The 144,179-nt window shown below is 41.0% G+C and overlaps 2 protein-coding genes across 4 annotated transcripts; one reads left to right on the top strand and one right to left on the bottom strand.

The window, feature by feature from the left end:
* Positions 1-33,868: 33,868 nt before the first annotated feature.
* Positions 33,869-101,968, top strand: sox13 (SRY-box transcription factor 13; the record flags this gene model as incomplete). Of its 3 annotated transcripts, none has more annotated exons than XM_083939781.1 (14): positions 33,869-34,203; positions 72,155-72,371; positions 72,559-72,661; positions 74,766-74,852; positions 76,086-76,258; positions 77,514-77,582; positions 77,705-77,816; positions 84,064-84,140; positions 84,941-85,106; positions 93,440-93,561; positions 98,170-98,248; positions 99,136-99,306; positions 99,821-100,037; positions 101,683-101,968. In XM_083939781.1, exons 2-14 carry the CDS (start codon positions 72,156-72,158, stop codon positions 101,966-101,968), a joined length of 1,878 nt encoding a protein of 625 aa, XP_083795907.1. In that variant the 5' UTR covers positions 33,869-34,203; position 72,155. The 3 variants fall into 3 exon arrangements, with proteins under 3 accessions (XP_083795907.1, XP_083795905.1, XP_083795906.1); XM_083939779.1 differs by having other exon boundaries at positions 77,702-77,816; XM_083939780.1 differs by lacking the exon at positions 33,869-34,203 and adding an exon at positions 40,570-40,640 and having other exon boundaries at positions 77,702-77,816.
* A 10,061-nt stretch (positions 101,969-112,029) lies between these two features.
* etnk2 (ethanolamine kinase 2) lies at positions 112,030-130,642 on the bottom strand (the record flags this gene model as incomplete). The annotated part of the gene is made up of 9 exons (XM_083938667.1): positions 112,030-112,102; positions 113,678-113,751; positions 113,854-114,014; positions 114,122-114,205; positions 115,256-115,398; positions 125,888-126,028; positions 126,549-126,670; positions 126,787-126,924; positions 130,496-130,642. The coding sequence occupies 9 exons, from the start codon at positions 130,640-130,642 to the stop codon at positions 112,030-112,032; spliced, it is 1,083 nt and encodes a 360-aa protein (XP_083794793.1).
* Between the last annotated feature and the right edge of the window lie 13,537 nt (positions 130,643-144,179).

The raw sequence follows: 144,179 nt of genomic DNA, 5'->3' as shown, positions 1-144,179 counted from the left end.
TGACATTTTAATTAGATTGTTCCATAATTGTATTATTTTCACATTTCCGCAATATATCTTATTTTAAGAACCTGTAATTTGAACACTTCATACACATTTTACCTCTGACAATGACAGCATAATAGCATTTGGATGAATACGACAAAAAAATATTGTTAATTTCAGACAAAAAATGTGGAAAAGTCAAATCAGATTTTGCATTTGCTTCCTGTTTTATACATATAATACATAAGAATAAGATAAGAGATAAGAGACACATTAGATAGAGTTCCCCTGGTGCAAACCCAAAGAATGAACATTGGGTTCAAACACCATGGTACAAGTAAGAAGAAGAATTACTTTATTTTTATCCCACACGGGGAAATTCAATTTTTTCACTCTTATTATTATACATGTTACACATACAGGCACAACCAGGACCTATACATGCAATTAAGGAGAGATGTTAGAGCGAGGGGGCTGCCAGTGACCAGCGCCCCGAGCAGTTGGGGGTTCGGTGCGTTGCTCAACAGCACCTCGGCAGTGCCCAGGAGATGAACTGGCTCCTCTCCAACCACCAGTCCACGCTCCATACATGGTCCACACAGGGACTTGAACCAGCGACCCTACGGTTCCCAGCCAAGTCACCTATGGACTGAGCTACTGCCGCCGTAACAAACATGTAGTGCAATGAAAGCGTAGAAAAATATAAATATGAGTAGGGAAAATAGATGTAAACTAATATAAGGTGAAACTGAAGAATGATATAACAAGAATATAACAGGAAAACATCAACATAAATCTGATTATTACAAATTTTACAAAAAGAAATACCACTGATTATCCTGTTACATCACTTCAGTGAGAATAGAGGTGGCACAGGAAAACAACTTCAACACACACACACAACAACAACAACAAGTCCCAGCCTGGTCAGATGCGTACATGAACTGATGAAGCCTCTTGGATGAGAGGTGAAACGTCTTCCTAGACAAACAACCAGTCCAGTTGTGTTTGACTGAAATTGCTTTGCGGATAACGATGACCTGGACGAATGAGAACATTCACAGGCCAACTTCAACAATGATTTGCAGACTCAATCATACTGCTGGGTATCAGGCAAAATAAGCAACATACCGGTATTACTTCTTGGTCACCAACACTCATCATTTTGTCATAAAATGTGTCTTGTATCAGTCTGTATCTGTTCTTGTATCCTCCTTCAGATACTGATCTGACAAAAGTAATGTTTTATGAGTGTGTCAGTTTGAGTGACCACTGCTGAAGGAAATACTGACCCAAAGCTCCCCACAGTGATGGCTGCAGCCCAACGTTTCCCTCTTCTCCCAGTGTTTATTTTGGTGCTCTGAACCAGTTCTGTGACCCAACACACTGTGTGAGGCTCTTTCAGTGTTTTCAGCAACTCAACGTCTCCTGGTTTAATCAGTGTAAACCAGTGAAATGAGCTGCTGCAGTTTGGGTGGAGAGAAAACATGACTGAAAACAATTTGTGTATTGCATACAGCATGCTGAGGGTCGCACTCTGCATGCACTGGAGAGACAATTTTGTCCGGCACATATTCTTATTTTTATTGGGCGGCTGTGGCTTGGTGGCAGAGTGGGTCGTCCTCTGTTCGAGAGATTGGTGGTTCGATCCCCATCTCCCCCCGGTCCACATGTCGAAGTGTCCTTGGGCAAGACACTGAACCCCGAATTGCTCCCCGTGCTGCGCATTGGTGTGTAAATGTGGTGTGAATGGTTAGACCAGATTAGATGGTATGTAGATGTCCACTGCCATCAGTGTGAATGTCTGTGTGAATGGGTGAATGTGACAGACACTGTGAAGCGCCTTGAGTAGTCAGATGACTAGAAAGGCGCTATATAAGTACAAGTCCATTTACCATTACCATTCTAAGGACGAATGTTAGCGCTATTAAACTATGATACTTGTTTGCAATCTGTCTATGTATCTTGTATCTGTCCATATCAAATAAACCATAAATAAATTATATAACAACACATTATAACTGTTAAGACTGTTGTGAACCAGTTGCAAACCACATTGTGGTATATTTGCACAGGTTTTCACTGTAGGTGCAGTCCATCATCTTAGCATCTATTGAACATTTAAATATTTGCTGGGTATCATCCCAGAGATGACTGGTTTGAGTTGTTTAGTGTGTGTGTGTGTGTGTGTGTGTGTGTGTGTGTGTGTGAGGAGCAGAGGGAAGCGGCAGGTACTGTGCAGTCAGCAGCCCTCAGATACAGCAGATATCTATCTAATGGCTGGGTGGAGTTGGCAGTCGGGTGACCTGATTCCAATCTCTACCATCAGGATCTGATAGCCCCAGAAAAGTGGGGCAAACTGGAACACAGGAAGACAGTGTGGGTGATTGACTTCAGTTGAGGTTGGGGTTGTTATGACATGTTGCACCTAGATTACGTTTGGCTGCTCATACACAACAAGCCAGCAACTGCCACTGTGGCCAGAGGCTTGTGTTGGTGGGTTAAAAAACCCACCTATCTGCCCTCATAACATCTTTTCTGGTATTTGTCATATAACTCGGTTACTTTTCTGGTGAACTGTCAGACATTGCAAACAGATTATAATATGCATAATTCACTTTAATTTATATTGAACCATTACATTTAGAAAGTACATGTTCAATGCAACATGATGCCACACACATATGTATGCATTACTGTATGAAGCCTGCGGGATATAAATAATTATCTCACAGTGTTGCAAATGTCTAACAGATCACGCCAACATCCTTGTATGTGTTCAAATGATTCACATAATTTAAATGGCGATAACAACCAAGTTAGTGGATGGTTGGTACTGTTGTGGCTGTGAAATTGTTTTGTAACAACCTCTGCAAAGGTTTCCGTGGCAGAATGTGATAGTTTTGGTCTGATAACCTTTGGATGGTCTAGACTCTAGAGCCACACTTAATCATTCAAGTTAGCATTGGGCTAAACCGGATGTTAGTTGTCTTGGACTGGACATCTCTTGTCATTGGTTAAAAATTTGATCCCCTTCCCAATCCGAAATCAGTGTGCAGGCAGTCATTGAAGGTGTCAGTGGAGTTGACAATCCTATCAGACAAACTCATCAGACTGTTCAGCATGACTCTGTGCTCCTCTGTTAGGATGAATCTTTTCTTATGTTTCTCCAGTCAAAAAAGCACTTTAAAATTCCTGTTTCGCATGTAAAATATGATATTCCATATTGTTAAAGTTCACATATGTGACTATCTGAAAAGTGAGTATACGTGATAATATAAAATTAAATGTGTTTGACACGTGATACATTCACCTGTTCTTGTGTCATTTTTCACCTCTACAGAATGTTCCTATTCATTTGCAACGGGCATGTTACAAGATAAAAAGGACAAAAAGCACTTCAAACTGACGTGATTCTGTCTTGAATGGAATGCATAAAACTTCTTGATTAGAATAACAATATTTGATAGAATGTTATGAATTACACTTGAATAAGAACAACATTAAAGGGAAACAGAAAAATCTGATTAAATCTTTCATATTATGCAGTCATTTGATTCCAGAGCCCTGGAGAGGACATGGATGAATTTTTTTGTTTAAAGCCTGTGTGCGCTTTATAACTCTCTCACACTTTTTATAATACACAAGCATGTTTTATAACTCACACGCTGCTTTACTATAGTGCATCCATGCTTTCATATCTTGTGTGTGCGACTTAGTAAAGAGTGTGTGCGCTTTGGTATCTCACACCTGCAGTGAACTGTTCTCTATATTTTGATATATATATATATTTATATATAATTCCCATTTTAACATTATTTAATTGATACATTTTCACTAAACCAGTTGAAAAAATGCTGTTATATGCTCTTTTTCTCTGTTGCATTAATTGCTGTTGCACTGCCCAATATCCTCATGGGAGTAATTAAAGTTTCATTTTATAAACGAGCTGGCACACTAATATGGAAACTCTGGTGCTCCAAGCCTACAAAGAGGTTGAGGCTGTACAAGGCTACGCTAACCTGAAGCTAACAGTGGCTGAAGGTGATGCAGCATGACTCAGCCTGGCACTGCTCAGCACGGCGTGGCCCGCTTCAACAGCAGAGACGTTGTACACGATCTGAAAGGCAGGAGGGAGGATAAAGCTATAAGATTGTAAATGCTTTGTAATAAAACAAAAACTGTGTTCAACAACAAGGTACATATGGGGATATAGAAGCACCATATGTTGTGCTCTCTGCAATAACAAGACACACACAATGAATAACACATGTGGTTGTTATTCCTCATCTTATTAGGGAATCATTCTTCACGTGGCCATGCTGTTTCCCCACCAAAGGTTTTGAACTTACAGTCTCCATTATTTCAGCTTTTGGGGATGTAAGCAGGAAGTAAACTGTTAGTTTCAATAGGCCCAGGACAATATGAAAGGTTGAAATCATTCATAATATTATCCTGATCATCAAATTATACTCTGGAATCACTTTTGTTCATATTTCAATGCAGAACAGAGAGCATATTAAATGATCAAACTTACATCTGTTGTTGTTGTGGTAGAAACATGATGATTATAGTACATGCAACAAACATTTTTCTTTTTACTTCTTGATTATATGTGTTCATGTGGAACTTTGAACAAGTTTATTGTGTCTTCATTGTATATGTGTGTGTGTGTGTTGTTCTCCCACCAGTGAGAGGAACAGTCTTAGGGCGCACTCACACTGTCTTCCTGTCCCGGGACAAAACCGTTTTTTCAGGTAAAGCCTAGTACGTTTAAGCAGTGTGAGTGCACCCGTTCCGCGCATAACAGCCGACAGTGGGCCGTCCACGGCCCGCTTGAAAGAGGTGGGCTTTAGCAGAGCCGTTTGCACATGTACGAGCACGAGCTTGCGCACGTGTACGAGCACGAGCACAGGCCCTACGGCGGTAGCATATGTGTGCCTGTTGGGACATAGAAAATAGAACGACGGACCATGCGCGGACATTTAACAACAACAACAATGGCGGTGAAAGGTTGGTGGAGTGTTTACTGCAGATTTGGTCGGATGAAATTATTCAAAAACAGTCGACAAGACACACAAAAACTCCGATGTCTGTGGAAAGATTTGTAAACAAAGCCACACACACGCGATCAATGCATGTGACGTGTTACGGCGTGATGTCGTATGGACAGCAAGAAGCACTGGCCGAGGCCCAGGCAGTGTGAGTACAAACGGGGCTGGGGCGCGGGGGGGAGAGGGAGGGGGACAAGTACCCTAAAGCCCGGGTCGCGGTGCGGAAGGACAGTGTGAGTGCGCCCTTAGACCTTCAGCATTCAACATTATTATGAAATGGTTATTTCGGTCATTCCAATTCTGCACAAGGTTTGTTCAGGGTTGGCACTGGAGAGCTTGAGTGCAGGCTGTTGTTAGATATGAATGGTTTAGGATTACATAATTTAGTATTCATTGAAAAAATAAATAATGGCTACATAAGCCTGGGAATGTTCTCATTTGTCCAGGTCATCGCTATCCCCAAAGAAATTTCAGTCAAAAGTGACTGGACTTGGTTATTTTTCTTTGAAGACGTTTCACCTCTCATCCATCTCTGACCAGGCTGGGACTGGTCCAAGTATCTGGTGGGGAGATCCAGGTATTTAACCTCTCACAAGGCCGACGATGTCACTGGAACCCTTTGTGCTTTGTGTGTGTCATTAGAGTGACAGTCGTTGGTGGGAAGTAGGTTTTGACTTTGTTAGTGCTCTATTGAGTCTTAACGACAGTCGTTGGAGTCACAGGAGGCCCTTTGTGAACAGTTGTTCTCTGAGGTGGCTACATATGCATATTCATATGTCTGTGGAAAGCTGAGTGGGCTTTACACAGATGACTATGTTTCAGCATGAAGACAATTAAACAATTGTAGTATCCATTAAAACATGAAGATAAACCATGTTTTTGAAGGTGATTCAGAAGAAACTACTAGAAGAAGGGTATGCTACATCCATTTTTTATACAGTCTGTTGTCACAACACAAACGCATTACTTGACAAGCCTGACAAGCATTGTCACGACAATGTACTACTCCTGCTGCTACTGTGTGAGGTATGCCCAGTCTGCTCTGATTGGTCAGTGTTTCCGGGTCTTCCACATCTGTGCCCTCGGCCTCTCTGCACCATCATTGAATAAGGTTCCGGCGCTTTGTTAAGCGGCAGCCAAAAAACAGTTGCTCTCTCTCTTTACCGCACTTTTTAGCTATTTTATCTTATTTACTGTCTTTTTGGTCACAGGAGACCGATGAAGCTTTACAGGGCTGCTTCGAACTTACAGACTGGGATTTGCTGATGATCTCATGGACTGCATAACAGGGTACATCAATTTCTGTGTGGACAGCGTGGTTCCCACAGTGACTGTACACTGTTTCCCCAACAACAAACCGTGGGTCACCAGAGACATCAAGGTCCTGCTGAATGAGAAGAACAGGGCCTTCAGAGATGGGGACAGAGAGCAGATGAGGCAGGTCCAGAGGGAGCTTAAGCAGAGGATCCAACAGGGCAAAGACGTCTACAGGAGGAAGCTGGAGCACAAACTCCAGCAGAACAATTTAAAGGACGTGTGGAGCGGAATGAGGAGCATCACTGGTTACAAACCATCTGGTAGCCAGACAGTAGGAGGTGGTACTGAACGTGCCAATGAGCTTAATCTGTTCTTCAACAGATTTGATGAAAGGGCCCTGAACCAACCCCCCACGACTCCTCCACAACCATCCACCTCCAAACCTCCAGCCCTGCTGACACCCCCCCTTCCCCCTCAATTCCTTCGTGATTTTGCCCTAACTGTCCCCCCCCCCCCCACCATCACCTCTCTCCGACCCCACCAACGCACACAGCAGACAGACCTTCACTGCAGAGCAGGTGAGGAAGGAGCTGTGCAGACTCCGCCCAGGCAAGGCAGCAGGTCCCGACGGTGTCAGTCCGAGGGTCCTCAAAGCATGTGCGATCCAGCTTTGTGGAGTCCTGCAGTACATCTACAACCTCAGCCTGAGTCTTGAGAAGGTCCTTGTGCTGTGGAAGACAGTTCTCACCTCCGAAGACTACAGACCGGTGGCGCTGACGTCGCACATGAGGAAGTCCCTGGAGAGGCTGGTCCTTTCACTTCTTCGGCCCCTGGTCAGCTTATCACTGGACCCTCTACAGTTTGCCTACCAGCCGAAACTAGGTGTGGAGGACGCTATCATCTTACTGCTCAACCGTGCCTGCGCCCACCTAGACAGACCGGGAACCACAGTGAGAATCTTGTTCATGGACTTCTCCAGTGCGTTCAATACCATCCAGCCTGCTCTGCTGGGACGTAAGCTGACGGTGATGCAGGTGGACCCTCCCCTGGTTTCCTGGATTACGGATTACTTGACGGGTCGACCACAGTATGTCAGACTGCAGGGCGGAGTGTCTGACACTGTGGTCAGCAGCACTGGAGCTCCACAGGGAACTGTTCTTTCCCCCTTTCCGTTCACCCTGTACACCTCAGACTTTCAGTTCCTCTCTGAGTCCTGCCACCTGCAGAAGTTTGCTGACGATTCTGCAATTGTTGGCTGTGTCAGTGAGGGGAAGGAGGAGGAGTACAGGGGCGTTGTGGACTCCTTCGTTGACTGGTGTGCAGCTAATCACCTGATTCTAAACACCACTAAGACTAAGGAGCTAGTGGTGGATTTCCGCAGGAGTAAATCTGCCCCCACACCCATTTCCATCAACGGCGTGACAGTGGATGTTGTCCAGGATTACAAATACCTTGGAGTATACCTGGACAACAAACTGGACTGGTCCAAGAACACTGAGGCTGTTTACAATAAGGGCCAGAGTCGTCTCTATTTCCTGAGGAGGCTCCGGTCATTCAATGTATGTAACACCATGCTGAGGATGTTCTATCAGTCGGTGGTAGCCAGTGCCATCTTCTTTGCTGTTGTGTGCTGGGGCAGCAGGCTGAGGGCAGCAGACACCAAGAGAATCAGTAAGATCATCAGGAAGGCTGGCTCCATCCTGGGGGTCACACTGGACTCTTTGGTGGCGGTGTCAGAGAGGAGGATGCTGTCTAAACTGCACAGCATCCTGGACAACAACTCTCACCCTCTCCATCAGCTGCTGACCTCCAGCAGAAGCACCTTCAGCCACAGACTCATTCTCCACCGGTGTAATTCTGAATGCCGGAGGAAGTCTTTTCTTCCGGCGGCCATCAATCTGTATAATTCATCTACAGGTCAGGTAAGGAACAGTGGAGACACTGTATCCTGAGAAAATGTCACTTTGTCACTTTGTCACTTTATATCATCACTGCATCACTTTATTCAGTTGTACTGTAACTTACTTCAGTAAGAAAGGCTGCTACACTCCACTGTCACTTTATATCACCACTTCATCACTTTATTAGTGGTACTGTAACTTACTGCTGCTACACTTTACTGTGCTTTACTGTAACTTACTTCAGTAAGAAATGCCGCTACACTTCGCTGTACTTTACTGTAACTTAGTTCTGTAGGAAATGCTGCTACATTTTTAACACTGTTTTCACTTATCGCTCCTTACCACTTTTTTAGTTTTTACTTATCTTATTTCAATATGTTGCTAAACTGCAGAGTGCGTATTGTTGTATATTGTATATATCTACACTTAACCACAATGTCTGTTGCACTCTGTCAAACTTAGTTATTTTTTTATTTATTTTACGTTAGCTTTATTTGATTTGATCATGTTTTTATGCTTATTGTCACTCTGATCCTTTCCCATCTTTGTATTGCAACTGTTGCACAATAATTTCCCTCGGGATAAATAAAGCTTCTTGAATCTTGAATCTTGAATCTTGAATCATTGCAGCTGGGAGATTACTGGATATATAGTACAGTTGTGACATCACAACCGTACAAAAGTGCTGACGGCTCATTTAAAGGCACAGTTTCTGTATACAGGCTGTGTGAATTTCTCTGTGGACTGAGCATTAATATAGCACTTCAACCTGCTTTATAAAAACAAAAAAAAAAGACATGGAAATCTGACTTTTTACAAGATGGGACATTTAAAAGGAGGCTTGTGGACAAAAGTCCCTGGACATGACTTTTCATCTGTAACTTCCAACTTGTCTCCCAGTTGTGACAGAATAACATCTGGCTCTACATCTCCAGGATGAGAGCAGAAAGTAGCAGAAATAACTACATGGACTACTCCGGTTTTTGTTGGCAAACAAGCCATTGTGACTGACTTTTGGTTGTTTTGAGGCCAGAGGCACATGGCACACCTGCAGTGGAGCTAGCACTGATGAAGAATACATTGTCAGAAGTTATAACCACTATGGCTTATATACTTATTTATTTGTGACTAATTAAATTCCCTCCTTCCCACTGCCCTGTGTGCCTTAGAAAAGTAATAGCTTGACTGTGGAGAAGAGTCTAAAAAACGTTCACCAGAAAATCCTCCAAGAGGAGACTAATATCGTAGATGTAGAGTCCCTAAGATTCTGAGCTGTGTAAAAATAGTTTTCGATGGAGTAGTTGTTATTGAATTGCAATAAATCATTCAGGTGAACATTTTACAAACCCCAACTGTCAATGTGCTGCTTTTTTAATGTATGCAGCCACCCCCAGTTCCCACTGCATCACGGTGCAAAAACTGACAGCTGTGTTCAATCACAATCATTCACACCAAAGCCATGTGTGTGGAGTTCAAATTTACATCAGCAACAGACTTGTCTAAAAATAGGTTCAGCTGTCAATTGCAACTACTCATGCACAAATAACAGCAGAACAGTGACTGTGCTTTGATCCCTGTGCTCTGCCCTGGGGTCCATTTCACAAAGCAGGTTCAACAAACTCTGAGTCTAACCCTGAACTCTGAGTTGATCTACTATGAGACAGGAAACTCTGAGTTTTCAGTTCCAGAACAGCAGATTTGCGTTAGGTTGAGTAGTTTGACCTGGAGTTAAGCGCGTGCACCACAAGTAAAAAAAGACAGCATCAATGGAGCCCTGATTCGACGACAACTGGAACTGGAAATATTAATGCGCTCATACGGAGAGTTTGAGCATGTTTTTTTGCCGAAAATGTAACACAGCTGCAGCAGCAAAAGAGAGGGAGACGGTGCGGGAGGACATTGCTGCTCTGGTCAGTGCGTAAGTTTAAATGTAGTCCTGTTGCAATCACAGTAATATCACAGGGCAAACTGCTTGAGTGGTTGCCTATTAATTTATTTAATTTAGGTGCTTCACACGGGGGAGAAGCGCACTTGGCAGCAGCTTAAGATGAAACATAAAAACATTGTTCAAACAGGTAAAACATCGGCACAATCTCATGGTGACGCCTTATTTTGAGCATGTTTTACATTATAAAGTAAACATTACCGTAAATGGCTGTTTTATATGTTGTATAAAAAACTCCCATTTGCAAAAAAACGCAGCGCAACACACAATATCTGCTGTGATGTGAGAGCAGGACTTTGGTTGTTAATGTTGGAAATGTAAGGAGGGATGAGGTTGTGTATGTAAATGATGGACTGTGACATGAAACGGTGTTGTGCGTATTCAGCCCCCCTGCCATGAAATGCACCCCCTCGCATTATAGGTGATATTCTGGATCAGAAGGCTGTTGTTTCCACCTATAGGAGTAGTTTATATACCGGTAACCCAATTAAAAGCACACACATTTGAACCTATGAATTGCAAGAAAAGCTGGGATTAATTTAGGAAACGCTAAGTCAAATACATTCAACTTGCTCAAAAGATCCATTTCATTCATTTTGTAATTATGGCTGCAGCATATTAAGGACGTCTATGCGCGGTCTGATAATCATCTCCCGACGAATATTTAATTCTCTTTGCGGTAATGCGTCACCTTCATCCATGGGATCGTTATCAAAAGGACACGCCATGGTAGTGGAAATATTCACCACTTAATATAACTTCTAATGTCGGCCTACTGAATGATTTTTATACGTTGTATAAAAAAAACTCCCTTTTGAAAAAAAACGCAGCGCAACACACAATATCTGCTGGGATATGAAACGGTACCGCTCAAAAAGAGAATTGCCTGGAAATGCAAGAACATCTATAATCAATAGTTTGATAATCATCTCCCGACGAATATTTAATTCTCTGCGCAGTAATGCTGCAGCTTCATCCACGGGATCGTTATCAAAACGACATGCCATGGTAGTGAAATAGTCGCCACCTAATATAACTTCTAATGACTGATTTTTGCAATGATTTTCTGAAAAACTGACAGAACTATACTACGCCAAAACTCGCGTGCTGACTGAATGAATGAGGAAATCAAACACCGTGTGTGGCTGAAAGAGGGCGGAGACAGAGAGAAACCTTGAGAGCATGTTACCATGGTAACTGACCGAGAGGTTAAGTTACCTCTCTTTGTGAAACAGGCTAGAGTTACCCCTCTGTCTCTGGTTTGAGTTACCTCCCTTTGTGAAACGGAAAACTCAGAGTTTCCCTCATTTCAGGGTTAACAGACTCAGAGTTTTTACTAAACCTGCTTTGTGAAACGGACACCTGGTGTGTGCAAATACAAATGCTGCTAATAATTGACATAAAAAATTAGACTTCACAACAGATTGTTACTGGAATGGTGCCTGTGCCTTCACACCGGCACAGTTAACTTCACTGTCTGTCACCAAAACACCAAACAGGCAGGTAAGAAGTTTTCACATTTCTGCCTCAAAGTTCCACCGTGCCCAATGAGCTTTAATGAAGACAGAGCCCATAGTGTTCAGTCTGTCCAACATGTCAGAGGTCAACATGGGTTTCTGAGCTTGTACTACTGTGTGTTGATATTTTATTGAAATCTTCCTTTCTTATCTTATCTTTCTTATCAAAGGGCATATCCTGTTACATGAGGCCCAATTTGAAATGCTGCTGTCATATCTACCAGAAACAACAGTGGGAAATCCGCATGAATATGGATTTTATATATTTAAAAATAATAATAATATGAGTATGGTAGAGTAAACAACTTCATTATTGCCTTTGTTTTTTCTCCAATGTTAAGGGCATTTCTAATAAAAGCAGAAGAGCTTTTTCAAACATTGTTTAATATAAACACAGCAAACATCACAGTAATATTACAACCCCAACAAAATATAAATTACCAATAGAATACAGTGGAAATGCAAATCAAACAGTAGTATATTGACAATTTAAGTCTAGGACACTCTGGTTTAAAGTTTACAACCACAAGTACAGAATCTGGTGAAATGCACCTTTTCAGAAAGCACTTATGACCTGCTATCAACTTTTGCCATGAGGACACTGAATTTCAAAGCGTGCCTAACACTACCAACAAAGTTTAAGATTAAGTTACATTTTCAATTAAAATTCAATTCAATTCAAAAAACTTTATTTGTCCCTGGGGGGCAATTCAGGGTACACAGAGCAGAAAATAACGACAGTGCAACTATACAAAAACATTTTATCCTAACAACAAGAATAAAGTGTAAGTGTTCATCAATGTTTTACCACCTCAATGTACCCACTAATGGGAGGCTCAAACATCATCAGCTGCGATATAAATACTGACCTGGCACACAGAGATAATAGTACAATTTATATAGCACTGTTCAAAACAAAGGTATGAAATGCTTAACACGTAGAAGTTCTCATTGCCATCTTTGCATAAATCACCTTCTTTTTCCTTCTTGGAGGTCTGTTTTGAACTGACGCATGGTGTAAACATCATCAAGATGCCACATTCAACTCTGAGAATAGAACGCAGAAGAGAGCGGCTGTGTTCACACATGAGTTCACTCAAAGATTACCTGGTCTATGTACTCGGGAGCTGGCAGGTTAAACTCTGTTTAAGGTCTGCTTCGACTGAATCAAATATTTGCATTCACACATACAGCCCCGCCGGTTAATGTCTAGATCATTTCAAATTTTCAGTGCATGTGTGAGAGGTGGCATGTCAGTTAAAAAAAGTGATAATTTCTGTTGACTGTATTGTTGTTGTGCATGTGCCCCATTTGATTACATTGCAGTCCGGTTCACAGCGGCCAGGCTGCAGTGCTCGCCCTCACTACTGGATATATATATGTATAAAAGTTGTTTCCATTAGTCAATTACACAGAAATATGTTGTGGAATAGGGTCTAGGTTGAAAATAGAGACATTCCCCTTTAAGAGTATTAAAGCGTCTGTAAAACCACTTGAACTTTACCATGCATTTTTGCACAGAGGGATGACTCTATCTATAAACAGATAATCTGCCTCCCACCTGTGCTGAAAGCTCCTGTTTTCCATCTTTCTTTTGGACGTTTTTGGGGAGGGGTGGATTAAGTTTGTCTGAAGAGACTGGTAGCATGGATGCTCATGTTTGTCAACAGAAAAGTAGACGTGTATGTGCATTATACTCACGGGCCAGCTCTCAGAGAACCTTGATATGATCTTGCGGGCCAAATATAATTACACCACGGGCCAGATTTGGCCCACGGGCCTGAGTTTGACACCCCTGCTCTAGACTTTTCTCTATGTTAGGTTGAACAGTTTATATTTTTCTGTGACACACAATAAGAGCTTAAAACAAGAGGAAAGCCTCTAAAGCTGCTACAGAACACAACACTCGTGCCATAGAAATGGAACTTAAGTCTATGTGAAAAAAAAATGTATTCAGAACACAGCAATATGATGGTCGGGCTAAAGGTAGTCATTCAGTTTCTCTCCATTGTTCAGATGCATTGTCCCCAACAATAGTGTATGACACGAACAACACTACTATATTTCAGTATGCAAAACAGTCAGTGCCTGCTCGAAAATGTTGTTGGGGTCTGAAACTCCTCATAGCATTAATAAAAATCACATATTTGTGTGTGAAACGTAAATGCTACAACAACAAAAAACAAAGACATCACTTAAGACCAGAAAAGAAAAACAAATCTCTGAAAAGAGGGTGCTGGGTTTGAGCCTGCTTACCAGCTCAACATCATAAGAGGTTGAGGAAGCGTACAGATGTTTACTACTCCATATCTTGCCTGTGGTGGATTATATGACAGTTTTGCATCCACAGCTACATGCCTTGATTTCATTTGCTTTTCATTAAAGGCCTCCTCTAGTGCACCCCTTATGGTGTCCACAGGGGCATTTCTTGCACATGAGGGGTCACCCTGCTTCCCAGCATTGCACACTTGATGCACTTGTCGATTTCTCCTCAATGACCAATGGCCAACTGAGAAAACATGCAAAACCCTTCTACAACCGCCTGCATGTCTGCACCTGATTGGACAACCGCTTCACTCATGGGGTGTCTGCTCCCAGATTTCAGAACAGACCAATATGGTGGCTGGTTAGAAAAGTTTCTCTGATTTTATGAAAAGAAGTTACCGAAATGTGTTGTGTGGAATAAGCTTTGCAGATGCTGACTCTGTCTTCATTTTGGATCAACAACGGCTAGTTTAAAGTTCCCCTCAACTCAAAAATGTGTTGTTTTTTTCTGTTTGTGTCCTCTAAAATGTCTGACAATGACTAAAGTGACTTGTTTCTATTTGACAGGGGAATTACTTCGACACAACACCAGCAAAGAAATTTGTAACCTGATTTTCTTACACTTAATTATGCTGCTATAGGCCTAGTCTGCCGGAGGGTAATCCTGTTCCTGATACAAGTTTCAACAAACCGTCAGAAAGCAGGACGAACGTGCCTCCTCCTTGGATCCCGCCTCCTGCTCTGGTACGTGCTGACGTGTTACGGTGACGTATTACGTTATTTCCGGTGCTTGTGTGTTGGTCACTCGTCGTTGCTTCACTGTTAGCTGCTCTCGCTAAATTCAACTGTTTTTGCTATAATATTCACCACAGCGGCTAACTACCGCTTAACATTTAAACATCCACTAGTTCTACTCAAGCACTCACAGCTCTCCTTCTTTCAGCCGCTTTCTGGCTAATTAATCGTATACGCTGTTAGCCACTTTAGCTTAGCAGTTAGCTTCACGGCTGGTGATGGCTTCCCCCGCTCTCTCTCCTGCTCTCTCTTGCTCGGAGTGTCGTATGTTTAGCTACTCCTCTGCCTCCTTTAGTGATAATGGTAAGTGTAATAGGTGTAGTGTATTTGTAGCGCTGGAGGCGAGGCTCAGTGAGTTAGAGGCATGGCTCCGCACCATGGAAGCTCAGTCTTACGCTACAGTAGCTAGCCAGCCACCTACAACTTTAGCCGGTGCGAAGCCACATAGTGTAGCGTTAGCTCCTGCTAGCCCTCCCCCGGCAATCCCTGAGCAGCCAGGGTCCTCCTGGGTGACTGTGAGAGGAAAGCATAGTTCTAAATCGAAGCCCATGGTTAACCATCCGCACGTTCACGTTTCAAACAAGTTTTCTCCACTCAGTGACACGCCTGCTGAGAAAACAACACTGGTTATTGGCAGCTCCATTTTGAGAAACGTGAACTTAGTGACACCAGGGACAATAGTAAAATGCATCCCAGGGGCCAGAGCGGGCGACATTGAATCCTATTTGAAACTTCTGGCTAGGGATAAACGTAAATATGGTAGGATTGTTATTCACGTCGGCGGTAATGACACCCGATTACGTCAATCGGAGGTCACTAAAATTAATGTGGAGTCGGTGTGTTCTTATGCAAAAACTATGTCGGACTCCGTAATTTTCTCTGGTCCCCTGCCCAACTTGACTTGCGATGACATGTATAGCCGCATGTCATCATTCCGTCGCTGGCTGTCTGGATGGTGCCCGGTAAATAATGTGGGCTTCGTAGATAATTGGCAGTCTTTCTGGGGAAAACCTGGTCTTATTAGGAGAGATGGTATTCATCCTACTTTGGAGGGTGCTGCTCTCATATCTAAGAACCTGGACGCAGTTGTTAGCGGTCTAAAACCATGACAACCCAGTGTTGGGATCAGGAAGCAGAGTCGCAGTTTAATACACCTCTCTGCGCTGCCCTTATCGCAGGTGCCCAGGAAGCAGAGTGGCAGTCTTACACACCTCTCTGCGCTCCCTGTGGAGCATTTTCCAGCTCAGTTTAGTATACAAACACTGTCTGCCCCACGATCATTTAAATTAAACAGATCAAAAATGAACAGAAGAGGAGCTATAAAGAAAAACTTGATACAAATCAACGCAAAATCTGCGACAATGCAACAATATCAGAAAATAAAATGTGGACTTTTAAACATTAGATCTCTCTCATCTAAAGCTGTATTAGTAAACGATCTGATATCAGATAACCATATTGATTTACTCTGTCTGACCGAAACCTGGCTGCGTCCCGAAGAATATGTTAGCCTAAATGAATCCACTCCTCCCAGTCATATTAATACTCATATTTCTTGGGGCAGTGGTCGAGGAGGAGGCGTTGCAGCTATTTATAATTCAGGCCTATTAATAAACCCTAAACCTAAACTAAATTATAATTCATTTGAAAGTCTTGTTCTTAGTCTTTCACATTCAACCTGGAAAACTGTGCAGCCAATTATATTTGTTATAGTGTACCGTGCTCCTGGTCCGTACTCTGAATTTCTGTCCGAATTCTCAGAGTTTCTGTCAAATTTAGTCCTTAAATCCGACAAAGTAATAATTGTAGGTGATTTTAATATTCATGTGGACAGCGATAATAATAGTCTCAGTATCGCGTTTATCTCTCTATTAGATTCGATTGGTTTTAGTCAGAGTATACATAAACCTACTCACTGTTTTAATCACACCCTCGACCTTGTTTTGGTTTATGGTGTGGAAATTGATGACTTAATAGTCTTTCCACAGAATCCTATTTTATCAGACCATTATTTAATAACTTTTGAATTCATATTACAGGACTACTCACCACTGGGTAAAAGTGTCTACACCAGATGTTTATCTGATAGTGCTATAACTAAATTTAAGGAAGCGATTCCATCTGCATTTACTTTAATGCCTCATCCTAATATTCAAGACTCCTGCACTAACGTTAGTTTCTCTGAAATTGATCACCTTGTTGAAAGTGTTGCAGGCTCTCTAAGAACAACACTTGACTCTGTTGCTCCTTTAAAAAAGAAGATAATAAAACAGAGGAAGTTAGCTCCGTGGTATAACTCACAAACCCGTGAATTAAAACAAATATCGCGAAAGTTGGAAAGTAAATGGCGCTCCACTAAACTGGAGGAATCTCACTTAGTTTGGCAAGAAAGTCTTAAAACCTATAGGAAGGACCTCCGTAATGCCAGAGCAGCCTATTACTCATCTTTAATAGAGGAGAATAAGAACAATCCTAGATTTCTTTTTAGCACTGTAGCCAGGCTGACAGAGAGCCACAGCTCTATTGAGCCATGTATTCCTATAACCCTCAGTAGTAACGACTTCATGACCTTCTTTAATGACAAAATTATAACTATTAGAGACAAAATCAACTCGCTTGGCACTATTTTTTCATCAAACCCAGGAACCTTACAAACTGTACGACCTGATATATTCTTGGACTGCTTTTCTACAGTCGACCTTAACAAATTAAACTCTACTATTTCAGCATCAAAACCTTCTACTTGTCTTCTAGACTCTATTCCAACTAGGTTACTTAAAGAAGTGTTACCTTTAATTAGCACTCCTGTATTAGATATGATAAACATGTCTTTATCAGCAGGTTATGTACCAATGTCTTTTAAAGTAGCTGTGATTAAACCTCTTCTTAAAAAGCCCAGTCTTGATCCTGAGGTACTAGCCAACTATAGACCTATATCTAACCTTCCTTTTCTCTCTAAGATCCTCGACAAATTAGTTGCCAATCAGTTGTGTGACTTTTTACATAATAATGAGTTATTTGAGGATTTCCAGTCAGGATTTAGAGCAAATCATAGCACTGAGACAGCACTGGTGAAAATTACTAACGACCTTCTAATAGCTTCAGACAAAGGACTTGTCTCTGTACTTGTCTTACTAGATCTTAGTGCTGCCTTCGACACTATTGACCATCACATCCTGCTACACAGACTAGAGCATCTGATCGGCATTAAAGGAACCGCACTGAGCTGGTTTAAGTCATATTTATCAGATAGATCTCAGTTTGTACATGTTAATGACAAATCCTCCATGCACACTAAAGTTAGTCACGGAGTCCCACAGGGTTCTGTCCTTGGACCAGTTCTTTTCACCTTATATGTGCTTCCCTTAGGAAATACTATAAGGAAGCACTCCATAAATTTTCATTGTTAAGCTGATGATACACAATTATATTTGTCGATCAAACCAGAAGAAACCCATCAGTTAGATAAACTTCAAATGTACATTAAGGAAATAAAAAGCTGGATGACCTGCAATTTCCTGATGTTAAACTCAGACAAAACTGAAATTATTGTACTTGGCCCCAAAGGCCTCCGAAATTCAATAGCTAAAGACATTGTTACTCTGGATGATGTTGTGTTGTCCTCCAGCACCACAGTAAGGAATCTGGGTGTTATTTTTGATCAGGATATGTCCTTCGATTCTCACATAAAACTAACAACAAGGACTGCATATTTTCACCTGCGTAATACTGCAAAAATTAGGAACATTGTGTCTCAGAAAGATGCAGAGAAACTTGTTCATGCATTTGTTACTTCTAGGCTGGACTATTGCAATTCCTTATTATCAGGCTGCTCCAATAAGTCTGTTAAGAGTCTCCAGTTGGTCCAAAATGCTGCAGCTCGTGTACTAACTAAAACAACTCGAAGAGAACATATTTCTCCTGTATTAGCTTCTCTGCACTGGCTACCTGTAAAATCTAGAATAGAATTTCAATTCCTTCTCCTTACGTACAAAGCTCTTATTGGTCAGGCTCCGTCGTATCTTAAAGAGCTCATAGTACCGTATCACCCAACTAGATCTCTGCGCTCTGAGAATGCAGGGCAACTAGTCGTTCCTAGAGTCTCCAAAAGTAGAATGGGAGGCAGAGCCTTCAGCTACCAAGCTCCTCTCCTGTGGAACAAACTCCCAAATGTTATTCGGGAGGCAGACACTGTCCCCTTATTTAAAAGTAAACTTAAAACTTTCCTTTTTGATAAAGCTTACAGCTAGGGCTTACGATGAGACTTTATTCTGCTTAATTATGCTGCTATAGGCCTAGTCTGCCGGGGGATAATACTTTTCCTGATACTCTGAGCTTCTCTCCTCTCTGTCTGAATCATTCATGTCCCATCAATGCATGTTACTGATTCAGCTTCTTCCCCGGAGCTGTTTGTGCTTCGTCGTCTTGCAGGTCACTGCTGATCGTGGTGGTGCCTGCTGCCGTGATCCTACATGGCGCTTCCTGCTGCTATTATCACTGTTACTCATATATACTATCACTAGTTTAATAAACTATAAAATTTGTAGCTGTATCGTAGCTGCTATTGCCACTACTCATCATTGATCATGTTTGCCACCATAATTATTATCATTTTCATATTCTGTCACCTTAGCTGTGCTTGTTTCTACTATTCTGTTGTATTAACTGTCTTAACATATACGTTATATTCACATTACTATAAATATTATTATAGTTACTGTTAGGCTTTGCTTGCATCTCTGGAAGTGTGTCTGTCTGTCTCTCTCTGTCCATCTGTGTGTCTTTTCTCTCTTTCTCTCTCCTTTTCTTCCTCCCCAACCGGTCAAGACAGATGGCCGTCCTCCACAGAGCTGGGTCTGTCTGACGTTCCTGCCTGTTATAGGGAAGGTTTTCGTTGCCACTGTACTCTACAGAGGAATTGTTGGGTCTATGTAAATCATAAATAAGTCATTGAGTGTGGTCTTTACCTACTCTGTAAAGTGTCCTGAGATAACTTTTGTTGTTTTTTCGACACTATAAATAAAATTGAATTGAATTGAATTGAATTGATACTCAGTCCTTCTCTCCTCTCTATCTGTATCATTCCCGTCTCATCAATGCATGTTACTAATTCAACTTCTTCCCCGGAGTTGTTTGTGCTTTGTCGTTGCTGCTATTATCACTATTACTCATATATACTATCATTCATTTTATAAATTATAAAATGTGTAGCCATAAAAACACCATCAATAATATATCTCATTGTATCACAGTTGTTATTACCACTACTCATCATTGATCATATTTACCACCATAATTATTATCATTGTCATATTCTGTCCCCTTGGCTGTGCTTATTTCTTACTATTTTACTATACTTTGTCTCTCTCTGTACATCTGTCCATCTTTTCTCTCTTTCTCTCTCCTTTTCTTCCTCCCCAACTGGTGCAGACAGATGTCCGTCCTCCTCACAGCTGGGTCTGTCCGACATTCCTGCCTGTAATAGGGAAGGTTTTCGTTGCCACCGTACTTAATGGGGGAATTGTTGGGTCTATGTAAATCATAAATAAGTCATAGAGTGTGGTTTTAAAATTGAATTGAATTGAACTAACCTCCAGCTCAGAGCGGACTGTCAGTACAGAGAGAAAACACATTGCCATCATAGCTGTCAGCCACTGACAGTTAAAAGCTAACAAGCTAACAAACAACTGAAACAACAGATTGATCTTCTCCAATGTGTTTAGTCATCTTGATGATCCCTTTGCGTGGTTCCATCTAAACCTTGGGCATGCACGTCACCCTCCGATCTCAAGCTACTTCGAGTATGTATGAGAGTACAATTAGCAGGGGGCAGGGCTAGACCAGATGCAATATTTCTAAATGAGGGAAACACAGTAGATCTGCTTCCAGCTCCATCTCTGAGGTTATTTTTTTAACTTTCTTTGTGGGAAATGTTAAACAAAATATTAATCATAGCAGAGTAGTTTTTAAATACTTTAACGCGGGTCTGGAGTGGGATTTTCGTGAGGTTTCCAAGGTGGCGAGTCGATGGCCGTGATTTGCATAAAGTAGCCTTGACTTCAACTTTATGCAAATGAGGAGTTGGCAACTTGATGCCTAGGCACTTGAAACTCCCCGCCATGCTACCAGAAGCATTGCCAGGTGGCTCACCTAGACAATGGGAAATGACAGTCCGGGTGGACACGTATCCATGAGTCTCATAGCTAAATCTCCAACTCTGTCTGCTTAGTTTGATAACTCCAGTTTGTCTCCGTTCAGATGCAGTGTTAAATACAAAAGGCCCAGTTTTGAGAGACCCAGTGTCTCAGTGTACAAGCACCTCATACAATCAGTTCACATGTAGTCATTTAGCGATAAACAAAATAAACTAAACTAAGTTAAGAAAATACACACAGTGTTTACACAGATCACAGTCTAACATCATACATATGATCCTGAACTTAAACTTTTCAGTCACCGATCCATTCATAAAATGGAACTCAATAGATGGTAGAAAAATGCAGGTGGCTGTAAAGTAACAAAAGCATGATCATTCAGATGAGAAAGATCTCTTAAATTAAAGTCAACACAAACCATCAAGCTGATGATATCAGAGGATATACTGCAGCAGTAGTAGTTGTTAAAAAACTAATCTCATGAAAAATCTCTGTTGGAATAAATTTGACAGCAGCCAGATGTTTTCACACATTTCCCCCCCAATTTATTATTATTAAATTATTAAAGTATTATTAGTATTAATACTAATTATTTTTAATTAGTATTATTACAAAATTTAATATTACTAATTTAATTAGTATTATTTAATTATTTAATTTATTTTTATAATACTAATTTAATTAGTATTATTAAAAAAAATTTTTTTCAGACTTCACATTCTTCACATTTTAGATTCACATCTAAAAAGAAATTATTGAAATGGCGTTTGGTGGTGTTTGATCTCTGGTCTCCACTACAATGCAAATTAATGGGCAGTTTCTTACACAGGTGCTGATGACATCAACAGACTTTAAAAAAATATTTTAATATTTTAATATATTTTTTTTTATTTTATCTTATTTTTATTCTATTGTATTGTATCATATTCAGTTGTACCAGATTGCTGAAACAAAATAATTTCCCTTTGGAGATGAATAAAGTAATTATCTATCTATCTATCTATTCATCCATATCAATTAATCATACAAACAAACTAGACTTTAGCCGTGAAACGTGCTTGGGGACGGTACGGATGGACAGTGTGAGTGCGCCCTTAGAGGGTGGGAAGCTCGAAAGAGGAGAAGGGGTGGGCGGCTGGGTGATGGTCAGAAGTGACACTTGAGGAGTTAGAACCAAGATCCTGGTGGATTGTCTGAATTTTGGTGTTGAAGAAATACATAAGAGAGTTACAGTAGGCAGTGGAGTACAAGTGGAGTGGTATAGAAACTGGGGATCGGGTGATATTGTTGAACAGTGAAAAGAGTGACTTGGAGTTGCCTACATTTGAACAGATTATGCTGGAGTAATAGTTTGATTTGGATTTGGTAATACAGTCCTGGTGCAGAAAATTATTTTTGTACATTTCTTTGTGAACAGTCAATCCAGTTTTATGGTGAAGTCGTTCAAGCTGCCTGCCTTTGGCTTTCATAAGCCGGAGTTCAGGCGTATAGGGAGCAGAGAGAAAGAGACAGATCTGGTTTTTAGTGGAGCTATGGAGTTGAAGATATCATGAAGTCCAGTGTTATGGTATGAAACCAACTGTTCAGGGGTCGATAACTCTTCAATGTCCATGAAATTGTCAATACTAAAGGAGAGGGAGTCCGTGTTTATTTCCTTCATATTGCCAAAGGAGATGAGAAGAGGGGACTTAGGAATGGAGAGAGTGAGGTTGACGTAAGTTGAGAGGAGGAAGTGGTCGGTGATGGGGAGTTCAGCAGCTGCACAGTCAATAGGGGTGACACCAGAGCAGCATATTAAATCCAGGATGTGTCCTTTGGAGTGTGGGGGAATATGGGTGTGCTGCTGAAATCTGGAGCTCTCAAGGCAGGATGCAAAGTCTCTGGTAAGAGGATGGTTTATATTGTCAATGTGTTTGTTCAAATCTCCCATCAATATTGTGTTCGGTGAGAGAGTGGACAGGTGTGCGAGAAAAGCAGCAAAGTCATTTAAAAACTCGCTATTTGGTTTTGGGGGGCGGTAAACAGTTGCAATAGTTGTAGGAGTAGGTCCAGGCAGTTGGCAGACAGCGGCAAGACTTTCCACGTATCGCGGTAAATTATCGCGAGACCTCCTCCCCAGCCGGAACAGCGGGGTTGACAGATGTAAACAAAACCCGGGGGAGTTGAGTCATTGAGTTGGGAAAAGTCATTGGGCTGTTGCCATGTCTCAGTTAAACAGATAAAGTCAAACTTCAGATCACTGAGGAGATCCTGGATGAGATGCCCCCTGCTTCAGAGTGAGCGGATGTTTTAGCAGACCGAAGTTGACAGTGGTGGTGCCGTATTTGACAGCTGTGTTAGCCGACCGGGCTAGGCTGGTTAGCACGCTGTGGTTGGCAACACGGCCGGTGTTGGGTGGAGAGCGACGGGAGTTGGACCAGATGGACTTGATTGATGAAGAGTCCTCGCGGAAGCTACGGCGGGACCCCCGGTGGATGTATCTCCGACGGGGCAGAAAAATTATGTCCGGCTGGAGGTGTAGCGGAGTCGGCAGAGGCTCGAGCAGGTGGAAGCACAGTCTCAAGAGCTCCACCGCTGAGTAATGGAGCGGTCCCATCAAGGGCTGGCGAGCAAGCGACAGAAGAGTCCAGGCAAGCACGGACCAGGTGTATATCTGTCAGACCACATTGTTGGCATGGACTCGTGTAGCTTAGGCAACAAGGTAAGCAGTCAACCTTCAAATAAGTTTAAAAGTGTTGGCAAGCAGCGGCACCCAGTCGCGCCAGCGTTCACTCATCTAGCCATCATGCATAAAGTAGTCCCATACACTGGGATAAAAAGGATGATGATGAGAAGTATAACATGCCCTAAATTATAACCTGACTCTGCCAGATGGCTGGTTTACTGATTGGATAGACCATCTGTCTATTGGGCCTAATCAACCAATCAGATAAACGAAGCGTTTGACATATGAACAGAGCGTTGAGGTAAAGCTCAGAAAGTAAACAACATGTCGGTAATGGATATTTGCCATTTGTGTAACACAAATGAACGGATAAAAAAAGCACAATTTCAGGTGCTCTGTCCATATTCCAACAGAAAGAGAAAAGAGAAAAAAGCATTGGCGAGCAGCTAACAGAATTAGGGCTACCGCTGTCTGAAAATCTGTCTAGATCCGGTTGGAATTGCATGCGTATCATCACACTAAAACCGCCTCAAAACCAACGCTGATTGGACGTTCACTTGGCAAACATCTCCAAATTTTCTCTGTTGCACGTTACCAGACTGATCTGTAAAATACAATGGAGCTTGCAAGATCAAGATGGGCTCACAGGGCTACTTAAATTTTGATTTACTTACTTAATTTTGATATCATCATGTATGATGAAAGGAAAGAGTAAATCCCAGGATTAACATAGGCAGTCAACCATCGAAATCTTCCTCTCGCTGTGTCTTCAGAAATATGTTCTCACCTAATCCCAGACATTTTAATGAACAATGAGTGAATCCAGCTTCTGAATTAGTAGCTGTTCTGCAGTGGAGAGAACAATTAGCTGTGGGTATGCTAGGTGAGCAGGAACAGACAGACGGACAGAGAGACAGCAGTTCAGAGTTTATAATGAAAGTGATGAGAGACAGTCTGTGACATGGACCAGAGATAGTCACAGGTCACTTTTTGCAAGTCCAAGTCAAGTCTCACGTCTTTGAGGGCAGCAGCAAGTCCTAATCAAGTCTCTTATGGTTTTAATAAATAATTAAAAAAAGTTGGAGTGCAACCGTATTATATAATTACACAAGGTCCCAACTAATGAAACCTTATAATCTAGTGTAAACAAACAAAGTTTGCTGCGTTTACCTGAAACTAATTACAGACACACCTGGGGTCCGTTTCACAAAGCAGGTTCAACAAACTCTGAGTCTAACCCTGAACTCTGAGTTGATCTACTCTAAGATAGGAAACTCTGAAGTTCCAGAACAGCTGATTTGAGTTAGTTTGATCAACTTGGAGTAGTTTGACCTGGAGTTAAGCGCGTGCACCACAAGTATAAAAAGACAGCATCAATGGAGCCCTGATTCAACGAGTCACCATGGCAACGGGGAAGAGGCGTGCTACGCTACCAATGGAATTGGAAATATTAATGTGCTCATACGGGAGTTTGAGCAGGTTTTTCGCCGAAAGTGTAACACCGCTGCAGCAGCAAAAGAGAGGGAGACGGCGCAGGAGAACATTGCTGCTCTGGTCAGTGCGTAAGTTTAAATGTAGTACTGTTGCAATCACAGTAATATCACAGGGGGAAACTGCTTGGGTGGTAGCCTATTAGTTTATTTCATTTAGGTGCTTCACACGGGGCAGCAGCTTAAGATGAAACATAAAAAAAAAGTTCAAACAGGTAAAACATTGGCACAATCTCATGGTGACGCCTCATTTTGAGCATGTTTTACATTGTAAAGTAAATATTACCGAATTTTAGGTGGTGAATATTTCCACTACCATGGCGTGTCCTTTTGATAACGATCCCGTGGATGAAGGTGACGCATTACCGCAAAGAGAATTAAATATTCGTCGGGAGATGATTATCAGACCGCGCATAGACATCCTTAATATGCTGCAGCCATAATTACAAAATGAATGAAATGGATCTTTTGAGCAAGTTGAATGTATTTGACTTAGCGTTTCCTAAATTAATCCCAGCTTTTCTTGCAATTAATAGGTTCAAAAGTGTGTGCTTTTAATTGGGTTACCTGTATATAAACTACTCCTATAGGTGGAAACAACAGCCTTCTGATCTAGAATATCACCTATAATGCGAGGGGGTGCATTTCACGGCAGGGGTGCTGAATACGGCACAACTACGGTACCGCTGGAAATGCAAGGACGTCTATGCGCGGTCTGATAATCATCTCCCGACGAATATTTAATTTTCTGCGCAGTATTGCTGCACCTTCATCCATGGGTTCATTATCAAAAGGACATGCCATGGTAGTGGAAATAGTCGCCACCTAATATAACTTCTAATGTAGGCCTACTGACTGATGTTTGCAATGATTTTCTGAAAAAACTGACGACAGAACTATACTACGCCAAAACTCGCCCGCTGACTGAATGAATGAGGAAATCAAATACCGTGTGTGGCTGAAAGAGGGCGGAGACAGAGAGAAACTCAAGGTTTTCTGAGAAAAACCGGGTCCAGACCAGGTTAGTTTCAGAGAGCATGTTACCATGGTAACTGACCTAGAGTTTAAGTTAACTCTCTTTGTGAAACAGGCTAGAGTTACACCTCTTTCTCTGGTTTGAGTTACCTCCCTTTGTGAAACGGAAAACTCAGAGCGTGCTCACACTGTCCTTTTGGCCGCGGCCAAAACCGGTTTTTCAGCTAAAGTCTAGTACCTTTAAGCCATGTGAGTGCACCCGCTCCGCGCTCAACTGCGGCCAGCGGACTGTCCACGGCCCGCTTGAAAGAGGTGGGCTTTAGCGGAGCCATTTGCACATGTACGAGCACGAGCGTGCGCACGTGTACGAGCACGAGCACGAGCCCTCCGGCAGTAGCGTTATGTCCGCCTGTTCGGACATGTAAATAGAAGGACGGACCATGCGCGGACATCTAACAACAACAACAATGGCGGTGAAAGGTTCACGTTGGTGTGGTGCGTGGAGTGTTTACTGCAGATTTGGTCGGATGAAAATATTCAAAAACAGTCGACAAGACGCACAAAAACTCCGACGTCTGTGGAAAGATTTGTAAACAAAGCCACACACACGCGATCAATGCGTGTGACGTGTTACGGCGTGATGGCGTATTGACAGCAAGAAGCATTGGCCGGCCCTGGCAGTGTGAGTACAAACGGGGCTGGGGCGCGGGGGGGAGAGGGAGGGGGGACAAGTACCCTAAAGTCCGGGTCTCGGTCCGGGAGGACAGTGTGAGCACGTTCTCAGAGTTTCCCTCATTTCAGGGTTAACAGACTCAGAGTTTTCACTAAACCCGCTTTGTGAAACGGACCCCTGAAACGTCAGGTCCTGCTCTCATTGGAGGATTTGAAAGAAATTCTAAATATTTTGGAGGCAGATACATCTGGCTGTAGATATTCTGAATGATATAATCATGATTTTGGTCGATTTTGTTATCATTATTCTAATATTATTCTTGTTATTCGATAGATTGTATATGTTTTCCCTCAGTTTAACAGCATTAGCCAGCAGATGGAGGCAGCACCGACAAGAAAACACTTTTCAAAAATATGTAATTGAATCAACATCAATCTAAAAGTTAACCTCTCACAAAGCTAACATTAATAACAAGCTAACGTTGATAGTTTATGCAGCTGAGCTTAACACACATATGTTGCATTCAGCGATTCTTTTGTTTCGGGTTTGTCTTCAGTTATTAACCCCAACCAATATGAACAAAAAGGTACAAAATTAATCTTTGCGCCGACTTTATCAGTAGTGTTCAAGTAGAAAAGGTTCTTGTGTTCGAAATGCAGACTAGTTGAAATACAAAGTGGAACGAAGGAAGGTGGAGTTAGTTTTAAGTTGGATACTCAGATAGACTGGGGCGGCTAACTTCCCCCCGGTCATCAGCAGCAGGTGATGTTCTCTCCGTGTCTTCTGTGAAGTGTGGTGGCTCGGCATCTCTGTGGGAGAGAATGACGGTCTGCCTGTAATGTGTATGCTCCAAAAAGTAAGTAAATAAAAGATTGTGCACAAGTCTCAAATCTCGAGTCCGAGTCAAGTCTCAAGTCTTTGGGGGGCAAGTCCAAGTAAAGTCTGAAGTCACATTTGTGTGTGGCGTAAGTGTGACTCGAGGCCGAGTCTCAAACTTGAGTCCCCATCTCTGACGTGGACACTGACAAACAAACTTCTGCCCGTGAAGGCAGTTGCCTATTACAGCTACAGGTGTTGGAAAGCTGCAGCTTTAAGATTAAGAGAGCAAAAACTAAAAGTAAATGTAAAATCACTGTCTAGAAACAAAGCTAGAACTCCTGGGTGATGCTGAGGGGCCAGTCGATCTTATTGGAGGTTCATTTAGTGCTTGAATCTCCAGCCCGTCAATCAGGAGACATCTAAGAAGCCAGGACATTACAACACAGAGACGTCATGTTGCTTCACAGAAAGCATGAACCAAATGTTCACATGTTTAGCAATGTGTGTGTGTGTGTGTGTGTGTGTGTGTGTGTGTGTGTGTGTGTGTGTGTGTGTGTGTGTGTGTGTGTGTCTGTGTGTGTGTGTGTGTTTGTGTGTGTGTGTGTGTGTGTGTGTGTGTGTGTCAGAGAGAAAACGACTGAAAAGATGAACTGAAGAGGAAAAAAGGGACCTTAGTTTGAAAGCAGAAGAAAAGAGAAAAGTGGAAAAAAAGGAAAGGGTGAAAGAGAAAAGGGTAGATGAAGAGAAAAAAAGGAGAAGTACAGAAAAGGGTTTTGTAATCTTGGTATAGTGGTGTTGTGCGGTCTCCATGGCGACAGGCACAAAGACCCGTGGTTGGCCATTGATGGCTAATTGTATTCTTCACAGCTCTTTTGTTAATTGTTGTCTGCCCAGCTCCCACTTCCTGCTGGGCCACAGCACAAAGCCACGAACAGGAGGGATTAGAAATGGCACATCAGCTTCCCCAATGCACAGCCAAGCTCTCTCTACCTTGTTCTCTACCTCTCTTTCATTCTCTCTCCTCCTCTCTTTGTCCCTCTTTCTTTCTCTCTATCTCTCTGTCCCCATGGAGCCGCCCCTCCTTTTATCTTCCCCTCACTGTGTGCACTCCCATGACCTTGACGATTCTTTCTTTCTCTCCATTTCTTTCTTACTTTCTTGATATGAGGTCTTCACTTCTACAGCCACATTTCTGTAAAATTCTATTAGCTTATATTTTTGTTTTGTCTCCTTCACGTCCAGCATTATTCACACAGATGCAGATAAGACAAGCTTACTGTACAACACTACTGCATATAAATGCAGATACATACAAAACACCTTTTAGTCCCAGTTTGGGCTTTTCTTCACTAAGCCACCACTGAAAATTCAGCTATTTGGAAACGCTGATGTATGACTGATACTTTCCACAATCATGGACAAAGTACAGCAGTTTACAGCAATGTTCAGAAACTGTTCAGAAACAAGGTGTTTTCATTGACACATTATTTTCTTTTCTCTTGTGAGACAACTGAAGAAATCTGTCATATTACACTAAATAACTATTCTATACTCTGACAACAGAAAGACCAATCATCATGGACAACACTACTGCCTGATCAGATATATTGAAACACAAAACAAGTGATCACAGCAGACAGAACCCAGCAGAGTCACTGGCCATGTTTGTCAAATTGTTCCATCAATTCAACCACTGATGGTTGCAGTATAATAAATGTACCACTGTGTTGTTTCCTATAACCACTATTAGAGGGGGAGGTGAAAAAAGATGAGATTTTGAAAACCCATGAAATAGTTCTTGAGCTGCCTGGAAAAACAGCTATTTCCTGGAAAATAGTATTTTACATGCATCTCCAGTAGTGACTTCATGGTGTGTTGCGCTGTATTTCCCCTGCATGCTACAGCAAAGCTGCACTCAACACCACTTGCTATTCTTTGGGTTTTCCATGAGCAAAAGTTGTGGATAGTACCTGGTACTTTTTTTGGTACCGCCTCAGTCGAGGTTCTGAGCGAGCTGAGCTGATAACAAAAGGAGTTAAGACACTGCAGACCACTGATTGGTCAGAGAGAATCATCAAGAGCGTTACATGGCACATCCTGCACAAACCTTTTGAGATAGCTAATGTCAATAGCAACCACAATTTTTTCATTTACCTGACTCAGATTTTGGTAGCCCTCAAAACTGTGGCCCCACGACTACATTTATGTGACTTTCCAAAAGTGACAATCTGATATTCAGGGCCACATCACACAGATATTAGCCAGGTGTGGAGGTGAAAAGGTAAGCAGGGTTTGAACTTACCCCTGAAGCTCTCTTTTTTCATTTGTCACACCACTATTTCTGTGACTTTGTGTGTGCAACACTATGAATGCCTTTCAAGAGAGGCTGTCTGAAAATGTGTTATCTCCATATTGAATTGGTTATGCATCTCAGCCCTCTCAAAGATGACTGGATCACTGTACCTTGGAGTGTGGCCACAGCTATAAAAACAATAGAAATGAAATTGGATAGAAAGGACATTGAGCCGTTTGCCGTGGTAATTAGACTAGTACAAAACAAACTGGCGATTATTGTTAGTTGACATGGTGACAACATGCATCAGTGGGGCCGTAAAATGTGTCTCGCAGCTCGCTGGGAGGACATTCCCCAGAGGGGCAGGGAGTGAGGAGTGGGGTAAGTTAGACCCAGGCCGCTGTTTGGCTCATTTTCTGTAACCAGTGCAGCATCTAAACACGGTGGCATCAGCAAGCCAGCCAGTGGACAGCTGGCTAGTTAGCTAACCTGCTAACTTTGCTATACACCAACACCACACTAGTCACAGAAAGCAAGCCACCGTCTGTAACTTCACTGCTCCACTGCTTGCTTGGCCGTTACTGCACGAACAAACCTCAGAGACTTGCCGCAAGTCATTTTATATGGAAGTTTATACGGAAGTGAGTCTGTTGCAGCAGTACACATAAAAATGGAAGCTGCTCTGACCATTCTGCTACATTGATCTGAATGGGAATGTCTTTTCTATCCAATTTAATTTCTATGATAGACACATTTGCCTTCCAAAGTAGTCGGATGCCAGTATTATAAAGTACAAACTTGATTTCTAGCATACGATTTCACTTTTTTTAAAGCTTTTATCTGCAATTTATAGTGGTTACATGAGTAACAGAGTGCACATTAACTGATGGACTCTTTAAAACTCTTAAGACAGTTCCTTTACTGGCTTGTTTCAACAGAAGTAAATGAAGTAAATAATTTCTCAGTAACTTTTAGTATTGATTGATTGTGGCATAAATTGCAAGCTTATGAAATGACCTCTGAACACTAGCATGGACAGAAAATGTCATTCAAACTACTCATATAACAACTCATTTTGAGTGATGTAGTGTCACAATGTTTTTTTTTACTTTTTGTGTGCCATTTTACACCATGTAGTTGCACCGTGCTTTCAACTGTAAACCCATCTACACACAATATTAAAGTCAATATTACACACTTGAACGCTGTTTGTGTCCAGTGTAAAAGGAGTTATTTACCGTTGATTATGTAACTCTAATAATTAACGTAAGTTAAGTCAAATAACAAACATACTTATTTTAAACCAAACCATGTAGTGAAGCATCATAGTTTGGCGCCTAAAAGTGACACCAAAGAGTCCCAAAAGCGTCCATATGTGACGAGTTGTGAATGACAACGGGTTATATAGTTACATGCCAAACACTTGAAGCATGTTATATGACACGTGCAACACAAGGAAAAGTGCCATGCTGTTTATATGCTTTCCCATGAGATCTCGTTGGCATGGACGCAGCCTGAGGTTTACAATGTAATACTTTAAATTAATATTGTAAAATCTGTCTCCCAATTTCCCAAAGATCCTATTGGTAATGTCAAAGATACAACATATATATATATATATAACATACTGCTCACCCTGTATCAGAGGTGCTTGGGCTATAGAGGTTTTGCAGCTGTATGTACGTATATACTGTAGGATGTGTTGATGTTTATATGTATTCTTAAATTTGTTGTTTATGCTTTGTTCTCACATTTACAATTAGTCTTTCAATGTATTGCATTATGAGTGTGTGTGTAATAAAATGTGCTATATCAATAAAACTGCCATTGCCATAGACTATAAAACTCAATGAAATTAATTAGCAAGCTTTCAGCAAGAAACCTTCTTCAAGGCAAGAACAAGTAGCAAATATGCAGCAGTACAAAAGGTTTATTCCGTGTGCTAAGTGACTCTTAACTTGTCTCCATAGACACTGTATTTAGCTGGACGCAGGTGCTGTGCATTACAGCTAATAAAGAGATGTTCTTTCAACCTTTTGTACTGCTGCATGCATTTGCTACCTGTTCTTGCCTTGAAGAAGGTCTGTGATCGCAAAGTACTTTATACATGTTTTTTTTCACATATTTAAGTGTGCAGATAATACAGCATCTAAAATGTGAAATGTAAAAAAGATATATAAAAGATGAAGACATCAAGGATATTTTTCATTTGCAGCCATAAAAGCATGATTTTGGATTTGAATGTGTCATTCAGTGTAAGCATCTGGGGAAAAAAATGCAGAATACATATTGAGAATTCAGTGTACTCTATGCAATGCTGTCATTTACATTTTTATATATATATATATATATTTGTAGGGGATTTAAGGGGAAAATAAATGAAGAGATTGAAGTGTATTTTCAACCAAATTACACAAAATGCCAGCATCCAAACAACTGAAGTGAAATGGAACTTGTGATTTTCAAGGCATTAAATGATAAACTCAAAAGTATCTTTCTTTTTGGAAGGGTAAAATATGACTGCATGAAACTTTTACATGTTTTTTTTGGGGAAAGAGAATTGATGTTTTATGTCATGAAACAATTTGAGGTTAGTGGATTATGGAACATGTTTCCTGGCAAGAGACATTGCTGTGAGTCATTTGTTGTGTTGCTTTAAGCAGCACAAATTAAATTATGTTCATTTCTCCAGTATTTGGGTCGCAGCAGATATCTCGTTTCAAAACTGTGACAACAGTTATTGCAGTGAACAAAAACTGCTATGGTTAAATTGGAAAACTTTTTTAGGACTGAACCATTAAAGAGATATTTTACCCATTTTAATCCAGGTGTGTGTGTACGATGCTCCGACCCTCTGGGGCACAGAAAAAGGCAAACAAACAACGCTCATCTGAGCACAATGGCCATGACACAGACCAGATTAAAATGGTTAACGTGTCCCTTCTACTGAGAGGTTAGATGATGAATCCACTAGCTGATCAACAGACAACTAATTGCTAACTATTTTAATGATCTATTAATCATTTAAGGCATTTATGAGGTAAAAAAAAAACATTTGGTTGTTCCAACTTCTCCACAAGATTTGATGCTTTTCTCTGTAAAAACTAAATATTTTTGGGTTTGGGGCTGTTGGTCAGAAAAAATAAGGGACTGTGTGAAAGTTACTGGTAATGATAATAGTTTCAAAGTAACAGGTTACTTATTAGAAATGTAACTAAATAACTAGGGATGTAATGAAACTGTAAGTGACACCGTAAGTAAGGAAACTGGGTTCATGATACGATTTATTTCAACAAAATGAGACTGAAGACAAATTATGAGTGAAAGAGATCCCTTCATGTAATATATTTTCTCTCATTGTTTTCTTTTTCAAGTTAAAAAATTGAACTGAACATATATTTTGTTTTAAGTAATAAAAGCAATAATTGAATTAAAAAAACTAAGTCTTGACCTGTGTTCCTAGTTTGGAATTTCCAGGTTAAATGTTTTCATTTATTTTTCATATAAAACACAAGAGAAACTCTCAAGAAACTCTTTTCTCACAAGAGAAAGCTGAGCTAAAATATAAATATGACCAGCCCTCACCAGCTAATTACTTTCTGTCCCTAGAAAATTGATGTCACCTTGGGCACTGGGGGATTTTTCACTATTTTCTGACATTTTATAAACTAAATTGAATGATTGAACAATGAATCCTCAAATAAGACCTATTCGTTTCATAAAAAGTTGTATAACATTATCCATCTTGGTGAACTGAACTGTACTAGTAAGAATAGCCTAAGTAAATGTGTCAATATATATTGGAATGGATATGGATCTAAAGGAGGGGGAGCTGCTGTCAGTTGATGGACTAACCCATCAATAGCGATCAATCGATGTGTGTAAATGTGACAAGTAGCCAGTGACTGATAATCGTTCTGGTTTATTTTCTCTGCCTCCCTCCTTCCCTCTATCTCGGTCCCCTCCGCAACCACCTGGAAATCAGTCCCTCTCCCTTTAAGTGGGAGGTGAGCGGTAGGGCACTGTGGACGGACTGTTGGCAACCCAGAGCAGCAGAAAGACACAAAGTCACCGGGAGTGAGTGAGAGCAGGGCTACGCTCTCTGTCTCCAAAACATTACGCACCGCGGCACTATTCCACCTCTCTCTCAGTCTCTGTCTCTCTCTCTTTCTGTACTCATCTGACCAACTCGTCAGCTTAGCAACATCCACCACCGACCGACCGACCGACCGGCTCTCTCCTCTCTGAAGCACCGGAGCAGAGGGGTCCGCACACTTATCAAGCAGCCTGTGTCCCAAACCAACCGTGTCGTGAATGCGGTGAGGAATTAAAGTGGGAGAAGAAGAGGTGGACGGAAGTTTTTTTCTTTCTTTCTCTCTTTCTCTCGTGGAGAGCTCGGGGCGCACCGGGTCTGGTGAGTGATCATATGTTATTGCGTTTGAAATGTAAAAACTGAGCTTCGTCATGTACTACCGATTTAGATGCACGAGCCACATGACAACTCACTGGGGTGTCACCAACACTTCCAAAACTTCCCAACGTCTCAGGTGTGTGTGTGTGTGTGTGTGTGTGTGTGTGTGTGTGTGTGTGTGTGTGTGTGTGTGTGTGTGTGTGTGTGTGTGTGTGTGTGTGGGTGTGTGTGTGTGTGTGTGTGTGAGATAATGTTGTTGAATGTGATCAAACTTAAAGGGGACAATCCCCGCCATCCATGAATTTACAACTTTCGAAACTTCTATTTTTGTTTCCTCCATAATAATCTAAACATCCAGTTGACTCTAACTCATTACCCATTTCCTCCACCAGCAACTTACAATCTCTATCTCTGTATCTGTCTCTTTGTCTCTGTCTCTGTCTCTGTCTCTGTCTCTCTCTCTCTCTCTCTCTCTCTCTCTCTCTCTCTCTCTCTCTCTTTCTCTCTGTCTCTCTTTCTCTCTCTCGACATCTTTTTCTCTCCTGAGGCTGATAACTGGCAGTGCACACAGGAGATGATGGTGATGGTGATGGTAATGATGATGATGATGATGATGATGATGATGTCAGTTCTGCTGGCAGATGCAAATGAGCAGATATCAGCAGCTTCACCAAGAATAGGTACAGGCATCAACATTTCACCCAAGGCTTCAACACTCTTTTTGTTGTGCACGCCAGCTGATTGGCTGAAGTTTAGGAGTGCAGCAGAAGAATCCGAACTGATGTCAAGTTGTCTTGGTGGTCACATCGAGAGGGCACTTGGATATCGTATTGTCAGTTGTCGTCTGTTTAGAGTGTAGTTCATATAAAGCTGAGGATGAAATGGTGACATATGCTGTGCAGAATACACTGTTTGAAGCATGGGAGCATCAGGTCAGGGGTCCCACACAAGGGATGTGGAGAGGCTCAGAAATAAGGGCCCCGATGTTGATTAATAGTGAGGTTGTCTCGCTGTCAGGACACCGTCAGTGTGGACAGACAGAGAGCAGGTCTAGGTCCAGCTCAGGGGTGACAGCGCAGAGTATAAAGTATAAGCTTGTGGGCATTCTGCCACGGGGGGGGGGTAAAGTTGTAAATTTGCGAGCAAGCCTGTGTGTTTGTGTGTGTGTGTGTGCGTGTGTTTGTGCTGTCTTTACAGTGGCTGGCTGCATACAAAGATGTGTCAGTGGGGAGTCCCTGACCTTTCTTTCCGTCAATCTTCTTTATTTCCTCATTCGCTCTCCGCTCCCATCTTTACACCTCCTACTGCTACCACTGCTTCTTTTCTTTCTATTCTTTTCGTTTCTCTTCTTTAATGATGCATCTCTGATCACCACAGTGAGACAGCACAGAGTAGTGCAGATGTAGAGCAAATAGTCTGTCTGTCAGCACACTGTATACTGTGTCCTAAACCTCTCTCTCTCTCTTTCTGACACACACACACACGCACGCACGCACGCACGCACACACACACACACACACACACATACAGGATAATCTCAAGGAGTGGTTTGGCATTTCACCCTTCACCTCTGCCCCCCCCCCTTTTTTTTTGAGCTTTGTCTTCTCAGGTGAATGGGTTCACGCAGAACAAAGGTGACTCAGCTGTCACTCTTTCTCTCTCTGTCAGTCAGGTTGAGAGCCATCAACTCTGGTGTCATACATCAGGACGCCTCGCACTAGTCAACCATTAAATCAGAGACGTTGTATAAAACTCCAGGTAACCATGGTGACATGCCCCATACTACCTGACCAATTAACTCACTAACAAACTTCATCCTAGTCTGTGCCTCTTATGTGTTACCATTAAATTCAAATCAAAGAACTACACATTCAGTAATCCTAAAAAAAGAGAAATCTACTGATCTGTGAAAACCCAGCAGGTTGTTCAACAACACATACACTACTGCTGTTTGAAGGAATTAATCAGATCCTCAAAGTCTTTTCTAACCACATCCCTCATCTGCTTTATAAAAAACATTTTGAACCTATTTCCCCAAGTAGTGTGTTTTTTTTCTAAATACAAGACGACATGAGGTGTGGTGGTCAGCACTGTCGCCTCACAGCAAGAGGGTTCCTGGTTCGCATCCCGGCCTGGCCCTTTTTCTGTGTGGAGTTTGCATGTTCTCTCCGTGTCTGCGTGGGTTTCCTCCGGGTTCTCCGGTTTCCTCCCACAGTCCAAAGACGTGCAGGTGTTAGGTTAATTGATGACTCTAAAATTGCCCGTAGGTGTGAATGGTTGTCTGTCTCTGTTTGTCTCTATGCGCCCTGCGATAGACTGTCGTCCTGTCCAGGGTGTACCCCGCCTCACCCCGATGTCAGCTGGGATCGGCTTCAGCCCCCCCTGCGACCCCGACAGGGACAAGCGGTTGAAGATGAATGAATGAATGAACCAGAAATCTGTAATATTATTAAAAAAAAGAATGCACGTTTATTTTGTACACACAGATGTACAGTATGTCATGTCTTGCTTCCTGCAAAGAAATTCTTAGGAGAGTCTAACCATCATGGTGGTCAGAGGAGTCTGGGAATACCTGTTAAATAACCTTCTGGCTTTTTAAAAAGATCGCTAGGTGTTTTTTCTTTTTCTTAGGAAAATCAGATGGTTACTACTTTTACTCAAAAGTAATGGTGTTTACATGAGCTTGACCAGGGGCCTCATTTATAAAGGTGGCGTACTCATGGAAGAAGGCGCACGCAACTTTCTAAGCAAACTTTGGGATTTATAAAAAGCAAACTTGATGGGAGAATGTGTGGTCCTCCACGCACACTCTGAACCAGGCGTACGCAAAGAAACGGGAGACATAAGAAATGGCCAGGAAGGAAATGCGAGACATAGTGTGAAACTGAGACCATTGTGTGAAATAATTTGAAATATTGCCTCTTAATAATCTTATGAAGAATTCACAAAAAACATTCATACAGTGAACAACATCTAGATGTAGGATTGTAAAATGAAGATGTCTTTGAAAAAAATCCTCATAACTCAGAAATATGATCTGTAATTATTAAACTTGTATTATTATTATAATTATTATTAAAATACTTGCATGTTATGGAGTTTATTCTCATGAATAATACAGTGAACAGGACAAATAATGTTTACACACTGATGCTGTTATCGATGCCTCCATCTAGCAGATAGTTTTATTTTGGTTATCATATATCATAGTGTAATACAGTCTTTACTTATTATTTTTGTTTTAAATGTGTTTGAGTTTAGATTAATTCCCAGACCTGTAGCTTTTTAGATCAAACAAATCAAATGGATAAGTATAAAATGGCATGCCATCACGATGTGTAATGACACACACTGATTTACTTACAAATGAGAATGAGCAGTTTATGAGCTGCTCCAACTGTCGCGCACTGTTCTCATGGTTCGTTTGGATCTCTGAGAACAGGGAATTAAAAAAAGTTTAGAGTTCATTGTAATTTACAATGGAAAACTGGCCTGGGACTTGAGCGCACACTTATAAATCCCAATATATTTATGCTCACATATGTTCTATGTTTCATCTCTACGCCACCTTGGATACTGTATTGAATAGAGTTGCATATTAAAATGGGCCTACAATAACATGTAAGGCGTCCTAAAACCTATGCATATACCTTTTGATGTTTCATACTATACTAAACTTTAAAATAATAATGATTGACATATTCATATATTTTTACATCATGTTTTAATGCTACACATACACGTGGACGGCACAATGAAGAATTAATCTTAACTGTCTCTGTGGATGGCTCCTGTAGTGGTAACCTTACCTTTTCTGTGTTTTTTTCATGAATAGGCCAATATATATTTGCTTATAACATGTTGGATTCATATTAATGTATATTTTCAGATATATTTAATTTTGTTCGAAGAAAAAAACTTGAAGATCTGAACTGCTATGTTCTATCTGCTTATATATTATAATCTGATTTCTTAGACTACCAGATATCAATATCAGCCTGCTAACTGACTCAACCAGCGGTGTGCAAACAGCATCTCCAGCCATGTTATAATTGCTATAAGGCACTCCACAGTTTTCCAGTGTATAAAATAATGGACGCCACCCTACCTGTTATATATGTGTGTGTGTGCGTGTGCTCACCATTTCCCATACATCGGACATCTCCATAAGCAGAGCAGACAAAAGCTTTTTTCCCCTCTCTCCCCATGACCTCCTATATCCTCTCCACATTGTTCTCTGAATCCTATTGAACCAGGACTCCATAGAGAATCACGGCAATGGAGAATAATTGTGTGTGTGTGTGTGTGTGTGTGTGTGTGTGTGTGCGCTCCTCAGCCTCCCCTTTAGCGCAGTGTGAGGCCAAGCCAATCACACAGAACAATGCTGGGTTTGAGGAAGCCTTATGATCTCTTTAAATAAACTCCTCTCGCAGAAGAACTGTAAACATTAAAACACTCAGCTGGTTGACTGACTGATCAACACGCTGACAGTTGACAGTTTTATCTTCCTGTATTGTCTCTGACAGAAACTTTCCATAATCTGTCTTATGCATTCTTCTTTTTACTGCTTATTTAATAAGACTACTTTATTAACTTTCAGCTGAGCAGGGGTGTGACGACCGATATAGCAATTCAATGATCCAAATCACCTTTATTTTGAAATTCACTTCATTTTAAATTAAAAAAGAACAGTTTGTTTACCTTTTAAGTGTTTTGAAGAGATTAGTGATAAACTTGTCAAATAATATTTTTGCTATTTGTTCATATAAATGTGAGTGATTGCGTTAAATGGTAAGATGATATCCTCTCAAATCGATCACAACTGAATCATATTGCTTTAATATGATTATGTAATGCTATCCTTCTAAAAAGGACTAAATAGTGAATTATTTCAGTTTTTTATTTTTCCATCTGAAATGACAATTTTACTTTTGGATAATCAGTAACAATCCATTCATTGCTTGAGTCAGTTTCTACACTGTTGGTCCAACAACAGAAATAATCCACGATTAGTCACTTATGAAAATAATTGTTGTCAAAAGTTATTTTGCATAGGTTTCCCATATTGTGAAACTGTTAATCCATCATATTGCCTGGTCCTGATTTAGAGCTTAATTCATTCTCTTTTTTTTCTCTTTTTTCTCTCTTTATTCATTCCTTCTATTTAAGCAGCTGATAAGACCACGTACAAAAGAGCAAATTGTATCCAGTGAGTTTTCAAATGTACCTAAAAAAAACAACAACACAATTCAGAGAGTATTTTATAGATCCTTTAAACTGACCAAAAGTAATGCCTCACCAGTTCAAGTTTGTCTACACTTTGTTTCACATTTAAAACTTCAGTGAATATTGTGAGAACGCAGGCAAATGGAAGTGTTTAAACTATTACCTACAGCGTGAACTCACGACTGTTTTGTGTTATACAGCTATGTAACATGTTTTTCAGTTCTTCAAATCCTTTACTATGTTCCAAACAAATATATAACAAATCATAATAACAGTGATTTCACTTTGACTTTTACCATATTATTTAGTTTTTTAAATTCAAATTTTACAAACAGAAAATTGAAACAGTGAGTGGACCATGTGCTGCTACTTGTCAGCAGACCAACAGTATTACTATTATTGTATTTTATTTTATCAGTAAATTAACAGAAAATTAATCTGACACTATTTTAACAATCAGTTGAACGTTTCAGTAAATTTTCAAGCAAAAATAGCAAAACTTCTCTTCTGTGCTTCAAGTATCTTCTGTTTTTCTTTTGCTGATAGTGAACAGAATATCTTTGTGTATTCATTCATTTAAACATGTCACATTTGGCTCTGGTAAGCGGTGATGAATGTTTCTCGTTGATACGCTCGTTCTTTCATTCATTCATTCATTCATTCATTCATAACTGGCAGTTGTACTTTAAAGCGGTGATAGGCTATTGCTTGAGATGCTGTGGAGTGTGGTATCATCAGTTTGATGCATCTTATTGCAGTGCCAATTATGTATTAACATTTTTATTCAGGCAAAGGTGGTAAAGGTGTTTCTCTTCTACTCTTAAAAAGCGGATAAGTGAGATTATTCAGGTTAATTCTTCACTATGTCCTCGATAATAATGTATTATCTCACTCACTTTCTTTGCCTCACAATGCCCTCTTTTGCATGTAACAGCCTGCTCTCATGATCATGTAGTCTTTAATGGTTCTGTACATCCATATCACAAAGACAAGTCCACCTGTTGCTTTGACAGTGGAAGAAAAAAGATGACCGTGGGAACTTCATAGGAAACACGCTTCTACATGCACACACATGAGCGTGCACATGGTGGCTCACGCTGGGCGGATGATAAATGACAAGTCTTATACTGCTGATGGGCCAATCTCAGAGACACCTAGAGACAAACAGCAGCTGCACACACACAACCCTGCAAGCATCTACACACACCTTCAAGGTAAGATTCCAGCTTAACGTACCGCAAACTCTCAATGATTTGTCTGTCTTTGCTGACAAGGTTAAATATCTTCTTTCATCAATTTGTTTCTGAGGCATTTGATGTGTGTATGTGTGTGTGTCCCAGCAGTAAAGACTATTCACAAGTTTAATTTTCTGTTCTATAACGCTGAAGATTCACGTTGTGCCAGCTGTGCTTTGGATGTGCACTCACTCATCCATAAATGCTGTCATAAGCTCATAATAATGTGCTAATAATGCAGGAGTAAAGCTTTGCTTTCAGCCAGGGAAGGCTATTTATCAACAGCTGTAAATCGGTTTTGAAAAAGAAAGAACGGAAGCATTCTTGAATGCTGCACTGCATTTGTCATGCCACTTTTGAACACTTTATAATCCCCTAGACAAGAAGAAAAACTGCTCTTGAGTTTTCTGAACTTTTCCTGCATGTGTGCAGGCCTGTGATTAATGCACGTGTTTCCATTCAGCACGCGATACAAGCTCCTACAGGACTAAGGTGTGTTTCATTAAATACAGAGTTGAGAGGGAAGCTTTTGTTGGGAAGTATGTGCATTTTTTTTTTCAATTCTGATGTTGGTCCATAACTACAGCTTTCTTTTGTGTCACTGTTCTCTTTATGCTCGTCACATAACGGCCCTCTATTTAGTGTAGAAAACATGAATGAGCAGGTTTATAAGACTGGCAAATGTGCCTCTTAATTTAAGGAAAATCTCATGAGTCTCATGAGAAGATTTTGTGTTGCTACATGATACATGTAGCGCTTTAATTAATTTAATTTAATTTTACACAATGAAAAAAAGGTCTGAAGTCTTCTTTTAGGACTTTTTCAGCATTAACATACAGATTTGCATTTCCATCAGAGAAAAGAGCACACAGAGCTTGTTTTGTTTGCCATGACTAAAGATCCTTTTTCTGCCCAATTTGTTTATTTCTGTGGTGATCATAGGAATTCACAAACGGGCTATTGATAAATGAGCACTGGCTCCACAAATAAAAACACACCAGTTTCCTAGTTCATTTACATGACTCTACCCTGGGCTCAAACACAGCGCTCTGTTCTCATATGAAAAATAAGTAGATCATTTGACACATAACTCCCTCTCTACACTTGTTTGTGTGTGTGTGTGTGTGTGTGTGTGTGTGGTCACTTGCAAATGACCAGAGACTGTTTGTTTGCTCTTCTGAGGCATGATTTGCATTTTCATTCCAAATCTGCAAAATCTAAAGCGACAGTAGGCCATTGTGTCTGCTTTGTATAAGTATAAGTAAGTTTATGGTGTATATCACATACAGATCAGGTGTGCTCTAACACGTATTTGGACTATTATAGGTAGAGATGTAACAATACACTCAACTCACCATTTCGATACGGTTCACTTTTTTTTTAATCAAAATGAGCTACAGACAACCTCTGACCAAATAAAATTATCTTTTATTTAGGAAATAAAATCTTAGGGGTGCTTTCTTTAAAAGAAACTCTGTTTCAGTTTGTGCCCTCTTATAAAAAGTGCAACTTAAATGGTCATCTTAAACAACAAAATATCTCCTTTCTCTAGAAACGATCTCACCAGTTCACTGGTGTAATTCAATATCTTAATTAACAGAATATCAAATCGTGACCAAAAAAAGAGGTCCTTTCTTTACAGAAACACTGTTAAACACTGTTTTTGTGCAACTGAAGTAGTTATTCAGTCACATAACAAAGAATAACTGGATTTGTAAAACCAAATCCTGCATCAAAATAATAAAATCTCTATTGATATAACTTTGCGTGGCTCTAGATGTATCAGCCCTCCGGAGAACCTTAACCACAGGAGCTCTTACCTCTTGGTAGAGTTTTGGCACCACCAACTGACTGAAGTGCTGTCGTGACGGGATGTGGTATCTTGGCTCCAGCGTCTTCATCAACAGCCGAAAGCCCTCATTTTCAACGACGGAAAATGGCCTCAAATATTTTCCAATAAAATAACCACTTGCCCTGGTATTTTCTTGCGTTTTTATGGGGGAGAGGGTTGCAAAGCCTCTTGTCAGGGTAGTTGGGCAATTGTCGCTCAGGAGGTGGCGTAACGTTACTTTGCCTCTCATTGTGGTGGCGGCTCGTATGCTGCTGCATGTCGCCGGTATACTGTATGTTAGCAGTCTTTTGCAATATTTACATGCTGTTTTGTCTGTCCATTTCTCACCGGTTGTATTTGTGTATACATGTATGAGGAATCCAAAATGCAGCCGCACAGGTGATTTCAAAACGCTCGGTGCAACCTCTATTTCAAAGTTGTTGACTACCGTCGCCACGTCTTCCCTGGTTCTGTGCTCTGCACCCACGTAGTGACCTGAGTCATGTGACTTGGCATCTGACATTGAACAAATGAATCACCAACCATGACTTTTTTTTTTTAAGATAACATAACCTATTTTTTTTTTTTGAAAGAGAAAAGAACGTATCCTACTTCTCACGCATTTGCGATTCTTTTTTTCTGTCAAAAAAAACGATGCATCGTTACATCCCTAATTATATGACTTTTCATCCATGGTGCGTTCATGCATTTGATATCTTTAAGTCTTTCTGACATTTTTGAGACCAAACAACTTATCTTATCGTCTTATCTGGGAGAAAATTATCAAAAGTAAATTTACCCATAAATGGTAAAACAGGCAATCTTCTGCAGTGATGCATATTTAAACTTTTTCTCCATGTCTTTCTTTTAGTAAAGTAAAACATGTTTCTGAAAGCTCAGAGGATGTAACAGCAGCTTTTCTGCATTCTTATCTCCCGCTATCTACATCTGCATGATAACTTCGATAAATCGAGTGCTTTCTCTCTTTTATGTCCCTTGCCGTGACAGTGATCTCACTCTTTCTCTCTCTCTCCATCATCATCTGCTATTCTCAACTTCGCACTTTAGGTAATGCCACATCAAACATATAAAGTCACCAGGGAAATAGAAATGCATGATGTGTGGTACATCTCACTGTCAGAAAGAAGACAAGAAATATTGTGACTGAGGTGAAGCCATGCTGTACGAGCCGTTAATACCTAAACTTGTGCTACTGTACTCCCTCTCTGTTGTTCCTCTGCAGTCAGATAAATGTCCTTCCCATGTTTTAATTCGTTTTCATGTGTCTTGTTTTATCATTAGCTGAAACACAAGTGGAGGAGAAACCACCCAGATAAATGTCAGTATGTGTGTTCAGTACTCCCTTATCAGCTGTCACCTCTAAAAACAAAGACCCCTGCAGGCTGTAAAGAATGGTAAACTTTATCAACAATATTCACTTTCTAGTAGTGAACAAGAGAAGTACCAACAGTAAAAAGTAGAAAAGCCATTAGTAAATCTTCCTTATTATAAATATACAATATATGATTGAACTCACAACATGTGCTTTCTATTGTTTAACTCTTATGTTTAACACAAAAAGGAGAGGAGAAAGTCCAGTGACTGCTGTTGTTTACGTACAATCTCCAGAGTCAGAGTTCTGAGACCGCAGTGCCTTTCTACCACCTTGCTGTGCTTTGTTTTTAAATTTGCAGCTAAGCACAGCAAATAGCATACACCTCCGCCCTGTCTGCAAAACTCAACCCCAAGCCCATCGGTTCCTATGCAAATCTTTAAAAACAGATGAAAGATATGTAGTTTTCAGTTTAAAAGTAATTAACTACTGAGCACTGAAGTTTTTATTCGTATTTTGTACTCAAAGAGAAGGAAATAACAGTGCATTTTTTGGGACACATTTGGTGCTCTATTTCTAATTCTTTGGTGAGAATTCATGACAGCAGGGCAGTATTTGTGTGTTATTCAGAAAGAAAATCAATGTGTGTGTGTGTTCGTTGTAATTAAGGAACATGCCAGCCTGTGTTTTAAATAGTGTAGAGCTCTGTGGCACAGAGGAACAACATAAATACCATAATACAAGTGAGTCATAATCTATTATTACCTGTTATTTCAATGTTTTAATATGATACATTTTTGATTCATGCTCATGTCTGATCCCCGTTATTCATTTTTAAAAGCATGGAGAGAAAAGATGAACACTGACCGCGCAGTCACTTTTCATGTCAACACCACAACCACATGAATGATTTTTCCTGCAGTGATAGCAGAGGTAACTAAAAATTCTGTGTCCACTGCATCACAATAATTGGGCTTTTTAAAGAAACATTGGATGCACAGTTGCAGTGATATCAGCAGTATCTGTTGGTCTCCTGCCTCCCCGGTGGAGCGGGAGCAGCTGCATCACGTTCTGGCTGCGAGATGGTCGACAGAGTTTACAGTTTACCGACTGCTCATTAACATTATCAGTTTGCCTTTTAGCATTGGGTTTAAGTCTGAAATATTGCCTAATAGATGCTTTTGCTTTTCACTTTGCTAGCAAATCCTCAGCCATCGTCATGTTGGTGAACTCTCCTGACTCCTGCTGCTCTGCTGCTGTACGGAGCACACACTTAGTTTAACTGGACAGGATGTGAATTAAAGTTACTGTAGATCACCCTTAGTGTTCCAATCTGTTAAAATGATTGATGGCTTTGAGACTTTTATATCATTGTTAAAATAAATATTAGGTGGAGAAGGATCATTGTTGTTTTTGGTCTTTTCACAAGACGTAGAAATTCACCAGCCTTATCCTTTAAAAGTTAGCTGGTGGGCAAAGAAACACAATTGAACACAACATTGACAAGTCATCACCTTCAGGCGCAAAGCTAGCTAGTGAAAACATCCGGGGCTGTAGCCCAGAAGTCAGAGTCCTTTACAAACGGGGTTTGGGGGTTTTCCAGTTCTAACAACGTGCCTGATCACCTTTAAGGTGATATGATCATTCATATGGAGTGGTGTTTGTGTCCACCTGATGACTGTCAGTCCAATATTCACTCTCTTTTAGATGTAAACATCTGTGTCTTTAGCTGATAAATGTTCCACTGTGTTCAACAGCTGGTCTCTAGCTGTCAGCTGTTTGGTGCAAAGCGGCCAGAAGCGACGCTACTGGCTCTTCTCAACATAAAAGACTCAATGGATTCTTTTTTCACCTGTGTTCTTCTTATATACTATGTATTTTCATATGTGTGTGCCGTATGGTCAGGTCTTTGTGCAGCGTGTCATTTCTGCAGTCAGCCAGCAACTTCAGACATGATCTTGAGCTTATTGGAGCTGGTTAGGATCTGTGGCACTAAGTTGTTTGTGGAATAAGCTGCTATACTTGTGAAACACACACGCACGCATGCACGCACATACACAAACACGCATATCTAAGACCTCCTGCGGTTTCTCAGTGCTGAGACGAACAGGCCCTCAGCAGAATCACCTGTTGTGCTCCTTACTGCTCAAAGGCGTTTCCATAGTAACACATCAGAGCCCTGGCCCCTTGGTCTTTAAGACCCTCAGCAAACATAGACCCCCACTACCACTGTTTCAAACTCCATAAAACACACACACACACATACGCTTTGCACATGTGGGCGCTCTCAAGTAGCAGCAGTGGATGCAGTGAGGATATAAAGTGTGCCAGACTAAAGGAGAGAGCACATTGTGTGAGTCGGGCCTCCTTTGTCAGAGCTAGCCTCAAGGAGTAGGGGGTGGAAAGGGAATGGGGGAGGGGGGCTTTGTGAAGGAAGAGAAAAAAGTGGCCTTCATACACATCCTTTCTTCCCTTTCTCTTGTTCTATCTCTTTATTGGGAGTGTGTTTTGTGTTCTCCCTCCTACTCCTCCTTGATAAATGCCACAGTAGCCTTTCGCTAGCCGCCACAATGGACGACCTGTTTCAGAGAGCGAGAGGGACAGAGTGTGTGTGTGTGTGTGTGTGTGTGCGTGTGTGTGTGTGGGGGGGGGGGGGGGGGTCACAGAGAGTGTGTGTGTGTGTGTGGTGTGGAGGGGGGGGCATGAAAAGAGAAATGGCTGCTTTTTAACCTGTGCTTCTGAAAAGCAGGAGAATAAAAGCGCCCGTGACTAAAACCCTGGTCCTGTTCTCCCCTCTTTTCTCTCTCCTCAGTGTCTTTGTGAAGGGCACAGTTGTGTCATCAGCTATTTATACATCTTATTTAGAAACCCTTTGAGAGAGAGAGAGAGAGAGAGAGAGAGAGAGAGAGAGAGAGAAAATTTAATTTTAAATACAACTTTAATGATCTATTGTTTCACGTATATCAAAATCCTTGACTTCACTAGTCTTTTAAACACACACACTCGATCATGATCAGATGTATTTTCAATTATGCTTCTTCTACTAACCCAGATTGCCATCATTGCTTTTCCCAGTATGAAGTTTAATAGCTGACAGCGAGATTTACGTCTTTGTGTGTACTTCACTCCCAAGATGAAAACATTCTTAGTAAAAACCAAACCAAAACACGTAAAAATCCATTCTAACAATTGGAACAAGCAGATAAGCCTATGACACTCCGTAAAACAGTGAAAAACAGTGTCTCTTTCACAACAGCTAGGACATTTATCATCAACCATAGGATTTAGCACCGCAACAAAAATATTAACAGGCACAATACCATGCAAGATCTTCCACTGGAAGTCCCCATATCTCTTTGTTAATGGTGGTTTATAAAAGGTTCTCCAGTTTGGTTTAACACTGTCATCTAACACAAGCTTGGCCCGCCATGCTGTATCAGTCCTTGTATTAAGTTTTAATTTGTTCAAAACCTTAACACAGGCTTTATACAGTTCTTTACCATCAGTTTCATCCAGATACATTTTTTCAAAACAAGATACATTCAACAAAGGTCCTTCACACCCATCAAGCTGTGGCATGAGGGTCAATTTTGGAAACAGAAAACCATCATTCATTTCAGAACTAATGGCACAGTAAGATCTCAACATGTCACACTCTTTCTTTGTCAAGACACCTTTCCATTTGGTTAATAACTGTGCCACAACTCGTGTTGACTTCATTTTTAAAGCAGTAGCCACAGGTTCAACCTTATCAAGTTATCAAAATGAAGTCCAATGGTAGGGATGATTCTCTTGATATATCCAGCCTAGATCCCCTTGTCAATGGTTCCTCCAACAGCAGTGGTGCAGATATTGAAAATTCACATCTCTTTATTTTAAATAAGCAAAGCACTTTAAAAAAATCCACGATAGAATGCAGGCAGATTCTTGAAAGGCAGCCTGTTGGGGTCCATTAGGAAAAGGGAAGGATCCAGCTGTAAACCTCCCAGTCTTCGCAATATAGTATAGGCCAAAGGTCTCCACAATAAGTCTGTTGGGCCCACAAGCAGTCTTTGAAGAAACTGAAGGCTAAAGGCAGCGACTCGGCTGACCAGGGGAACAAGTCCTCGGCCTCCTTAATCTTTAGGCAAAAACAACACGCTTTGGGGGATCCAATGCAGCCTATTCAAAAAAAATTCACCATTTCAGTTTGAATATCAGACAACAACTTTTGGGGAGGGTTCAACACCATTATACAGTACCAAAGTGCGGATGCCACCAAATTGTTACAAATTAAAACACGCCCTCCATAAGACATGTGAGGCAATAGCCAAGACCATCTTTTGAGATGCCCTTTCATTTTTTCAAAGACCCCTTCCCAATTTTTCTGTTCCGTTTGACTATCACCCAAGAAAACACCCAAGTACTTAAATCCCTTCCTGCCAGATTTCAGTCCTTGAGGAAGTTTTTTTGTTGCCTTACCTTCCCATTTTCCACCTAGTAGTGCTTCGCTTTTGTCCCAATTAACTGTTGCTGATGATACCTTCCCAAAACTTGTGACCGTATCAGTTAAAACATCAACATCTTCTTGATTATTTACAAAAACCACCAAATCATCAGCATAAGCAGATAACAGATATTTTGAACCACAAAGAGAAAACCCAGAAATGACCATCCTTAATCTATGCAATAGGGGCTCAATAGCAAGAGAATATAACATACCAGAGAGTGCACAACCTTGCCTTATTCCCCTCTGAGCTTTAAAAGGAGAACATAAACCACCATTAAATTTTAGGATACTTTCAGCACCATACACCACCATACAAAACTCTAATCTTAGCAACAAAACCTGGACTGAAACCAAAAGCTGTTAAAGTTTTCCATAAGTATTGATGCTCAACTCGGTCAAATGCTTTTTCCTGGTCCAGGGAAATCAGACCAGTATCCATGCCCAATAATCTTGAGATGTTTAAAATATCCCGAATTTAAGCAATGTTATCAAAAATGGATCTTCCAGGGATACAATATGTTTGTCTGTATGGATCACCTGCTCCATCACATTCCTCAATCTAATAGCCAGTGCTTTTGAAAAGATCCTCAAATCAGAACACAAATGTGCCACAGGTCGCCAATTTCTTATCTCATGGAGATCACCTTTCTTGGGCAGTAGAGTTAGGACTGCCCTCCTACAACTCAATGGCAATTCAGCTTTAGTCAGGCTGTCATTCAAAACATCCAGCAGATCATCTCCAATCCTGCCCAGAAAGTCTTAAAAAACTCTATTGGAAGCCCATCAATGCCAGGTGATCTACCACTCTCCATGGTCTTTAGAGAAGCACTAAGCTCCTCCAAAGACAGTGGTCGCTCTAATTCTTTTGCAATTTTTTCAGAAATTTTAGGTAGCCCATCAAAGAATACTTTTCAATCTCTGGCTGCTCAGTATATTCAGAGGAAAACAAGTCAGCGTAAAAGCTGACTGCACATCTCCGAATCTCAGCAGGCTCCTTTAGCAGATTCCCAGATTGGGAACGCAAAGCATGTATACAACGCCGCTGCCCATTTTTTCGCTCCTGACTAAAAAAGAAACGGGATGGAGCATTCATCTCAGTCAAACTCTGAAACCTGGATCTCACCAGAGCACCCTGTGCCTTCAATCCTAAAAGGTCAGCCAAAGCACCTTTTTTAACTTTGAGTGCCTCATTATGGCCTTGATTTTCTGTGGTTTCTATAACATTTTGGAGTTCTACTATTTCAATCTCAAGATTTCTCATTAAACGGGTTGTGTCTTTTGTGACGCTGAAAGTATACTGCTGGCATAACTGTTTTATCTGGACCTTTCCATAATCCCACCATTGCTGAAGAGATGGAAAACTAGTCTTACATTTTCTATAATCATTCCAAAAATACAAAGAAACTACTCTAAAATTTGCATCACTTAGCAAATTGGTGTTAAGATGCCAATAAGCACTCTTAGGCTTAATAAACCTCATGCCTACATTACACGTTACCAAACTATGGTCAGAAACAGAAACAGGAATGATCTCACAATTCCTAAAAATGTTAAGCTGATGTTTAAAACAATAAAATCTATCAAGAAGGGCTAAAGAAATCAAACCATCCCTTGCATGACCCCATGTATATTGTCTTATATGATTAAAATTCCTCCAAGTATCAGCAAGTTCATGTTTCTTAATCAATTCCACCAGTCTCTTTCTTGAAGCAAGATGTGGCTCTGGATGATTTCTATCTATATTTAGTGCTGTGCAATTGAAATCACCTGCCATAATTAAATAATCATCTTTATTACAATTACTTAACACTAGTTTATTTAAGAAAATCATTCTTTCCATCCCAGATGAGGGAGCATACACATATAAAAAAACAAAAGCACAATGATCAAAAGTAGCTCTAACTTTCAAAAGTCGTCCATCTATAATGTTGTCAACTGTGAAATCTAAGGCAACCCAACTTCTAGAAATGAGTAAAGCCACACCTCCACTTAAAGAAGATTTATGACTAAAGAATATTTTCCCATTCCACTCTCTACACCAATCCAAAACAATCCTATCATCTGTAGTGGTTTCCTGCAAAAACGATATATCTATGTGTTTTTGTTTTATAAGCTCAAAGAGTTGTGCTCTCTTGTTTATATCTCTAGCACCATTTATATTTCAAGTCGCTATGTTAAAAACACTCATTTGTAAGAGAAAGCACAACACAAACTCAACCAAAACAAGGCACCATATGACAATGAAAATCGAATTAAATGACGCTGTTACTTTCATTATTAGTCTTGTTTTGTCAGAAACTTTTTCAGGCGTGCAATCTCTTGATCAGTAAAACCACCATTCTCTGGATTAATCCTAAATTGTTGCACTGAATCAACAAAACCCATGGTATCTGGAAAATAATTCTCCACTCGTACTCGTTTCATATTTTTGGTGCGTTTCAGAAAATCCTTTATGGCATCTAAGGTATAGGAAGCCCTAAATACATGCTGCTGTGATGGTGAGCAGAAGTCAGTAGAATCAGACTCAAATTCAACATCTAAATCGGCTGAACCGGCTGTTTTTTTAGTTGATCTAGTGCGTCCATCAGAATCTTTTTTTCCTTTTCACCATGGGGTACTTAAACTTAACATTAGTGTCCATTCCTTCCTCATCATCTAAACCCTCCAATACGGCCTCTGCTACCTCTACAGCAGTCTTTTCGTTTACCGTGGGAATCTCCAACAACATATTCCCACACACGTCTTTACTCTCTACAACTTATGTGTTTACATTCTGAGAAGCAGAAACCTTCTCCGCCACCTCATTCTCCGCCACCTCTCCTACTCCTCCAGGCTCAGTTTCAGACAGTTCACTTGCACCTGCGACCGGGCTGCCTACTGTGGGTCTGCTTTTTTTTTTTCTCAGGGCAAGCACGAATGAGATGCCCTTCCTTTCCACAATGAAAACATTTCATAGTTTCGGTAGTGGCGAAGATGGTATAATCAAACTGCTCAATTTTAAATTTGAAAGCGACATTTAGATCACTTGTATAATCTTTAAGGATCATATACACGTGTCTCACTGACTTTAGTAAAATTATCAAGAAAAATAACCACTGAGCCATTCATTCTAGAAGCTGAAACAATGCTATCATGTCCCACAAGAGAGAGAGAGACTTACTAGAGCAGGATGGAAACAGCAGTAAAACATGTAAATGTGACTGAATACATACAGACACATACCTAAAGTAAAAAAAAGTTTTATTTTGACAGCAATAAACTGAATGGAATGAATCATCAATTATCTTGTTTTTTTGGGTTTTTTTTTACTGTAGAACATTTAATAGCGGATGGCATTAGTATAAGATTCATTCAGATTATTTAACATCAGTTTAGTAGCAATACCATGAACTATATATAACTATACAATAATCCATTAAACATGTGCATTCATTCCGCTGACGTCAAAGTACAGTAATTAAAATGTACTGTATCAAAGTACTCATAATGCAGAATCACCTTTTAACAAAATGTTATATTATTCTACTGAATCGGGGTCACACAGCTGGCAGAGGTCTACACAAAGCTGAGTGTTCTTGTCTAAGTTACTAATGCATTGACCTGTTTTTAATGGTGCATTTGTTCAATGTTGAACCAAGACATGCGTATATAAAGAAATGCGTATACTACTAAGACATTTTATCTAACCTATCTATTCATCTAACAATGGATTCTATTTTACAAGATGATGTTGTGAATGGAAAAATCTTAAATTAGTAAAAATAATTAACTAGTATATATAGCTGTCAAAAATGTAATTGAGTAAAAACTACATATTGCATCTAAAATGTAATGGTAAAAGCAGTAGAAAAGTCAAATTGTCATAATCAATTCATGTAAAGTAGCTCACAGTTGATTCAAAGGCTCCCTGTGTGTTGTGCTATGAAGCGATTTGTACCAAGGACTTCCTGTTTGTTTTGCATTGTGAGGGTTATCATTCATGGTCGATCAGCGTCTCAACAAAAAGTTGCATTTTGATCTCCTTCCTCTCTCTTTATCTCTCTCTCTTTAGCTTCTGCCCTCTGATAGTCTCATCAGATAAGACGTTCAACAACCAATCAATAGGACAAACTGTCATGTGACTGCGACTTTATGTTTAATATCTAAAGAGCTCTGGATTAAGAAGATATGGCCCGCATCACAGCTCTTCTAATATTTTGTACCTTTGCATCTCCAGCATATACACATGCATGAACAGGAACACCTTAGAGACGGTTCCTGACCAACAGCGACAACAATGACACCATGCTGGACTGTGGAGGTCATATCTATATACATACATATATATCTATATACATATATATATATATATATATATATATATATATATATATATATATATATGTATATAGTATGCAGTTTTCATATTGTCATTGCTTTATTATATATTTTGCTTTGATACAGTATAATAGTTCAAGCAACAGAAAGAAAGGGCTTTTCTTCTCTTTCTGTTTTTTGCCGCCGCACCACTCGCTACATTTTCCCACGGCAATGGACACATGCATGCAGTAAGATAAACAGATAAGACTCGTCCTGCCGTATTGCTTCTTGTCTTGTTGACATTGAAACATTAATTGTACTGAAAATCACAAACAATCAGTGCATTAAAGCTGCACAGCAGCTGTCTGGAGAAGCTGTGACCTTCGAACTGAGCACTTAAGTCGAGTCTTGCACCTGTTGACTGGAAGATGAGTGAGCGTACAGTAGTCCACACAATCTTTCATCGCAAAGAAAGTCCTTGTTACTTTCTGTGTAGTGATTTTTCTGGGCTTGTAAACAACGTACAGATAGAGATGTTCTGACACTGAGTACTCACCTATTACCATTTATATTCATATATTCATATATATATGTGTGTGTGATATATGTGTGTGTGTGTGTGAGTGTGTGTGTGTGTGTGTGTGTGTGTGTGTGTGTGTGTGTGTGTGTGTGTGTGTGTGTGTGTGTGTGTGTGTGTGTGTGTGTGTGTGTGTGTGTGTGTGTGTGTGTGTGTGTGTGTGTGTGTGTGTGTGTGTGTGTGTGTGTGTGTTCATTTTATTAACAACTTTAGTGAAAATTAACATAACGTTCACAGATCAGAACGTAAAATGATGTAAATATTGCTATATGCTGTTTGAGACATGATAGACATGATTATTTCGATAAAGATATTGCTGCAGTAAATAAGACAGATATTAATGTTTATTCAGTCCCTTTTTGTTAATATTAATATTATCAATATACTGACATTTATGTCCAATATTATTCTATCGAACAAATTGATCATCGGACAATAACAAAAGAACAATAGTTACGGTTATAAAATTGCAGTTTTCTGCTCTCTTTCAAGTAACTAAAAAAACCCTGAGTCTCTTTCTTAATGTGTTTATTGCACAAGTTGATGATGAGAAATGCATTGTGCAGCCCTCAAAACGATGTAAGAAAATATATACGATAGACCTTTTTACATAGTTTTATGTCATATCGCCAAGCCCTAGCCTGTTTAATTGGGCTGAAGTTGGAAAGAAAGTTACCAAAAACACCACAGGTATGTAACCAATGCCAACTTTGTTGTTGGCTTAAAAATCAATTTCTAATATAATGACTGAACAATCACTGATTAATCATTAATCATCCCAATGATCAACAGTCGAGAGGTACCTTTTACACATCTTGCTACAGGAGGAAGGTATGTTATGCTGTTGTCTGTATTTTGTAATAAAAAAGTAACGAGGCAGTGGCAGCATCTCCCAGCTAGCAGGCGTTCCTGGGAGCAGGTGTGCATGGATGGGTCCCAAAACACAGGACTCTCACCTGGGTGACCAGTGTTCAGCAAAACCACAACTTTTGTTATAATTCTAACCAATAATTTTGATGTCTAAAGCCTTTCTGCACCTTTTTGTTGCCTAAACTTAACTGTCGCGGTCCACTTCCAATAGAATTTCATATTTTGTAAGATATAATAGGAATCTGTTTAATGGCATTAAATAAACATTAAGATGTCATTCAAATTGTTGTTTATTACTTTTCATAATCTATATCAGGAACCTGTTGATGAGAATGTGATTTTAACGACTAATGGATCAGTTGATTTATTGGGCAGATCTTTAAAACTGAGTTCCCCCACAAATAACCCTGCAAAAGCACCACTTTAAATCTAGTGATTACCAGAGATGTGCTCATACATTTCTTGAAAATACGTGAAAAGAAATCTGGGGAAATGTCAGTGGACTTAGACCAAAAATAACAAATTAGTCGACTAATGAACTCAGAGGGGGTATACAGGTCCATGTGTGTCTGAGATAAAACATTTGTCTGCTTGTTTTGCCCCGGGTCATGCATTTAATTAAATGTTAGTATTAAACGTTAATGCATTTTTTTAAGCTCAAATTTACTTCAGCTGCCATTTTACCAACACAAATGATTTTTTCATGAGAAACAGAAACAGCAAATATGTTTCATGTCTGTATCAATTCATTTCCAGTGACTGCTGATAAAAGTGTGTGAATGAATCAGCATCACACTTTCTAATCTTCATTTTTTTTAATGTCTATTCCATGTCTTCTGGCATTGATGTAATATTTGTGGGGTAAGTCCTAAGTGTGAGATAGAAACGTGTTGGAACTGTGTGTGCGTGCGCGCGTGTGTGTGTGTGTGTGTGTGTGTGTGTGTGTGTCTGTGTGTGTGTGTGTGTGTGTGTGTGCGTGTGTGCGTGTGTGCGTGCGTGCGTGCGTGCGTGCGTGCGTGCGTGCATGCATGCGTGCGCGCAGTTTGCGGGCCTCTGTGGGGCAGCCCCTGAACTCCAAGAGGAAAAGGGAGTAAAATGTAGTCTTTGTGATGTCTCTATCGCTCAATCGCAGTGCTGGAGTTCCCAACACTGCCCTTTGTGTGATGAACTGACCACAGAACAACAGCACCTTATCAGGGCATGTAGGTCTGTGTTCGCTTCTCAGCAAACACACACTCACACACACAAGTTAAAAAAACTCAAATGAGAGTGATGAGCTTATTCTTTGGACTCTGCGCTGTATGGTTCAGTACCCTTGACATCAAAAGGCCAAAAGAACAGAGGGAGAGAGGGGAAGGAAAGGAGAAGAGGGCAAGGCTTTTGTGTCTCGAGTCCTGAGAGCTCATTCTCTAATGAGGCCCGGTCAGCAACGCAAGGAAGCTTTGTTTGAGAGCTGTGTGTGTGTGTGTGTGTGTGTGTGTGTGTGTGTGTGTGTGTGTGTGTGTGTGTGTGTGTGTGTGTGTGTGTGTGTGTGTGTGTGTGTGTGTGTGTGTGTGTGTGTGTGTGTGTGTGTGTGTGTGTGTGTGTGTGTGTGTGTGTGTGTGTGTGTGTGTGTGTGTGTGTGTGTGTGTGTGTGTGTGTGTGTGTGTGTGTGTGTGTGTGTGCACATCCTACCAACCTCTCCAATAAAAAATAATTGAAAACCCCAAACACACAGAAGTCTTAGGTTCTTCGTCTGTCAGTGCAATCTCAGTACTCTGTGTTCTGTTGAAGGCCTTTCAAGAAATTTCCTTGAAAGGCTGAACCTTTCCAAATGTGAGTCTGGTAGTGGTGAAACACAAAGTTAACTGTTGGAGAAGCAAACAAATATAGTATGTGATGGTTTGTAAACCAAGAACAAATCTGTGCATGTTTGAAGTTCAGTTTTAGAAGGAAAAACATGCCCAGCCATTGCAGTAAATATAGATTTCTGGGTAATTATGGTCTTAATTGACACCTCTGGTTGATGTCAATAACTGCTCTGAATTTGCAATTGATTACAAAATGTGAGACTCGAAGGGGTTCAGCCACACGTGTCGACAACTTTAACAACTCATTAGAGTATTTGTTGTTTACGATTGGAATAAGTGATTTTAGTGTTTTAATCATTCCTCTCAGTTAGTGGGCATATGGATCCCTCGCTCCTCTTCTTTTTCTGGTGAAAGACATACTGGTTGCTTTGAGCAGAGTGGTCTGTACAGACTGGAAGCACATCACCGAGGCGACTGCTATTTGTATGTTGGATCTCACTTGGCTCTGAACACACGAAGCATTCAGTATGTGGCCAGTCAGCCAGCGCACATCTGATTGGAGGCATATGGTGGTCTCCATATCTTCCCCACTGAGTGCTCCTGATAAGAGATGTCACAATACCAAAAATTCCAATACCAGTGAACTTACACGACTCTTGATGCCAATTCGATACCAAGGTCAAAAAAAAAGAAGAAGGATCTTGTAAGATCCCATTTACTTAAACATGAACTCCTTATTAGCAAATCTGTAAAACAAAATAAAAGGCCATTTCTATAACAGACGTACAGAATATAACAGAATTCAGATTCATACACAGAGAATGCACACATTGGCATCCACCCCCCCCCCCCCAACACACACACACACACACACACACAAACACACACACACACACACACACACACACACACACACACACACACACACACACACACACACACACACACACACACACACACACACACACACACATATAACAGTTGATGCAGTCATTTTTACAGACATGGTGATGACAGGTAGTTAATGTTAAAACATTACAAGTATTTAGTTGATAAGACCGACTGAAATGCAAAGAGGAGCGCTAACTGATTGGCCGAGGCTGCATTACTATGAGGTACAGGCAAACGTTAAACCTACAGCAAGTATGCTACATAACACAAGGCAATAATGCAACAGATGTGTCCACCAGCAGCCAAACATCATGTATGTACCATGGCTGTCCTTGTGAATGCCTCCTTGTTTAGTTTTTCATCACAATGTTAAACATAACATTCCATATCTGATCTGTCTTTGTAGCTTGGTTTGAGGAAATGTGTCAGTCGCATTTTGAACGCTGTTTGTTGTTACAGTAAATGCTTAAATTGAAGCATTTCCTCCCTTGGCCTGAAGACTGTGGTAGCATCGTTTGCATAGTGGCTTCAGCGGGTTGATGCTAACTCCACGGTCATCTGCCTCACAGGCAAAGTACTTCCATGGTGCCTTTCTTATCAACAAGTCAGGGGAAAGCGATCACTGTTTTTCACTTCCACAAGGGGTTTGTTATGCCTGTGAGTTCCACTTCTTTGTGATCTCCTACTTCTGAATCCAAGTATGACTGGAACACTCGCTACACTGCCCCTGCTAGTTCCGGAAGAGACACAGCGCTGAAACTTCCAGTGACTCAAAAGGACAGGCATCGTCCGTGTTCTTTTTATTTTAGAACTGAAAGATATCATTTGATCAATAATTTAAACTGCCAAACTCATGACACCCCTTAATTCTGTGGCATGTGTTCTCTGTTGTACTGCACACAACACAATAAAAGATGATGGCATTGAACTAGGGCTGACCCACTGTGATGTGGATGTGGAAGTTGTAATTGGACATTTATAGGGATTTCACCCATAAAGCATGTTCCACCTTGCCTATACTGCATTTTTAAAGTTTTTTCTTTTCCAGGTAAGCCAGAAGAAGCAGGAATCTTAGTCTTAATTACGGTTGCCAAAAGTATCAATACTTTTCAAAACTATGTGTTTCAGTATTTTCAACCCATATACTTGTATTGTTTCAAAGTTTCACATTCTGGTATTGTGATGCCACGATGTCAAATGTAGCTGTATTATATACATCTAACTATGATGCTACATCAGTACTATGTTAATGTTAGTATCTCCATCCTCTTTCTGCCATATGCGTTATATGTTTTAACCAGGCACCGATAGGATTGCAGTGAATTCAGAGACACACAAGTTTTTCTCTACAGTGAAATTCACACCATTATAACTTATGCCTTCAATGCCAAGAAATGCATCTTACCTCATTTGGGGTCAAATTTCACTTTGGATGAACTCTGGACTGCTAAACATGGCAGAAAGCTGGAGCAGCATGCACAGCTCTCTCTATTGAAAAATAATGGGATCATGGTTCTGTACGTACCTCAGTTTTGAAGTAACGGTACGGTACATGATGGTACGGTTCATAGTTAAAGGGGAAAATGAAAAAACTGCTTGTTTGTCAGAATGAACATATTTATAATTAGTAACCAATAAACACATCAGTTAAACAAGTTACAGTAAGACTACAGTAAGAGAGTCAGTGAGATGACAGTGTTAGACTATCGCGAGGCAATGGGTGAGATCCAACACAGCGGCTACCAGCTGCTAGAAAAACAAACTTTCTCCAAGTTTTCCGAAAATAATCAATATGGACTAACTCTTCTCTTCCTACTGGATTATATCAACTAAACACTGGAAGATTTGCAGAACTTCATTGATAACTGCTTCATCAGACTGTGCGTCATGAGTCCACCACAGAAGCAACCGAGGCGAGACTGGTCCACAGAGACTGATGACAGCGGAACCACCACCGTTGCAGTGTACTCGAATGAATAAACAATAAACTATCAATCTTGGAACTTCTTCACGCGGACATAGAAGATCATAAGGCAAGTCTCGAATACAGTCAGTCACAAATAGAAGCAATTCAGATAGAAAACAAGGAACTCAAACTCACAGTAAACATGCTCTCCGCTCAGGTCAACTACATTTCAGCAGAAAATAAACATCCTGGATATTCAGTGCCGCAGTATGCATGACAACCTCATTTTCATGGGAATACTCAAGCAGCCACAAGAAGACACAGAAAACTCAGGGAAAGATTTCATGCAATCCGAACTGAAATTAACACCTGAAACAATAAAAACAATCCCTTTCCACCGAGAACACAGTATCAGCAAGAAAAATAACAGACCGAGACCCATCGTCGCAATGTTCGAGCATTAAAAAGAGAAAGATCTTGTGAAGAGCAGGGGAAAAGAACTCAAGTGGACAAACTACGGAATAAACGATCAATATCCACGGGAGATTCAGGAAAGAAGGAAAAGTCTGTTACCAATCATGAAACAATACCGTGAAAAGGGGAGAAGAGTTGCACTGACTGTTGATAAACTCTATATTGATGGCCAACTCTTCTGCGACAGAAACATCACTACCTGTCTCTAATCAGCGAACCAGATCATTCTCTCATGACCAACGCAGTATTAAAATGGACTAACTGAACTAAATAATAGTGGACTCCAAAATAATTCTACTTCTACCACTGTTTGTCATCTGTGTTATCTGTTCACCTGCTGTCTGTCTGTCTGTCTATCTGTCTTACCAACTAACGCCTACCTGTTTATCTTACCACCCTGCCCGACATGCTTTCTGTTCATACACAGGGCAGGGGTGTGTGGGGGTGGGTGGATGAATGTATGTGTGTCTATATGTGTATGTATAAGTGCATGTCTATGTGGGTATGTGCATATATGTATATGTATGTATGTGTGCATATATCAAACTATATATTAGGGTGTGTCTTTATGCAGGATTAAAACATACGTGTGTGTTTGTGTACTGTAGGTGTGTGTATAAGTAGGCATGCATGAACATGAGAACGCATGTAGAGTATGTTTGTCTTTGTCTATGTAGGCAAGTTAAATTTAAGTTACATTGTTTAAGCTTGCATCAATTGAAATTTAGTTTATTTAGTTCCTCTTTTCTTTCTTTATTTTGTTCATCTATTAAATTTGACTTAATAGTAAATCACAATACATCTCATTTAAACTTAGCATCATTGGAATATCCAACCTTCCCCCAGTTGTCTGTATAATCTTATAATAATAATAATCTTATTACATTGACTTCTTTTTTCAATTTGTTTGTTTTGTTTGTTTTTCTCTTTTCATGTGCACAATGTCCTAACATGTTTTTCCTTGCTTTTTTATTTTGTAATTCCTGTCTTTTCTTCCTATTTCCTCCCTTTGCAACCCCAAGAAATACAATATATAGCGCAAACCTTTTCCAATTTTTAACAAAATTAACATCATGCCATTGACACTGAATATTACCTCTTGGAATATAAGAGGAATCAGCTCCCTTGCAAAAAGAACCAACATATTTAACCTTCTACACAAACTGGATTACCCAGACTTTCCACGCAATCTACAACTCCAAAAAAATGAGGCACTTCAATTCTGCTAAGCAAAAACACACCATGCTCCCATATTTCAACTGTAACTGACCCGGAAGGACGTTTCATCATAATCAGCGGCAACATTGAAAAGGACAACATAACAATAGCCATCATCTACGGCCCAAACACAGACTCACCCAGAATTAGCCGACTTTCCAAACTCATGTATCATCTTAGGAGGTGACTTTATCACCGTACTGAACCCAGATCCAGACCGCTCGCCATTCCAACCACCCATAAGCCTCTCCACTCATCTACAATCAAACATTTCATGTCAGAATGTGGACTGACGGATATCTGGAGACTGCACAACCCCATACCACAAGACATACTGTACTCCCGCATTGATTATTTTCTGATCGACAACTCACTCACACATAGAGCCACAGAATCCAACATCGACAGTATTACCATTTCATACCATGCCCCTATAACCTTCCAATTAATAATAGAAATTCACCACCCAGATGGCTTCAATACATCACTCCTAAAAGACCTAGATTTGATTAAATACTTTGAACATGAATAGGCTACCTTCCTAGAGACCAACATTATCCTGGGTATTATTAGCAGCATTTTATGGGAAACAGCAAAAGTAGTCATAAGAGGTAAAAAATAATAGCATACTCCACAAACAAAAAGAAAACAGAAACGGCAAGAGAACCCTTTTTACATCAGGAGATGAAGAGATTGGACACCCTAGCCTATCAGACGCCTACAGACACAATCAGAAATCAATTACTTATAACAAAACATGAACTTAATACCCTTCTTAATAAAAACAATTGAATACAATATCCTCAGACTCTGGCAACAAAGTTTTGAATTTGGCAACAAAACTGGTAAACTTCTGGCTAATCAATTAAAACAACAAACTGAAAAATCAAACATCACATCAATAATGGACTCCTCTGGAAACACCATTCTAGACCACACTTTAATAAATGAAACATCAACATTGTTACAAATTTTTTTAAAAGTAAGTAGTAAAAGTAAATAAAATACTTCTTAAATAATTGCTACTGCATGAACGGGCCTTGCACAGGGTCTGGGTGCAAGGCCCGTTCATGCAGTTGCAATTATTTAAGAGCATTTTATTTACTTTTACTACTTACAGACCCAGGCGTGGGCGCGCATTTTCTGTGCCCATTGGATGTCGTGCGGAGGGCATGGAGCCACTGGCGGTCTATTGCAACTTTTGCAGCACTTCCCGCGTCCTCTGTGTAGCACTAGAGGGTGTGTACTAAATATGCCTTGCGTCGCTCTGAATCAAGTGTAGAACACACATTGAGAATTTGATGTAAAATGGTTGAAGTTTGTCATATCATACCGATTTTCTGTTGCCAGTGGGTGGCGCTGTGGCTGTTGGTCAATATTGTCATGTGATTTTCCTCGAGCATGGACTCTTACCATGGATGGGAAATTTGGTGCAGATTGGACAATGTATGTTCAAGTTACAGTGAAAGGCCAAACTTGGGCGGCATGTGATGGCAACACAGAGCAAAACTAAGAAAAAGTGGCAAGTATTGTTTGATCAGACATGTCTTTATATGATACTGGCCTATCTGGAAGTCGAACCTGTTAAAACCCGTAGGAGGAGATGGTTAAAGTATGACACATGCAAATGTGCGAAAATGGCCAAATTAAAAAATCAGAGATTTCCTGTTGACTTTTGACTCCAAGAGGCTTTTTTGTACATTTGGATGAGTTACATTGGCCTACCGGTTTTCCTAGATATACGCTAATTTGGGAGTTGGTGCTGTTTTCTAGGAGTCAATTTGCCACGGCCATGATGAAATATTTAAATATCCACCACTCCTGAATTATTTGTGAAGTTTGGTGAGTTTTTGAATATGCTGAAGCCTCCTAAAAGGCAATTCATTCTAGCAATTCCACTAGGGCCTTCAATGAACCAACTTTCATTGGTGCTCAGGCCCTATTAAATAAATAATCTGAATTTAATAAGGACCAGAAAAAACATTAATAAAGACATTTTAGTGCATTATAACCAGTACCATTACCAGGGTATTGTTCCTACAACTAGGTTGAAATTTGACAGGCTCTTAAAAATAACATTTAACAGAAGAAACAATGAAGTCTGATACAACTCACTGTTGTCTACATATTGCCTTATTTGCTGGCCTTTACACACATACATTATTCGGACCTTGCTTTCGCCAGTTTCAGTCACATGTCCAGGAAATCATAACAGAGGATAAAGCTGACTTTGTTAGAAAGTGTCTGAGGCTGATGAATGCTCTTATCACATTGCTATCACACCTGTTAGTGGGCTGATGTGCAATCTGTATCGCGCATGTTGGGGCCGCAGCGACGGTTACCTGAAAACAGCATGCTAATTATGCAAATGAAGCCCCTGTACGGTGGGATTTGAAGAGACTCTTTGTACTTCCCCTCTTGAGAGGAGAGATGGGAGTATGAGAAGGGGGGTGGCTGGGTCAGAGGTAACTGAAGAGTAGAAAAGACAGGCGTTACTGGTGAGGGACAGCCAGTCGCTATGACTTGTGTCAGCAGCTCTGTTCCAGTGAGGATGGAACGTCAACTCCTCCCTACCAGGTCAGTACACACGACTGCAGGCTAGATGGAAATATGCTCTTTTAAATGTCCTTTTTAGACATTAAAATGGTTTGCTATAAAAAAATAAATTTTAATTTAGTTTTTCCTTATTAGCAGTTCTCCACAAAGTTTCTAATAACTTGCTTACTTTTCTCTGATGCGCTGAAGACAAGCTAAGCAACATCCCTCACTGATTGTCCATCAAAGAAGAAGGTGCAGGATTAGAGAACCTGGAGAAAGAAAATGATTTGAGATGTGAAGGGAGGGTCTTTCACTGATAATCCAGTTAACTGGAAGCTCTTGGTGTGATCAGTCTTATCTAGGCCCTGCATGCAGACAGGCAATAGCTGGCGCGGCAAGCCAGATTGTTTTATCAATCCTAAGCAAACACTGCTAACTGTGAATCATTTCCCCAAACATTTGTTTAGACATCAGTTCACACTTGTCTTAACATAATTGAACAGCAAGTTGGAAACTTTCTGTCACAAAACGCAGTTGTCAATTGGACAATGTAAGAAAATGTATTGCATTTTTCCTCATTGAAGTGTGATGAAACTGGCTGTAGATTATGCAAGGATCAGTGAAAAATTTTGTGTTGTTTCAAGAGTGTTGTGCGGGAGCCAGCTGACTGAGACGTGTTGTGGTTTCCTGCTGGGAACATTCTGCCATTACAGCTGTCAGTCTACAGGGTTGACAATGAGCATATCTGTGTGTTTTTATCACCAAGTAAACTTCTTTCAAAGTCCAACACTTTATTCAGTGCTGAGACTGGCTCCTGACACTCTCTCTCTCTCTCTCTCTCTCTCTCTCTCTCTCTCTCTCTCTCTCTCTCTCTCTCTCTCTCTCTCTCTCTCTCTCTCTCTCTCTCTCTCTCTCTCCCTCTCTATTGTGCACTCTCTGCTACTCTGCCTCAGGCACTAGTTGGAAGGCGTCATTGGACAATATAAACCCAACAAGCTGCTTCTGATGGGAGGGGGAGAAAAGAAAACAGTGAGAGAAAGAAGAATGAAACAAAGGAAGAAAAGAAAAGAAAGGGAGAACAACAGAAGGGATTTGCATTGCCAATCCCCTGGGGGGGAAATGTTCGGTTTTACGAGTTACAACTTGTTAGGTAACTGAAGGTTTTGTGTGAAGTGATTCTTGTGTTGTGGGAAGTGTAAGGTTTCAGTGTTGTCAGTGCTCAAAGAAGTACTGTTTTTTTGTCCGTCCACTCCCATTCTTCATTGCCTCCATCTCTTTCTTCGCAGTGTAGATCAGGACAAGTGCTGCCCTGTAACAGTCCAGACATTACCATGGTCCCACTTTTAAATGCTAAGTCCGCCCAAATACCACAAAAGAAAAAAACATTTCTCCTCTTACTTGGTTTAATTTTTCCAGATTTAAACGTCTTTTGTTGAGTATTTTCCTTAAGATTTCCCTGCAGATAACAATTACTACATGTTTCTTGTAGGGCTGAACCTGAATATTCAAATATTCTAATACGTAGGTATTGGGTTTTCATTTTCGGTATTCAGATGTTTGTTTTATAATTTAAAAAATATATATATATTTTTTGTGCTTAATGTAGTTTATCAATAAAGGCCATCTGCAAAATATGTTTTGCTAGTACATTCTTGTAGTACATACTTTGTAGTACTTTATAATCACACTGTTAACATGTGTAAATAATAACCCCTCTAATCCTGGATGTGATTTCTGATTTCTGATATGGGCACCTTACTGAAAGTATCGTTGTTATAACATAAATGTGTTTTGTTTGTATCTTTCTTTTTTACAATAACTGACGGTATATTTAGAACTGTAGTTTCACTTTCTCAGCACTGTGTCTGACTGTGTCGGATTGAGCATTTATAATGAGCATTGGTGTAATTCATCCATAAGACAAAATATGGTAGCAAATAAGCAGAATAATGTTGAAAAGAGCTGATGAGCTAGGCTTCCTGTACACCAGAGAGTCTCAGTGACAGATGATAAAGAATATCTAGACTTTGAAAAAGACAGTCCTGCACTCTGACAATGACTTTTACTTTTATAAGTATCTGAGGTTCATCAGATAAAATCCATCGTCTTCAGATACATAAGTTTCCAACTACATTTCATTCAGTGCGTTTACATGCACAGCGGCAACTGTAAAATGGCCTTTCCACGGTTAGGGGAATAATTGGATTATTGACATTCCCAACGTATACATGAGCTGGGGTTGAATGGGAAAATGATGGGAGTAACTTGACCTCCGGTACAGTAGGTGGCGCTCTGCCAACATACATCTGGTCGGAATACAGCTTTTTTCCAGTTCACCATTGGCAGATGACTTTTGGACAGAATTAAAACAGAAACAGGCCTTCTTGGTAGTGTTGTTATTTGCCATGGCGAAGTCCTCCCTTGGTTTAAAGATAAAGCTCTACTCTGTTTTTCCATGTTGTTTTCGGCACCATTGCTTCCTGTTTTTTTCTATTTCCGGGTCAAAAGTCACTGCTGTGGAGTGAGAAGGGGCAGTTATAACCCACGGAGCATGTGCAGACGCAAAACCAGTATAATACTCCGGTTAAGCTGTTTACATGCACGAATAATCGGGGTACTGGAGGAGTTATCTATGTCTGTTAACCGGGGTATGAGAACTCTGATTAGGAGTAGTCCCTTGACCCAAATATAACCGGGTTTTTAGACTGCATGTAAACGCACTGATATAATTTTTTTATTCAGTGTCTGCTGTCACCTTTAACAATGTTCAAGAGGAAAAACAAGGTAACCTACAAACTGTTTTTTCTCCTATTCCACTTTGTCTTCAGGACCAGTCAGTATGTTAGATCATACAGTACATATCAAACAGAAAAAACAAAACCTAATGTAAGAATAGTGTCCGGAATTATTTGTTGATGACATTAGTAGCATGGGATTACGAGAGTTTCTGTCTTTATTGTTACAAATCTTCCATTACAAATGAAAATGTATCTGCTTTAGCAGAAATAACGTTCACAGAAAAGTTACTCTATAAAAGATGTATTCCCGTTATGTAAGGCTATTCACGTTGGTGCAGGATCTGTGAGCCAAGCTACTCATAATTTATAGATACAATTTTTTATAGATAAAAATGTGGCTCAAAAGTGGATTTAAGTCCATTTAGGACAGCTTCTGGCAGACAACCACAACACTGAGGCATGAGCACAGGGGGTATGATGCCATTGACACTTTCCTACAGAAACAGGACCATGTTCATGATTACAGATTACTCTGGTTTGAATATCGTTGGAAACATTTTGGATAATATAAGTACACAGCTCAACAAAATATATAACACAGATCTAGTAGTTTTCAAACATTTAATACACAAATTCAAAATATTATAATTTAGTATTACTTTTAATTAAGATCATTTTTCAGAATATTGTAAAGCTCCTCTCCACTCTGGCTTCAATATTCAGTTGAATTCACTAATTTTACTCAAACTCTAAAATCTTTTTCAAAAGTTTTTATGAGATTTGCAAGTTGAACAATGGCCAGAATGTATGAAATACGTGGAACATTTTGAAGATTGAGTGGATTTTCTAGCTGAAAGTGTTAAAGAAAGTGTCGATTCTGAACATTTCTTCCATTTACCTGGATGGGAAATGTTTCCCTGAAAATGTGGAATAGTTCTGAGCGTATGAAAGTCATGAATGATAAAAGTATTCGTAAAGAATTTCTCACTGGACCTTACATTAGGACAGCTGATAATTATCTGCCATTGTTGATATAAAAATGCAGATAAGTGCAGCTTTAAGTGCTGTTCAGCAATTGAGTTGACTGTGCACCAAAATGAGCCATTGATTCCATGGATAACAATTGACTTTTTTACATTATTGCACCTTGCAATGTTTGTCTCCTGATTATAGTCTATCTTTTTATACTTTTCTTACTTTAGTATATATTTTAGTATATTTCTACTTATCCGTACTATTGCTGTGCTTGTGCTGCTGTAACAACTGAATTCCCCTGCTGAGGATCAAGAAAGGTTTATTTTATAGTATTAGTTGGGGAATTTCCTAAAAACAGTTGTAAATAAGTTGATGGCTGAATGATGCATATCATACCACTTTTTATAACGTAAACAACCAACACACTTACTTGCATTGGAGGCAGAAAATAGTCTCACTTGCTGCTTGCACGTTTTATTCCGTTAGAGCTGAACTTTCCACAGTCAGTTATTTGCTATCATTATTTGCTATAATTATATATATATATATATATATATATATATATATATATATATATATATATATATATATATATATATATATATATATATATATATAACGTGATAAAACTGTTGCAGGAGTCTAAAAGTAGTTTCTGGCCACTTTGTTCTTATATGTTTAGCTCAACAGCTGGTTTGAGGTCTGCTTTATTGTGATTTCTTAGCAGCATGTGGTGAGTGCCTATAAAAACTGAACAACACTGTAGGTTGTTGGAAAATAGGCTGTAATCAAATAACCTCTTGCTATTCAAATCATGTGACACATACTATATCCATACATACGTACACAAGGTCAGGTTCCACATGGGTGCAGTCAGCTGCACATACAAGTGTGTTAAGTAGATGCGACTGATGTGGAGGGAAGCGGTAACCTTGACAGGTTCCCATTGTTCTAGCTAAGACATGAAAAGCATTGTTTAAAAGGAAAACTTTTGTGCTTGTAAAACACACACGCACCTTGCAGCATTCCTTGCTGTCAGCGGCTGTGGATCGCTGAGATTATGTGCATACCTCTGCATTGGGTGACACACAAACACACACACACACACACACATACACAGTCTGTGCAGAGGCGTGTGAAAGCCACCTGTGGCAGCCCTACAGTCCAGTCCTCTGTGGAACGTGAAGGGGCGGCCCAGGAATAACTCGCTGTGGGACAAAACTCAGTGTGTTGTTGCTGCTCGAGCCCCTCCCAAACACACACACACACACATTCAACCCCTCGCTGATACCGACGGTGGCTGCTGCATTGTTGGCTTAACAGTTTCTCACCTCTCCATCTTCATCTCTCCATCCTCATTCCTTCCTAATGCTCTGCAAAAAACAACCCACACTGAAAATAGCCATCAGACAGGATTAGGCTGATACAGAGCCTTGTGGTGTGCTGATAGCTGATCTTTTATTCCAATTGTTACCAGAGACAACAAGTATTAGTGTGTTGTAATCCATATTTAGATGACAGGGCTGATTTTTGGTTTAGAAAATTTGAATTTAGGAAAGAAGATTTTGGCACATGTCGACACACAAATAACTGAGTGTGATATTGTGTTCAAAGTCAACAGTAGTCAAGCAGGTGCTATTAAATGAGTTGGATGTTGTTTCCCCCTCTTTCCGCTGTATTTACTGTGCAACCAGGCTTTTTAGTTCCCGTCAGCTGTGTGAAATGGTTATGTTATGACTCTTTGAAGACACGCATTCACACATTATGCAGGTTTAGGGCTGTGGCAGACAGGTGGCTTTGTGTGGGAAAGCAATAACAACAGTTTATTTGGCAGAATGCTGGCATTTTTTCATTCTGCCTCTCTGTAGGAAAGCACCGTGCCAAACTCACTTAAGCTGTTTATTGAATGTGGCTCTCCTTATTGGTGACAATACACCTGGTTTCTTCCACTGGGCAGGAAATAACCAGCAGTGAGTGTGAGCTTCATCCTGATGCTTCATTAGGATTTTTCACTGGGTGACAATTAAGTATCATCGTTTACAGACCAAAATATGAACGCTACTACGTGACCTTGGTGTAATCCACGTCGTGTTCCAGCCCCCAGCATGATTTACACAGGCGCCAGCCCTCACCTGAACCAAACAGTAGTTCCAGTCAGTTAGAATTGTTGTGTGCTACACGTGTCAAACTGAATCTTTGGACAATGTCTGGACCTGATTCATCTGATATTGTCTGAAGAGCATTGTCTGGTGTAATGAACATCACTGTCATTTTGCAGACGTTTGACATTTCTTTTCTATGGAGCAAAAATATTCACATTAATGTGGTGATATTCAGCTACATCGCTCAGCTCTTTTTGACTGCACTAGGTTACTAACTAGCAGCAGTAACTTGGAGTGGATGATGTGAATATAATTCTAATTTATACTGTGATAATGATACATATACATATATGTTATGGTCTCATACACCCAGATATATTAAAGAGGTAAATACTGTATCAGCATCTCATGATAATATTGTCATATCAGCCTGACCGAGTAGTAACCGTGGTAGTTATTGCAGTAGAAGAACTGATGGTCTGTAGCTGCAGCAGTAACCACTGTTTTAATTTGAGCAACAGTACTAGTAGCAATGGAGTAAAAATTAGGATGGATGGAGTTTGGTAGCAGTAGAATTTCAGCTGCAAGACTAGTTGTTTTGGTCCAGACCAAGATAATGATTTTATGCTATTATTATTATTATTTATTTTATTTTTTTACAAAATTTGCGTATGTTTCATTTGTTTTGTAGCTAGAATTCTGAATTCTCTAATTTAGATTGAATCGTTCACATATGGGAGTCTTGGTTGTTTCATGTGTTATTTTATATATTAAAATCCAGGGCAGGTGTATGAAGAAAAATAATTTATCCTGGATTTTGTGTGCACTTTTTAACATACCTTTAAGAGCTTTACATACTGTCACTGTGACGAATAAACGACACGCAAATGGGAAATGCTCTCCTGCGAAAGGTCATGCTGGCAGATAAACAGTTATGCAGCCTGGTGCTTTTATTATGAAAAGGTAAAAAGGGAAAAGTTGATCTAATGAGTGGATTTTTTGTATCTTTTGCTCTACTAGCAAGCGCACAATGACGAGCATGCGGGCAACGTAATTCCTGCAGTTTCATGCTATTTCACTGACTGACAGTTGGCCTTAATTTGCTCTCTGCAAGAGATGTATTAATGTGCCAGGCAAAGGTAAGAATAATAATGCTAGCTAGGATGTACAAACAAACAATGCAGGTTTAAGTCAGTGTAAACCAACAGCTTTACACCTGAGGTAGGAAATACACTTTTGCACAAAAATGAAATGTACAAAACAGGTTTTTGTTAGGCCTCATGGATACACACAATGTGGTTTAGTGAGCAACAAAGAATGCACACAGAATTGTTTCCTTACAAGAGAAACAGCCTCTTTAATTTGAAGGTTTACATTGCAGAAGAACAATAGGTTGATTGTGTTGAGCTGTCAGCCACAAATACATTCAAGCACAGTCCATTTACTTGTGTGACTTGCTGGGGGTTCAGTCCAATTATCTGTCACAGCTCTTGTCACTCTTGTTTTGAAGACACTTGTGTTGCGCTACTTGATTCATTGATTCATCACTTCCTGCAATGCCAGAGGGGGAATTATTTTCATTTCAGTTGATAGAATATGAGATGGCCTTCACTGTTTTAGTCTGTGATTACGGCTCATGACTGCATTTGAAATGCTACAGCTTTAAACACACACACATACACATGGATATACATCACTGAGGTTTGGAACCTTGGACCCTGGCAGACAGGTGGCTTTGTTCAGAAACACAGTATGCAGGCAGGGAGAGATGGGTGAAGTGGAGGGGGGGGGCTCTAATCATTATTATGCTTTCCGTAGAACGGTGGCGCTCCGCATTTTTTTTGCCGTGTTCCCGAGTTGGTCGGCACATTCCGCTGGCATTGTTATCCGGCCTGTTTCCTGCGGCCGGCGGCTTTTGTCAGCCTCTCCCCCATTGTCCCGGCTTCCTTTGTTCCCCGGCTTCAACAATGGCTTTTTTTCTGCCTCTTAATATATATGTGCACTTTTTGCCCTTGTGTGTTCTGTTTGTTTTGTTCTGCTGTCTGCTGTGTTTTTATTTCCTCCTGCTGCAGAGTGGGGAAATAAAACACACACACAAACAAACATGCACAAGCCTCAGTTGATACATTCAAGTTCACTGTGGTTCAAACCTTTCACACTCAACCTCTTCTCTTCCTTTCTCTCCCGTTCACCTGACTCCTATTATTCAGTGTCTCACACACACACACACACACACACACACGCACACACACACACACACACTTGCACAATAGGCCTGGCTGTGACTTTAGTTGATGGTAACACGACCACAACCGAACCCTTGACCTGGACACAGCACTGACCTAAAACTGAAAAGTGAATGTATCTACATTAAATTCCTATATTGTGGCCAAAATAGACTGAAGAAGCACTCTTTATTTAAAATAAGATTACTTATTGTCATGAAACTTGCTGCAGATATTAAAGGTCCCTCAAGGATCTATTATAATGATTTTGGTGATCCCCTGAATTTTCCTCCTGACCAAATACCTGCAAAATGAATTGCATTCCCATCATCCTCAGCTGTACTTTATGCTAATTAGCAAATTAGCACGCTTACATACTCAACTAAGATGGCTAAGCAGGTTAACATTGACCATGTTAGCCTCATAGCAGCTAGCTCAAAGCATCACTGGTACAGCCTCACGGAGCTGCTAACATGGCTGTTGACTCTTAGGATCAATGCAAGTATGCGAATGAAGATCGATTTCACACATTACGCTCTGGCATATAGCAACTGAAAATAATAACACAAGCATCTGCAGTAGCATATTTATGACACTATGTCATCTCTTCATTCAGACACAGGTCTTCTTTCCTTCTGTGCAGGAAGTACAGCAGTGCATGTTCTTTTACATGTTTGTTTACTTTTTTGGTTTGAGGTTTGTTCAGCTTGATCAGCATTGTCATATGCGTTCACATACTTGCATGGACCACGGTCTTGTCTAGATGGTAACCCTAGATTTTTTGAATACTCATAAAAAGTCTAACGAGACTCACTTCCAGACCACATATACTATTTAAGATCAATGTCTAACCATAGCCATCTAACCTAACCATTTCATTTTAAAGCATATAACCTTAACCATTTTGCAAAACATTTGCAAATCTTTGGTTACAATAAACATGACCATGTACCATGTTACTGCCCTTAATCTTGTCCAATGAGTAAACCAGCTTGTGTTCAATAGCTGTTTCAACTTCTTCATCTTGCAGAGGTCCTCATTTCACTCAAGTGAGGAGAGTTACCTGATGTGAAATGTACTGTTTGTGTGTAGTGATTAAGTGTTCCTGTAGTTATCTTGATCTCTGCTCTTTGGCTGTAATTATATCAGCTACCAAATCAAAATTGGTATGGCAAGAGCCCAAACCTCGCCACACCCAAATAGATGTTATTCGTTGTGTGTGTTTGCCTTTCAACAGAATGGTTGAGCCCAGCCCTCCAGCACTGCACCTCCTCTCTGGTGGGGATGCCAGCATGGCTTGTGTTGGTGTCAAAGTAGAGCAGGAGGAGTCCGGCGGAGGCTGTGGAGTCATTACCAATGCTGAACCTCCCAAGAGGTCTCTCTCGTGTGATTGGTCAGGCAACCATCCACTGGAGGCCCGCCAATTGACCCCACCGTTGTCCCGCTCCCCTTCGGTAAGGATATTATGAAAGGCATGACAGAGTGAGAAAGGTTTTTAGGATATGTGAGAACAGATTATCATTCATTCATTCATTCATCTTCAACCGCTTATCCCGGGGTCGGGGTCGCGGGGGTGCTGGAGCCGATCCCAGCTGACATTGGGCGTGAGGCTAAAATATGTCTCTTTCTGTACCCTGACAGGAGGGTTCTCCAGGTAAGGAGCTGGCTCACAGGCAAAGCCCCATGGTGCTGAAGGAGGCCAGGACGCATGATAGACCAGAAGGACAATCCAACTTCAAGGAAGGTCTGTCTGAAGTGGCAACATGGCGTCTTATTCTCTTTCTGCTCTGCAGTGTCACGACTAGTGTTAATAGAGCTGCCAAGTACTCATACTCAAATTGCAAAAGAAGCTGTCCTAGTATTGATCATTTAATAACTTGCACTTCTTCACAATATAAGACTGAAAAACATCTCCTGTTTGTGAAGTTGAAGACATCTTCTGTTATTCAGACAAGTACAAGACTCTGTAAAACACTGTTTTATCCATTAACCTGTTCGGAATATTGTGACAAAATAATTTCTACAATAACTAAAGGAGTTTTGCTGTTCTTTTACAGAGCTGCTTTAAAATAATACATTTATTTTTAAACACTATCGGGTAATTATGGTTTACCACAGCTTGTCTTTAGAGACACTAGCGGATTATCAGTGAACGTAGTTGACGTTAGCTTAGCTTAGCTGTGTTCAAAGATCTTGTGAGACTTTGTTGTTAAGAAAGAAACAGGTCTCAAACAAATTCAATTTTCTTCTGATCCGTCCTTCTGAAAAATACCATTTTTGTGTCAGAATATTCAGGAGATATGTGGTTTGTGAAAAATGGGTCCAATATTTACTTCAGTGCTATGGAATTTGGTACATACATTCATTGTCCCCACAGGATGATTCTTGATGACTCTGGGATCCTTTTTCCTCTAGCGCCACCAGAAGGTTGGCAATCTTGGTTTTGAGTAAAGTATTATGACAACAATTGGATGGATTATTGTGCAATTAGTTACACATATTCACAGTCTCTAAAGAATACATTTGGATGATGTTTCATGTATCGCTATCATCGGATCAAATTTCCCTTTGCCTGTATACTTTGGTTTATAACCAAATACCTCCAGCTGGGCTTTGTGTTTAGTACATGTTAGCATTGTTATTCTGAACATGTTAGCATGTGTATGTTAGCATTTAGCTCAAAGCGCCACTCTGCCTACAGTATTTACAAATTCGCACAGAACCTAGCATGGTTGTATAAACCACAGTAACTGCTGCTGGTCTCACAACACTGAGCAACATCGCTACAAAAAAGTGTGATGGGACAAGCTGTAACCATCATAACATTCATAACATGAAAATGAGATTCAGGTTAAAAAATAAAACATAAATCTGTTTAATATGCACTTTTAAAGTCATGTGTATATATTAGTCTGAGGGCATAAATGTTTTTTTCAGACAATCTCTCTGCTGTCACGGTCCATTCATTTCAGTGTTGAATCAGTAAGGGCAGTACCACAGGGGTACACCAAAGTTGGACATTTCCCACTCACCACATTTCTTTAATATTTAATATGCACACATTGAACAAATCAATGAAAACTGCAGTTGAGTTTATTGTTTTAGAATAAGTTGTTTCCACAGAAGCCAGTAGCATGAGGTACTGTAAACTGACTTGTATTTGGGTATGCACTTAACCCACTTATTCCCCTCACTGCACCTCGACAGTCCGTCTCCTTTCTGCACCAAGGCTGTGTTTGCTCCTTTGGGAGTCTTTCTCTCCTGCTCACATAAACACGTTTTTTTTTTTCTCACAGACCAAACTTTGACAATTCTGTACCATATGTGTTTAAGTGCACTATGTTCTACTGCTATTCAGCATTAAACAATGCGGTCTGCTGAAAATCGATGCATAGATGAGACAGTTTGTCTAGCAAAGCGAACGTGTTGTTTTGGTTCCTGAATGGGTTCAGGGGGGTTGGGGTTTTTTTTGTTTGTGATTTTGTTCAATCCCTCACATGTAAAGTAAAGTGAGTAAAAGGCTGCTCTCTGGGCTGCTCCTGAGACTCTCGCTGCCCTATAGTCTTTCACCAGCCTGCCCTCTGCGCCTTCAATTTTTCTCAAATTCTCTCTACTAGCTGACCTTGGATTGTTCTCCGTTCAAATATTGATCCACTCAAACACTCAAAACTTCTCCCGGAGGCTCAAACAACCTCTGCCCTCTGGCACCTCAAATGTCTTCTTCAGTCCATGTCATTAGGAAGGCAGAGGAGAAGCTGAAATAGATTTTAGTTGACAAAATGTAATTTTCACACCATCTGGTGCAACCCAGTGTGGCTCTGCTGAGTACTGTTGTGTCCTGTTAACAGTAATGCCTACCATTGAGAAGCTGCTGAATGCTGACTGGAAGGAGAAACTTCTGGATAGAAGCACAGTGGGGGCAGGACAACTGAAAGGTAAGCTTTGAAACACAACCAACACCTTTATACCATTTATATACCACTTACATACCATTATTTCCAACACATTACTATTCGCAAACATATATATGCCATGTTTTTATTTTCATTGATCCTCTTCTGCTCTGTGTGCTGAGAAATGTTGAAAAGATTGCAGGCTATGTGCAGTCATTTGGTGCATCACTGCTTGGAGAATTTAGCAAAATTGTTGGTTTCATTGGTGTTCCTTTTAAAGGCAGGCAGAGTTGGGAGAAAAACATTGAAACAAACAAAAAAATACACCTGGAGAGGCAGAAGCAGGAGGACCAAATTACATATATTAACAGCAGGAGCTAGATGCTACAAAGTGATGTTCAGAGGGACCCAGCCTCCGTCATGTCTTCATCCCTGCCCCACTGTCGTAACCACACTTAGCACTCATGTTATCAGAGTATCTCAGTAATAATTAATCTTTTTTTATTTCACTCTGTTTAGTTGTTGTCCATGCTTGTAGTTTGTGATGAAAAACACATCAGTAATACAATAAAGATAGTTTCCTTTTGTTGGAATGAGCAGGAAACCGCTTAATAGTTCTATTGCCAAGTCATCAAATTACATTCATTTAAGTGTGACGCACTTTACGGCTCCACTTAAGTGCATTGTGTTGTAACCATAACAACTGACCGCAATTGCCATTTTCTCTTCAACCAGCCAAAAGGCAGCAGCAAACAGTTCAATGCCCTCTCTACTCTCATTCTATTTACATGGTTTCAACCCAGATGTATGTACCCTGTCTATAATAAGCTAATGCCGATCAGTGTTTCCCAAATCCCAAGATGATGATCTCAAATATCTTGTGTTGATATTCAGTTTATTGTCATAGAGGAGTTACGAAATCAGAAACTATTCACAATTAAGAAGGTGAAATAGAGAATCTTTACTTTTTTTCGCTAAATAATGACTCAACATGATGAACCGATTTTTACAATAATTTGCGTTTAACTTATTAGGTGACAAAGATAATGGACAAATCATTACCACTGCCCCCATTCACATTATCACACTGTCATTTGTGCATTTATATTGCAGAAATATGAATGAAAAATAAAAGGCTTTTAAATTGTAATTTGTTACACTGCTTATAGAATATATAGAAACCCTTTTACCATCATGACTCAGTTTGTCATAAAATAGAAGTGCTAAAGCAGTTTTTAGAGAAGCCTGACCCTCTGAACCTCTGACCCCCTTCAGGTACCCCAGAGGCTCTGGCAGAGAAGGAACTCCAGTTGTTGATGATGATCAACCAGCTGAGCGGTCTGAGGGAGCAGCTACTGGGAGCCCACTCTGAGCAGAGGAACATGGCCGCTCTGCTGCTGGAGAAACAGCAACAGCAGATGGAGCTGGCTCGACAACAGCAGGAACAGGTAATACATGTGACTGCCATCACTTTTTCTGTGCATATACTGTTCATTATCTAAAAGTAGATTGAGCCTATCCGACCAAACAGACCCAGAAGTTACAGAATCAGTTACTAAATGAGGAACAAAGAGTCCCCTCTGTTTTTAATCCATGTAGGCAATTCTTCTACCTTGTCAAAACCTGCCTCCTACATTACCCACAATGCAACTTGGCCGCGGTTCAGTGGAAGATTTGTACATTCTGAATGAATTCATCAATTTATTTCTGATGACTGAAATCAGTGGGCTGCTCCATATACTGTATATAGGTGTGTTTCCATCAGGGTAAAATGTGGCCGCTCGGAAAGTTTCAGGTCACACCCTCTCAAAAGGCTGTTCACTCGCCGTGTTTCCATTACAAAAAAAGGCCCCAGACAGATTTACGAGACTCCGGAGGTGATATCACTCTGAATGGGTTTGGATCATCTGTGATCAGTTGAAAGCAGCCCTACTCTCCCACAGGGTAAAAAAAAAAAGGTAATTCAAAAGGCCGCTCGAGTGACTCACATGCAAATTAGGGACTTTTGGCGAGATAGACCAGCCTCATTCTGGGTATTCAACTTTAATGGAAACACAACTTATACTGATGGACAGCCTGACATCTCCCCAAAAATTAAGCCAAAACATCTGGATCTCCCCCTGGTGGCTGGCTGCAGCATAGGTCATACACCCTGCCCCCGAAAAACTGGAATTTTTCCCGACTTTTTAAGAGTTTTCCTGGAACGGTTCCTGTTGTCAAAAAGGTCAAAAGTAATTTATGTTGATTTAATATGCTAATGGTATAAGATTAGTCAAGGCTTGGCAGATCCACAGAATTTGGACCTATTCTTGACTTTAGGCTCATTCAAATAACTGAATTTTACAAAAAGATGTATGATTTCTGGTGCAGTTCAGGGACATTGCAACATTTTTCTGCTTAACCAGTTTAATGTATTGAATATGTTATTTTACTAAGAAATCTGAGTTTACATATAATTTAAATATGCAGTATGTAGTAATGCATGCAGGCATTTCTCAGTTTGTTTCAATTGTCATTTCGTTACCAGTTTAGTGCATATTAATTACTTTACCTGTAACTGGGACACAGGATAAGATTCATACACTCTGCAGTGAATTGCATTTGTTGTGTTCATGTTGACTTTATGAGTGAAGCCCTGATCATGGTCATGTGCTCTATGAGCACTTGTGTCTGTCAGCCACATGAACATGTCTTGTGTCTCAGATCGCCAAGCAGCAGCAGCAACTGATCCAGCAACAGCACAAGATCAACCTGCTTCAGCAGCAGATCCAGGTCAGCTCCCTTCATGACCTTCACATATCTTCACATACCACAGCGAGCAGCAGCTAGCATGGATCATAATCCCAAATGAGAACTTTTATGTAAGATGTATTTGTATTGGTGCGTCCCAGCAGGTGAACATGCCCTACGTGATGATCCCAGCTTTCCACCCCAACACCCAGGCCCTCTCGGTCACCTCTGACTCCCAGATGACCTTGCCACTGCAACCTATCCCCTGCAAGCCAGGTCAGTTATCAAGTTAGCCGAGCGAGAGAGGTTACAGCTTCGGGAAGTGTTGGGTTGGGACGCAGTGGCTCCCATGAAACCATAAATCCATTCTCGGAATGGCAAAACAAAAAGAAAAAAAATAATTAAAGACATTTTAAATTGTATTTACATTGTGCATTTAAATTTTCATGTATTATATAAATATTACAAAGTGGACAAAGAACAGCTGATTCATTTAGTTGAAGGGAGGAGTTACCCTCCTCATTTTGTTACAAAAACCTAAATAAATATGTTGTTGAAGCTAAAGAGGGTGAGATCAGGTAAAACCTCAGAGGGAATGTGTGTGTGGTGTACTGCAGGGCTACTTAGGTCCTTGACATTGCACTATGAAACTCAGCCAGTGTTTGAGAGTGTGTCAATCATTATGTGTGCAATTTCATTTTTGTATGTTTATGTTTTTAATATGGACACCTGGTAGATTAGCCAATGAGCTAAAAGAGATCCAAATAAAAACACAGAATTGACAGTGATGGTTAAGTGCCGCCCTATTCTATGTTCTACTTCTATAGTATATCATTGTGATCTTTGGATAATCGTCCAAGGTTTCTCTCTGCCAGGCCATTAATGCTGGGAACATTTGGGTATTGTAAGCTCTTTCATAGCCTATTCTTACATTCTTGGTTGTGAAGACAGAAATGACCTATTGACAGTGACTGTGTGCTTTGAAGGCCTGAAACTTATGCTGAAAGTTGTCAGCACCTCAAGTTGACATTCATGTTACAACATCTTCTCTCTCAAGTGCTTTTGAAGATTAACTTAAGCATCTTATGCACTTCAATCCAAGGTTTACTTTAAACAATATGGTTGAAGCAGCATCTTTGTGTAGACTTGCTTTCACAAGTCTTAAAAGCTTGTCAGTGACCTTGTCTTCTCTATCTTTTAAAACCAAAAGACACAAGGCTAGTCTTCAAAAACATTGTAGGTGGAATTTCAGGATAGCCATTCATTTGCTTTCATGCTTTCAGACTGTGTGTGTGTGTGTGTGTGTGTGTGTGTGTGTGTGTGTGTGTGTGTGTGTGTGTGTGTGTGTGTGTGTGTGTGTGTGTGTGTGTGTGTGTGTGTGTGTGTGTGTGTGTGTGTGTGTGTGTGTGTGTGTGTGTGTGTGTGTGTGTGTGTGTGTGTGTGTGTGTGTGTGTGTGTGTGTGTGTGTGTGTGTGCTTCAGAATGCTTTGACAGATGAAGAAAATATATAATTGAACACTGTTGTGTGAAAGAGGTCAGTTATAGGCAGGAAGTTGATGATGTATTTTCTTTTAAGGTATAGAAAGAGTAAGGCCTATACTGTTTACTTTAATGTAGGTAGTGTCTTCTGTTAGTGTCCTAATATGCATAATGACACCTGGACATTATATTCTGTGGATCTTCCCTGAAAGCCCAAACCTCACACACATGCCCAATAACTGAGTCTGTAAGAAGAAGGAGTGACATCATCACGTTAAATAAACTGTCAGTACTGGTATTACAGGAAAATCAACATACTGTATAAGACCTTGGAGTGGAGAGAGCTTGGAGTGTGGCTTAGAGTGAGAGGATGCTGGCACGTCTTGGCTGCTGCTTATCGTTGCTGCTTGCCACTCTTCAGAGTTTTTCCGTAGTTTGCTTTCACTGCTGCTACTTTTGCTATTTTTCGCTAGCTTCCTACTTTTTCGACCTGCCATCGGCTTATCGGTTAGTCGTATAACCTACCGACCTACCTGGATCTCAAAAGTCCTCCACGGTGTTGCTATGCTACTGCTACAGAGCCCCTATTGGTGCTCTGTGCGTTAGCTTGGACACTGGTATCGAGGGGCTTCTAATACTGAATCCGCTGTACCTTCGTTCAGGCCACGGTCAAGGCTAAATCGGGCAGGCTTCCACCTGCACCGGTACGGTTGCACTGGCCCTCTGCTCTGGCTGGGATCGCTGCCTACCGTTCGATGGACCTTGGCATGCTAGTCTCTCCATCTACCACGCTGTGTTTGATGATCCTGTTCCACCTTCTGCCTCTTCCCCTGTTATAACCACCATTCACCTCCAGCAGCATTTGCTTCCTCACAGCCTCAGCCATGGCGTTCTGCTACACATCCATGCAGCTCCGCCAGCTAACTCCAAAAACACCTCCTTCCACGGAACTCATTACCACACTAAAAAATGCCTGTCTTCTTTGTCTTCCTCGTTACATTACCCGAGGCTCCCGATGCAAGTTTATGCACAGTCCCACCGCTACATCTGTGTGGTCTGACTGCAGTTCACACACCGGCTCCCACACTTCATCAGAAGAACTCCAGCATCAACACTTTCAACCTCCATCCAATCCCTACTTCTGCCCCATCCATTTCAAAACAAAAGCACCTGAAACTTGCCCTCCTCAACACAAGATCCCTCAACAATAAAAGTCTTGCTCCAAACAAATTTATCACTAACAACCAATATGACCTGCTCTGCCTTACTGAAACCTGGCAAAAACCTCTGGATTACTTTTCACTCAACCAAACTACCCCTACTTGATACTCATACCTGTACAACCCACACTCTGAGGGCAGAGGAGGGGATATTGCTGCTTTCTACTGGGGGAGGCTGCATGACCTCCAAACCCACCCACTCTCCATCCCTGCTGCTCCTTCCTCTGAACACCTGTCATTTAAACTATCCGGCCCTACGCCTCTCATCATTTCTATCATCTACCGTCCCCCCAAACCCAACTCATGATGAGTTGGGTTTGGGGGGACGATCTCTCAGAATTCATCACTGCATTGTTATCTATCTTTTACGTGTATCACTCCCATTCTCCATGAACTTCACTGGCTTCCCATACAACAATGTCTCAACTTCAAGATCCTCCTCACACATACAAAGCCCTCAACAACCTTGCACCTTCATACCTGACTGATCTTCTCCATTGCCACTCCCCCACTTGCTGTTTCTGCTCTGCTGACGCCAACCATCTCAACCCCATCACCCAAACCAAATATCGCACCCTGGGGGACCGAGCCTTTGCCATCGCTGCCCCTACCCTCTGGAACTCCCTGCCCCTCGTCATCCGGGTACTCAGAAACACTCCTGTCATTCAAGAATCAGCTTAAATCCCATCTCTTCAGGATCACCTACAACAACAATGTTCCTGAAATTTCCAGTTATTCATTTTCACAACAATTACAAGAAGCAGGCTAAAAATCATTAAAAACATATTAAAAAAAGAAAATCACCAAGTAAAAGCAAAATGAGAAGGCTGAATATAAACAATATAAAATATAAATAAAGCCATATATATAAATGTATGTAATGAATATGAGAAGTAATAAAGATATACACACAGAGGTGTAAACAGCTTCTATAAAGAGTCAGTCAGTGTATAAGGTAAAGTGACAAACAATTTGTGTACTGTGAAAACATGAATTCCATTGTATTATGTTGATAAAAGTGCTCTTGGCCACTCGTAAAATGTTCTTTTGCCTCTTAAGAGCAAAACTGAGAAAACATTAGTGAATCAGTGAGTACTAGCGAAATAGAAACAAATCAAAGATACACTCCAAAATAAAAGAAAATGTGTTACGGCCTCTCCGGGAACCATCACCGTATCCTGGTGGAGAGGTTTGTGTGTCCCTGTGAACCTGAGGGCTGTGTTGTCTGGAGCCTAGTGCTCCTGGTAGGGTCTCCCATGGCAAAGTGGTCTCAGGCGAGGGGCCGGACTAAGAATGGTTCACAAAGACTCAAGGACAAACAAGGAAGAGGAAGAGAGACCCTGCCCGGAGGAAGCCCTGGGCCCCCGTCTGGAGCCAGGCCCAGACGGAGGGCTCGCTGGTGAGCGCCTGGTGGCCGGGTTTGCCACGGAGCCCGGCCGGGCACAGCCCGAAAAAGTGACGTGGCACCTCCTTCCTGTCCATCCTGTGGGCCCACCACTCGCAGGAGGAACCACTTGGGTCGGGTGCGCTGCTGCACGGGTGGCAGTGAAGGTGAGGGGCCTCGACGGACCAGACACGGGCAGCAGAAGCTGGCTCTTGGGACGTGGAATGTCACCTCTCTGTCTGGGAAGGAGCCGGAGCTTGTGCGGGAGGTGGAGCGCTACCAGTTAGATCTGGTGGGGCTTACCTCCACACACAGTCTCGGTTCTGGAACCGTACTCCTGGATAGGGGTTGGACCCTATTCTTCTCTGGAGTTGCCCAGGGTGTGAGGCGCCGGGCGGGTGTGGGGATACTCACAAACCCCCGGCTGAGCGCCGCGTGTTGGAGTTCACCCCGGTGGACGAGAGGGTCGCCTCCTTACGCCTGCGGTTGGTAGGGGGGAAAACTCTGACTGTTGTTTGTGCATATGCACCAAACAGCAGTTCAGAGTATTCAGCCTTCTTGGAGACCCTGAATGGAGTCCTGCATGGGGCTCCGGTAAGGGACTCCATAGTTCTGCTGGGAGACTTCAACGCCCACGTGGGCAATGATGGAGACACCTGTAGAGGCGTGATTGGGAGGAACGGCCTCCCTGATCTAAATCTGAGTGGTCGTCAGTTATTTGACTTCTGTGCTAGTCATGGATTATCTATAACTTACACCATGTTCGAACATAAGGATGCTCATAAGTGTACGTGGTACCAGAGCACCCTAGGCCAAAGGTCGATGATCGATTCTCTAAATGTATCATCTCATCTGAGGCCGTATGTTTTGGACACTTGAGTGAAGAGAGGGGCAGAGCTGTCAACTGATCCCCATCTGGTGATGAGTTGGATCAGAGGACGGGGGAAGATTCTGGACAGACCAGGTAAACCCAAACGAGTAGTGCGGGTGAACTGGGAACGTCTGGAGGAGGCCCCTGTCCGAGAGATCTTCAACTCACACCTCCGGCGGAGCTTTTCTGGCATCCCTGTGGAGGTTGGGGGCATTGAATCATTGAATCTGAGGTGTTAGGGTGAGAAGTTCAGCCATCCGTGAGGAACTCGGAGTAGAGCCGCTGCTGCTTTGCGTTGAAAGGAGTCAGTTGAGGTGGTTCGGGCATCTAGTAAGGATGCCCCCTGGGCGCCTCCCTAGGGAGGTGTTCCGGGCACGTCCAGCTGGGAGGAGGCCTCGGGGAAGACCCAGGACTAGGTGGAGAGATTATATCTCCACGCTGGCCTGGAAAGCCTTGGGATCCCCCAGTTAGAGCTGGTTAATGGGGCCCGGGAAAGAGAAGTTTGGGGTCCCCTGCTAAAGCTGCTGCCCCCGCGACCCGACCCCGGATAAGCGGACGAAGATGAGATGAGATGAGATGAGTGTTACGGTATTGTTTCCTACATGAGCCCCATTTTCGAATGTAAGAGAACTAACATAATTGTTGTTCAAATGTAACACAACCCAAGCCTTATCCTAAACCGCATTGTAGAATTATTCCATTCATTTCAGTCAGCCTCACCTGGGAGACAAGCTAATGCAAGACCCCTTTGTTGTTTGTAACTCCAGTCAGAAAACCGCCTTATTGGCCATATTGTTCATGCGTAAAACTACAGATTTTCAAGGGACTGATGTGAGTCATCCGGCGGACACAGCTCATCTGCATGCTGTGGGCGCTGCAGTGACAGTTGAAAATCTGCAGTTTCCCTTAAATAACCTTGCTTACATTAGCTTTGTTAGCAAGGTGAAACCTAAGGCTGAACAAGATATTTCTTGGTGATGTTACAATGAACTTTGATGAAGCAAAAACACACTGTGAGATGGTCAGAGTCATACAAATTTATATTCTGATAACATCCCAAACACAAGTTTGCTGTTATTGTATTGTACACAGTGATGTGCATATGCATTACTAAGCCTCTGTCCTGATGCTAGCACAGGACCATAATTTACTTAATGAACATTATTCCGTATTGAAGAGGACTTGAAACAAGCGACTAAGACCATGAACTTATTAGGGAAATGTTTACTGAGGTAATTAATCAAGTAGTACATCAATTTTCTCATTGATTTTTATACAGGCAGCCTACCTTTGCAGCCCTGCTGACATTGGAAAGAATGCAGGTTTAAGACTCTGGGTTCACTTTTCAGATGTGGTTGTATGGTTGTACAAAAGGTCAAAATACACTAAATGAAAGTATTCTGTAGTGGATAAATTATGAGAGCAGGTGGGTCACTGACATTTCAGTTAACAGTGTGCTGCCTTTACAGTTACGTACCGTTAGTCACCAACCTCCAGCCAAATCAGAGTAACCACACAGGTATTTGAGTGTTCATGTTTTTCATACCTGATACTTTCCACCTTCCACAGCTGTGGACTATCCCATGCAGTTGCTGCCCAACCCTCACCCCACCCCTGTCAAGAGGAGCAGTGGTTCCTACCGACAGGTACAATATTTTACTACAGTAAATGTGTTGTGTGTTGTTCATCGCAATGGAACAAACTCATTCCCAAATCTTTTAAATACAAACATTTCTAATCTAAATTATACAGTATAAATTCAACAGTAACTTATACCAGTGTGTTCATTTGGTGCACATTGTGTGTATCTACTGTATACTCTGTGTGTGTGTGTGTGTGTGTGTGTGTGTGTGTGTGTGTGTGTGTGTGTGTGTGTGTGTGTGTGTGTGTGTGTGTGTGTGTGTGTGTGTGTGTGTGTGTGTGTGTGTGTGTGTGTGTGTGTGTGTGTGTGTGTGTGTGTGTGTGTTTTAAGGGATGTTAAAGCAAGTGGTTAGGATTAAACATAATGTACTTTTCTGGTATTTGGAGGCTGAAAAAGCTTTTGGAGTACACCACACCCTCTTTTCAAAGGGTTTTGTGTATGTGTGTGTGTGTGTGTGTGTGTGTGTGTGTGTGTGTGTGTGTGTGTGTGTGTGTGTATGTGTGTGTGTGTGTGTGTGTGTGTGTGTGTGTGTGTGTGTGTGTGTGTGTGTTTGTGTGAACTGTACCAGCATGGCTGGTTCTCAAGCAGAGATAGACCAACATAGCTTAGATAAACAAAAGGGAAGAAAGGATGAGGTGAACATGAAGACAAAAGACCAGAGACGCTTCAAAGGTGTGACAGATGCGCTCTGACATGCAAAATCTGCCGTGCATAACCGGAATACATGCACAGCCTAGCCCTTTGCGGTTACGTCTGTGTGTAAGTGGCCCCACCCCTGCTCATCTGCTCTCTCTGTGTGTTTAGGAAGCCAGTCAGCCCTTGAACCTGACCTCCAAGCCAAAGGGGCTGGAGCTGGGGAAAACTCCAAGTCCACAGAGCCTGGAGCTGGGGTCGCTGGCGCTGCACAGGGCCTACAGGCCCAGAGATCTCCAGGGAGAAGTGTCACACAGCCCGCCACGATCTGCCCTCAGTGAGTTACCCTGACACTTACACTGCTGTGATAGAAAGATCAAAGATCAAAGTTGTGGTTGTAGACTGTGTTTCAGATTTATCACAGTAACAGGGTCTCATCCCATCATGAAACCTTTCTTTAAAGGTACCAATGTTTTTAAGAGTGAGTCTCCATTTGGTTTGTATCTATCTAAATCACAACAAAAATTCTACACAGAGTGGATTTGCTTTTTAAAGCAGTGACATTGTTATAGACAAATGACACTTTATCTGTTCATCATCATTGACTCAATCCCAAATTTTACATATTGTGTCTTTTAGATCTTTCCTTAAAATCATCATATATTGTAAAGAAAGCAATGTATTTTACATTTCTACTTGTATGTAACTCTATAAACAGATGAAGAAACTGAAGTTAGTATTAGTACCAATAGCCAATGTGCATTAGTAGACAAATAAGAGAGTGCAACCTACTGAAACGCAAGCTTCAAAGAAGAATAATAGTGCCACCCATGGGCAGATCATAGCCCCTTTCATACAGAGATTCCGTAACAGCGACTGAATGAAGGAGCGCCACAACACCAGCTTTCAGGTCCTTTGGTTGCCGGCAGTCCCACAGCTAAAGAGGCGTTGGGGTCTAGTGTGTATGAGTGGATCTACACCATTAATCAGCTACTCAAACCTGCCCTGAGCCACAAACTGTCAATTTTATACATTAGTATTACAACTGTCAGTAGAGAGAAGCACAGAGACGGACTGCAGCACCGCAGCACCTGCACGAGAGACAGAGACAGAGAGAGAGAGAGAGAGAGAGAGAGACAATGTTTTCTGTAAGTTATTAATAAACCAGGGTTCTAAATTAACTTTTTTGATCACCAGCCAATCAGAATTTTCACTAGCCAATTTTTTCTGGTGAGAAATTATGAGTGCCACAGTGAATGCATTTGATCCTTTTATTAACATTGTTGGCATGAAACACACATATCAAATACAAAACATACAACAAAATATACACAGAGAGTGCAAATATTTAATTTCAAGCTTGGGATCTATCGCTATCTATCTACCTTGTTCGTTTTGTTTTTTTCTTTTGCGTACATGCAGCAGTTTTGACAAAACATGACAAAATTTAATGATCAAACACAAGCGATCCACGACCCTTCATCCATTTGGCATTCAAATTTATTTTCTTCGTTTCTCTGTCGATATCCTCATCACCTGCCTCTTTCCACTTCTTGCCCGCAGGAGTCTGTCCAACAACAGCCGCATTTAGTTTAATCTGAACTGTTAACTGCCTTCTCTTTAGTTATTTAGTCTAATCTGAATTTTTGACTTTACTAACGTTAGCTAACTCCCTCCTCTTTAGTCATTTAGTTTAATCTGAACTGTCGACTTTACTTTACTAACGTCAGCTAACTCCCTCATCTTTAGTCATTTAGTCTAATCTGAATTTTTGACTTTACTAACGTTAGCTAACTCCCTCCTCTTTAGTCATTTAGTTTAATCTGAACTGTTGACTTTACTTTACTAACGTTAGCTAACTGCCTCCTCTTTAGTCATTTAGTTTAATCTAAACTTTTGACTTTACTTTACTAACGTTTGCTAACTCCCTCCTCTTTAGTCATTTAGTTTAATCTGAACTTTTGACTTTACTTTACTAACGTTAGCTAACTGCCTCCTCTTTAGTCATTCAGTTTAATCTGAATTTTTGACTTTACTAACGTTAGCTAACTCCCTCATCTTTAGTCATTTAGTTTAATCTGAACTGTTGACTTTACTTTACTAACGTTAGCTAACTCCCTCATCTTTAGTCATTTAATTTATCTGAACTGTTGACTTTACTTTACTAACGTTGGCTAACTCCCTCATCTTGAGTCATTTAGTTTAATCTGAATTTTTGACTTTTCTTTACTAACATTAGCTAACTCCCTCATTTTTAGTCATTTAGTTTAATCTGAACTTTTGACTTTACTTTACTAATGTTAGCTAACTGCCTCCTCATTAGTCATTTAGCTTAATCTGAACTCTTGACTTTACTTTACTAACGTTAGCTAACTCCCTCATCTTTAGTCATTTAGTTTAATCTGAACTTTGGCTTTACTTTACTAACATTAGCTAACTCCCTCATCTCTAGTCATTTAGTTTAATCTGAACTTTGGCTTTACTTTACTAACATTAGCTAAATCCCTCCTCTTTAGTCATTTAGTTTATCTGAACTTTTGACTTTTCATTGCTAACGTTAGCTAACTCCCTCCTCTTTAGTAATTTAGTTTAATCTGAACTTTTGACTTTACTAACATTAGCTAACTCCCTCCTCTTTGGTCATTTAGTTGAATCTGAATTTTTGACTTTACTAACGTTAGCTTACTCCCTCCTCTTTAGTCATTTAGTTTAAAATGAATTTTTGACTTTACTTTACTAACGTTAGCTAACTCCCTCCTCTTTAGTCATTTAATTTAATCTGAACGTCTGACTTTTCTAATTTTAGCTAACTCCCTCATCTCTAGTAATTTAATTTAATCTGAACGTCTGACTTTACTAACATTAGCTAACTCCCTCCTCTTTAGTCATTTAGTTTAATCTGAATTTTTGACTTTACTTTACAGCGTTAGCTAACTTCCTCCTCTTTAGTCATTTAGTTTAATCTGAACGTCTGACTTTTCTAACTTTAGCTAACTCCCTCATCTCTAGTCATTTAGTTTAATCTGAACTTTTGACTTTACTTTACTAACATTAGCTAAAGCCCTCATCTTTAGTCATTTAGTTTAATCTGAACTTTTGACTTTACTTTCCTAACGTTAGCTAACTCCCTCATCTTTAGTCATTTAGTTTAATCTGAACTTTTGACTTTTCTTTACTAACGTTAGCAAACTCCCTCATCTCTAGTCATTTAGTTTAATCTGAACTTTGGCTTTACTTTACTAACGTTAGCTAACTCCCTCATCTCTAGTCATTTAGTTTAATCTGAACTTTGACTTTACTTTACTAACGTTAGCTAACTGCCTCCTCTTTAGTCATTTAGTTTAATCTGAACTTTTGACTTTTCATTGCTAACGTTAGCTAACTCCCTCCTCTTTAGTAATTTAGTTTAATCTGAACTTTTGACTTTTCTTTACTAACATTAGCTAACTCCCTCATCTTTAGTCATTTAGTTTAATCTGAACTTTTTAATTTTCTTTACTAAAATTAGCTAACTCCCTCATCTCTAGTCATTTAGTTTAATCTGAACTTTGGCTTTACTTTACTAACGTTAGCTAACTCCCTCCTCTTTGGTCATTTAGTTGAATCTGAATTTTTTTACTTTACTAACGTTAGCTTACTCCCTCCTCTTTAGTCATTTAGTTTAATCTGAATTTTTGACTTTACTTTACTAACGTTAGCTTACTCCCTCATCTCTAGTCATTTAGTTTAATCTGAACGTCTGACTTTTCTAACATTAGCTAACTCCCTCCTCTTTAGTCATTTAGTTTAATCTGAATTTTTGACTTTACTTTACTAACGTTAGCTAACTCCCTCCTCTTTAGTCATTTAGTTTAATCTGAACGTCTGACTTTCTAACTTTAGCTAACTTCCTCATCTCTAGTCATTTAGTTTAATCTGAACTTTTGACTTTACTTTACTAACGTTAGCTAACTCCCTCATCTTTAGTCATTTAGTTTAATCTGAACTTTTGACTTTACTTTCCTAACGTTAGCTAACTCCCTCATCTTTAGTCATTTAGTTTAATCTGAACTTTTGACTTTTCTTTACTAACATTAGCTAACTCCCTCATCTCTAGTCATTTAGTTTAATCTGAACTTTGGCTTTACTTTTCCTAACGTTAGCTAACTCCCTCATCTTTAGTCATTTAGATTATCTGAACTTTTGACTGTACTTTACTAACGTTAGCTAATTCCCTCATCTTTAGTCATCTAGTTTATCTGAACTTTTGACTTTACTTTACTAACGTTAGCTAACTCCCTCCTCTTTAGTCATTTAGTTTAATCTGAATTTTTGACTTTATTTTACGAACGTTAGCTAACTCCCTCATCTTTAGTCATTTAGTTTAATCTGAACTTTTGACTTTTCTTTACTAACGTTAGCAAACTCCCTCATCTCTAGTCATTTAGTTTAATCTGAACTTTGGCTTTACTTTACTAACGTTAGCTAAAGCCCTCATCTTTAGTCATTTAGTTTAATCTGAACTTTTGACTTTACTTTCCTAACGTTAGCTAACTCCCTCATCTTTAGTCATTTAGTTTAATCTGAACTTTTGACTTTTCTTTACTAACGTTAGCAAACTCCCTCATCTCTAGTCATTTAGTTTAATCTGAACTTTGGCTTTACTTTACTAACGTTAGCTAACTCCCTCATCTCTAGTCATTTAGTTTAATCTGAACTTTGACTTTACTTTACTAACGTTAGCTAACTGCCTCCTCTTTAGTCATTTAGTTTAATCTGAACTTTTGACTTTTCATTGCTAACGTTAGCTAACTCCCTCCTCTTTAGTAATTTAGTTTAATCTGAACTTTTGACTTTTCTTTACTAACATTAGCTAACTCCCTCATCTTTAGTCATTTAGTTTAATCTGAACTTTTTAATTTTCTTTACTAAAATTAGCTAACTCCCTCATCTCTAGTCATTTAGTTTAATCTGAACTTTGGCTTTACTTTACTAACGTTAGCTAACTCCCTCCTCTTTGGTCATTTAGTTGAATCTGAATTTTTTTACTTTACTAACGTTAGCTTACTCCCTCCTCTTTAGTCATTTAGTTTAATCTGAATTTTTGACTTTACTTTACTAACGTTAGCTTACTCCCTCATCTCTAGTCATTTAGTTTAATCTGAACGTCTGACTTTTCTAACATTAGCTAACTCCCTCCTCTTTAGTCATTTAGTTTAATCTGAATTTTTGACTTTACTTTACTAACGTTAGCTAACTCCCTCCTCTTTAGTCATTTAGTTTAATCTGAACGTCTGACTTTCTAACTTTAGCTAACTTCCTCATCTCTAGTCATTTAGTTTAATCTGAACTTTTGACTTTACTTTACTAACGTTAGCTAACTCCCTCATCTTTAGTCATTTAGTTTAATCTGAACTTTTGACTTTACTTTCCTAACGTTAGCTAACTCCCTCATCTTTAGTCATTTAGTTTAATCTGAACTTTTGACTTTTCTTTACTAACATTAGCTAACTCCCTCATCTCTAGTCATTTAGTTTAATCTGAACTTTGGCTTTACTTTTCCTAACGTTAGCTAACTCCCTCATCTTTAGTCATTTAGATTATCTGAACTTTTGACTGTACTTTACTAACGTTAGCTAATTCCCTCATCTTTAGTCATCTAGTTTATCTGAACTTTTGACTTTACTTTACTAACGTTAGCTAACTCCCTCCTCTTTAGTCATTTAGTTTAATCTGAATTTTTGACTTTATTTTACGAACGTTAGCTATCTCCTTCCTCTTTAGTCATTTAGTTTATCTGAACTTTTGACTTTACTTTACTAACGTTAGCTAACTCCCTTCTCTTTAGTCATTTAGTTTAATCTGAACTTTTGACTTTACTTTACGAACGTTAGCTAACTTCCTCCTCTTTAGTCATTTAGTCTAATCTGAACTTTTTACTTTACTTTACTAACGTTAGCTAACTCCCTCCTCTTTAGTCATTTAGTTTAATCTGAACTTTTGACTTTACTTTACGAACGTTAGCTAACTTCCTCCTCTTTAGTCATTTAGTCTAATCTGAACTTTTTACTTTACTTTTCTAACTTTAGCTAACTCCCTCATCTCTAGTCATTTAGTTTAATCTGAACTTTTGACTTTACTTTACTAACGTTAGCTAACTCCCTCATCTTTAGTCATTTAGTTTAATCTGAACTTTTGACTTTACTTTCCTAACGTTAGCTAACTCCCTCATCTTTAGTCATTTAGTTTAATCTGAACTTTTGACTTTTCTTTACTAACGTTAGCTAACTCCCTCATCCTTAGTCATTTAGATTATCTGAACTTTTGACTGTACTTTACTAACGTTAGCTAATTCCCTCATCTTTAGTCATCTAGTTTATCTGAACTTTTGACTTTACTTTACTAACGTTAGCTAACTCCCTCCTCTTTAGTCATTTAGTTTAATCTGAATTTTTGACTTTACTAACGTTAGTCATCTCCCTTCACTTTGGTCATTTAGTTTAATCTGAATTTTTGACTTTACTAACGTTAGCTAACTCCCTCCTCTTTAGTCATTTAGTTTATCTGAACTTTTGACTTTACTTTACTAACGTTAGCTAACTCCCTTCTCTTTAGTCATTTAGTTTAATCTGAACTTTTGACTTTACTTTACGAACGTTAGCTAACTTCCTCCTCTTTAGTCATTTAGTCTAATCTGAACTTTTTACTTTACTTTACTAACGTTAGCTAACTCCCTCCTCTTTAGTCATTTAGTTTAATCTGAACTTTTGACTTTACTTTACGAACGTTAGCTAACTTCCTCCTCTTTAGTCATTTAGTCTAATCTGAACTTTTTACTTTACTTTTCTAACTTTAGCTAACTCCCTCATCTCTAGTCATTTAGTTTAATCTGAACTTTTGACTTTACTTTACTAACGTTAGCTAACTCCCTCATCTTTAGTCATTTAGTTCAATCTGAACTTTTGACTTTACTTTCCTAACGTTAGCTAACTCCCTCATCTCTAGTCATTTAGTTTAATCTGAACTTTGGCTTTACTTTACTAACGTTAGCTAACTCCCTCCTCTTTAGTCATCTAGTTTATCTGAACTTTTGACTTTACTTTACTAACGTTAGCTAACTCCCTCCTCTTTAGTCATTTAGTTTAATCTGAATTTTTGACTTTATTTTACTAACGTTAGCTATCTCCTTCCTCTTTAGTCATTTAGTTTATCTGAACTTTTGACTTTACTTTACTAACGTTAGCTAACTCCCTTCTCTTTAGTCATTTAGTTTAATCTGAACTTTTGACTTTACTAACGTTAGTCATCTCCCTTCACTTTGGTCATTTAGTTTAATCTGAATTTTTGACTTTACCAACGTTAGCTAACTCCCTCCTCTTTAGTCATTTAGTTTAATCTGAATTTTTGACTTTACTTTACTAACATTAGCTAACTCCCTCCTCTTCAGTCATTTAGTTTAATCTGAACTTTTGACTTTACTTTACAGCGTTAGCTAACTTCCTCCTCTTTAGTCATTTAGTCTAATCTGAACATTTTACTTTACTTTACTAATGTTAGCTTACTCCCTCATAATTAGTCATTTTGGTTAAATCTGAACTTGTGACTTTACTTTACAGTAGCTAACTCCCTCCTGTTTCAGTCTATTTTCCTGCTTCGGCTCTGTTTTCTTCCCTGTGTTTTCTGTTGGACGCTCTGTCCGTTTCCATGGGTTCTCAAGCTGGCTCCACTGCCACCTGCTCACAGCCGTATGAAACGTCATCTCGTAGCATTACGGCACAGCGTTCATGGAAAAGTACTGCCAGGGGGATAACTGACCGAGAAAAGAGCCTTGTATCGTACATCACCAGCCAAACTGGCTAGCAAGTTGTTAATAACACCCGCCAAATTAATTTTAACCCCCATTTGAGTGTCTATTCATGTCTGGGTGCCAAAGCAATCACAAGCCACCAATTTTAGGCCAGCATATTTATTGTACTCGGATAAATAAGGGTTTATCGGCTGGAAACTTTGTCCCCCCTTTCATGACATTTATGCCAGTTTTCCATTCTATGATATAGCTTGACTCTACTCACTTTTCTTTGGTTTTCCATTAGCAAAAGTTGTGGCTAGTTCTTAGTACTTTTTTGTCACATAGCTTTTTCATTTTGACAAGACATTACTGTGACCAATGGACCGATGAAATTTTGGTTGGCTAATTATTTTTTGGTCGACCGATGCTTGGTCGACAATTTGGGGGCAGTTCTAATGTGTGAAAGGGTCATATAAGACAAGGGCTCCTGGGCACAGCCATGCAACAGGCCCTGCCATCTCTCCTTCAAGACATACTTTATAGTTGTTAAACCTATTTTTTGCAGTCATTTTGCATTTCTTTGTAGCCTTCTGCTGCAAAACATCACTCAATGATGTTTTGCAGCAGAAGGCCCTGGGGGGCCCCTGACACACTGGGCCTCTGGGCCTATGCCTATTAGGCCTGTTCAGTAAACCATCTATGGTACAACCCACAGTGTTTGATTGACAGGTGATCTCAGCGCCATTCAGACACACTACAGTAATAAGAGTCTGGCAACAAAATATGAATTGGTAAAATTGAAAGCAGGAATTATGGGTTCTCACTTTAAATATGCTGAAAAAAATCAAATAGAGGAGGTTCCTCATTTTTGTTCCTTCTCTTCCTTGACCTGTGTTCTTCAGGTTTCCTCGGAGACGGTGATGTGGTCACCCAGGCCATCCATGATGCCCAGCAGCTCCTGAGGTGCCACAGCACTGGAGAGCGAAAGAGGGAAAGGAGAGAGACAGATGGCGGCGGAAAGATGGTGAGTTGTCCAAATCATACAGTCCACCCCAGGGTTCTAGTTATAATTTGATCTTTGTTGGGTTTCTAACACAACAACCACTAACCTGCACTGACTTGCAGCCAACAGCACAATAACTACATTAACCCGTAGCTCGCACATAATACAAACCATTTAACTACATCTCAACAGGATTAACTACAAAAGCCACCTGTGTCGCAAAAAACACAGGATTAACAGCACAGGGACACTCAATTTAAGCAACAGCATATTAACAAATACATCGCTCTCAACCATAAGTAAGAAGAAGAGAATAAAAAGATTAAGCCACCTGCTCGAAGGTCCTCGACAGCAGCCTTCTCTTGCCCCTATTCTTCAGTGGAGTCAGTCTACTGCTGCTCATCTGTCTGCCCCGTTCCTCTTTCCTCCTCTTCTTCATTTCATTGTCAATGCTATCACTGCTGTAGCCATCAGCTGCGTGGCACTAGCATCAACGCGATAGTAACACCATTATATTAAATAATAAATATGTTATCTTTAAACATTTTGCAGCAACAACCTCTATATTTTTCATCTCCACCGCTTCAATTTTTAATTTCTTTATTACCCATTTTATTTGTCTTTTCATTCAACTCTTTCATTTGATTATTTCCTTGATTATGACCTCTGACATTACTAGGATGGATCCACTTGAAGGGGTGGGGGGAGTTGATGACGGCTGATACCACTGCACCTGCCATATAGGCGTGGATGTAGCCTATTGACTGTCGGAACTGTGTCAGCCCTCGTCAGATGGGCTGTTTTAACATTCAGCAATACATTATACCCTATTTGTGATTAAAATAATGGCGGATGTTTTATCGACCCCACAGATTATTTTACAGCTTTCAAATCATCTCAGCTCAGACCCCTTCCTTATTAGAGCTCAGCTCCCACTGGCCCTCACATAACTGGTCCACACACACACAAAGTCAAGTATGATGAGAATTTTTATGGTACAATCTCCATTACAGAAAATATCACGGAATACAGTATTAGCCTACACAATTATTTTCAGTTACAATGAACCTTGGAGTGAAATTCCAGCCTGGGGCTTTTTTGCAAATACACTCATCAAATAAGCCATCTCAACCAAGAGGCTTCATCAGTTCATGTACGCATCTGATCAGACTGGGACTGCGACAAATAACCAAGTCCAGTTGCTTTTGACTAAAAATAGATTTTTGGGGAAGAGTCCCTATACATTCACTGAAGCACCAACAACGTAGTTAGAGAACCCAGAGTTTATTTAAAGAGTCTTTTGAAAGACTTACCAACTGGCCCCGGTAGCAGCTCCTCTTGCAGAAAAGTCCATTGGGTCGATTACCAAATGATCCAAAAGGAAGGAGCCCATTGATGCTTTGGTTAATATGTAAGGACTCTTAACATGCTACTGCAGAGGTTTGGTGTTATCTTGAGCAGTATTAATGGTTAAAAAAGCTGTTTTAATACCTTCACCGTGCTATCCCAAGCTAATCAGTGTTAGCTGCATTCGGCTGTTAGCGCCCCACTGGATTTCTCAGTTAATAGTTGTTAGGAAAAGATTCTCTCGAAGGCTTATTTTATTATTTACTTTAAGTCTGGACCTATAATGCTCAATTTGTGGATCATACTTGTATTTTGGGTTTCTACTAGAACATTAAAAAATCACATTATTTTTCTCATACATAATGGTAGAAAAATGAATTACATGAACAACCAAGATTACAGCTTTCCTTGATATTATTATGTAGCTACAAAAAGTAGTGTATGTGATGTAAACACTACCTAAATACCATATAAAGAAATCTGGCAAGATTGACGTAAGCTTGAGCAAAGCATAGAAAAACATTTGGAAATTGAGCGTTCAGGACAGTCATTACAGAGATTTCTGCTCACTGGGATTTAGTATAACATATGTTAAATTCTTATTTGAAGCTTTGGCTACGTTCAATATGAACATCCCACATTGTAACATTATATGATAGAAAATGAGTCAAAGCATAACAGGTCACCCTTAAAGGAATGAAAAAAAGTTTTTTTTTATTGGTTGAACCTGCATTCTTTATAATTCTTTTTTTTGATGAAAGTGTCCCTTTTGAAAATCGTCAAATTTCAGTGTTGCAGCCCAAGTCACAATGTTTCCTTCATGTCTGAAGGTACTTTTAAATTAAAGTCATGAAGTCAGCCTCCCGAGGTCTGACCACAATGTCTCTGTAACACTTCTAACTCGCTGAATGCTGTACAATTAGCTTAAAGGCTACAGCAGATGATCTGAAAATAACACCCAGAACACAAGATTCGCTCAGTGTTTTCTGAGACATGAGAAATACTTCCAAAATTATAATGTGTAAAAATACAAACACGCAGAGCTGCTTGTGGCTCAGACATTGTGAACACAGCCAGTGAATGAGGATGTAGTTTCGCCTCCACCTTAGTAGGCCGTCCATCAATGTGGCCCAGGCTCAATGAATGCGGTTAAATGTGTCCCAGACCACCTCTGAATGTAGCCTGGTGAGAGCATCCACCATCGCAAGCCCCATTGTATTTTAATCACAGATCAGTCTGGTAACATGCGGTGGAGTAAAATTTGGAGAAGTTTGCCAAGCAGCCGAAACCAAGCAGCCGAAACCAATCAGCGTTGGTTTTGAGGCGGATTTAAGTGTGACGCAACTAGAAGCGACTGTTCAGTGTAAACAAATTGCCGATTCTGCAGATGAGATGACGCAGCTATCGAGCTGCTCGCTAACGTTTTTTTCTCATGGACTCTTCTGTTGGAATATGGATTGAAATTGTGCCTTTTATACATGAATTTGTGTTACACAAAGGGCAAATATCCTTTACTGACATGCTTTTTACTTTCTGAGCATATGCTTCATTGATCTGATTGATTGATTTGTCCCGTATGTTGGTGATAGACAGATGGTTTATCCAATCAACAACAAGTTTTTTCGCCCCTGCCGAAAAGATCTCCAAACAAGAGTTCCCAGATTTATATGCTGAGCGAATAAAAATCATGAGAATCAATCCATCTGGTGGAGTCAGGTTACTTTGAATGTGGTCCGAGTGATCCCATCTCAATGTGTCCGTGCATTCACACCTGGATTTAGAGTTGTCCACTTGTGTTCGGCCCGCTCAGAACGAATATTAAAAACAGGTCTGGATGGGCTGAATGGTTTATCATTGTTTCCATATTCTCAATTAATAACTGGTATTATGAAAAATAATGACACACGTCAGTTAATAAGAATTGAGAATTATCATGGTATAAATGTACATAATGGACACCTGTGTCAGAGCTACAGACTACTTACTTACTTTAATAGGTGAAGCCAGCAATGTTCTGAAATTCCTAATTCCACATTTAACCACTCACAGAATTGAAAGCCTGTGAAACAGCATTTGGAAAATTTCACCACTCAAATTCAGAGTAATTAAATGATCTGTTCAGGAAAAGTACATTGACAAAGACATCTGTCAAACTTTGATGTAATTAGCTGTAGATTGTAATGTAAATGTCCTTTTAGTGAGCTAGCTGGATATTAGGAAACACTCACAGTCTGTCTCTCTTTGTCTGACGGACACAGGGGTTATAATCGGGGTCAGAGCCAGGTTTAGGGTTACAGGGAGTCATGCTTCTCCTGAGGATTTAATATCCCAGCTGTAGCCTTCTGGAAAATGCTGTTAAGTAAACACAGTATGGAAAATAAGTTATGTCTGCTGTTTCTATTATTAGTCATTGAAAAGGGGCTGCATATTCAGTATACCCTGACAAAGATGCAATCAACTTTTAGCCTATTCTTCTTTTTGCGAGTGCAGTCATGTGTGATTTTATTGTTAAGTTCTGTTGAAGCATCTTAGCATGACATATTTTGTCTGGAACCATACTTTAAAAATCCTGGCTGTTGTGTTTTGTTTTAGTTCTTGTTAAAATTGTTCTTCTATTCCAGTTCTGGTTTTCATTCTTTGAGGTGGCTGAAGCTTTGGTCTCAGCCTCGTCCTGGAGCAACAGCTGTTGCAGCCTCACAATACCACAAAGGGCCTTAGTGTGGCATTGACTAGGCCACCTGCCCTCTCTCTTTGTCTACAGTAATACTGTACTCTGGCTTTCCTTCTCCACTCCATTATCCTGCACCATCTTGCCTCTGCTGCTGCTTTAACACCAGTACTGATGACTGACCTATTTTGGTATTATACTCCACTGACTGGAGATGCATAATGTTTTACAGCACGGGCAGGGATGATAGATACGCTGATGGTGTGATAGTTGTGCAAAGTGTTGTTACATTCCCAGCTCTGCCTTTTCTCCTTCCCCTCTCCTCCCTCAGACAATAAACACCATTCTTCTTCCTCCGTGGTGTTGTCATTTCCTCCCTTTGCATTTACAGCTCTGCATTTTAACATCAGCTGATATGATGAGCGTGCAGCGTCTTTACCTTAAATAGCACTCTGTGAAACACATGTGTGCCTTGATCGCACACCCCTTGAACATTGGGTCATTGTTTTACTGCAGTCAAAATTCAAAGTGTCTCTTTGAGCTCAAGTGTGAATATTTGTGTGACTTAACTGCGTGTCTGACTTCATCTGTCTCTGTCTTTGTTATGTCTTCAGGAGTATAAGGATTCTCCCCGCAGCGAGAGAATTTCGCACTCCGAGCGTGGCGAGGACCACCTCAGCAGTGACTCTGAGGGTAGGTGCCCCAAGATGAGCCTGTTTAATAATGTCTAGTGCAGAAGCCATTCAGGGCATAATAAAACATACACTGTTATAGTTGCATCAGCTTCACTTTACTTAAAACATAGTCATAATGTTTTATAAACCCCATCAGTCAACCTCTAGCTATAACTAGTCAAGAGTATCAATAACACACTTGAACTTATAAATACGTTATAAAAACTCATACGCACACAAAGTGTTACCAGATTTGTTTGTTTAACTTAGTTAGAAAGTTGAGGATTTGATGTTCTCCAAATTTGTTAAATAACAACTTTCTTTCTTTTCTCTCTCTCTCTCTCTCTCTCTCTCTCTCTCTCTTTCTCTCTCTCTCTCTCTCTCTCTCTCTCTCTCTCTCTCTCTCTCTCTCTCTCTCTCTCTCTCTCTCTCTCTCTCTCTCTCTCTCTCTTTCTTTCTCTCTCTCTCTCTCTCTCTCTCTCTCTCCCTCTATATATATATATATATATATATATATATATATATATATATATATATATATATATATATATGTATAGATAGATAGTGTCAGTCTGATATATTAAAAAAATCCCCAAATAACTTTCATCACCCCATATCGTCTTCTTGAAGTGTGAAAGCATAAATGAAAAAAAACATCGACAGGTTTTTAGGACAGACCTAGGATAGAGAATGTGGGTGGGGAAAGTTAATCATCTGTATGTGAAATAGGATGTTTGTGGGTGACAAGAAACGTTCCCATCAACGAGTAAAGGTTAATAATCAGGTGAGGTAACAGCAAAGGCTAAGAACAAGAATAAACAGAGACATCATTAAGGAGGAATGAGTAACTTATTCCAAACCTAGCAGTTTGGTGTGGTTCTCTGACTGTAGCGCTCTTTCCTGTAGGTGCTCTGCCCGTATCGGCCCAAGGCGGCTACGCTGAGGCCCGACCCCCACCCTCCTCGGGCCACATCAAGAGACCTATGAATGCCTTCATGGTGTGGGCCAAAGACGAGCGCAGGAGGATCCTGCAGGCCTTCCCCGACATGCACAACTCCTCCATCAGCAAGATCTTGGGTGAGCCTAACACTGGGCAGGGGTGGGTATCAATCTGTGCCCCTATTCTGAGACGTTGCCTGACATGTGAGGCAACCACCTGCTTGTCCCAGCAGACACACACTCACACACACTCTCTCTCTCTCACACGCACGCGTGCACACACACACACACACACACACACACACACACCCACCCACCCACACACACACACACACACACATACACCAGACCAAACATTTACATTCCAGTCTATTGTGGAGAGTTTGTTGTTGGGAGCAACCACCCTGGTGGCAACTTTGATCACTAAACTGTGAGTAAACTGTGAAAGCAAAGAAATCCATAATAATCTCACATCATATTGTAATTCAAGTGTTCTGAGAAAAAAACTCTTGACACTTTGGCCAATCACAGGTCTTTCAGACAGAGAGAGAGAGAGTGTTCCTATTGGCTCAGGACAGAATTGGTCTCCCTCTGCTTCATTGCTGTTACTCTCTCCCTCATCCTCCTTGTGCCAATGTGTCGTTGTCTTCAGGCTCCAGGTGGAAGGGCATGTCCAACCAGGAGAAGCAGCCTTACTATGAAGAGCAGGCGAGGCTGAGCAGGCAGCATCTGGAGCGCTACCCTGACTACAAGTACAAACCCCGGCCCAAACGCACCTGCATTGTGGAGGGGCGAAGACTGAGGGTGGGCGAGTACAAGGCCATGATGAAGAACCGCCGGCAGGAGCAGAGAGCAACCTACACACACAGGTAAAAACCAACTCAGGGTCAGCATGCTTGACACGACTCTGAGATAATGCAAGAAAGTTTGTCCTCGGCATTGTAGAAAATATCTACCTCTCCCAAAGCTCCTCTTTTATTCTTGAAGATACAAACAAAAGCAGAGTATTGAGAACCTGGCCTGTTGCTCAGGTGTCCTTGACGATGAATAGCATCCCTCACCATTGTTTCCTCTAACTCCTCCAACTAGTTAAGCTGGAGGAGTTTGAGGTTGGAACTGTTAACAGCGGCTGGTTTTTAGTGTTTTCTGTTCAGTGTTGTTTTTCTTTATTTCACACTCATCACATCTTTTACTCTTTTGAGAAAAAACACTATCAATATCAGTGTCACAATGGCCATATATTTCAAGTCAGTTTTACTGGGATATTTATAGACCATTACATTTTCACTTATTTTATAGGTGTGTGTAGGTTGGCCAGCTAGGCTACCTAGCTTCAACTTTCAGAGTGCAATACGCAACGTTACTGACTACATAGAAACTTAATACTCTCCCAGATAATGTAACAGTTTCATATTATCATTGTGATTCGTATTATGATCACCAGTGTGAATGATTTCAGCCTTGTTTCTGATAAATCATGTAAGTTTGGCACAGCTGACGAGTCTATAGCATGGATGTATAAAGAGAAGTGTATACAGTGTTCAAGGCGGAGCCATGTTTATTCCTTCTAAAATTGCTGCGTGTAAAATAACCCAGATGATCACAGTGCTTCAGCAGGTTAAGGCTCAAGCTAACTAGAATGTGGATTAAATAATTTAATCGTGCAGCATGAATGGATCAAATTGAAATGTATCCACTAATTTACAGATGTCTCTTTCTCCACGCAAGTCAATGGGAAATTTTCTTTTTGGGCCCCATCGCATCACATGACCAACGGGAAGTTGTAATTTCCCCATTTGGCCACTATGACAAATTGGCTTCAAAGCGCTGCGCACTTCCTGGGGACGTGGTCTAAACACCACAACACCCATAAGCCTCGGCCAGTGGTCCGGGCCAATTCAAAACAATTTGTCATTGAATTTGTGAACTTAACATGCTGCCATAGTTATTGAATTCATCCAACATTCATCCAGGATCCCAAAGAAAATGGATTAGAGCTGCAGATTGTGTTTGTTTCTGTTGTGTTCTGTTGTGCCTAAGCACCGTGATCTATTGCTTCCACCTGCCTTTAGTGACATGTAACACAGCTGTCGGCTCAGTGATTGGACTTTTCCTGCCGAAATGCTCCTTGGGAATTGTATTTAACTTTCCACACAATGTGTTAATGTTTACAAGCTTGTACCTAAAATTGTATATGGGGAAATAAATGGGAGGTTAACTTCTCGAAACTCACACCCTGAATCTTAGATGCTGTTTTTTTTCTTGTTTTGAAAAATTAAATAATATGACAACAAAATCAAACATATACATGAATACTTATTTAAAATCTGATAGACCAGTATCCTAGGAACCGTTCAGAATAGCCAGTGTGTACTGTACATTAACCTCCCTCCCTGACAGCTACATGAAAGCTACATGTCTCTGAATATCAACAACTGATCAATCAGTAGAAACATATTTAAGTTGATTCATTCATACAGTCGTATTGTATTGTGTCACTTCTCATCTTTTCAGTCAAACGGAACCACAGCAGATCCACTACTCCCACAGTGATGGCCAGTACCCAGGCGGCGCTGGCTCGGTCTCAATGGCAACAATGCCATTTCACCCCACATTACTGGAGCACTACCTGCCGCAGGTTCCCCCCACGCTGCATCGAGAGGAGGGCCAGGCCACGCCAACTTCTGTGCCCAGAGAGAGAGAGAGGGAACGGGAGAGGGAGCGCCCTCCATACAGCGAAGGAGAGGAAAGCGATGGGGGAGAGAGGAGTGAGGGGGAACTGGTGCTCCTGACAGACTGAGGGGAGGGTGGGGTTGGGGGGGGGGGTGAGAGGGAAGGGTGGCTAAGGAGGATGGGTGCTCTTCGTTGACTGACAGTCAGAGAAGTAGAATGGAGGATGGACAGGGGCAAAGGTGAAGTGATGTGATGTGAAAAGGTCATACTCACTCCCATGTAAAGTAGTTGCTTTCAGTGAAACCCTGCCCTACACACACATAAAGCCAAGCTCTTATCTTACTCATTTCCCTTCATAGACATGTCAGCTGCTTTGTTTTAAACACACAAGTCTTATTGAAGTTATAATGTAGAGGGTTTATCTTATAATCCCTTATGCTTCATGTTTTCCTCCCATGGTGACTTTTGGAAAACGAAATGCACCACAGGCATTAGATTCATTGGAGGAAAGTTTGCTAGAAACTGTTTTCACCTGTTAGGCTGGCTGAAGCAACAGGCTTGATGGAGCTGCATGTTATCAGTATAGCAGTAACACCCCCTGCTGGCAAAGGCTGGATATTACTAAATGAACACACTTCGGAGTTCCTGTCTTCTAGTTTTTGTTGCTAAATAATTTCATGTAACCCACATCTGGATAGCATGCCGCCTAGAGGAGGGGAAAAAATGGAGAGCTAGAAGGTGTATTACAGCGATTTAATATTGCACTTCCATAAAGATGAGGGACTAAGACAATAATGGTCAAAGTCAAAGCAGCAGAGGCTGAGATATCCTGACATATTGAGATATTTAGTCCCCTGCATAGTGTGAGCTCCAAAAACACTCTATCTTACACTTCCCGTAATGCAACTCCACTGTGTTACATTAGACCTCCCCCCTCTAGTAAATGTCCATGTTGTTTCAAACTTCATACATCCACTTTCTAACTCTGACTTTATCATATTAGATCTGTAGTCTGTACTGTCAAAAGATGATGACATCATCAGGGTTCTTTTCCAGACTTTCGGAGTGATCCCAGAGTACTCCTCATAACAAGTAAACTAAATCGCAGCACACACAGCAGCATTTTGGAACAAGTTCCCTTCAGATGATACAATATGACTTTCAATCGCTCTCTTTGAAAACAAAAACATGGCAAGTGTGAGTCTGTCTGCTTCTCAAGAGAATTACGCATCGTTTTGTATGTCACCGTCAATGTTTCAGTTAAGGCAAGGCAACTTGATTTGTATAGCACATTTCATACACAAAGGCCATTCAAAGTTCTTTACATAATGCATTGAAAAACAACAACAGAAAAACAGTATAAAATAATTGAAAAGCTAATTAAAATGAATGGAAACCCATTAAAATAATTTAATTGGTGTGGGATCTCTCACTGCACCTAATGGTTTACAATCCAACTGCCAATGAGATCATTTTGAAGATATTTCATCCCTGATAATGTACAGTAAGGTAATAGTCCATCCCTCCTTTTCCTTTTCCTCCACATGTTCAGTTGAGCTGTGCTGTATTTGTGTGTATCACGTCCCTCTCCATAGCATGGTGGGTTGACCTCAGCCTTACCTATTTTTTATACCTCTGTGTTTGCTTATTTGAGTGTTAATTGATTGTTGTGTTGAGCACCTCCTGTCTGTGTATCCAAATGTAAGCTGCTTTTTTGCTGCTTTTGAGATGCAGCCTTCCTGCAACAAAATATCCACATGCAATCATCATTTTCTTGATTCTAGTGCATTGGACTTTGTTCTAAGACCCTGATGTTTTTCTTACATTTCCTTAAGCTGCACTAGAATTAATCTCATATTTGAAGGCTGTAAGTAAAATGAACTGAAATCCAATCAGCCCTATATTATAAATAAGGGGAAGACTCCTCTTTATAGGCTAAACTGTTGTCTTCTGTATCTTTCTTTTCCCTGTTCCACAGACGTCTAATAGAGAGGCAAATCAACCCCAAGTCACGTCACATGATAGGCTGTTGGTAGGATGTGGAAAAAAAGAATGGTTATACGCTGTTAACAAGGCTACCCAAAATGAAAGAAATAGAAACAAAAGGTTTCTGTAAACTTCATGAGAAAGCAGAAACCAAACTCATCCATGAGTCTTCAGTACATTGTTGGCTATGCGGTGCTTGATATGAGGCTCCAAGTTAGCACTTAGCACACACTATGTTTTCTGATAGTATGGTTTGAGTCACTGATTGTTTGAGTTAAAGGTGCAATGAGTAATATATGGTCAGATTTTTTTAAAGAATTTAAAAAAAAAAGGTAACATTATCAACAGTTTGACAGTTACCGCGTAATGTGAAAGAAGTCTATGTATTGTGTTGCAGAGATAGCTTCTGAAATGAGCATGCTAACCAGCTAGCCCCGGCCCAACCAGTCTTGTAATACTGTAGTGAGGCGGTAGTGAGTCATCATAGGACAAAGGAGTAGATCTGCCCTGGCTCAAAGAAGCAGCTACAGTAATATCAGTGCAACCAACACCTGAACTGAGATTCTGCATTTTTAAGCAGGCAGTGGTAAGAAAGACGCTGGGAACAGCCAAGTCCCCAGGAAGTGTCCCATTCTTTGAAGGAAAGCAACGTAGACATATGTATTGGCTAACAGTGGAATTGCAACTACCAGGTCCATCAGGTGATGCCATGGGCCTCGAAAAGAATTTCTCCCATTGACGTAAATGGGACGTCTTCAAATCAGTGGATACATTTTTTCAAGTGTCACCCTCCACGAAATGACTCGTTTCACTGTCAGAATTTGATCCAATTTGATCGGTCCAATAAAATTTGTAAAGTCCAGAAAAGGGGCACAATTAAATCATTTAATCATCACTCAAGTTAGCCAGAGCGTTCAAGCAGAAATAGGCGGCCTGGTCAACGCCAGTCTTTTGTGGGCCTGCTCTATGGGCTCCATAATGTGGAAGCAGTGATGATCAACTTTTTGGCTTCATGCACCACTGAGTAACCATCATAGGAATGAATGGGGCGCAGACTCGAACATCCAGTTCTTTTATATATTCATGGATGCAGCAGGTTTATGTGGGGCTGTTCTTAGCCTAGCCCTGCGATAATCCTACACAAAGTACTGTCCATCTTTCATCTGTGGACATGTTGCTATAGTGTTCGTTAGCACAGAATGCAGCATAACACATTGTTATCAGCAGTCAGTATTGCTAACAATGGCTAACCTGGCTAACCCTTTAAATATAATGGTTTTCTGACTTTGTAAGTGGGGTGTGATGTCAATACCAATTCTGACTTCCCAGGTAAAAGGTGAAAGTGCTGCTCCCTATTTTTAGGATGAGGAGTATGTGGTCAGGAACTACACATTGCCACTTTAACATATTGGCATGCTGTTTGTGTTAAAATTATGCTGAAATCTTGTGTTGTAAAGGCATACAAACTTGTAAAAGTAATATTATCTGCTGTTAGCTGTGTGGGCAGACATGTTGATTTGACATAATGCTGCCAACTGTGTAATCATATGAAAATGCACCTGACTTTCTAGGTGAGAACACTGTCTTAAGTGATTCTATTTAGTTTTTCCTTTAGGGAAATCCTTAGTTCCAATAATAAAACTGTAAACTTCTTGCTAATGATGCTACAGTTAATCATACGCCATCCTAATGTATGTTCAGAAACAGATTGGATGAGTTAACGTACAAGCTTTAATGTCAACAGTATAAAATTAACTGTAGTTAATGAAGAAGAATTGGAGACACCGTACATCCCAAAATCAATGCACAGCAGATGAATATAAGGTTGCATAACATACAATAGTGACAGAAATAACCCTGCTCCATCATCCTCAGTATGTTAACTTTAGCTTATAGGAACCTGTGGTCAGCACTTTGTTGCAAATGGATAGTTTTGTTAGCTTTTGTTCTCATCACTCTGTTCTTAACCACATTGACCAATAGCACAAATAACAAAAACTTAGTGTACCTATATAACGCTGTGGTCAATCAAATTTTAGCTAACTGCAAGGATGACAAATCACAATGAAGGAAAAGACACATTTCAGACGTTGGGGTTGGGGCTCGTCCTATACAATCAGGGTCATGCTGGGTTTTGTGCACACAGATGGATATCAGAGGAAAATGTTTATATAATTTTAGTGGAGACAAGCTGAGGAGTCACCTGTCATTCCCCCTGCTGATGTAAATATAGAAAGAGACTTTATTTTGTTTATAAGAGCCTGTGTAATTTAAAGGTGTATGTTTCTCTATGTTTTCAGAGTTTTGTGTTGTTGTTTTTTTGAAAGATAATAAATTGGTTGTGGTAATTGTGTTTGGTATGATTTTTTTTATATAGTATATGCGTGTGTGTTTGAGACAGGGTTGTGTGTGTATGTTCACATGAACTGATGCACCTAAATGAATCACAGCTCTGTCCTTTTTTCTATTTCCTAAGTACAAGTCCATTTACCACTAAATTGGTAATTTTACTGTTTTCCCAATTTCCCTTGGTCAAAATAGTAAATTCTTCGGGTCATTTTCATTTTTTTTATGTGTTTGGTGTAATCTGGTTATGTCAAAAGCAATTTTTGAGAAATATCTTGGCTTAACTGTTGAGTGTCTATGAGGTCAGTCTTTAACAAGCATTGTCTGAGGGGAGGCCCACAGTCTGATATTAAAAGAAATCCTGGTCTAGTACAAACATCAGGTCAAATTTCAATTTGTTCAGTACTTACGCTTTTGACCTGCAAAACTAATGACATTCCCATTACTCTGTGTTTTGTGCTAATTTCAACTGTTAGCATGCTAACACACTAAGTTGGTTGTAATTATACCTGCTTAACATCAACATGTTAGCATTGTCCCAAGATTAGCAATTAGGTCAAAGCAACAGTCTCACAGGGCCTGCTAGCTCTTCTTCTTGTCATTAAGAAAAACTCCCTTTACCAACCAGTATACAGTACCTTCAGTTTGGCACTACAACAATATTTTAGCTGTGAGGAAGGCAAATGGGTCCACCACATTTCGCTTTGTATGTGCTCAGGGAACATCTGACCTTTTTTTTTTTAAAAAAAAGGTCAGATGTTCCCCGCTTTTCACAGAAAGGGTCCTATCTTCCCCGGTCTGTTATTTTTTTTCCACAATCAATGCTAAATTCCCTGGCAAATAGGCCTTCGTAGACCCTAACACTGCCCCCTAACCTGAACAAAATGCTGAATTAAATCAGCGGAGGCATAGGCTTATGCAACCGGGGAACATCGGACCCTTTTGGGGAACAAGGGTCCGATGTTCCCCGAGCATTAATGTCTTGAATGGCCCTTTTGACTGAAGTCTATTCAATATAATAAGGTGAAAAGAAAAAGGCAGATGAAAAGCTCAATGCTAAAGACTCATCACGTGGTCTGTTTAAGAGTGTACATGTGTGTGTCCATGCTGGCAGGATGTTTTCTCCTTCCTTCCTTCCTTCTGTTAAGGTCAAGGCACCAGGTCAGCTGGCGCACACGTACGCGCGCGCACACACACACACTAGGAAAATGGTGTCAAAGGAACAGAAGTCATATAAAGGGAATTTCATCGATACCAAGAACTTTTGAGAGCAGACCCATCACAAGCCGAAGACAGTTTTAATTATTTCATACATTTTAATGGTAATATTTACTGACACCTGTTAAATAATTCTTCTTGCTCCTACGGAGATATGAAGGATCACTGTACAGTAAGCTTTCCACAGTATTTCTTACAGTATTTACATCCTCCATCTCTGCTGCCCGCACACTGATGCATCTCCTCTATCAGTGGATGATTACATTTACAAAGTCACATCTGCAATCTGAACGCTGGGTCCATCTACACAGCACTCAAAGCATTTACAAAAGTTAAATATCAGCATAAAAAGGGGAAAAAAATGTTATCTATACAGTGTTTCTTCAAATTAAGTCAATACATTCACACACAAAAATAGTTAATCTCAAATGAACTGCAATGCAAACCCTCTGAAGCTAACCATTTTGGTCTGATTAGAAAATAAAATAAAAGATGTTAAATGTCAGTCACTCAATAAATAAATTCTGTTTAAAACAGCTTTGTTATATAAGGCCTAACATAAAGAAATTCAAACAGTGTGGGAAACAAAAACAGATCAAACTGTACTCAGACTGTTTTCAATCACTTCATTGAATGTCTACACCAACATCTCCTTTGTTTTTTTTCACCTTACCCAGTGTGTAATAGTAATATCATAAAAATCTGTTTTGCGGTTAGTAATGTAAATGACAATTATAAGAAAAAATTGAAAATTATTCTTTTAGCATTTATACATCTCATTGTTTTCATTCTATAATGAAAACATGTCAATGTCAAACTTGATTGTAAGTGCAGTCAACAGTGCAAACCTTCAGCTAATTTTTTGATACTCAAAACGGAGTACGAAGAGGGATCTGTCATAGGTCTCATATCTCACTGAAGTGCATAGGAATACTTGAATGAGAAATAATTCATAACTTTAGATTCAGTTTGACAAAGCGATCCTAACCTATATTAGCTATGGTTATATATGCTTGATGCTTTTCTGCCTGGTATTAAGTCACTCTTTAAAGACATGTCAATCACCCTCTTTGAGATGTTTAACATGAATGTGTTAAAGAAGTGACAATCTCCTTTAAGGAATAACTTCAATAATGCATAAGGAATGATGTGCATTTGTGATACTTTTTTTGGGGGAAAGCCAGGAGGACACACAACAGTGAACTATTTCAGTAACAGAAGATGGTTTTGGTGCTGAGCTTTTTGATGCCATACAACACAGTGATTAAGGTGACCAAATGAGCCAAACGGCTGCTAAAATATTTGCACGACTTTTTAAGAACCTTAATTCTGTGCGAAAGTGTTTTTCAGTTCAACACTACATTTAGCTCCAGTCTTTAGCCTCACTGACTTTAGTGCTAAGGAACCTAAAGGAAATTGTCGAAATCCCAGACTAGGTCAACAGATGAGCTGCACTCAGGGCCAGTGTTCTCTATGAAGTGAATGGAGAAATTCATTCAGTGCAAATGCCCTTTTTATTGAGGCTGAATTTCTACCAGGCTATGAGGATTGTGTGTTAAAGCAGCAAGATCACTAATTTGGCCTTTTTCTACAAATCTACTAAGATTACTCTACTAATAGTGCCCTAAAATAAGGACCTCTTGTTTATGCTTACATGAAAAATGCACTACTGATGTGAGTGATTTGAGCAAGACTATTTAAGAGCAAGACGTAGCTTTTTGCTCCCAAATCTGTCATCATGAGCCTGAAAGCCCTAAAAATGAGTTCTAATTCCCATTGAGTAGGCTCTGATGATCACGTCTGAGGATATGAACCACTGACACACTTCAAATATAAATGTTCTGCGTTCTGATAACAGTCTCAGGTTAGCTGTCCTGAATGAAAACCATTAATATCAGTTAGTGTCGCTTCTTCTGCTTTGAAGGGCAGCTACTCACTTGATAAATTATTAAGCCTATCAGTTACATGAGACATGTAGAAGGGGACAAAGGTCAGGGCTCAATGTCTCCCCCTGTTGGGCATGTGAGGAGCTGGATATCCTGGAGAGCGTGTGGGATGTGAGAGGACACATCTCTTTCAAAACAGTTTCAGAATGTTCATGAATGTGTTGTGTTTATCATTTCAGTCTGATCAGATCAGTGATGGGGAGGATGAGTGAATCCTGTGCTTGCTTGTGTTCACCATGAACACTCAAACGATGACTGGCCAGAATGAGAAAAAAATACAAGAAGAAATGAATGAGTAAAGACCATATCAAATATATGAAAGGCCTACTGTGCTTGTTAACGGGGCACTCTGCTGATTTGACGGATGCAGATCAGTTTACTGGCCGTGGTTAGGACCACTCAGTCTGTGAAAACAGTTGTATAATGTCTTCTGTGGCTCTGGAGAAGCTTTGTCATGTCACGAAAATATAAAGCACTCAAGTAGATCTGAACCAATTTAGTCGATTGACAAGAAAACTATTTGCATAATTTTCCAAGCAAAAATCTCGGGAAAAAAGCCTATCAAGCTTGTCCAATGTGTGGCTTTTCGTTATCATAAATAATTGTAAACTGACTATGTATGGGAACAAAACAAAAGACATCTGAAGAGGTGAATTTGGTCAGTGGGAAGTTCTGATGAGCACTTTTTTAGTTTTCTTTTCATGTCATAGATTAAACAATTGATTGAAAAAATAATCTGCAGAAGTCATTTTAGCATGGGTTTGGAAAATACACATTTTCCCCATGCTAGGGACTACAAGACAGGATATCTTAGCCTCTACTGCTTCACTTTTAACCCAAAAAGCATTTTGTCCATCACCACCGCTGTAAAAGAGACGTCCACAGAACTGAACACCTCCAACTGCAAATAAAGTGAATTATGACTCTTTCTATAAGAAATTTTTAATCCAGGATTTATTTGTAAAACTTGAGCTAAGAAAAACGATTTAAAAACCTATGACAGGGCGGCCGGTGTCACAGTAGTTAGAGCAGTCGCCCCATGTAAAGAGGCTGAAGGTGCTCGAGGCAGCGTCCATGGGTTTGACTCCAACCTGCGGTCCTTTGCTGGACTTTCAGAATTTTGACTTTTACAGATAGTGTGTGTCGGCCACTGTTTCTTTTCTTAAATGACTGCATATTTCTAAAAGATGCCATGCTTTTCCGTCCAGTAAAGGGTGATCTCATGAACAAAGCCACAGATAACCCATGGATGCCTCTTTTTTGAAAGCTAGATTCTGGGATGAGTGAATCAGTGTGGGGTTGAGAGCAGTCATGAATGTGGAACAGGTGCTACCGCTTCCATCTCGACAGATATGAAAGTAAACGGTGGAGGGAGATCAAAGATAGAGGGAGCAGGCACAGAAGAGCATAAAAGACGTGACGAAAGGTTGGAGGGTGGAGGGGTTTGGAGGGTAGATCTTGACAGCGGGGGTGACGGGGGTTGTGATTTTCCAAGAGGACTGGAACGTTTAAATGGAAAGTTTAACGGAGCGATTCGCTGTAACCATAAAAGTCAAGAAGGTGGAAAAGGGTTTGAGGGCAGAAATACACACAGAGTTCAGAGTGACGTTAATACAGGTCCCCTCTTTTACCCAACATCTACCTCCCCTCCTGCTTCATATCATTTCCATATTCAACACGAAGCAACCAAACTGAAGAGTTGTTTCACCGATGGGTTAAATAATACAAAAGCCTTCACATAAATAAATAAATGCACATTTAGCTACTCTCTGTCACCCATTGCTATAACACAATAGTGATGTAATCTACAGTCATTCCATGAATCACTTTTCCATTTGCTGCTTCACACACTAGAGTCCACTAGCACACAGACAGGTTTGTTTTACATCTTTAGCTGCAGTTTGCCTGGAATAACCAAAAGAGGAACCGAAAGAAGCTTAAACTGCAACACCAGAAAAATCAGAGGAAAGAGGACATGGTACCGCCCACAGTGATGCACAGGTGAACTCTGGGAAGTGCAGTGCAGAAATACTGCAGCTATGAGCACATGGCATCAAAGATGGAGAAAAAAGGGACATGATCGTACAAATCAGAGCTTGAAGTGTTCAAATATCCGCCAACAGGAGGAGGAATGTTCTCACCGCACATACCACATGCAAAATCTGAGGAATACCAGGTGAGATGCCCCTGTAGTCAGTTTCTAACTATCAAGATGCATTGACAGAAAGCTTTAGATACAGTGCCCAGATAGAGGACAAACTGTCTGTCGATGTCAGCATCAACAGTCTTGCCATTATTTTAACCTTCATTACCAGCATTGTGGAACATGTTGGCGCTATGACAGACATAAAGCAGATCTGTGATCTCTATCGTGAACTCAGACTGCTGTGCTCACTACGCCTTGTTCAGTTGCCCAAAGAGGGAAAGCAAGAAAATTTAAGAACACAAACACACACTCACACACTTACACACACAGAACTCATGGAGTGTTATAATTCTTGTGACGTGGAGCTTAGTTGGAGCAATGAAAGAGTAATTGCGCTTGTTGCAGAAAGGGATGCCGGGTTGACCGAGCAGTGGTCCATCAACAGCTGGCTCAGAGAGAAGAGTTGCCACCCTACAGGTAGTTCCAGCATAAACGCTGTTACATCCTCCCGTCTTCTCGACGCAGTCTGTCTTTCTCTGTCTCCTCTCATTCTGGGATCTGCAGGGCCATCACTGCAGGTTTGGTCTCAAAGTACTGGTTGAAACGTAGCACAGCGTAGCTGCAAACAGGAAGAGCAAAAAGTTGATGATGGCATGAAGGAAGTATCTGTAAGGGAATATAAACTAGAATGAGCAAACATTTTAGGATTGGGCGCTATGACGATATATACTGTGTGATCCACTGGTGAAGATTTGGTAATACCGTTTCAACTGAAGAGCTATTCTGGACTGGATTCTTGCATGATCTTGTGTGATAATTTTGAATCCAGCTGCCTCGCAAGGTAACACGATTTGGGCAATCATGGGAGGAGAGTGAAGTTGAAATATAGAGCCGGAGGAGGCATCCTTGATCCATGTAACACTTTAAATTATTGTTCTCAGGAACCCTCAAAGCCTGCACTTTGAAAGAATTTGAGTTTTACTGTTTTGAGTCTTTTGTTTAATAGCTGTTTGTTATAAAAGTATGAAGATGAAGAACAGTAGGGTTATTAAACCATTTCTTAATAACAATGACTGTATCGCGATATATACCATTACTGTGACATCAAATATATATACTATGGTTAATTTTGACCCTATCGCCCTACCCTGCAACTATTGTGGATTTTTTTTTAAAGTTTTCAAAAGAGGATAAAATACATATGTATATTAATTTAAAGTTGATACAAAACATATTGTTCCCTTATGTATAGGACCATCACTGAATAGTTTGACGCTTGCCAAGTGACTAAAGGACTTTTTTACATATGTATTGTAGCTCATATACTGTAAGTGAATGAACTCCAAACCGAGACATATTCAATGCACAGCATTTTTTTCAAGCTAAATGCTTCAAGAGTGCAATTAATAACTGTGAACCACGATAACAGTAGTGATGAACAATTAACCAGGAACTAAGTCATATCACATATATGTCTGTGCTTCACTGGCTTTAGATGGCGGAAACCATATAATGATTAATTAAAATAAATCATAAATAAAATGTAGACGACACGTATGGAAAAAAAAATTAGAAATGAGAATCGCAGTCTCGCGGTGAACGGTAATTATTTATTTATTTATTTATTTTTCCAAATGAAAGCAGTTAATCATTTTAAATAAGGACAGTATGGCTATAAATAGTAACATTTGTCTTATATAATTACTATAAGTACATCTCTGTATAACATTGTATCCTTATTAACATTAAAGAAAACAAAAAAAGAAATATAGATAAACTTACAACAAAGTATAACTCTTTATTATCATTGTTTTTTAGTCTGTAAGATTTGAAGTGCATCGATTTGCCTGAAATAATAAAAAAAATGATTTACACTTTAAACATTTTTGACTCACTTGAACCATTTGATACTGAGAAATAAAATTAAATAAACTCAATAAATAATAATTCAAATACTAATATAATAAATCAATTTAAATAATAATTCAAATAATAATTAAAATTATTTAAATTATGCTCATATTGTTCGCCCCAACCCCCCGTCCCACCCCGAGCCATCGCACCACTATTTGAGAAGGGCTAGTCTAATGTGTAAAGTAGGAAACGCCTTCACCCTTGCATTGCTTTTCTCTCAGGGAGGTGGAGTGAATGGGTTGCCTCACACAGCTCTACATCTTTACATGCTCAGACTTACCCAAGGAAGTCAAAGTCGATGGAGGAGTATTTGGCCTGGATGAGCGCCCAGAAGCCCCAAAAGAAGTGAGAGGCCTTGAGTGGGACAAATCAGATATCAGATGAGGTAAAGTAAAGTGAAACACTGTACATGTGTGTGTGTAAGAGACAGTGTGCGTTCAACATATTACTCCTCACCAGAGCAAACTTGTTGACCTGTACATAGAGCGTCTCCAGCTCTCGCGGGCTGACCTCCTCTGTTTTCTTGGTGAAGAGCTTGTATGCCTGCAGGTACACTTGGAGCCAGTCCATCTGCATCTCCCGACTGGGGTACAGCCCATAGTCCAGCTCCGCCATTCCTGAACACACACACACACACGGACGGACAAACAGTTGTATAAGAAGCCACACTGTATGGATATAACATCAACTCTAACAAAGAAAATCACGCTGTGGTTTGACAAACCTGCAAATTCATTGAAGTGGTTGCCGATGTCAAAGGCCTGGTAGTTGTAGCTGGAGTATTCATAGTCTATGAAGCGAACATGACCTGAGAGACGACAAGAGTCAAATGTTAATGTAATGTTAAGTCTATAATGGTGATGCTCTAAAACCTTCAGTGTCTTTGACATCAACAGTTTGGTAGACTGGACTGTAACGTGGTCCAAACAGTTGCTCCTCTATTGGACAGAATATCCAAATAAAACTTGCAAATACTTTATGGTCTCAGAAAAGATAAACACCAATTTTATGAAACATTAGGTTTTCTGGTTTTGCTTTCATGCTTCTAATATTTTAGAAGGCGGAAAACAATATGAGCAGTTGACAAGGCAGTGAATAAAGGAGGCTGGCCTAGGTGAGAGAGAGAGAGAGAGAGAAAGAGAGAGAGAGAGAGAGAGAGAGAGAGAGAGAGAGAGAGAGAGAGAGAGAGAGAGAGAGAGAGAGAGAGAGAGAGAGAGAGAGAGAGAGATGATGTGCTGTCCTTGTTACACAGACTATCAGCGATGATATATGGTCATAAGAAGTTATGGATTTTGAAAGTTATCATCTTTTAAATATTATTTATAACTCCGTAAAATTTGTGCTTGTGTTGAATTCAATTAAATTGTGGTCTTTGTTCACTTCCTATATTTGGGTGAAGTGTAGCGGACTCTTCGAACATCCACTTGAAAGCATTCGGAAGTTGTTTGGTCTGTACCAAAAGTTAAAATGAGCTTTTCACACCAAAACGCTGCAGGGTTCGTTTAAATGGATTGCTCAGGTGTGAAAACATCCTCAGGCTTGGCAGAGGATGGCAACCAGACCATTATACAGATGTACAGATACATTATTTAGGTAAAAGGTACAGTGTTTCCACTGATATCGGTTTGCAGGCAGCCAAAGCAAAACATTTGATAAAAAAAAACATCAACAAAAAACCCAAAACATTTTGTGATCAATCAACTGATCCACTTCCTCAATGCATACATTGTTGTTGTTGTTGCTGTGCAAAGTGTTTATTATTCCAGTCACGAAGCCCAAAGTAGAAAGAGGTCTGTGTTTAGTTCGTTAGTCTGGTTTATAGTAACATTGCCCCAACAGGAAACACTAAGTTGCCTACCCTCTTTGCTGTTGTGGATGATATTCTTGCAGAGCAGGTCATTGTGGCAGAGCACCACAGGGGAGCCCAGAGTGGAGAGATGCTCCTTCATCCACACCATCTCCTTCTCCAGCACCGCCTTGCTGGGAACCTTCTGCTGGATTCTGGACAGGGAGCACAGAGACAGGGAGGGAAATGGAGAGGGTCAGCTTTTTCTCAATCACTGTTGGAGAGAAAAAGCTGACCTCACAAGCGTGGTAAAGAAAGGTGATAGAAACACTTTTATTTGTTGTTACTGACCAAAAACACAGAGCTTTTAATAGTTTCCGGTTGATCACAAAGTAGGAACATATTGAAACCAACTGAGAGCAACGTGCATGAACAGCACACAGGCTCAGTGAAGCTGTGGTCTGCTGGCTCCTGGGATCACAGTTGCAGAGAAACAAGCTCTCAGGGGACACTCACACTATGTCACTATGGCCACACTACTACATCTCCATTGCAAATGACTTCACATAGATCTGATTGTTAGTATTTGATTTGTGATTTATTCCATCACTGTATGTACAAACATGTATGTATTCAAATATTTGCTCTTTTCCATCTCTGTGCATGGCACACAAGCCTACTGAACGTTCAGACATCTGACCTGTGTTCTGACCACCTCATATCACTACCGCTTCAGTCTGTGTCAGTCTGAAAGTGGTTTTATTGGTTAGTGGAGATGGGTTTAAGTCGCCAAGTTACTGTCTCAGCCAACCAGAGTCTTAGGCTTATGTGACTTAATCCACAGTCCGCCTTATGGCAGGAGATGAGAGGGAGGCTGCATAATTCGCTGCATAGCACGCATGCACGCACGCACACACGCACACACGCACAAAATACAACACACTGTTGATCTATAGGAGGTGGCCAGGTTTTTTTTGTCTTCTGTACTGAAATTATTCTGTATCCAACTGGAATATAACACGTCACACAGATCTCTGCCAATTCTTTGACAAAGTGTTAACATCTGGGTATTTCTACGGACTGCTTCAGACCACAGGGAAATAAGCATCTGCTGCCAAGGACCAGGACACTACAGCTGTCTGTGTAACCAAGGAAGGGAGTAAAGTGACCTGATACACTGAGATGAGCAAACATCTGCTGGCCCACTGCATGCCTCAGACTCCCTAATCCAGTCGGCTATTATTGTTACAGTTATATAAGCCATGCTGGACTCTATCTAACAGCCATCACAACAAAGATATCAAGTGTGACTGGGCAGCTGGCCAAGTTATGAAACGGTCTACCTTTGTTGGCTCCACAGGTCCCGAGCCACCTTCCTTTTCTCTTCCCCAGAGATGAAAATGTATTAGGGGTGTGAATCTGGGCACCTACAGAGTTTTTATAAAACAATCACGAATGCATCTTGATGCATTAAACTTCTTGATTTCTATGTGTGTTATTTTTCCTCACTGTACAACTGCTACTTGCTGCTTTCATGATGATGATTAAAACTGATAAAGTGACTTCCATTATCTTAATTAATACAGTAGTAACAAATGGATGAGTCAACTAAAAGGTTACATTTATAACATAGTTCTCTGTATTGCAAAGAACCAGCAAGAAAAGAACCTAATGTGCTGTGTCTCTCCAAGGATTTTTTTGAAGAGTGAGTGTTTTATTTTATATCTCGCTCATTCGCTGACACAAGTGAGGTTGTGTGAGATACTTATCCATAGATGGGTTGGCACACCCCCATTTTAGAGAAGCAGGCAGGAGGACAGACGTGGAAGCTAAGAAATACAATGTAGTGGACAGGGGCAGAAGCTTAACAGAATTTAGACACCCAAAAAAGGCCCACCTTAAAAAAAATAGTATCAGTTTAAATGTATGCTATATTTACAATATTTCCACAGCTCTACCCTGCTGTTAGACAGACTTTTGTAAATTTACATAGGGGGAGAACAGAAGCTCTCTATGCTCTCGTCATAGCTACTAGAGTCCAATGACAAAAATTGCTGCCTCTATCTGTTAGTTTGTTTGCCAGTATTGATAGTTTCCAACCCTTGAAAACACCAAAGTCGCACAATAACACAAACAAACTTATCGATTGAGGCAGGTAGACCAGCAACTCCTGTCTTCTGTAAGATAAAATGACTTGTGTCAGTGGAGTCTGGTGGCTTTGAGCATAGAACATTTTCAGTAAACTTCAACAGGGCTGTCAAGGTAAAGCTGTGATAAATATAGCGTACACTTGTACATTAACTGATTTTTTCAGGTGGGCCTTTAACCACATACAGAATGTATCTTATCTGATAACTTCAGTTACTAGTTACCAATTAACATTTTTGCTTCCCACCGATATACACTCATTGGAGGATGTGGAGGCGGTGGAGGATTACAAGTACCTGGGTGTTACCATCAAGAAAAGACTGGACTGGAGATCTAACACTGAAGCTGTTTATGAGAAGGGGATGAGCAGACTTTACTTCCTGAGGAAGCTGAGATCCTTCAACGTGTGCAGCAAGATGTTGGAGATCTTTTATCAGTCTGTGGTGGTCAGTGTACTTTTCTTTGCTGTGGTTTGTTGGGGAAGCAGCATTGGAGCCAGCGACACCAACAGACTCAACAAACTGATCAGGAAGGCTGGCTCTGTGATTGGCTGCAAACAGGACACTCTGGAGGCTGTGGTGGAGAGGAGGACACTGAAAAAACTGTTATCCATCATGGATAATACTCTCCACCCTCTCCAACTCACACTGGTCAGACAGCGGAGCACCTTCTCCAGAAGGCTGCTTCATCTTCGCTGTGGTAGCAACAGATACAGGAAATCTTTCCTGCCACAATCCATCACTGTATATAATAACTCTCTCACATCTGCCTGACAGAGAACTCTGCTCTCTCTACTGTTTTGTTTCTATATATTATTATTGTTTATTTTTTATAGCACACTGTGCACTGTATATATACACTATGTATATATTGGATTCTATGTTTGTCATGTACAAAGTTTTTATTTGCTGACCCACTACTACTGTTACAAAATAATTTCCCAGTCTGGGATCATTAAAGTTCATTTATTTCTGTTAAACACTTCTATGTCAACCTTCAGTTTTTTTCAAAGGAGAAAGAAACATTGCGGGGGTGATTTAACCATGGATTTAACCAGACAGAAACGATTGCAAGAACAACAGGCGCAGAGCCAACTGTTATGGAGATGAGCAATGCAGAAATAGTGGAAGCAGAGCGTTGTGGCCGTGCGCCTACAGGAAGCATGTGTAGCAAGTCTCCAAGTGTGCCGGTATTTGTTGCGCTGAGATGCAAGGGAGGACAGCAGTCAACATCGTCCACTATGGCAGGAATTACTTTATCACATATGCTTCTACTCAAAGGGAGAGTTAATATTTCCTTGCGGGCCAGATCTGTTTTTGTTTTGCCTGCATGTATTGTGTGGTTACGTCAGAGCTGCTCTGCCGGTAAGACGGTAGAGTAAAAATCCATACCCTAGCAGAAATCCTACTGTCTCTACCGTCTCTACCGTCCACCCCTACTATCTCTTGAACCTCTGCAGTATCCTCTTACTTCCTGACTCCACTGTAATCAAGACATCTATACTGTATACATCATGTGTTAGACAATTACCTCTGCTACCTAGAAAATTAATTAAGGCTAATATTTAACATCCTGATGCAAACATTTAAGGACCCATTCCAGACTTGTTTTAAAGTATGTAACAACTATTCTACTCTAAAAAAAACAACAAAAAAACTCAAGAGATGGGATTGGAATCACCTGTACTGTTTCTCCCTCTTTGGGATTTTCTCATGCCCACGCTCATGCTAGGTTGAGACTCTTCGGTGACTACATTCTACCAACTTCTAGGAGGTTGAGAAGCAGGCCTGTGGTAAAAGAGAAGCGTGCAAACCTAGATGACTAAAACACATCAGAGAGAATTAGCCATAGGCCTACATGTATGAGCTTGTCGGGGCTCTGACTTCGCGCTGAATAGATGATGGCCCAGTCGGCAAACTTCAGTGTTGTGATTTTTTTTATTGACACCAAAACCAAAGAAAAATATCCACAGGTGGCAAAGCAAAAGTAGCAGGAATATTTACAACAGGACAGAGAGAAAAAATATCTACAATGGAATTTCACAGCAGCGATTATGACCCACATGCCTCTCAGCCGAATGCCCCCCTCAAGTGAGCTGAGCTTCCTTTAAATACCACCTTGGTCCCTCCCCCGGGCAAACCAATTATCACAGCACAGGGGTTTCCACAAAAACAGGGAAACAGAATACCCAAACACAAAAACCCCATTAACTTTCACCTCAGTATGTGGCACTAACAACCCTCCATATGGCTGTGCCATTGTTCAGACAAAACACCTCAATTCTCCATACATTCATCATAATTCATAATATTAGTATAGTCCGCGGTCAGCACCCTCGTCGACCTACGGTGGGCAAACAGAGTTCAGGGAAATGGGCGAAAGTTTGTGTCACTGCTGGACCGTGAGATGCGGTCTGTGAGAAGACAGTTTGGATGGAGCTCGGCTCCGCCGGAACAATGAGAGAGAGATAGCGCGCCAGTCAGGGAGTGACGGGCGTTCAAAGGCGCTCCGTCACATTATCCCTTTCCTCCCTGAGGTTGACGATGTGCGACAACCTGGAGAGATAATCAGCTACAACATTGTTCTTGCCAGCTCGATGTCGGATCTGGAACTGGTACGGCTGGAGATAGAGGTACCAGCGGGTGAGACAACTGTTGTGGTCTTTCATTGAGTTAATCCATGTGTTACGCCCCCTGATGGCTCGGAGTAGGACGCAACATAAGGGCAACAGGTTTGGGCAAGTGAGGGTGCAGTCACACAAAATCCAGGACAAAAGGTGAATTCAATATAAAGTGTTTATTTACAAAAAGGCAACACATAGATCAACAAGGACTGTCAGTGGCACCAAATAAAAGAACATAACAAAACCCACTCCCCCATTGACAGGTGCTTTGCACCCAAAAAGTACAGTGGGTGGTGCTCACTCTAACCTAGGGCATTAACAACAGGTAAACCTACGTGTATGAAATATGTAAACCCCGGGGTATCTTACCTATCCTTGTTGACCCTGTGCGCACAACAAAAGAATTAACAAAGACAAAGACAAAACTAAAGTAGGCTGCTAACAACTAAACATAGTTTAGTTGTTAAGGTTTAAACAAATGTGTACTAACTAAAGACAATACAATAAACCAACAAAGGAGCCAAGCACTCACAATCACTCACAAGCACTCGCAACCACTAGTAAACACTAGCAAAATACACTCCAAAAAACAAGCCAACAGCGCTCAACCAAAGCTCTGTCACAGCTCAAACCAAAGCACTCCCCCCTGACAAACAAACACAGGACTATTTAAAGGGGAATGGTTGATGGGAGATCTGGAACAGGTGTGGTGATTTGGTGATTGGGACCAGGTGTGGTGATTTGGTGATTGGGACCAGGTGTGCACATCTGAGAATTTGGAGAATGAAAACAGGAGGAGGAGACAGAACAACAACACAAACATACTACACAAAACAGTACACTATACATGTAGGCCTATAACATGTATAACATAAATGACATACAGAACACTGTACGTAACACATGTCAGAGCCTGATGATCAGTCTCTAAGTCAAACACCTCAAGCGCTCCAGGGCCCATTTGATGGCCAGGTCCTCCTTCTCCACAGTGGAGTACCTGGTCTCCCGTGGCAGCGCTTGCGGCTCAGGTACAGCACCGGTCGCTCGTCACCAGGCTCACCTTGGGCCAGGACTGTCCTGAGTCCCACAGCTGAGACTGGAGAAGAGCACAAACAGGCCTTGAGAGCTTGGAATGCCGCCTCGCAGCCGTTGTTCCAGATGACCGGGTTTCTCTGGTCCTTCGCCGTCAGAGCTATCAGCGGAGCTGCGATGGTGGCGAACTGTGGGACGAACCTCCTGTACCAGCCGGCCAAGCCCAAGAAGGACCTGACCTCCTTTGTGCGAGGGCAGCTATGAATGGTCTCAACCTTGTCCACCTGCGGTCGGACCTCCCCTCGTCCAAGCCGTTACCCCAGGTATTTTGCCTCCTCCCTGGCCCACTGACACTTGGCTGGATTCAGCGTCAGGCCTGCCTGCTGGATCTGGCCCAGGACTCGCTCCAGATGACACAGGTGCTGCTCCCAGGTGGTACTGCAGATAACCACGTCATCATGGTAGGCAGCACTGCAGTCCTCACACCCCCGCAGAACACAGTCCATCAGACTCTGGAAAATGGCCGGTGCCCCATGTAGGCCAAAGGGCATCACCGTTAACTGGAACCATGTGCTCGACAAGGTCAGTCTTCCCCGGGTTGGCTGCGAAGAGCTTGGAGACCCGCTGGAGCACCTGGCACAGCTGGCTGGACTGGACAGCTGAGAGATGGCCAAGAGCAGGTTCAGCAGACTGGGTGAGGTCGGTGAGGGTAGACTCGTCCTTCCCTTCAGTGCCCACCGCCGTCACAATCAGGGACGCCACATGAACCCAAACTGGAGCCTCCTTCCACTCCTTCAGCAGGTTGACGTGGTAGATCTGTTTTGCCCTTTTCTTGTCTGGTTGATGGATCTCGTAGGTCACAGGGCCCATCTTCCTGAGGATGGTGTACTGGCCCAGCCATTTAACGAGCAGCTTGCTGTTGGAGGATGGCAGGAGGAGTAGGACCTTCTGGCCGGGCTGGTACTCTCTGTGCCTGGCCTGTCGGACATACCATGCCTTCTGGGTCTGCTGGGCCTCGCGAAGATTGACTTTGGCCTTGTCCCAGTACTTTGCCAACCAGTCCCTCATCTCCAACACAAACTGGACCACACCACGATCACTGACGCCAGTTGCGGGAGCCTCCCAGACCTTCAGCAGCAGGTCCAACGGTCCCTGTACCTCCCAGCCGTACAGAAGCTCAAACGGGGAGAACCCCGTGGACGCTTGGGGAACCTCCCGGTAGGCGAACAGCAAGAAGAGCAACCACTGGTCCCAGTCTCTCTCAGTGTTGTCTGCAGCATCTTCTTCAGGGTTTGATTGAAGCGTTCAACCAGACCATTCGTCTGAGGGTGGTATGGGGTGGTCTTGATCGCGGAAATCCCCAACTGTTGGTGGAAGAGCTGCAGGAGTCTGGAGGTGAAGTTGGTCCCCTGGTTGGTAATGATCTCGTCCGGAACACCAACCCTGGAAAACAGCTGGACAAGACAACACAGCACAGCAGGAGCGGTGACGGTGCGCAAGGGAAAAGCCTCCGGAAACCGTGTGGCGAAATCACAGAGCACCAGAATGTACTGGTTCCCTCCACTGTTCTTCACCAATGTGCCAACAATGTCCATGGCTATATGTCTAAATGGAGTGGAGATCACAGGCAGGGGTTTGAGGTAGGCGCGGTCGGACTGGCGGACATAGCAAGTTCTCTGGCAGGTGGGACAGGCGCCAACCCGCTCTTGCCAGGGCGAGAGTGATCACATGACCGGACAAACCCTTTCCCAGGTCACTGTCTTTGAGACCGGCCTCCAGCAACACGTCCAGTAGCACAGGTAAGTCCCAACCCAGGATAGCCGCAACGGGTAACCTTTCGACCACCCCCACAGATAGCAGGTAAGGTTGCTCATCCACCACCACCGTGACGGTGGTGCTGTCCCCATGCACACACAAAATGTCTTCCTGTCTGCTATAATCCACAATGCCCATTGGCACCAACTCCCTTCAGACCAGTGTCAGGAAGCTCCCCGAGTCAACCGATAATGGTAATGTCTTTAAAACCCTGTTGCCCTCTCCGAGCACTTGCAACCTCAGCCCAAAGAAGCATTGTGCCCTGCCTGCTGGCAGTAAAAACAGATGAGCTCCTGACCGGGGCTGCGCTGGTGAGGTGCGGGCCGGTGTTCTCCAGGCGGATGCTGGCTGGCTCTGGTTGCTGGCCTGGGCTGCGACGGAACGTGACGACTGGGACCACCCTGGTAGGCAGTCAGGCCTCCCCTCCGGGCGTTGAGGTACTGCAGCGCTAGCTTCCCTGCAGCTAGCCCATCCGTCGGCTCGTGCTCCTTCACCCAGGTGCGGCTGTCTGCCGGGAAGACACGCAGCAGCTGCTCCAAAATGACCTGCACACCGATCTGCTCCTTTGTATGTTGCTCTGGCCGAATCCATGGATGGTAGAGACCCTTTAAGCAGTGGTAAGTCTCTGTTGGGTTCTCTCCCGGTAGAACTGCCAGGGACCAGAACTGCTGGCGATAGGTCTCCAGGGAGACGTCAAACTTGGTCAGGAGCGCTGCCTTCAGGTCCGGGTACCAGTGAGCCCTGTCCTCGTCCATTGCTGTGTATGCCTCGAGCGCCTTCCCCGTGAGCAGAGGCACCAGGCAACACGGCCACTCCCCATCTGGCCAACCCCACATTCTGGCAATACGCTCGAAGTGGAGCAGGTCATTTCCAATGTCCTCTCCAGCTACGTACTGTGGGATCTTGGGGTCGCCAAAGGGTCTGCTCTCCGGCCTAGGAGGTTCTGACCTGCTGCTACGCGGCGCAGCGGGTGTAGGCAAGTACATTCTAAGGCTCATCAGCGACACAGATAGTGATGGGGCCCTGGGTGGTGCTTGGATAGGGGCGTCCAGCCTCAGCTCTGCCACTGCCTGACCCAGTTGCGGGGCTGGCCACGCAGCCCAGAGTCCCCTTAGCTCTGCCAGAAACCCCTCCTCTCTTTTCTGCTGTCCCTCCAGGAAGGTCCGCATGACCGCCACCAGCTCCTCTCCTGCACTTGGAGCTCCAGGGCCGGCCTGCAGGACTGGAGCTGCAGCACCTCCTCCGCCCTCCTCGTCTGTGGACCAGGCTCCCTCCTCGACATCTTCTTCATGAGCTGGTTCCTGCTTTTGTGAGCGCAATCCAGTACTACTTCCTGTGTAACGGATGCATGCTCCTCATCAACTGGCCATCCCACTTCTGACACCAAATGTCGGGGTTCGGACTTCGCGATGGATAGATGATGGCCCAGTCGGCAAACTTCAGTGTGGTGATTTTTTTTATCGACACCAAAACCAAAGAAAAATATCCACAGGTGGCAAAGCAAAAGTAGCAGGAATATTTACAACAGGACAGAGAGATAAAATATTTACAACAGGACAGAGAGAAAAAATATTTACAACAGATTTCACAGCAACGATTAGGTCCCACATGCCTCTCAGCCGATTGCCCCCCTCAAGTGAGCTGAGCTTCCTTTAAATACCACCTTGGTCCCTCCCCCGGGCAAACCAATTATCACAGCACAGGGGTTTCCACACATAAACAGGGAAACAGAATACCCAAACACAAAAATCCCATTAACTTTCACTTCAGTATGTGGCACTAACAACCCTCCATATGGCTGTGCCATTATTCACACAAAACACCTCAATTCTCCATACGTTCATCATAAATTGTAATATTAGTATAGTCCGCAGTCAGCTGACCCATTGAAGCGCGGCAACCAGCGCTATTTATATCATGATCCGGAACGGCCTCAGTTCGGCCCGTGAACCCGAGACAGACCTCTGCAGCAATAGCAGGTGAGCGTCTGTGTATGTATGTGTGTGTGTGTGTGTGTGTGCGTATGTGTATGTGTGTTGCGTAGGCGCCGAGGGTGCACCCTCGACCTACGGTGGCCAATGAGAGTTCAGGGAAATTTGCGAAAGTTTGTCACTGGTGGACCGTGAGGTGCGGTCTGTGAGAAGACAGTTTGGACGGAGCTTGGCTCCGCCGGAACAATGAGCTGCGCAACGTGCGCTCCCAGCACCGTCACTCTCTGAGAGAGAGAGCGCGTTGGTCACTCCATGACCGGCGTTCAAAGGCGCTCCGTCACAGAGCTTCAAACAGGAGGCAGCAGGGCAGCGAAGCCTCTTGTAAGGATTGATATGGCAGGCGCGACTACGGGGGAATTGCTGGGTCTATGTAAATCATAAATAAGTCATACAGTGTGGTCTATACCTAGTCTGTAAAGTGTCCTGAGATAACTTTTGTTATGATTTGGCACTATAAATAAAATTGAATTGAATTGAATTGACTCGTGGAGCCCCACAGGAGGATAGATGGACACAGAGCCCGGGGGCTAACGTTAGTGATCTGCAGCTAAGTTATATCTTTGGCGTCCTGACCCAGACTCAGATGAGGAGTCTGTTGTCATTAAAATGGTGGACTAGCAGACGTATCAGACTGGTAAGTGTATTTAGCATCTTTTATTAGTTTCTGTTGTTTGTTAGCTTGTTAGCTTCTAACTGTCAGTGGCTCACAGCTATGATGGCAGTGTGTTTTGTGGGATTGGTGATTGGTTTATAGATTAGTAATGTTCCAACTAAAGCTGCCCAAGACACGTTTGAATGTCAGATTGCAGAGAAGTGCACAGACATCTTGCTCTTTTGATAGAAACAAGTCACTGTAGTCAATGTCCGACACTTTAGGGGACACAAACAGCAGAAAAACACTTTTTTGAGTGCAAGGGGACTTTAATAAAACTACTTCACTTAGTGCTCAGGGCAAATTGACTCTTTCCTCATAATTTGTGTTACAAGCAAATTAGGTTGTGCTTCAGGAGCTATTTGCATCATTATCAGTGTGTGTGTGTGTGTGTGTGTGTGTGTGTGTGTGTGTGTGTGCACTAATGATGAGCCAGATCTCACCTAACGTTAGATGCTTGGTCTGTGAACTCAGTGGCCACAAGGGAGAAGTATTTTCGCATCTTAATCCAGAGGTTGGGTTTGGGGATGCAGCCATTATGTGCATGGATGGCATGGATACGAGCCATCTCCCTGGCTATCAGTCTGAGAGGAGAGATAAATAAGGTTATCACTATGAATAGATATCAACATGAGCCAGTACACTATTGATTCTCCTGAACTGTAGTAGTCTCCAGTTATAAACAAGTTCAGAGTTCCTGGAAAGGGTCAACTGAATACATCCTGTAGCACACACTGAGCTGATGTAGACATTGTGTGCCAGATTAAGTATTACTGTTGAGCATATTACCAGAATTGCTGTAGTAAAAAAGTGACATGAGCATCTGCTTCCAAACCTCTCTTTGGAATTGGTCATTGTTCATTTGTTTTAGCTATATCGATTATTTGCATGTAACTCACATGTTTTTACTTCATTTGCCTCTTTCCTGTGTGGCAATGAGGCATTTCTGCATTGTAAAATAGTTTGTGTCTATATGTACAATGTAGAAACATGAGCAGGAATCTGAGCAAAATAGTAGAATGCTACTTGGTAAATTGTTATAATTCTATCATCTCTGAGTCAGTAAAAATCCTGAGAGGTCCCATGACTCTACTATGTCCTGACCTGAGTAAGGAAGGATCCCTGACATCCTGCGTCCCAAGTGCATCGCCCTGCATGAACTCATAGCAGATGCCATTCTGAAAGGTGCAGTAGAGGCGAGGGGCACAACCATTAGCATGTAGCACCTTGAGGAGGGAGGCAAAAACACAGAATCAGAAGAATTAGATGGGAGAAACTATTCTGAAGCAATAAGAATTCACAGGAGAGCACAATCAATTTGACTCATTTGGTTTTACACTACCTGAAAGCTTTTGAGCTCATTGTCTCTGTCCACAATCAGCTCTGTCTTATTCCCGTATACTCGGACCAGGACCACATCCTCAGGACTGTCCTCCACGTAGCAGCCCACTAGCTTGTTGGTAGTTCCATCAGTGAAGAGCTGAAGGAGGAAGAAAATAAATCATATAACCTGTATGACTGCACAGCGTTCATGTAATTCCCAAATAAAATCTTGAAATTGAGTGTTGTTCACAGCTATCAGTGGTCTTTAGGTCAGGACCAACATACAGACACCAGGCAGTATGATGAATAAGATTTATTCAAGATTTATTCATCGCAGTAAGATTTATTCATCATACTGCTGCATTCTCAACTGAATCACTGTCACGCGTGCCTCCAGACCACAGATAATTGCAATAATGTCAAGGAGAGTTTTAGTCTTTAGGATGCATGTTTTTCAAAATGTAAATCTTATTTAACATTTAAATACAAATATATTAAGTATAAACTGATGTAGGACTATGCGGTAGAACCATATACATTATCACAACTATAAAAATGCCTACCCTACATATTTTTCTATATCATTTCTCTCACAATGTCAGAAAACCAGTTAACCGGCTATATTAACATAATTTGGACAACTCTCATGTTCTAATTATTGCACTCTGTCCATTTTGCACTAAAGTTCTTAATAAAATGAGAAAATACTGAGTGCTCTTCAATTGTCATGTATTGAATTCACAAAGGTTTGATATGAAGTTCGATGCTAAAAAACATTTTTACTAGAGCAAGGTGGTCTATGACTGAGTGGGGATGATGATGATGATCATATGATGTGACAGTCATCAAGATTGACAAGACTATGACAAGACATGCCAAATAAATATGAAAAAAGAAATCTCTCAGTAAACTGGATGTAGAGCTTTTGCTGAAACTGATGTTTGTAAGCTGATGAGTTTTAATAGATACTATTCAGATAGTGCTTGTGGTACAAATTATTTGCTATACTTTACAATATAAACCAGAGATGTTCCGACACAATATTTTCCTTCCCAACACCGATTCGGATCCAGGTAACAATCTACCAGTAATGGAACAACTGTGATATAATGCTTGTTAAAGTGGTGATTGCACATAATACTTTGAGAACTGTAAAAGTGTTTCAGAAAATGGGTTTAAGCAGGTGAGGAAAAGATAAATCTGGATGGTGACATTTACTATTTGCTTGTCTAGAATTAATAATGGGTCACATACTGTATATTACAGATTTAAATTAATTTGATTAGGCTTTGTCCGATATAATTCCATATTTGTCCTTTACTCTACCCTGTTAACTGCTCAATAACTTTATATAAAGGCAATACAGATGTAGAACATTCATGCTAGGACGAAATCCTACAGGTGTCCTGGACAAGGTTAAGGATGTGGGCGAGTCTAGACATCCAATCGCTTTACGACAGCCGCCAGGCTGGTTTTGGTGTTGCATCAATGAGTCGACGAGTCAAACACCTCTTCTGAAATGAAGCGTAAGCTAAAAGCCTTCTGTGACTAAAACTAGGCCTTAAATATCTGAGTGACAACATCACTCCAGTGGAAACCAGTGGCTAGTCCATCACATTGCAGCAAACACAATAACAACATACACACTGCCTGCATCTCCCCCGGCCCAGGCGCTCACTCACGCATATCTGGCATTCCACACGTGGCTGACCACAAAGATGGGCACGCAGGCATCCCTGTTATGACCGTACATACACAAGCATACACGCCTTTGCTACCACATGACTGATCCCTTCTACCCACCACACAATAAACCGCTAAGAGCGGCGATCAGTACATCGACAGACAGCGATAAGCTTGGACCCAGACAGAGGTAAACATTCAGCCATATACTGTCTGACGCGTGATTTTTTCCCCATGAATGTGTCTACGTTCTGTGGTCTGACCGCACAGCCTCTGAAGTGGCCCTTCTTTGGCAGAGATGAATCATTCTGTCTTCAGCATTAGAAAGTTGTAAGAGGAGACTGTTGATGTTGGCACGGCCTACGGTTTTCTGGAACTCAGTGTGCAGTGCATGTGTGTGCGTCTGTGTGTGATGTTTTGAAATGGACAGTGTGTATTTACCATACGGGTCTTCCTGTCCAGGTGGCAGGGATAATCATTTGTTTCTGTCAACAGTGCTGCCCTGCTGCTCTCCACCACATTTGGCGCTTCCCGTTCCCATCAAAACACTGGTCCCACTGCTGTGAACATCCTCCCAAAGTAATACAAATAACACTTTTTTACTGTAGTGGGTTCCTTAGACTTTACTTTGTCACCAAGGATTTTCCAGATATTCTCTATGGGGTTTTGATCTGGACTCTGGGCTGGCCATTTCATTGTTTCAATATTCTTAGCTTCAAGGAACTGCTTCACCTGTTTTGCAGTGGAGGTATTGTATGTTGCCGAATGAGGTTTATATAAACATTTGCATTCATCCTGCCATATAGCTGTACAGAGGCCCAACCCCTTCTGCAGAAAACATCCCCAAAGCATGACACTTCCTCCTCCAAATTTAACTGACTTCTTTAAACATTTTGGGAAAGAATACACTCAGATGGAAGCTGAGCTGGAGTAAAGGGAAAGTAATATATAGTGTGACAAATTACTTTTCTCATTGAGTCATAAGTAAAGTGATATTACTTTTGAAATTACTAAGTAACTAAGTTATGACTAATTTATTACATATTTAGAGTAAGGAGCCCAACAAAGCTTGGCATGCTTTTGCATATTCCGAACGTTGACTGTAGTGTACCGTTACACAGTCACCCCTACATATTATGCTCATTTTCAGTTCATACTTGTATTTTAGGTTTCTGCTAAAACATGTTTACTTACTGTAATGTTCAAAAAACACTTTATTTTTCTCATACTATCCGTCTGAATATACTTGTTTTCACCCTATGTCTGAAACAGCACTTTCTACCTATACATAGTACAGATGTGCCATCACAACGAACATCTGCCTCTGTGGATTTAGCATTTTCATACTTTCACAGTATTTATATAGAAACTTCTTTTCATTAAAACGAGACATGGAACTCTCACTTGTTACAATATGGGACCTCTAATGTTTCTATTAGTACCATTTGATTACATTGGATTAAAAACATCTGACAAGAGAGAAACGAGACATGATAAAGAAGCAAGGCTGAATAAAAGCAACCAGGCTGAGTTCAACCAGCTGTGTAACAGTCTACATAAGGTGATTCTGCTTCATCATATTTCTCAACCAAACTGACCACGACGCCACCACTAGCTGATCCGTGACTTGAGATTCACGCTACATTTGCTACTACTTCATGTGGTGAACTTTGGAAAAATAAAGCTGTGTGTAACAGGAACATAGCTGATAGAAAGCTGATAGTTCTGATATTTACCCGCTGGTCTGAGGGATAGTTTACACACTGACGTCAGTCTGCTAGCTTACTTAGTTCAAACATATACAGTCTGGCTTAGCTTACGTCTCCATATACTTTACTGACGTTACCAAGGCTGCAACAGAATTTATAAAACAAAGTGTTTTCATTCATAAATCATGAAAACAGTGTAAATGGAGTTTTCTCGTTAGTCAATAAGCCGTAACCTAGCCAGTAGATACTTTTCCATGGCCTCCTCCTCTTCCTGGTGGTGCTTGCTGATGCTATAGAGCTGTCACTCTCACCTAGCATACTAGCGGTTAACATTACCTTGGTCTTGATGTGGCTCGTGTCCCACGCCGGTCTCAGCTCTTTAATGAGCTTCATCGCCCCCTCCGTCACGTTGTGTTCGTCCACGAAAATGGGAATTTTTCTAATGACCGGCGACCCGACGGGCACATGTATCTGCGTCTCCATCCTGTGTGTGTATAACGTTAATCTCCCGAGTCCTTCACAGATATTTCTAGAAACCGCAGCATACAAGTGTCGCTTAGTATATAATGAGCTAAATGTTGCTGTGTGTTAATAGATGAACGCAGTTTTGCTTGAGAGGTTTATATTGCCGAGTAGCTGTTGCAGTAATGGTGAGTTGAAAGCAGCGAAGATGAAAACTGCCGGGTATGGATGCTCGTCGCCCGTTTTCTTGGGAGCAGTCAGCTAGGCAGCCAACTGAACCATTTCCTCCTACTTAGCTCCGCCCGCCCGGGATCATCCGATTGTACCGCGGTTTGAGACGCACCACAGACGGACACGCCCATTATCTCCGAGTGGATCCGAGTGGAGCCCGGGTTCAGCCGAATGAAAGGAAGGGATACATGCTGCTGGAGGAGCGAGGAGCATGTGTCTGCAGACACGGAGACCTGCAGATTCAGGCCCCTTGTTTTTTTGCTACAGTGCCCCCTGGTTTGTGTTATGCTAATGTTACCTACTGGGACTATGGACTACGTGTCTGAAGACCCGGACAAAAAGGTATTGAACGTTAATCACATCTTCCCTTTCATATGTCACAAAAGTTTTTGTTGAAAATGGAGCGTAACGAACGTTTGACTTATAATACGTTTACAATTAGCCTTATGCACGTCAATGCAACATAATATTTAGGCTAAGTTTAGGATTTTTTTGCTAAAAGCTCTTTTGGTAAGCACATTTCGTTTTAATGTCAGCTGGGATCGGCTGACATAAAAGATGATTGAATGAATGATACTTTTAATACCGTGTGCATTCAATTAAACAGAAATAAAACTAAGTAGTATATGTGTAGGTCAACGCTGGCACTGTCTGTGACATGAAACCAAAATGTGTGTGTGTGTGTGTGTGTGTGTGTGTGTCTGTGTTTGTTGGCCTAGTTTCTTTATTGAACTTTGATTTATGACATGGTCTCTTTCTTTCCTTTGAAGATGCATATAACAATACAGCATGGGCAACATTTGCCCCAACTGGAGCAATGCAGGACATGCTGCAAAAAGTTCCATTGCCCATTATGCAGCTCAACCTCAAGTGTAGAATGCACCTACAGTCCCATTTTAACAGGGCTATTAATTATCAAGGTATGATCTGAACACCTTCTGTGGTTTGTTACATCCTTCTTACCTGATAGGGAAGCCCAGGGCATGGAGTCACTCTTTTAAGACTCGTTTTACATATCGTAGTATCAGTGCATTTTATTTTATATGTCAGCAAAGACTGACTGCAGTAATTCAATTCAAATATGTTCTTTTGTTTAAGGATATACAATTCACAGATGTGGACTGGGATGTCGGGCACAGCTTCATTACCACTGCTTGTACTACAGCTCAACAGTGGTTACATACTATGGGGGGAGAAGCAGCTGTTTTTTGGGGAATATTCAGAGTGCCAGGTGAACAGGGAGCTAGCATGGAGGAGTGGGCTGAAAGCTTACCAGTGTATTCACCTGAGGTCTACAACTTACTGTTCATCATATGTTGCCAGTCCAACATTACAGGAAGAGAAACTCAGAGAGATGGTCCAAAGCAAGTGGTTTGGGAAAGACAAAATGAAAGTATGCCTTGATCAGCAGCTACTTGCAACAAATCAGCACAAACCCCTTTCCATACAAGCCAAAATTTGAACACCTGAGACCAAAAAACATTTTAAGTGTTCCAAGCCTCACAAACAATTAAACATTGTGTTTTATTTATTTAATTCAAAAGATTTATTTAATTTAAAAGATTTTTAAAAAGTTCAAATATCTGTTGTTGCTATGGTGCCGTACTAGGTGGCAGCCTGTAACAGCTGCTCCCGTGGGTTTTTAAGTTTTTTAAAAGTTTTTGTTGTGTTTGTGTTCTGGTTTTTGCTGAACTTTTGGCGACTCTTCTCCGTAGACTGGGAGAGGACGAACACCTTTCTTTTTTTTTTTTTTTTTTTGAACTTTTACGGCACTTTTTGTGATGTTTTTGTGATGTTCTTGCTAACCCTAGCAACGGAGGGTCAGGAGCCCATCACTGAGCGCATTGTTTACACACGCGACCAGCTGATTGCACTGTGTGAACCTGTACTGCTGCCCGGAGCCAGACCTGAGGTCGTGTAGGAGCTGCGGAGGAGACACCATGGCTGCAGAGCTGGAATGAAACGGAGGGTGAAGAGGAGGAGACACAGACCGGCTGTACCGGCGATCGTCATGGGAAACGTGAGGTCTCTGGGGAACAAGACCGACGAGCTCGCCGCGCTGATAAAGGCTCAGAGGGAATATCGTGAGTGCAGTGTGTTGTGTTTCACGGAGACATGGCTTCACTCACACATCCCGGACCACAGCGTGGAAATTCCCTGCTTCAGCACTGTTCGGGCGGACAGGGGCGTGACAAACAAAAGAAAAATGGAAGAGGGATTGCACTGTACGTGAGTGAGAGGTGGTGTAATCCCGGGCATGTTCACATGAAGAAACGTCTCTGTACCCCAGACATTGAACTGTTGACTGTAGGGATGAGGCCTTATATTTGCCCCGGGAATTCACGTCTGCCATCATTATCGGTGTGTACGTTCCTCGTTCAGCTGATGCAGCGCTGGCCTGTGACGTCATCCACTCCGCTGTTACAGACGCTGCATCCTAATGCATTTATTGTCATCACTGGGGATTTTAATCACGTCTCACTGGATAAAACCCTTCAAACCTTTCACCAGCATGTTGACTGCCCCACCAGAGACTGTAACACACTGGATCTGTTGTATGCAAATGCTAAGGATGCATACAGTCCCACAGCCCTCCCCGATCTTGGAAGATCTGACCACAACCTGGTTCTGCTGACCCCTAAGTATATTCCCCTTGTTCAGCGGCAGCCTGTCCACACTAGGAGTGTGAGGAGGTGGACTCAGGAGGCCGCTGACGCACTACAGGACTGCCTTGAGTCAACAGACTGGGATGAACTTGTTGAGCCACATGGAGAGGATCTGGACAGCATGACCGACTGCATCACAGAATACATTAGGTTTTGTGAAAACACCACCACGCCAACCCGGACTGTGAGCCGCTTCCCTAATAATAAGCCGTGGATCACCAACGACCTGAAATCCTTTCTTAACAAGAAGAAGAGGGTGTTTAGGGATGTAGACAGGGAAGAACTGAGGAGAGTGCAGCATGAACTCAGGGATATGCTGAGGACCTGTAAAGACGTCTACAGGAGGAAGCTGGAGGCCAAATTCCAGCAGAACAATGTGAGGGATGTGTGGACTGGTATGAAGAAAACCACTGGTTGTAAGGTGAGCGGCAGACAGTCACAAGGCAGGCTGGAGAGGGCAAACGAGCTGAACAGATTAGATTCTTCAATAGGTTCAGCTCACAGCCTTCTGTCGTCTCCATGACGTCTCCAGACCCCCACACACCCTCACTGCCCCAAATGCTTCCTCCCCTCCCCCCTCAATCCCCTGCTGTAAGCTCTCCTGTACAGCACCTCTCCTCCTCCTCCACCTCCTCGTCCTCCACTGAAGCCACCAGCAGCCTCCCTTGCATGACTGTGACTGCAGGCCAGGTTAGGAGACAGCTGGAGAGACTCCACCAGCAGAAGGCTGCAGGCCCTGACGGTATCAGCCCCAGGATGCTGAAGACATGTGCCAACCAGCTGTCTCCTGTCCTACAACACCTCTACATCCTGAGCCTTGGTCAGGAGAGAATACCAGTGCTTTGGAAGACTTCCTGCCTGATTCCTGTTCCAAAGAAGTCGTCACCATCCGTCCTCAATGACTATCGACCAGTGGCCCTCACATCTTACGTCATGAAGGTGCTGGAGAGACTGGTTTTGGTCAACCTGAGGCCGCAGGTGAGAGCCCTGCTAGACCCTCTGCAATTTGCCTACAAGCCCCACTTGGGAGTCGACGCTGTCATCTACCTGCTGCAACGAGCCCATTCGCACCTGGATGGTGGAGGAGGTACTGTGCGAATCACATTCTTTGATTTCTCTAGTGCTTTTAACACCATTCAGCCACTGCTACTGGGGGAGAAGCTGCAGGTGATGGGAGTAGATGACACAATAATCTCCTGGATTACTGACTACCTGACAGGCAAGCCACAGTTTGTCTGTATGGGCAGTGTTTTGTCTGACGTGGTGGTTAGTGATACAGGAGCTCCACAGGGGACTGTACTGTCTCCTTTCCTGTTCACCTTATACACCACTGACTTTCAGTACAACACTGGGTCGTGTCACCTGCAAAAGTTTTCTGACGATTCGGCTGTTGTTGGGTGTATAAGTGAGGGGCAGGAGGAGGAGTACAGGGCACTGGTAGACAACTTGGTGAAGTGGACTGGACAGAATCACCTGCGGCTGAACATCAGCAAGACCAGAGAGATGGTGATAGATTTCAGGAAGAAGAGGATGACGGCTTTCCAACCTCTGTGCATTCTGGGAAAGGATGTGGAGGCGGTAGAGGATTACAAGTACCTGGGTGTTACCATCAACCACTGACTGGACTGGAGATCTAACACTGAAGCTGTTTACAAGAAGGTGATGAGCAGACTTTACTTCCTGAGGAAGCTGAGATCCTTCAACGTGTGCAGCAAGATGTTGGAGATCTTTTATCAGTCTGTGGTGGCCAGTGTACTTTTCTTTGCTGTGGTTTGTTGGGGAAGCAGCATTGGAGCCAGCGACACCAACAGACTCAACAAACTGATCAGGAAGGCTGGCTCTGTGATTGGCTGCAAACAGGACACTCTGGAGGCTGTGGTGGACCATCTCTCCACCCTCTCCAACTCACACTGGTCAGACAGCGGAGCACCTTCTCCAGAAGGCTGCTTCAGCTTTGCTGTCGTAGCAACAGATACAGGAAATCTTTCCTGCCACAATCCATCACTTTTTATAATAACTCTCTGACCTCTGCCTGACAGAGAACTCTGCTCTCTCTACTGTTTTTTTTGTATATATTATTATTGTTATAGTATATTTTGCATATTTTGTTGTATATATTATCATTGCTTATTGTTTATAGCACACTGTGCACTGTATATATACACTATATATATATTGTATTCTATTTATGTTATGTACAAAGTTTTTATTTGCAGACCCACTACTACTGCTGTTACAAAATAATTTCCCAGTCTGGGATCATTAAAGTAATTCTATTCTATTCTATATAGTCCAAGCTTCACAAACAATTAGATCTTGGTGTTTTATTTAGTCCAAATTTTTTAAAAAAAGATTAAAAGTAATCCACGCTTCAAACAATTAAATCTTGGTTATATTTAGACTTTGCCCTGTCAAAAATCCAGGGTCCTGACTGTGCAGTTGCAGTTTTACAGTCAACCAGTAGGTGGCACTGTCAAAAAACCACAAGGGGCCTGAACATGCGGCCTAATCAATAGACTAATCAATAGCATTAATGTAGTGTGAAATGAGGACAACAAGGCTAATGCTTCTTCTAATCTGTATGCTACATACTGGAATGAGCAGCTGTCTTCAGGTTAGAGTATGTTAATAAGATAAAATAAAATATGAAAATAAGATATAGAGCTGCAACCATTAATCGTATAATGATTAGTTGTCAACTACTAAATGAATCGCCAACTATTTTGATAATTATTAAGGCCTAATCTTTTTGAGTGTTTTTTTTAAAGGACAAAAAGGGCAAAATTCTCTGATTTCAGCTACTTAAATGTGAATGTTTTCTTGTTTCTAAACTCCTGAAAACTGAATATCTCTAAGTTGCATCTTGGATATTGAGAGATATTGAGAAGCGCTAACATTTTTCACCATTAAGACCAAATAACTAATCAGTTTATTGAAAAAAATAATCAATTGATTAATCGACAATGAAAATAATTGTTTGTTGCAGCCCTAATGTAGTTAGCTAGGCCTAAAGTTAGTGTAGCCTCTTCAAAACAAAGTGATATTGATTCCAAGGGGGAACGGGTGTACCAGCAGCACAAAAGACAAGATAAAAAACATTAAGGAGAGAGAAATTAGGAGAGCTACACAATTAATAACAATGAAATTAAAGGTACATAAAATAAGTACAGGTGAGTATACAGTAAGAATAAGAACTATACAATTCACTGAACGTTATATCAGTAGAGAGCCTACCATAGGCCCATGTAAATACGTATAATGTTTATGTCTATTGATGTATATGTGCAGGAAGCTGCACCTCAGCCAATAGAACCCGACTTCAATTAAAGCCTTGATTAAAAGGTAGGCTAAAAGTAAGATTTAAAAAAAAAAAAAGGAGTAGGATTTGAAGATTAATCCAGAGAGATGAACGTATGTTTCATTCAATTAAATTTTATTTACGGTGCCAATTCATAACAAAAGTTATCCCAGGACACTTTACAGAGTAGGTAAAGACCACACTCTATGATTTTTTATGATTTACATAGACCCAACAATTCTCCCATTGAGTACAGTGCACAGTAAAAAACAAAGTGTCAATTTAACTCTTATAGAGTTGAATTTAACTCCGTTTCAGATAACATTTGGTCCCACTCAAAAATAGAGTAAAATTTACTCTATGGCCAGTGTCAAATTTTCAGTGTCAATTATACTCAATTCAGTGTCAAAATTAACAATGAAATGTGTAAAAATATTTAACACCGAGGTTTGTTTACACTGTTCAGAGTATTATGATTACACTTTATAGAGTTAATTTTACTCCAAATGTGGTTCTTAAAATGACACCATAATGTGTAATAATATTTCTCCACAGTGTTATTTTTACATTTTATTATATCTAGGTGATATGTACTATACTACTGAACTGCTTTGATCTAAATAATTAATAATCAAATAGAAATAAAACACAAAAACAAGGTTACAGTCACAACTTCCTTTAATGCTCACCAGATGAAGCAATATGGAACAACAAAAAGAGCTGTGTCATTCACTCCATAGGACATCTGTATGTCAAAAGGCCTGGGATAAGGCAGTTTGTCAACATGAAAGACAACAAAATCTTGCTTTCTCCTTGTTACTTCATACGCATGGAAATGTTCTTGAAAACTTACAGTAAATAAAGGCAAAGTGAGCAGCAACATTTTTTCATGAATTATCACAACGGACTCAATCTGGTAAAAGAGAGGCAGTTCACATTCAACTGCACCACAAATAACCAACTGTTTGCGGTAAATAAAACCATTGTCTTTAGCCCAATTCACTTTCATAACTTGAACACTGGAGGACACTTGCATTGCCTTGACAATTTCAGAACCACCTTTTACCATTTCTAAAGACACCATTTTTCCAGGACCAATGTCTAACCGACTAAAAATTGTTGAAGATCGCCAAATACATGCCATATGATGCTGGTGTTTTTTGGCCAGCGTTTTGGTGATATTTTTAAATGACTTGAGCTGTCTCTTGAAAAAATTATGCTTGCCTTCATAGCGCATGCACCAACTATGAAGTACAGGTCCTATTTTCTGGATGCAGCGGGGATAATGGATAAGAAAATGGTGCTTTGGTAAAAGTTTTTTCAGGGGATACAACATCTTGAACAGTTTGTGGTGTTCCACAATCAAATGTTTTAAATATACACACATTCCTTGAGATACCATGGCAGAAAATACAATGTTTATTATTTGTAGTAATAAAAGAAGTAGGCCCCAATGTTGGTCAGTAAGAGTTACCAAATCTCCAAAGAGGAGTGGAGTATTCCTCAATAAGCACCATGACTGAACCGCATTTAGTCCCAGATCATTAGACTCTCCACCTAAATTCACTGCCACTGGCCTATTGTTTCTCTCCATGAATCCATAATCAAAACTTTGTATTCTTGAATTCAGCTCCTCCAGTGTAACATGTTGTTCTTTAAAATACAAAAACAACAGCTTCAGTTCGTACTGGGCCACTCCCTCCAAAATGTCATGCATCACATCAACTGAGAAGTTCTCAGTAGTGTGAAAATATGTCAGTGAATTCAATAAGCTTGACCTCTTGACACCAAAAACATATGGAAGAGATGGATTATCAGCCATTTCTTGACAGTGAGCTGTGTGGGTGTCTTTTGTGCGCAACACAATTTTTGAAGACTCCTCTGAGAATTCTGTTTGAAAGTCATCTTTTTCAGCTAAACAAAATCTGCAACAGTACCTTGCATTGAACGACTCCACCAGACCAAACAAGCTATGTATGCCTAAATTATCACCAGTAACCTGTACCACACTGCCACGAACACGACCACCGTATAGCGGAATTTCAATACCATCTTTCTCTAAAACTTTAATGTCTCGAACAACAGGAGCAAGAACTTCACTAAAACCGTACCGTTTAAGATCTTGTGCATGAAAAAGGGCACACAGGTGTATGTTGGCCGAAAATGAATTCCATTTTGGAGAGAAGTTTCTTAGGGTAAAATATATTGCACCCAGTTTATGAATGCCTCGCATGGAACCGAGAGGATTTTCAACCTCGAAGTCATCGTAGAACATTTGTATCTGCACTGTTTGCTTTTCAGTTGAAAACAGAGGGTGAGTCTTGAACAATGATCCATCACAAACATCTCTTAGTCTCGAGTCATCAGTGTCTGATTTTTTCAATATTTCTGCAACATACTTACTTTTAAATATCGACTCCAATGTAGATAAAATTGGAACATACATGAATTTATCTTGAACAACCATCTGATCATATGTCCCAGTCTCTTTATTTCGTCTTGTGTCAAATCTGGAGCCAATTACACATTCATCTGGTTCTACAGTTTCCCACTTGCTGGATAAAAATTTGGATCGCTTGTATTCTGAATTAAGAATTGTGAAAGGATTCTCCAACCCATCAAAACATGCTTCAACTTTCTTGCATGTTTCACTTTCTCTTTCATCACTGAATACATGCTGAACAACAGTTTCTTTAGCATGCTGCTGGATATCTTGAACAATCTCTTCCATGGAAATCACAACAGAGTTAACTACACTTTGGCCTACACCCGCTGCCTTTAAATCAGAAATGACAGATGCACAACTATTTACAAGGTCTTCTGCAGATAATGTAGACTCTGCTTCTACATGGTCAGACAACACATCAACATCAGTGGCATTATTTGTGTCAAGAACACTCTGGTCTGGTGAAAAATCACTTTCTCCTACAGAATCAACTGAACCGCTTACGTGGCACTTGTTCAGGTGCTTTCTAAAGCCAGAAAAGCTACCAAAAGAACGTGGGCATCCCACTTGGCCACATTTAAGATGAAGAGTTCGGCTAGTACAGAGACCATGAATTACCTTAAGGTGCTTTATAAGGCTGTTTGGACTCCCATGGTCAGTTCTGCAGAGAAAACACCTCATTGTTTGATCTAAGCAGACATGAATGCATTATTCTTGCTCGCAGTTCTGCAACTCTGGGAGTTTCTTTTGTTTCCCCAACGTCAATGTTGTAGATAGTTGTTTGCAGAAAAGTGAAAAAGTTAGCAAGGGAAGGACTGTACGAGGTACCAAAGATGTAATGGGCCTTAAAGAGTTCGTCAAGGGCTCCCACTGAACCTGTTGCCTTACATGGTAGTGCATACTTGTCAATGACAATAAAGAAGGTGTGGATGCTGCTTCTCGTAGGCCCCTGAGCGAGTAGGTAAGGCTGGCTGCTTTGGCTGATGTTGTTTAGATGCTGCTGTACACTGGTTCCAGCCTACAACCAAACATTAAACAGCAATATTTAGAGACCAATCTCTCGCAATAGATCACTGTACATGAAACTGAAGTGATGAAAAGCATATTACAAACAACTGTCCAGCATACTTTTATGAATTTGATGAGGTGTTCCACAGCCTGACTTGCAGACATCTTCCCTGGCCTCTTCCTACCCTGGGCAGATGGTGGCAGGAGATGAAGGAGCAGCAAGATGGCTGACATGTCACTGTCCCAGCCTAAATGGCAAGAAACATCAGGTTAGCATTAAGATAAAATAGGTTACAATTCATTATATCATTGATATCAAGTCAAGTGTGTTATTGTGCCTGTTTTCAGAAATCATAAAATAAAAGGACAATGTATAAGATATATAAAATATGAAATATTTATGCTACATGTGCGTTGAACTGGCAGAATTACAAACAGTCCCTGTCTTACCATTCTCAACCACAACAGTTGACTCAGCATTCCTCATCAAATATAGGAGCTCTGTGCTCGGTACAAGTCCGTGGCACTCTGTGATTACTTTTGCTTTGAGACTGGTGGGCCAATTTTCCAAAAATTTGTTTGCCGTCAGTTCATCAAACAGCAGCCTGAAATCTTGTTCTATCTGTAATACAAAAACAAAGTGCAAAGAAAGGAGAGATGAGAGACACTGCATGTATGATGCCCACTGTGTGCGCCCACATTTGTGGACTTAAATTATGTTGTGTCATGTCATAGATAATGTGTGTGAGAACTCGACTGAAGTAGCCATGTCCTGCCATTAGTAAGACATTTTCTCAGTTCACAGACACAGATACAACTGTTAACAGGAATCTGCAACTGGTACCCATAACACATGCTGTATGGGATATTTCATTGATTCATCTAATGAAGATGTAGATGTGGACTTACCAGTCCTGGTGTATCGAGAAACCGTGGGAAGACTGAGAAGACATCTGCTGCTCTCTTTTCATCGTTGACCATTGAATGACGATAAATGAAGGTAGCTTTCATCTTCTCACGGACAGTGTCTTCATCAGCAGAGTGTTTCAAAACAGCAATAGCTGCTTCCACTTCCTCATCCGATAACACTTTGTCAGCAGTGAAGGGTCTGGGTTGACCACGGCCTGGCCCACCACCTTGAGACAAAACACAATTTTATTGACTCCTGCCTACACAATTCATCAACATCATATGTAACTGATAAGTATACTTACTCTTGGGAGATCTGCTAGTAGAGGCACCTCTTTCCTCTGCAACTTTTCTTTGAATGGTCTTCAACCGCCATGCAAGGTATCCAGAACCACTCTCTGGATCGTAGTAATGTTCCTGTGTAATTAAACACACGCAGACTGACTATACTATCTACATTTCTAATGGCAATGAAGTGTGTTGTAAGAACTCTTTTACTTACATATCCATGTTGTGAATATGGGTCTGCCAGATATGGAAACAGAGCAACTATCCCCTGTGCGTACATCACCCTGACATTTTTAGGGGGGGATGTCCTAATGTATGAATTCAATGATGACAATCACTCAATTAGACACAATTAAAAACAATCCAATATTAACAATGTCTCTTTAGAGCCTACATGTATGAATCTTGAACCATGTGTTTGTGTCATCTCAGCAGCAAGTATGTTTATCATCTGTCTTCTGGTGGCATCTTGCAGGGATTTGGTTTTTGCATACTCTTGCATGATGTGTTCGCCCCCAGGCTTTGTTGTGAGGATTTTTTCAATCAACTTAAATGGAAACAAAATATACAGTCATAAATGTTTAAACCATACGTACAATGGAGAAATTATAACAGAAAAACACCACCCATCAAATCAAACAGAATCCAGATTAAATTTAACAATGTCCACTACCCACCTCTTTTGCCTCTAAGTTTATGTGGCATGGCCTTTTAGGTTGACTTCCTTCTGCAGCGGCTGCTTCTTCAGGAGGGTCACACATTGTGAAGTTCAGAATAATGGTATCTTCAGATGCTGCTGAGCATGATGATGATGATGACAGAGAAGCATCTGTGCATTAAAGAATATGCACAAAACAAAACAAAAATAGAAATGTTATTACTCCCATCCCAACCTTTAAGTTTAATATGAACACATTTGTGAATGGTCAGTGATTACCAAGTTCTTCATTGCTCAACATGACTCGGAAGGTTCCAGGTGACTCCTTCACTAATTCTTCAAAGACCTCTCCGTCAACTTCTGTGTCAGATTGGTCAAATACCTTCATATTTGGCTGCCTACATTCTGGTATGTTAAATTTTTGGCACACTGAAGTAAAAGAAGGAAAGGGAAAATTATGTTACAGTAACAAGACCATTTCCTTTTGATGAGAATCAAAATCATAACTAAGTGGGGTGAGCCTCATGTCTTCACAAAATGCTATCGAGTTGAAACTTAAGTCAGTATTATTCCCATGCATTTAAAGGCACAGCAGAAACAGTTATCAACTCAGAGGAATGTTTTATGGTGAATTAGGTTATTAAATTAAGTAAAAGGTTGTAATATTGTGTTATCCTGATGTACTCACTAACCTTCTTTCATGAAGGCATCCAATGTTAGGTCAGACAGCCTAACATACTTCTGCTCCCCACCAAATGACACACGGAGCAGCATATTCTATGAAAATAAACAAAGGTAAAAACAAAAAAGCAGTTGAACAAAGAGTTACCCATTAACGTGCTTACATTGTTCCATAACCTGAGCCTACTTACCACAGTCAGAGAAACTAACGTTAGTGCAGGAATCTTGAATATTAGGATAAGGCATTAAATTAAATGCAGATGGAATCGATTCCTTAAATTTAGTTACAGCATTATGAGATAAACATTTAGTGTAGAAACTTTTTCCCAGAGGTGAGTAGTCCTGTAATACGAATTCAAAAGTTATTAAATAATGGTCTGATAAAATAGGATTCTGTGGAAAGACTATTAAGTCATTGATTTCCGCACCATAATCCAAAACAAGGTCTAGGGTGTGATTAAAACAGTGAGTAGGTTTATGTACACTCTGACTAAAACCAATCGAATCTAATAGAGGTATAAACGCAGTACTAAGGCTATTATTAACAAAGTCCACATGACTATTAAAATCTCCTACAATGATTACTTTGTCAGATTTAAGGACTAAATTTGACAGAAATTCAGATAGAAATTCAGAGTATGGACCCGGAGCCCGGTACACTATAACAAGTTTAATTGGCTGCACAGTTTTCCAGGTTGAATGTGAAAGACAAAGAACAAGACTTTCAAAATAATTATAATTTAGTTTAGGTTTAAGGTTGATTAATAGGCCTGAGTCATAAATAGCTGCAACGCCTCCTCCTCGACCACTGCCTCGAGGAATATGAGTATTAATATGACTGGGAGGAGTGGATTCATTTAGGCTAACATATTCTTCAGGACACAGCCATGTTTCAGTCAGACAGAGTAAATCAATATGGTTATCTGATATCAGATTGTTTACTAAAACAGCTTTAGATGACAGAGATTTTATGTTTAAAAGTCCACATTTTATTTTCTGATTATGTTGCATTATCGCAGATTTGGTGTTGATTTGTATCAAGTTTTTCTGTATAGCTCCTCTTCTGTTCATTTTTGATTTAATTAATGTAGATGATCGTGAGGCACACATCATTTATAGGATACTGAGATGGAAAATGCTCCACAGGGAGCGCACAGAGGTGTGTAAGTCTTTGACTGTGCTTCCTGGGCGTCTGTGGTAAGGGCAGCGCAAAGAGGTGTATTAAACTGTGACTCTGCTTCCTTATCCCAACACTGGGATTTAGACCGTTTAGATGTACAGTATTAGCTGCTCCAAATGCTTGGTTCGACTACTGTTAGGTAATTGATGCATGGAAATCTTTATTAGCAGAGAAGAAAAACAGCCACAAATAA

Source organism: Echiichthys vipera (assembly GCF_963691815.1).
Source record: "Echiichthys vipera genome assembly, chromosome: X".
In the NCBI taxonomy this organism is placed as follows: Eukaryota; Metazoa; Chordata; class Actinopteri; order Perciformes; family Trachinidae; genus Echiichthys; species Echiichthys vipera.
The sequence above is the reverse complement of the archived record's forward strand: the minus strand, read 5'-3'. Positions and strand labels throughout refer to the sequence as shown.